This window comes from Prionailurus viverrinus, chromosome A3, assembly GCF_022837055.1.
Source record: "Prionailurus viverrinus isolate Anna chromosome A3, UM_Priviv_1.0, whole genome shotgun sequence".
NCBI lineage: Eukaryota > Metazoa > Chordata > Mammalia > Carnivora > Felidae > Prionailurus > Prionailurus viverrinus.
The window spans coordinates 55,603,291-55,747,469 of NC_062563.1; the positions used below are offsets into that span (position 1 = coordinate 55,603,291).

The 144,179-nt window shown below is 42.6% G+C and overlaps 2 protein-coding genes across 5 annotated transcripts; both read right to left on the reverse strand.

The window, feature by feature from the left end:
* Positions 1-12,888: 12,888 nt before the first annotated feature.
* Positions 12,889-23,192, reverse strand: LOC125162190 (uncharacterized). Of its 4 annotated transcripts, none has more exons than XM_047852913.1 (6): positions 23,062-23,192; positions 18,228-18,600; positions 17,667-18,033; positions 14,976-15,249; positions 14,605-14,726; positions 12,889-13,608 (listed from the first exon to the last, which is right to left on the reverse strand). In XM_047852913.1, exons 3-6 carry the CDS (start codon positions 17,709-17,711, stop codon positions 13,462-13,464), a joined length of 588 nt encoding a protein of 195 aa, XP_047708869.1. In that variant the 5' UTR covers positions 17,712-18,033; positions 18,228-18,600; positions 23,062-23,192; the 3' UTR covers positions 12,889-13,461. The 4 variants fall into 4 exon arrangements, with proteins under 4 accessions (XP_047708869.1, XP_047708868.1, XP_047708867.1 ...); XM_047852912.1 differs by having other exon boundaries at positions 14,976-15,831; XM_047852911.1 differs by lacking the exon at positions 17,667-18,033 and having other exon boundaries at positions 18,454-18,600.
* Positions 23,193-23,340: 148 nt separating this feature from the next.
* Positions 23,341-89,212, reverse strand: MRPS9 (mitochondrial ribosomal protein S9). The gene is made up of 11 exons (XM_047852910.1): positions 89,057-89,212; positions 76,891-77,070; positions 55,876-55,938; positions 55,760-55,790; positions 44,494-44,573; positions 35,237-35,322; positions 34,101-34,176; positions 31,471-31,639; positions 30,352-30,460; positions 25,864-26,033; positions 23,341-23,614 (listed from the first exon to the last, which is right to left on the reverse strand). Exons 1-11 carry the CDS (start codon positions 89,171-89,173, stop codon positions 23,523-23,525), a joined length of 1,173 nt encoding a protein of 390 aa, XP_047708866.1. The 5' UTR covers positions 89,174-89,212; the 3' UTR covers positions 23,341-23,522.
* Between the last annotated feature and the right edge of the window lie 54,967 nt (positions 89,213-144,179).

A 144,179-nucleotide genomic window follows, 5' to 3' on the forward strand; every position in this document is an offset into this window, starting at 1 on the left:
TTTGTAAAGATCTGCTCTGGAGTTTTGGGTGGCTTACTTTTGGTCTTCAAATTCTCCCTTCAAGCCCTCTGAGATCCAAAAGGGTCTCTACCCATCAGCCAGGCAGTTCTAGGGAAGGAGCGGCGTGTGGAGACAAGGGTAAAATGCTGGATGGTGAGCTGCCCCTTTGTCTGACATACCGCCATTCGTTCATTCAGATCCCAGGTTCAGAGGCCGGCTGGGTGGGAGGCAAGTGGAGGAGGGAATCTGGGAAGTTTGGGACCAGGGAGAGACCTCAGATGGCGATACCGTTTGGACAGTCAGAAACACCTATCACATACACGTGATGGTTTCTGGGGCTGGTATTTAGGAAGCCGATAGACAAAGGACAAAGTTAATCCACTGTGCTTTTTTAAGCAAGTATTTTAAAGGTAGGAGCAAGAAAATCAGAAATTAAGTAAATTGACCTTACGATTTTGAATTTGTCCCATCTCAGTAATGAACTCAACGGGAATTCTTAGCTTGGTGGTGGGTAGAAGCCCCAGTCCCTGGGTGAACCTTAGGCTACTGTGAACCTCTCAACATTTTTGTATGGTATTGCCGATTCATGACGTTTTTCCAGGGCCATAGTCCTTTGCTTTCATCTAATCCGATTACTCTAACACGGATTAGTAGAATTTTTGTGTGGTTTAAATTCACATCGTTTGGAAAGAAATTGAGCGCTGACAGCATGCATGATGGTCTCTAGCGGGGACAATATTTGTTTGCAAAGATGTCGGTAGAGAAAGCCTCCAACACCTGTGTGTCTGGCCACAGCTGACAGGCCTTTCATAGTTTGTGAGATAGGTCAAGGCAAAGAGAAACAAGAAGAGAGAACATCAACACGAACTTCAAGCCAAGTAAAGGCAAACCAACTCACATATGAAGAAATAATCATAGCATGGTCCACAGAGACCCAGTGACACATCAAGTCAGGATTGTTTTCCTATCGATTCTGTTCTCAGGAAGAGGCCCAGAAAGAATGAATAGCCATGTCACAGGCTTCTCTAAATGCTCGCTGCCGGTCAGGGCTCACTTTTCCCCCACAAAAGCAGTTTTGACTTTTTGGGTCAACACTGGTAACATCTGTAGGGAAAAACAAACAAACAGAAAAACCCACAACTGACTTTTCTTCCCTTCTAGGCTTTTTTGGCTGGCCCGATAATTACATTGACACAAAACAGATTAATGGGAGAAAAACAAGCTTTAATTTTGTCCATATAAAAGCTCGCAGAAATATGAGATTCCCTGAAGTGACCAAAGCCAATAGCTTTTGGTATCTTTTAAACAGAGAAACACTTATTTGTGAAGAATTGAGAAGGAGTTTGGGCTTGGGGTAGCAAATAAATGAAGAAGTTACGAGGTTTGTTTATAAAGCCTTGGTGGCCCTGAATGCCCTATTTTGGGGATAAGGATGCCTTCCACCCTCCAGGTGCAGGGAGGGTAGCCTTCACATGAGGAGTATTTCCTGCTTTCAGGGGACAAAGGAGGGTCAGAGTGTCCGTTTTGCACTGTTTCTTAAGTAACTGTATATATTTTTAAACTGTATTTACTTATTTTGAGAGACAGAGAGTGAATGCACAAGTGGGGAGGGGCAGAGAGAGAGGGAGAGAATCCCAGGCAGAGGCTCAAGCCCATGAATGGTGCGATCATGACCTGACCTGAAATCAAAGGGTCGGATGCTTAACCAACTGAGCCACGAGGCACCCCTGTTTCTTAAGTAACTTTGACGCAAAATGATCAACATACCAAAGTGGCATATTTTGGGGTGGCCAGCCCTGAACCCCGTCAGTTCCCTCCTCTGAAACTTCCCGGGAAGTGCACACATTAAAGCTGAGCTGGTGGTTGTAGAGAGCAGAATCAGGTTAGTAGCTGAGTGGTAAGAGGTCTGTGAAGGAAGAAAAGAGTGTAGATTAGAATCAGGATGGACAGATAAGAACAATGGAAGTAATTTTGCGCACAACTCATTAAACCACCTCCCAGTCCTGGGACTTGATCAGTGCAAAAAAATGGCTGTGCTTCATTTAGCTGATGCACAGAGTTCATCTTCTCTTTCAATAGATGCACATTAGACGCTACTTGTCCTGTTTGATTTACATCACAGCAGCATTTTTCACCGATGATTGCATATGCTACTCCTCGCTGGACAGTGAGGGCTGGATGAACGTGGAGGACAGCAGAGGCCAAAGCTGTTAACTTCTGACTGGGTAGCTCCCAAGTTCACGTGATGGCGTTGAATTCTTGTTCTATTACCATGGAAAGGTTTAAGATCACCTTTTCCAATTCATAATTCCCACAGCTTGGGAATGAGATCTTCAATGCTACAAAGACCTTGCAGTGGTGATACCCAAGCAGATTTTCTACTCTGGGATGTTTATGTGGCCTGACTTCATGAACAAGGGGGCCCAAGTCTGCAATTTGACCAAGACTTAAAAAAATTTTTTTTAATATTTGTTTTTGAGAGAGCAAGAGAGAGAAAGACACAGAGCGCGAGTGGGGGAGGGACAGAGAGAGGAAGGCACTGAATCTGAAGCAGGCTCCAGGCTCTGAGCTGTCAGTACAGACCCTGACGCGGGGCTCAAACTCACGAACCATGAGATCATGACCTGAGCCGAAGTCGGACGCTCAACCGACTGAGCCACCCAGGCGTCCCGAAATTTGGCCAACGTTTAAGGAAGAGTATGTAGTGGCAGAAAGAGCCAGACATTCGAGTCCATATCATGCTAACCATTTAGCTGGGAACACTTTACGTACCTTGTACCTTTACATATATAAGATAAAAAGACCAATGTGATTCAAAGGTAAGGTCAGAGTGGAATCTGTAATATCTCAGATCTGGGGCTTTCTGTGACCTATCCTGCTAGTAATGTCAGCATCCACACATCTGCATTTTCCCAGTTTGTAAGAGCAGAACATCTGACACGGGAAGCCTGTACTCTGGCTTTGGCAACTTTATTCTTGGTTTTGTCACCTGGCCAAGTTAGACTTTTGGTCCACTCCCATATAGCCTTCCATATAGTCAGCTTACCACATAGTCAGGTAATCCAATCCAGGAGGAGCTGAGATACCCCAAGTCATACAAGGGTGGCCTGAGAACTACCTAAAACATTTGGTGACTTGGCAAACATCTGTGCCATGGGAGGTAGTGCTAAGAGTCATTTTCAATCTCCTTGACCTGTTGGAAGATGCCATCTATGGACTCAAACCACGGGGTTTGACTGCAACATCGTCCTGGTATGTCACCCAGGAAAGGTCCAGTGGCATGTCTTTATCTGGGAGAGGGACAGTCCTTGAGCTCCTATAGAGGTTTTCCCAGACCTAAATCACCCACCCGAAGAAGAGGCGGCGGGATCTTTTTCTTGTCGTGGATACCATACCTCATCGTTCACCCATTTCCCATTACTTACTCCACCAGGTGTTCACTGGCAGGAATGAAACCAGTTCAGGTTCTTTCACACTATCTAGATGTTGACATAACGAGCAGTCATATTCATCAGTCCCTGCAGCCAGGGTTTAGTAAGCCGGTTAAATCTAAGGGGACCTGACAAATGACAATAGATTATAGGGAACTCTGCCCATCCACGCTGCGGTGCTTAATACAGCCTTATATTCAGAGAAAATCATGGCGTCTACTAAGACATTACGTACCGGACCTAACGCCTTTTTTGGCATTCTGTTAGGACTTGAATCCCAAGACTAATTTACCAACACGTGGAATGGCAAACAATGGGCATTCCAGTCATTGCCCCAACAGTAGCTCCATAGCCCCATAATTTGTCATGGGATGGTGGCCAGAGATTTGAAAAAATGGATATTGCCAGAGGAAATGGTGCTTTCTTATGAGGTAGATGTCATGTTAACCTGTGATGATGTATCCTCCCTGTCTCAAGCGGCCACGTCACTCCAGGAGTAAAGTCACAAGGATGGGAGGTAAATGCTGTCAAGATCCAAGGTCAGGGTCAGTCAATACAGTGCCTGGGTGTCCTTTGGTTGAGTAAGACACAGGTGATGCGGGAGGCAGTTATCCAGAAGATCTGAGCCTTCCCAATCCCTACCACGGTAAGGGTATCACAGGCTTTTGTTGGCTTATTGGATTATTGGAGACCTTTTATTTCCCATGGAGAGCAGCCGTTAAGACCTTTATACACCTTGGTTAGGAAGGGAAGTTGATGGGATTGATGTGCTAACCAACAAAAGGCTTTCTTAAAGGCAAAAATGATAAAGGCCCTGGGGTTATTGATGCCACATTGGAGTTGTGAATGAGCTGTGAGTTCATATCCAAAAGGGCTGTCTGGGGCTCGTGGCAGTGACAAAATGGGAAACGAACCTCCTTAGCTGTGGCCCATCTCAGTTACGGAAGAGAACACCAGTCAGGTATAGTCCCATCAAGAAACAACTATGAGCTGTGTATCTCGTACAGCAACAGCTAGCAGTCCTGCTGCCTGACCTGCCTGGGATGATGGCAGGAACCTCTCTGCAGGTGGGAGGGTGGATGAAAGACATGTTCAGCAAACCTAAGAGTGCCTGCGCCCAGGGAAGCCCCTCACAGAAACGGCACCCTTCCCCCCAACAGACATTATTCCCCAAGGAAAGGAAGGGGGAGGCTGGCCTCCAGCACCCACATGGCACACTGGTGGTGGCTGCCGGGGAAAGCCCACCCCAAATGAAGTCCCTCTGCCATCCCACTGCACTCTGATGTGCTTTGGTTCAGAGGAAGAGATTTGGGAAGGATGCGCTGAACCTGACACAGCTGTCCAAGTATGGCAAGTGTCCACTCAGTACCCACCCACACCACCAGGTGGTCATGAGGCAGATCCACAAGCTGCTGACAAGGACTGTCCCCGATGCCACCGCCGGTGACAGCCGGGGCACGTCGGTCGGACCACATTGCAAATAGATGGCACAGGCCCTCTGCCGGTATCGGAAGGGCACAGATACGCGCTGACCTGCGCAGGGCTTGTACCAACCTTTGCCTGTAAGAGAGCCAGCCAGGCTGCAACTATAAAGGGATTAATAAACCAGAGGGCATGTGTGGGACTTGACTCGGATACATAGGAATCAAGGGACTCACTGTACCGGCTGTGAGGGTCAAGAACGGGCAGAGGCCCAGGACATATTATGGGCTTTCCATCTGCCGGACACTCCATTGCTGCAGGACTAACTGAAAGGAAGAATGGACTGATCACAAACATTTTCAAGACTTTGTCACCAAATGGCCTCCTTAGAGGATGGTCTCTATGACTAACGGCAATTCCATGCCGTGACACCTCACCCACAGCAGGACAGGTATCGGCGTACAGTGGGTAACCAACAGCAGCCCCACGCCTGGGCGCTCAGGTGCAGGACTCTCAGGAGGTTGAGGCCTGTCTGGTTGGAGGAGGGACTCAGTTTGCAATTGCTACAAGCCCTCCCACCTGGTAAGGCTTCCGTTCATTGGAAGTTAGCTTGGAGTGCCTCTCTAGGGAGCCTGGTGTCCTAATGCCTTGGGGCCAACGGCTCACAGCTGGTATTATTCTTTTAAAAATTTTTTTTTATCAAAAAAATTTTTAATGTTTATTTTTGAGAGAGAGACAGAGCATGAGCAGGGGAGGTGCAGAGAGAGGGAGACACAGAATTCAAAACAGGCTCCAGGCTCCGAGCTGTCAGCACAGAGCCGACCTGGGGTTCAGACTCACGGACCACGAGATCATGACCTGAGCCGAAGTTGGACGCTTAACTGACTGAGCCACCCAGGCGCCCCACATCTGGTATTATTCTTAACCCCTGGACATTGGTTGGGACCCAACACCTGCAAATAACTTCTCAACCTCCAACTCTTCATGATGAGGCAGGGTTGTTAGTATAGGTACCAACCAAGATGACAATATAGACACACCCTCTCATTATATTAAGGAGCGGCATCTATGGTATCATCCCCCAGGGAAAATCCCTAAGCCAATGGCGGTGTTGACTCACGGGGACCAAACTGCTGTGTTGCTCTGAAATGAAGATTTGTCAAAGCTACTGTTGTAAAACATTTCTCTTATCGCCCCTACCCTCACATTTCTGATGTTCCTCTCCTATCACGTCAGGAAACCTCCTCCTGTCATGGGCCACCACTTACACTGAAGTTCACCATCCCCCTGTGGAAAGGACCTCTTTACTGGGTCGCTGGGGAACCATTCTTTTTTCCCTTTGGGCTTAAAGGTATATTAATGTTGCTGTCGTGGCACAGGGGAGCAAGTCACATCCTGATATCTGGCTCTAGGGTCATCACAGAAGGACAGGAGATTGCACGTGCTGTAAAGATGGCAGGGGTGGAGTGTAGGAGTGCTGACAACATGGACTCCATCTTGGGCCTTCCATCTTGTTCATGCCCCATGATGACTGCCCTCAGGGCCACGTGTTCCAGGCCCCATGGAGGTTAATGTACACCCTGCCTGGAACGTGGGAGGGCTTGTTCTGGTCTGCCCTAAAGTGGTGCGCAGAGGGCATGTATTCCTGGAGATGGCTGGTGTGCCGAAAGTCCCACTTCGGGTAACTTAGTGGAGATCCTCTGGTGCATAGACGGTGCCGCTTTAGAAAACTGCCCTGTGACCTCACCACCATGCCCCACACGCCAGAAAAGCTGGGGATTCAGGTTGGTCTGGGCAGAGACGAGGGATGGAGAATGGCCACGTACCTCTTGGATCCTCCTGCCTGCCCGATCTCCACGTCAGTAAGAACCTGGAACGAAACTCTGCGTAAACGGTACGCACAAGGTCTTGCTTCCGTTTTCAGTCTCAAAGTGCCTTCTCTGTGTGCAGGATACTTTACTGACCCTCTTCCACTTTCTATCACCGCCTGTTTCAGGAGCCTGGGGATTGGCTCTAGAAATGCTTCCTTGAAGGTCACCTGTAGGGGCTATCTTCCAATTATCTCAGAAGTGATGAGCTGGGTCTTTTCTGGCATAGCTTGCATGAATCCAGAAGGACTTTTTTTTTTTTTTTTTTTTTTTTTATTGCCGTGTAGGTGGTCAGCAGTACTATGGAAGGTCCTTCCCGGTGAGGTGACAATGCATGTTTCCTTCTAAAGACCTTGAGATCTCTTGGTCTTCTGGTCAAGAGTGATGGTGAGGCTTGTCTGTCAGTGGAGGCCATGCCTCTTTACCTGCTGGTGATGCACCTCAAGGATGCTAGTTAGTTCTTATATATAGCTCGTCATAGCACACATGGTTCCCTTAATTCCCACAGTGTCCACTGAATCCAGGAATGGAAGTGTTTTTGTTTTTGTTTTTGTTTTGAGAGATAGGGTACAAGTGAGTGAGGGGCAGAGAGAGAGAGAGAGAGAGAGAGAGAGAAACGGGGCTCACCCAAAGCAGGGCACAAGCGCACCTGACGTGAGGCTCGAGTTCACGAACCATGAGCTCGTGACCTGAGCTGATTGAAGTCAGATGCTTAACCGATTGAGCCACCCAGGTGCTCCAGGAATGGAAGTTTGTATTTATCTAGTTATGTATGTATAATTTAAAAAAAAATGTGTATTTTTCAGAGAGACAGCATGCGAGTGCGGGCAGGCAGAGAGAGGGAGACACAGAATCTGAAGCAGGCTCCAGGCTCTGAGCTGTCAGCATGGAGCCTGAGGCTCTGGGCTCACAGAGCCCACAAACCATAAGATCGTGACCTGAGCTGAAGTCAGATGCTTAACCGACTGAGCCACCCAGGTGCCCCAGGAACAGAGGTTTTTAAACGTCAGGAGGCATTGGATGTCCAAGCACTCTTTCAGAAGCGATCAATCCATCTCTCCTATTTGGAGTATTCTGGATCTTTACAAGGGCCAGGGGCAGCATCTGGCCATTTAAGTCCAGTTTCTTGACTGGTCTTTTCTAGAGTCCTTTTTATGTCTCAATTTTTATGTTCCACTTGCCCTGATGATCGAGGACGGTGTGGAGTCCGAAACTGTAACGAATATCTCCGAGTCTCTCCAAGCAGGTGGTTTATCTCTGCTGTAAAAGGAATTCCGTGGTCTGACTCGATCCATAAAGGAATGACAAAACACGGATTAATCTGTTATTAGTTTCCTTACACTACTGCGGCAACAGCATATCAAGTCAGCTAGCATTCAGTCTGTCCACCAAAGGTACAAAAACCAAACAGCGAGAATAGCCCATGCCTGGGGGCAAATCTATAAAATGCATTTGGAACACTCCCAAGGGTGGTGCGGCCCTGGGAGGACTTCCCAGGGAATGTCAATTTCTTCTAGAAATTTGGTGAGGCTGACAAGTGGGCACCGGGAAATAATCTGGGCAGCAATTTTGCGGTTGCTGGGGCGGAATCAATTGTCTTTTAGTTCCTTACCTACACCCCACCTGCACATGGGTCCCATTCGATGGGAGAGAAATACAAGCTAACAAGTTCAAAAGAAAGGGGCTACAAAAGTCCATTTGGCCCAGTGGGGAATCCATCTGGTAACTTGTTTGCTTTGGCAGCTTTTAGGATCCATTTGTCTTTTTCAGATTGGGGTAGGGAGGAGACATCAGTCGAGGAGAAAGGCAGGCTTAAAAGCTGGGCGGAGATAGGAAGGGACTTTTCTTGGGCTGCACACTTAGCAGCTCCGTCCGCCCTATTCCTTTCTAAAGATACAACATCCATTTCCTTAGTGTGGGTTGAATAGTGAACAATGGGGATTTTAGAAGGAGGGGAATAGCTTGTAACGAGGCAGCAATCATACGCACATTAGCAGCAAGAGGACTGCAGAGGTTAAGAATCCGAGGGATTTCCAAATTGCGCCAACGGCACGGCAGACCCCCAAAGCCTATCTGGAGTCCGTGTGAAAACTGGCAGCTTTCCCGTCCACCGACGTACGAGCTGTGATGAGAGCTAGCAGTTCAACTGCTTGGGCTGATTTTATAGCAGGTAAGGAAGGAGTATGGTGCCAGTGTTTCACGTGGGGACACTATGGCATAGCCGTTTTTTACATTTCCCTGGGAATTTCATTTCTGGAAGCCATGACAAACTAGAGGTAAATCTGGGCTGCCTCTGGGGGGGGGGGCGGGTCTAGGAGGTCCCCCCGTGGCTTTGAGACCATTTCTATAGTTGCAAGGCAACCATCATGGTAGGGGGTGCAGGGGGTGCAGTGAGCAGGTTGCTGGATTGAGAGCATCACAACAACTTAGATGGTAGAAAGTCAGTCACAAGGACTTGGTCGTAGGTGGTCTGTCGCTGTGTGGAGAGATGCTGGGTCTCACGAACTTGTCAGAGGGCAGACCCCTCACGGGGAATGTGGGCGAATGGGCGAGCCTAATGAAAGGCTTTGTCAATCAAGGAGGCAATGGTGGCTATAGTGGGCAACCGGGGGAGCCATGCCTGATGCCACAGGGCCTGGCAGACATGAGCAGTAGGCCCAGGATGAGTCTGAGAGGCAGAGGCTGTCCTGGGACCCTGTTATTTTCATGGCAGTACAGATAAAAAGGTTCGTCCGAATTAGGTAAGTGGAGAGCTGGGGGTGTGGACGATGTTTATTTTAAGGCTTCAGAGGAGGTTAATGGCTTCAAAGGCTGGTCAGCAAACTGGCTCTGGGGTGTCCTCTGGGAGGAGGACATACAGAGATTTAGCAAGGGCTGCAAAACTAAGAATCTATTGGTAGCAGTAGCTGGTTGCCCCTAGAAATTTATGTAACTGTTTTGGTTTTGGGGAGAGAGACATTGACTCAAGGCATTTTAGGGTGAGCTTTTGAACACCCCGAGGACACCTCATGTCCTAAGTAGGTAACAGTTGCTTGGACCCACTGAAGTTTAGATGGGGAGGCCTGATGGCCTCATTCAGCTGGTGCCTTTAGAACGATGAGGGGGTCTGTAAGAGCAGTTAGCCTTGGGTCTTTACAGCATAACAGATCATCAACAAACTGAACAAGAGGGGGGCCTTGTGTGAAGGCTACAGAATCCCAGTCGGCTTTAAGGACTTGGGAAAATATTGAGGGAGACCCATAATATCTTTGAGGTATGCGAGTTCACGTTAACTGCTTCCCTAAAGAAATCTTGAGTCAGGGCACGGTGGGATTAAAGAGAAAGCCAAGCAGAGGTCAGTCACTGTGAACCAGATGGCATTCCTGGGAATTGAGGTAAGAGCAGTGGCCGGATCAGGGACACAGGGTAAGGAGGGGGTGCAGGACTTTATGGCTTTGGTGTTCCAGAGGTTGATAGATTTGTTTCCTGTCCGAGTCAAATGTACCTTCTTTCTTTACTGGCAAAATTGGAGTGTTACAGGGTGAGACAGTAAAGACCAGTGCAATCTCCTCCCAACGAATCTCCTACAGGCTCAACTCCTCTCTCTGTGTATCTGGGGATAGGGTGCTCCTGGATGGAAAACGGCTTACTTTCCAAGAAACGCACCTGGCTCGGCACTCAGTGACAAGCCAGACTCACCTCCATGTGTGGCCCAGAGACAAACCGGGCGTCTTTTCAAGACCCCTCCTCTCCAGAGGAATCTAAATCAAGATGAGTTACCGTGTGGTCTGAGGGCAGGGAAATGAGCACCTGTCTCGTTATGCTTTACAGTGGCGTTGAACTTCCATTAACAACTCTGTACCAGAAAGGTTTGCCAATGCGCAGCTAGACCCCAGCAAGGCATGCTGGTTGAGGTGGTTGAGACAGGGGCCATGGAATGGGTGCCCGGAGTCTCTGGTAGCTTGAATAGAATCAGGTGACAGGCAGAGATGAATCCTCAGAGGGGCTGGTAGGGCAAATCACACCAAGGTCAATTTAAACATCCAGTCCCGTAAGACGCCTGGGTGCCCCCGTTAAGGATCTGACTCTTTTGATTTGGGCTCAGGTCACGATCCCATGTTCGTGAGATCGAGCCTTGCGTTGGGCTCTGTGCTGAGTGTGGAACTTGCTTGGGATTCTCTCTCCCTCTTCCTCCACCCGTCTCCCCAGCTTACATACACATTCTCTCTCTCTCCCTCTCTCTTGCGTGCAAGCTCTCCCTCTCTCTCTCAAATTAAAAAACAAAAATACAATTCTAGGTCCTCTATTTTCAATTTAACAGTGGGCTTGGGTGTGACTGAGGATCGGCTGACCCTATGAGTTGATGGTGAATTGTCCCACAGGAGAAAAACTGACCTTCTGGGGACACCGAGGTCCCAGAGGATTGTTTCTTTGACTTTTCTCTTAAGGGTGGGACAATTATTGTTCCAATAGTATTTGTTATACTATCTGTGAATGTCTAGGGGCAGATAGGGAGGGTCACAGTGGCCTTTGAGTAGCTTTGAAAGTTATGATTCTGTCGCTCTAAAGATTCAAACTGCAGAGAAAGAATAGTTGATTTTAACTTTTTTTTTTTTTCCTGCCAGCTATTTTCAAAGAATTTAGTAGCTGCTTCTATTGTGACATTTATAGGCTGGCTGGCCCATCCAACTACATTATTTTGAACTTGCCTCTTTATATCAGGGAGAAAGTTTCCTACTAAAGTGGAAATTAAAAGGTTTTTACATTCTGGAGTTTCTGGGTTCAGTGCAGTTACACGTTTGAAGAGTTCGTATAAAGCATTCAGCCAAGGCCTCTGGATGTTCTCCTTCCCTCTGAGCTCACAATTCAACCTTAGACCAATTCACTTGAGGGAGAAAAGCCTCTGATATTGTTCCTATCAAGCCTTGAATATCAGCCTCCAGCTGAGCCACATCCTGGTCATTTGCAGAAGGGCCTTGGAGAATTCCTGGCCATCTGTTTCCTCCGCGAGGGGGTTTTTCCAGGGGGCTGTCTGGCCTGCCTAATAACCCCGGTATAATCACGGGAGGAAAGAACACTCTTAAGCAGGCAATCAAGGTCTCCGGGAGTAGGGTTGTGAATGGCCACTAATCTTCCTAATTCCTCTCTAAATTTGGTAGGATCTTCTGAAAGTGGAGGTAAAAGGCTTTATAATTTCAAAGGTTTGCCGCTGTCCAGGGGATGTGAATTCTTTGTGGTGGGTGTACCAGGATGCATCCATAAAGGACATTGGTAAGAAGGCCTGAGGCTGGTAGGGTCTGCATACAGAGCCCTGGAAAGTAGGAGGAGCTGTAAGGGACAGTAAGCGAGCCTCATCACCTGCCCCAGCTGCTTCTGCTATATATATTCCCTTCTTGACGTTCAGCATTTCCACAGATAACCCGTATACCCTGGGCCGGGAAGTCAGGCCAGAGTGCCCTCAGTAAACCTTGTAGGGAAAGAGAAGTTAAAACAGGTAGCTGGGTGTTTAAGGGATTTTTCTAGGGAAGGTGGAAGAGTTTGGGAAGCTAAGGGAACTTCCTGGGGAGCTGGGGCTGGCTTCTGCGAAGGGGGATTTTGACCCAGTGCCTGGAGATCCAAAAGATCTTCTGGAGGGTAGGGGACAGGGAGATGGGGAGTAAATCGGTGCACCAGAAGCTGGGGACAGGGGATTTGTGTTAGATGTGGATTTTAATCTTTGTTCCCAGTCTAATTTCTGTTCTTTCGTCTTGTCAAGGGAGCGCCTAATGTTAGGCATTGTATTCCCTGGTGTCCTGTTCTCAATCCGATCTTCCCAGAGATACCAGAAAGATAGCTCCGTAGGAGGAGAGCTCATTACATTTGTTTTTGTTTTTTCATTTTTAAATTTTTAAATTTTTTTAATGCTTATTTTCCACAGAGAGAGACAGAGAGCATGAGTGGGGGAGGAACAGAGAGAGAAAGACACAGAATCCAAAGCAGGCTCCAGGCTCTGAGCTGTCAGCACAGAGCCTGACACGGGGCTGAAACCCATGAACTGTGAGATCATGACCTGAGTCATAGTCGGATGCTTAACTAAGCCACCCAGGTGTCCCACATTTGTTTTTAAATATAGAAAATTTTCCCATTCAAAACATCCCTCATCTGGCCATTGACGAGTGGGGTATCCATTAGTATATTTATTCCAAATGTGGCTCAATCCAATAAGTCTTTTTAATGGAAAGACCTGGAGGTAACTTCCGAGGCTTAGAATAAATCAGTAAGTCTTAGTCATGGATGCAAGTGGCATCTCCAAAGTGAGTACAGAAGACAGAGCCCCCACAATCCAAAGTCCCCTGGAGTTACCCTATGAAAGCACAGACCTTTGTTGTCACAGGCGAACAGTGTAGTGAAAACGGTGTCTCTGGTCTGTCACGGGAACATGAGACGCCTGCAGTCACAGACCCGCTAATCTGTGACATGGGGCAGGTGCCCCAGGAATGGGGCTTATGGGGCTTTTCTAACATTATTTCAAAATAATGAAAGTTGGGGTGACAAAGGCCTCCTATGGGCTGGGACCCCTAATAACAAACTCCCCTGAGAGCCGGCATGGAAGGACAAAGAGACCACTGCCTGTGACCTCGTGTCTCGGATCCCCAGTCTCTTGGTCTGGCCACCAGATGCACAGTGGTACATGTACCTTCTAGATGGTGGATGCCAGCAGGAATACTCTCACTGGTCACAAAGCCAGGCTCTCAGGACACAGAACAAGACAGAGGAAGACCTCATTCACTTTTTACATAGGGGACCCACAGCAAAGTCGGTCGAAAGAGATGCTGGTCTGGCGAGAACGGTGAACTTATCGGTGTCAGGCCGCTGGAACGGCCGGCCGATGGGGCCCATGTCTGTGTTCCACCGTGGGGGTTTCTTCCCTGTGACAAACAACACAAAAGACAGACAAAAGAAAGCAGTGACCATCTGTGGGAGGAACAGAATCAACAGAGGGCAAAGTACCCCTGACAAATCTTTACCAGAGTCGCTGTACCCAAGGAACTAGTGCACACAGATGTTTTCTCCTAAGGAAAGGGCTCTCACCATCTTGCTTTTAGGGGACCCTGCGGGCAGAGCTCTGGGAGGCTGGGGGTAGCAAATAATTGAAGAAGTAACGAGGTTTGTTTGCACAGCCTTGGTGGCCCTGAATGCCCTATTTTGGGGACAAGGGTGCCTTCTACCCTCCAGGTGCAGGGAGGGTAGCCTTCACATGGGGAGCATTTTCTGCTTTCAGGGGACAAAGGAGGGTCAGGGTGTCCTTTTTAAGTAACTTTAATTCCAAATAATCAATATGCCAAAGTGGCGGCCCGTCCTGAACCCCATCACACACATTCACCAAGAACGTGCCCACATCAGATACTCTGCTGGGTATTTTGCTCAGGTTTGTTGAGTGTCCACAGAACCCCGGAAAGCAGAGACGGTGACTCCATTTGTCCAACGAGAAAGCTGAGGCTTGGTGAAGGCAGAGTCATGGTTTCCCAAGCATCTAATACGGGCCAGGCCCTCCAGGCTCAGAGCCCGTGAGCCCAGAGTGTGGAGGCCCCATGGCTGTCACCTCTGGTGACTGTCCTGGTTGTGCCCTCTGCTCTGACTCACTCCCTCACAGTCAACTGTTTGCCGCAGTTGCGGCAATCGCCTGCCTTCTAATTGTTTTCTCTAGTTGAGACTCTGGGGACACAGCTCTGACTTGATCATTTTTCTCATAACCTTGGAAAGTAGGAGGAGCTGTAGGGGACAGTAAGTGAGCCTCATTGCCTGCCCCAGGTGCTTCTGGCCTTTGGGCCGGACCCAAAGGAGTTCTCAGTGAATGTGGGTGGGGCCACAGAAGAGTCCAGACTGCACAAGGCAGACAGGCAGATCCCTACCATTTTAAATACCTGACCGTTTTTATGAGGAATCAGTGATGAAGTCCTTGAACTCTTCCTGTCCCTTCTGTGAGCCAGGCCGTGGGGCACGAAGACGAGCTGAACATTCTTTCTGCCGTTGCTGAGTTTACAGTCTGGTGGGAAGAAAATACATGCACAGGCACTACCGGCTGAGTGCTGTGACTGCTGCATGGGACCAGTGCTGTGAGAGCAGAGGAGATCGAGGGGGGATGGTGAGGCCAGGCCTCAGCACCTCAGATGGCTGTTGGGAGGGTGTTGGAAGAAATAAGCCCAGAAAGGTGGGTAGAGGCCATATTCTTTAATGGTCAGGGGCTCCCAGCAACTGTGTGGCAGAGAGAGCATTCAGACTGCCTCCTACAGACCTTCAGTGGCCGCTTCTGTTTTAAGATGGCCCAGGGGTGACCCTGGGATGCACGGTTCTTTTGTCTGTGGGACCACTGCCTTCTGGGAATAGAACCTGCTGTCTTCTAGTTGTTGTCCCGTCTCCTGCTCCAACCATGGCCTTCCGTGGGAGCTGCCACAGTTCCAACACAAGCCCCGCTCCCTGCAGCCAACTGGAGGTGGGCTCATGAGTGGTTTCTTGGCATCGCTGGAAGCGCCTTGAGAAGCAGGAGATACAAGAGCCAGCAGGAGTAGCTGTTGTGCGAGAAGGGAAGGAAGCAGAGGGCGCAGTGAGAGTTCTGGAAGCATGGCGTCCTACAAACCTGAGGCGCTACTCCCTTCCTGCAAGATGGCGGCACACCTCTTCCTGCAAATAGGCCAGATATCCTGAGAGCTTCCTGGAAAATCCCCTTTGTGGTAGAAAGTCCAAGTTTGGGGCTTTTGCTGCCCACGACCAGGAGAGTCCTAATAGCACCCAATCCTAAGCAAACACCACTACCGACTGACCCGATACTCAGTTTCCTTAACTCTATCCATTGAACACCCCTGTGAAAACCTCCCTTCCCTCTGCCACTTCCTCCCCTCACTTCAGAGAAGCAATGCTTGAAAATTATAAAAGAGAAATTCACCTTAATGCTTGGGGGACACTGTGAGGGAACAGTTTCCTCCAGAAGCCGTGGTGGCCTCAGTGCGGAGGGCTTCCAGGAAGGTTACATACGATTGTGAAGAGCTGGGCAGGAATCTTTTCATTCCTGACCTTCAGGTAAAGGCCTTACACTGTGAGGCTGGCTCCCCTGAAGAGGTTTCAATCTTTTTTAGGATGAGTGCAACCAGGTGCTGAGAAAATGCAAAAGGAATTTGGACTTCTCATGAACAGTTTTCCGAGAAGATCCCGAAGTGCTTCTAACTTTTGTTAAAGCTGAAGCAAGGGTGAATTAATGAAAAGTAACAGGGGGGCACCTGGGTGGCTCAGTCGGTTAAGCTCCAGACTTCAGCTCAGGCCATGATCTTGAAGTCTGTGAGTTTGAGCCCTGCGTTGGGCTCTGTGCTGACAGCTAAGAGCCTAAAGCCTGCTTCAGATTCTGTGTCTCCCTCTCTCTCTCTCTCTCTCTCTCTCTCTCTGCCCCTCCTCTGCACACATTCTGTCTCTCTCTCTCAAAAATAAATAAACAAAAAAAAAAAAAAAAAAAGGAATTTACCACCCTAGGAAAGGGTGGTAAATTGAATAACAAAAAGCACTAACATAGAGAAGTTACCGCAATCGTAGAACAGAGAGGTCATAGTATAGCAGTGCCTTTCATGGTTGAAGCCTTGTTGACCATGTAGGTTTTATTATGATTCGGGTATGGTGAGGCCAACAGATCAGGAGGTGACTGCCATGGGAAAGTCTTTTGTCACAGTTCCCGAGAGGAATGGGCACGCAGTGCCACACTGGGCCATGCAGGGCAGCACCAGGGGCAGCTGGGACACATAGCCTTGAGGTGATTAGGGCAGGAGGAGGGTGTCCTCAAGAGTGACAGCCAAAACAGGCGGTGGCTGGGGGTGTGGAGGCTGGACCGGTTGGTTTGCATATGAAAGGTTCGCTGGCAGGCAGGTCTGGCCCCAGGATGTGAACGCATCAGAAACACATGGTTAATACAGGTCTCTGCTCCATAATCATTTATGACTTACACGAGGAAACTTGAAGTGTCTTCTAATCCTAGTGAAATACTTGATCTGTGGTTCCTTTCATATATATCATATATATGATACTAATATGATATATATATCTATATCTGTCTATCTATCTATGATACTAATTTCATTGATTTAGTTTTTGTTTTGTTTTGTTTTCTTTGAGAGACAGAGAGTAAGCATGGGAGTGGGGAGACACAGAATCCAACGCAGGCTCCAGTCTCTGAGCTATCAGCACAGAGCCTGACGCGGGGCTCAAACTCATGAACTGTGAGGTCATGACCTCAGCCGAAGTCCGATGCCTAACCGACTGAGCCATTTGGTGCCTATATTGATGCTTTAGTTTAAGAAGCTAACGGTTTATGATTGACGGACGAGTAATACTATGATAGCACTTGACTTCTTCTTTGAAAATCCTTTGCACACTTTGCACCTCAGTAATGATTTGTATTCTACTTCCTGTAAAATGACAGCAAAAATTCTTTGCTAAGACTTTGTGCACAGTAGTGATGTTCAGTAGCTTTTATAGGTCAGTGTTCAAAAATTATTTCCGGTTTTTAGTTATGCGTTGATTGTTTTAGCCAAAGGCTTGGAATAGGAGAAAGTTCCGTTGTTTTTCACCACACAGTTGTTCACCAAAGGGGCAATCATTTCTGTGAGGTGATGATTTTTATTTTTATAGTTCAGTGCCTGTTAATTCTGGGGACTGTGTTACAGCCTATTAAAGGCACTTGACTTCAGTGTTTGCAAAACACAACCTACTGATCCTTCCTCGTAAACGCCTCCAAGTACCTCGCCAGGTGCCCTCTACCGTGACCCTGGGGGCTTTCCCAGGCTAAACACTCCCGATGTCTGTGTGTCCCTGGATCCAGTCTGGCCTGGATCTTTTCACAGACACGGAAACACTTGTTCTGCAACATCAAATCGCTCCACCATTTGTGCCACTGTGTTTCAGTTTGTTTTGGGTAGTCCGTGAACACGAGGAGGAAAACACCTACTGAATGACGTGCTCCTTCATTTTCAAGGAAACCACCTGCTGACATCACCACTTCTTCCAAGCTCGTGGGTCACCATGCACTTTTGTTTAGCCGAATGACAGAGGCGAAAGAGGGATCTTTTGATGAGAGTCACAGCCAACGTTTATAGAGCACTTCCTGTGGTTTCAGGACTCCTCGTGATCCTTGGACGTGTGCCACTGTTCTCCCCACTTCGCGAATGAGCAATCGAGGGGTAAGGAGGTCAGCTTGCTCGAGGTCACAGTCACGAACTCCAGAGACTGTTCTGAAACCTCCACAGACCGCCTCAGGGTGGCCCTGCAGTTACTTTTATCATGTAACAGTGCAGAATGAGAATCCAATGTATCACCTGTGGAAGGCGTATTAAGTGGACACCCATGGACCCATCTCCCCAACCCTCTGCCCCCACCGGGTGCAGCGCCTCTCCCCAGTGTCCTACAACATCTGCTCTGCCTCACCCACCGCATTCGGGCCTGCCCCCAAAGGCCAGGCTTGTTTTCCTTAAGCAAAACAAAACAAAAACCTTCTGCCAGTGGTCCTTACCATTACAGGGAGGGAGCCCTTTGGGCATCTTGTGAGAGCGATGGACTGGACCTACGCCCAGGAAAAATGACAGAGCCACAAGACCTTGGAAAGGACTGGAAGGTTTCACCTATGCCCTGAAGTGTGGGGAGCAAAAGACAGAACTACTTAGCAGTTCTACTGAGATAACCAATTACAATGAGGGGTGGAGGCTGGGCCATCGTGGGCAAACTGGCGGGGGTCTCACCTTCCTCGGGCTCCGTCCCTGGACTGCTGTCGTCGTCCACGCCTCGCCTAGAACCTTCTCCCCAGGCATCTGGCCCACCACTGTTGTCCTAGTGATCCCATCTCAATGGCGTGGCTATGACACCCCTCTTTGGATGTGATGCAGGCTCTACGTAGGGTATGGTACAAATGCGAAGTAATCAATGCTTACCTGTCCATTAGGATCTGCCGGAAGCCCCGCCTCCTCTGTCGAATCTTCTGACTGCACCAAACAATGTGGGCCATGTGAGCACAGGTGGTCGGGCGGCTCACATGCTCATCCCATCCTGCCTCGGTGGGTTCAGAGCACACATGCTGGAGCCGATTTTCCAGATTTCAACCTGGCTTGGCTGCTTCCTCACTGTGTGACTTTGGGAAAGTTACTTAACCTCCCTGGGCGATGATTTTTCTGTGTCTATCTAACAGGGTTCCTGCAGGGATTAAATTTGCCAAGTATTTAGAACAGTATCTGGCACCGAGTAGGAACTACAGAAGCCATTAGCTCTTGCTGTTATCTCGAGGCCATAATCTTGTCAAATGCCTACTTTAAGAAACTGGCTCTTATCAGCCCTTCCCAACGCTGTCCACACACCCAGTGGGTGGGGTGTTCGGACACACTCCCCAAGTTTCCGACCAAGGTGGCTGAGAAGGTCACGAACCAGAGGCTGGAAAGCCAAGTGCCTGCTGCTCCTGCCCTAACCACTTGTTTGCGAAAGAGCCCACCTCCAGCTGAGCAAAGAAACAAGGGCTTGGAGCCGATTTAATCCTCTTGGTTGGCTGCCCCATCCCCACACTCGGATGGCCCGGTGCCTGGGCTGCAGTTGGAACAGGCTTTCCCACTTTATCTTACTTGATGCGGGCACTGCCAGGGCAGACCGTGACCCCACCCTGACGTGAGGAAATTGAGACTCAGAGGGCAGGGTGATCTGCCGAGCACACAAACCCGCGTCTCCGCCGGAGCCAGCACTTGCCTGGCCCGCACGGGGAAGACACCAACAGCTTCACCCCCCAGATGTCCTCCTTCCTCCACCGTCACTGGTGCTGCTTCTGGCTCTTCTCCCTACCTCAGGCTTTAAAGCCCAGAGCGGAGTCTCTGCCTTCTTTCTGCTGTGCATCCCTTCCAGCCGCCTGCAAATGCCCCACCATGTGACGGCCTCCCCAATAGGTCTCCAGCCTGACGCACGCAAGATCCACAAGATCCATAAGATCCGAGTTACAGCCTCTCGGTTCCCAAGTGTGTGCCGGGCAGCACCACTCAGCAGTCCCCAAACACCGGAAACTCCGCAAAACCCAAGCCGGCCCCTGTCGTGTCACTGTCCCCTCTGCCACCAACTGCCCTTCCTGGGTTTGTGGTTCTCTGAATTACCAGATGCCCGCTTACTCTCCTGCTTGGTATCTACAGCCCCTGCTTCCTACAGTAGTCTGTCACCTTTGTCCAGGCCATCTCTGGAACATTCCACACACCCATCTCCTTTCTGGTCACTCTGCTTGCTCCCTCAGTGTCACTGCAGTCTCCAGAGGGGTCCCCTACTTCGAGTCCCTCTTGCTCCTGCAACAACTGTGATCTGCATGAGGGACAGATTTCGGAGCGTGTTCCCTAGAGCTGCCTTACAGGAAGGTGGCACTTAACACTCATATTCTGTTATAGGATGACCCTTGTACAACGTGGGGACTTGGGGCACTGACCCCGATGCAGGAGAAAATTGTGTAACTTCTGACTCCCCCAAAACTTAACTACTAATAGCCTACTGTTGACCGGAAGCCTTCCTGATGACAAATACTTGTTCAAAACATCTTATGTATATTTATTATATATTCTTATAGTCAAGCTAGAGAAAATGTTATTACGAAAAATCGTAAGATATATTCACAGTACTGTGCTTATTGAAAAGAAATCCACGGGGCGCCTGGGTGGCGCAGTCGGTTAAGCGTCCGACTTCAGCCAGGTCACGATCTCGCGGTCCGTGAGTTCGAGCCCCACGTCGGGCTCTGGGCTGATGGCTCAGAGCCTGGAGCCTGTTTCTGATTCTGCGTCTCCGTCTCTCTCTGCCCCTCCCCTGTTCATGCTCTGTCTCTCTCTGTCCCAAAAATAAATAAACGTTGAAAAAAAAAAATTAAAAAAAAAAAAAAGAAAAGAAATCTACATGTAAGTTGGCCTGTGCAGCTCAAAGGACAACTGTACTATGTGCTATGATCCTACCTAATAGCTAAAATAAGGGAGTCGTGTGGCTAACAGTTTGAAATCCTTGTTCTAATCTCAGCCCTCGTTGCTATTCTCTCAAAGGCTATGAATCCCCCTGGGCGGTGAGCAGGGACATCTCTCCAACATTTCCCGCTGCCACAGACCTGGCTGGGTTTCCGTGGCAACCTAACCCACCGGCAGTACCCCAGCCCTCAGGTTTCCTTCAGTTCCTGGAACATCCAAACGTCCGTAAACTTGCCTCCTGCCTGTCTCCTGCTGCTGGAGTCTGCACTCCCACGTCTTACCCCACTCCCGTCTCTGCTGGGTTTCCTGTCCTTCAGGACCCTGGTCAGTGGCTCCATTCCTGGCTTCACTGTGACTGCACCGCTTTCCCACGAGACCTCCTCCACTTGGTCTCCTCCACTACACCGAGGGACCTGCCAGGAGAGCCTCCAGCCGGCGCATGTGTGCTCGGCCCTGCCCATCTGGCAGGAGGGCGGCAGGTGCTAGCCCTGCGCTCGTGGCCCCACAGCCACCTACAAGCCCTGAGCAGACCCGTACCGCACGGCGGGGCCACACGTCACTTCTCTCTTGTCAAGGTGAGAGAAAGCATGCTCGGACAGGCAGGGGCTGAGCAAAACCTGCCAGGGCTTCACAAGAGAAGGACTGCTGCATAGGAAAAAAACAGAACATGTTTCCCGCGATTCCGTGGGAGATGAATAGTGCATTGGGTCTGATGCGGTGACACGCCTCCCATGTTTCATGTTACCGTACCCTTCAAGGATCTGAAGTATGTACACGTTTCAGACCTTATCCTAGATTTTTTTAAGCCACATTTACAAAGAAACCAGTACTAGATAACTCTCTACAGAAAGAAAACTGAACACTGAGGGTCTAATTCTTTAAGTATTGTATTTATTAAAACAACCGTATTAAAATAGATTCAAGGTACCTCTGACACCAATTACCTTCTCCCCCGCCAGAAGCCTACTGCAAAATTGCAATAAAGTTAAGATCCAAGTTTCTCAAAGAACTTTAGGAATCCTATAACCAACTCAAGTTAACATTTAGCTATGACTAAGGAGTCTGTCCAGCTGTTGGCCAAAAACCTAAATGTGATCCTTCAGACCCAACACAGGCACCAAGGCTGTACCGGGGAAGCAGCCCTCCCCGCCGCTGACCTGCAGATGGCTACTGCGCGGCCGCCCCGGGGGGCGGGGAGGGGTCACCTGCAGTCAAGGACTCCACACCTGGGCCCCCACCCCTGCTCTTCCGCCTCTGAATTCCCGGCCTCCCCGCCTTCCTTCAGAGCCTCTAGATCTCCTGCCTCGGACACCTCTGCTGAGACCTCTGTGGGCTGGGGGAGCACCTCCCTCCCCTGGGTTAGTCTCTTGTTGACACTATAGCAGTGATTACAGACTCTAATTCCATTTGGCTCTCTCTGCAGCTTTACTGAGGTAGAACTGACGAAGTTGTAGTAATATATTTCAGATGTACAGTACGATGATGTGGTATCCAGTAGTCCCCCTTATCTGTGGTTTCAGATACCCGAGGTCAACCCCTGTCCGGAAGCACAAGACCCTCCTGCTACTTTATCAGAAGGTCAGCAGTGGCCTAACACTATGTCCCAAGGCCCAGGGCACACACCTCACCGCATCACCTCGCGTGGGCATCTTGTCATCTCATGGCAGCATGAGAAGGGGGGATACGGTGCAGAAACGTATTTTGAAGAGACCACATTCACGTAACTCTTATCACAGCACATTGTAATTGTTCTATTTTATTACTGTTAATCTCTTGCTATGCCTAATTCATCAACTAGACTTTATCATGATATTTATGTGCAGGATAAAGCCCCGGTATGTACAGGGTTTGGTACCATCTGTGCTTTCAGGCATCCACTGGGCGTCTTGGAACAAATGCCCGGGGTGGGGTGGGGGGTGGCTAGTGCACATATACATGACTTGTGAAAGGGTTCCTACCATCAAGTTAATGAACCCAACCATCACCTTGCAGAGTTACACCCCCCCCCCCGCCCCACCTTTTTTGGTGAGAGTGCTTCTGGTCTACTCTCTAAGCAAACTTCCATTGTAACAGTACAGTATCATCATCACCATGTTAGATCCTCAGAACTAATTCACCTTGTAGCTGAAAGCGTGTACCTGACGTGGAGAGCGTTACGCTCGGGGCAAGAAGCTGGATGAAGACCAACAGCACGCGGTGTCGCTTCTATGTAGCATCTTTACGAAGTTGAACCCATAGAAACAGGAGGATGGTGGCTGCCAGGGGCCGGCGGGAGACTGGCCTGTTGTCTGAAGCCACTCCTCTGACGCCTGGCAGCCCAGCCCTCTCCGGCTCCTGACAAAGACGCTCACAGCTTACTTCATTCTTCTGAACAAGCATCCTCACCTCTCAGTTTGAAAAATACGGGATAACAGCCGCCGTACGGGAAAACCACAGCAGCAGGAGAAGCGAGTTCTGGTCAACCTCTCTTGTTCAGTTAGCAGTGTAGCGCTGGTGGGTCCCTTCATTTTGGAGGCCGGGCCTTCTCGTCTGCAGAATGAGGTTACTTGACTAGATTTTGTTGAATGTTCCTTTCAGATCTAATATGCCAAAATTCTATGAATCATGCTTCTAAAACTACCTTCTGAAAAAGTTTAAAAAATAAAGCAGCAGAATGAAGCTAAACATGTTTTAAAAATTGTATTTACAGGGTAACCTTTACGAAGTAGCATTTAAAAATAAACCGTCTCACAACTCAAACGCCCGATAGTGTTGCCCTCACACTGGCCGGCAAATATTTATTATATGTCTGCCGCATGCCGGGCACATATACACAGCGTTTCCTCTCCTCTCCTGTGAAAGAACACTTAGCGCTTCTTCCAGGTAAACTTTCTGCGGGCTCCCTCCTGGCCTGGCTTCTTCCGTTCTCTGACCCGTGGATCGGCAGTCAGCAGTCCAGCTGCAGTGTAGAGAGAGAGGCCTTTATGAACCATGGAAATAGCACGCTGCCTAGCCGGAAAGCAACCAGACCTGTAATAATTTACCAGCCTGGAATAAATCTCATGAGAGCAGTTTGCTTTCACTCTTTTAGGACATTCTCCCCATTTCGAGACAAACACCAGCTACGTTGTTTGAGTCTGCTCTCCTTACTTATCCCATGAGGGCCATGGGTTCTTGTAGTTTTTAAGCCTGTTCAACTTAAGTCTGCTCTTATGTGGGCGGGCACTCTTCACTGTGACTGGACTTACGTCGCCGACTTATTATTACAGGTGTGGAAGTTCGAATGGAGAAGAGGCAGAAAAGCAGCACTGTATGGTGAAGTAAGAGGGAGTATATGGGCACTATAGGTTAAGAACATGAGTTCACAAACACATACAGTATGACTTATCAAACATATCTGAGAAAAGAAACTTCTGGAAGCTTCCACTCTCTTAATCATCAGGAGCAATTAAGATTTCTAGGCAATTAATGAGTTATTCTCAAACATATGCCCCAAATAATGTGCCCCAGTGGTGGCTGGAACCACAGATTTCAAGAATACCAGTGATAAGAAAGCTCTTACATTGCTTTTATAAATATGTAAACAGACCCCAGTCTTTCAGTGTCTTTCTCACTCTTCCAAAACTAGCACTTCTTGTCACTGCATACAGGTGCAGGTATCTTTTTAGGAGTATGTGAATGGCCGTAAAGCAAAGGGAAACCTCAATCACTTGTTATGTAAGTTTTTGCATTTACTTGTCTTTAAAAGGCATGGAATAGGGGCGCCTGGGTGGCGCAGTCGGTTAAGCGTCTGACTTCAGCCAGGTCACGATCTCGCGGTCTGTGAGTTCGAGCCCCGCGTCGGGCTCTGGGCTGATGGCTCAGAGCCTGGAGCCTGTTTCCGATTCTGTGTCTCCCTCTCTCTCTGCCCCTCCCCCGTTCATGCTCTGTCTCTTTCTGTCCCCAAAATAAAAATAAACGTTGAAAAAAAAAATTTTTAAAGGCATGGAATAAAACAGTATTTTGGACAAAATGCAGACATGACTTGTCTAAATTCTAGTTTGAATTATAAATAATAACACTTTATTACTTTTTAATATACACAGTAAGTCAAACTAGCAGAACTGTTAAGTAAGGTCCTACAAGTTACTTTAATGACTAGATATGAATCCCACAAAACAGTGGGTTTCTTAAAAATCAATTTGTTTACAGACTTTTAAGAGGCTTAAAAACTCAACTAACTTAAGCCCTAAGCGGTGCTAATCTGCAGCACGGAGTGAGGACCCAGCGGCTCCTGTGGGAGGGCAGGGGGTGCAGAGGCCAGCTTGCGTGCCCAGAGGGGAAGTAAAGGCACAGAGGCGCTAAGTGACTCGCCCAGGCCATGCAGCCAGAGCTTTCTTCCCTTTGTGAACAGTTCGAGGGTGACCTTCAGCTAGAACTGCCCTGATTTGTAGTTAAGTGTGAAAGTGGGGCCCTAATGGACATATTGACTGTGTATTCTTTCTCACACTGCACAGACTCTTGTATTCATGGTGAGGTGACAAGAGTGTTGCAGTGAAGGAGACAACATAAAATTCACAGCCACATCACAGTGGAAAAACAAAAATCTCCAATGAGTTGGAAACAGTATGGGCTTGGTTATTACACCAAACAGTTACAAATTTCTATGATAGAACAATCACCGGGGGGCGCCTGGGTGGTTCAGTCGGTTGAGCGACCGACTTCGGCTCAGGTCATGATCTCACGGTTTGTGAGTTCGAGTCCCGTATCAGACTCTGTGCTGGCAGCTCAGAGCCTGGAGCCTGCTTCGGATCCTGTGTCTCCCTCTCTCTCTGCCCCTCCCCCACTCATACTCTGTCTCAGAAATAAACAAACATTAAAAAAATAAAAACAAAAAACCAAAAAACCAAAGAAACCCATCACCGGTTCACCTGTGAAACACAATGGAGTAGCGCTTGCTACACTGGATAAGAGGTTAGGCCTTAAAGGCCAAAAGAAACTTTCCCGGACGCCGGGAGGACCTCCTTTTCTTTTTTTAATTCAAACTCACCTCACAGAAATCAAAACCGTAAAACACTGTTATGATCCTGGAGCACGAAAAGAGAAGCCAGCAATCTGCGATACCAAGTACTCTCTGATTTCTGGTAACTGGTGCGGGACTCCGTGACCACTTACAGATCGCACGGAGACAGCTGCCCCCCCACCCCCAACTCCCACCTCAGCGCGTACCTTGTCTCATCCACTCGACCTCTTCCTCGGTGACAAAACTGCACAAGGCTTTGGCCATCGCCAAGCGTATGGCCCCCGCCTGCGAAGACCGCCCACCACCCGACACGGTGCAGGTCACATCGTGTTTTCCAAGCCGGTCCAGGAAGTGGAAAGGGAACATCAGCTGTTCTCTAAAACGCGTCACAAGGAAAGGAAGTTTACTGTAAAGATACCCGCTTTAGGAACTGCTCACATTCTCAACATGTATACAAAGCGTATGAGGCTTGCCAGAGATCATACTTCATGGCCAAACCCATTAAGTGAAGGACGACTGGTATTTCTGATACTTGGAATGCGAGGTTGACTCCTTCTTCCTGGATACGGCGATATACGCTCTCTCACTGCTGACCCCTTTTTCTCTCACGAGAACCTTGCGAAGCTCGAGGATAACCTCGTAAGGAAGCCTCAAAGTGGGGGACCTCCCCTCGTCAGCTGAATCTCTCTGGATTCAGTCGGCAAGCAACGTCAAATGCCATCTGGACTCGCTGAACAAGGCGTACCATAAATACCTGTCTAGTGTGTGCTGTTCATCCTGGCGTGGTTGGTTTTTAAAAGTCTTGGCACCACATTCCACTCCTCTCAGCCCCACGCTCCCCCCGCCGAAACACCCATTCCTATTACCAGTTCTCGAAGTGGCGGGGTCCCACTACCCGCCGGGTGCCAGGTGACGCCGCACAACCCCAGCCAGGCCTGCTTCCCGCAGCAGTCAGGGAGTGCCCACTCGGGCACGGGCAGGCACCCCCGGATTAGAGACCGGAACACAGACACGACACGGCCCTGGAGCTTCTCTCGCTCAACCCAGCAAGTATTCGAACATCATTTATGTACCAGGTACAGTGTTCACCACTGCCTCTGTCAGGGACTTGGATTTTGCTATTTTTTCTTTGAAGTTTTTTAAACCTTTATTTATTTTGAGAGAGAGACAGAGTGTGAGCAAGGGAAGGGCCGAGAGAGAGGGAGACACCGAATCAGAAGCAGGCTCCAGGCTCTGAGCTGTCAGCACAGAGCCTGTTGGGGGGCTCGAACTCACGAACTGCAAGATCACGACCTGAGCCGAAGTCAGACGCTCAACCGACCGAGCCGCCCAGGCGCCCCTGCTATTTTGCCTTAATACCTCTACTGAATATTTAGCAAAGCCAATTTATATTGCATTTGCTTGCTTTACCTGACAGTGTGGCTTTCTGGACACCAAATAAAGCTTATTGTCCCACAGTGATGCTGAAAGACTGATGCGGACGGGACATTCACATTGTACTCCTTGGACTGCATGAGCAAAATAATCACATGCAGATACATGGGCAGAACCTTCTCTCTGAACAAGACCTTCCAAGAACATAGTTAACTGGAGTTTGCAATAGCACTGCTTCAGTAGGGATGCTGTTTCCATAGCACACGGAAGGTCTCTGCACTGCTCAACGCAGGTAAGCAGTCAGTGACAGGTACGTGACATTAGTAAGAGAAGCTCTGGTCACCCACTTGTTTGGGAGCGTAAGCATTTATCTGTCTTAATTCCTAAGATTCTAAGATTCCCTAACAAATGCTTACATAAAGAAACCTAGAGGGGCGCCTGGGTGGCGCAATCGGTTAAGCGCCTGACTTCAGCCAGGTCACGATCTCGCGGTCCGTGAGTTCGAGCCGCGCATCAGGCTCTGGGCTGACCGCTCAGAGCCTGGAGCCTGTTTCTGATTCTGTGTCTCCCTCTCTCTCTGCCCCTCCCCCGTTCATGCTCTGTCTCTCTCTGTCCCAAAAATAAATAAACATTGAAAAAAATTAAAAAATTAAAAAAAAAAAAAAAAAAAGAAACCTAGACTAAAATTCAGAAGACGTACATTCTACCATCTACTCCAGATATACTACAGTGACTGAGATGGACCGGTCAAGGTAAGACAGACCATCGTGAAGGGTCTGGACGGTTGGAAAGCTGGTGCACACGGAGGAACAAAACTAAATTTATACGCAGATGAAAAAACACCCAAAGGGAAATGATTACCTACAGCTATCAATTTTCGCTCCTCTGGACTGCAAACGAACATAGGCAAAACCAGCCTTCATCTTCTTGCAGGCATCTCAGAGGAAATCCTGGGCTAAAAGAATCAAATTTGGGGTGCCTGAGTGGCTCAGCTGGTTGAGCGTCCGACTTCGGCTCAGGTCATGATCTCACGGCCTGTGAGTTTGAGCCCCATGTCGGGCTCTGTGCTGACAGCTCAGAGCCTGGAGCCTGCTTCAGATTCTGTGTCTCCCTCACTCTCTGCCCCTCCCCTGCTCATGCTCTGTCTCTATCTCAAAAATAAATACACATTAAAAAAAATTAAAAAAAAAAAAAGAATCAAATTTGTTTTGTTCTTTGTTATATAACCAAAGCTATTTTGAAAAAAAATAAAAATAAAACCATTTCCTTTCTCTTCTCTGAACACTACCCCTTATGGCACCAATTCAAAAGCCTGTAACTTAGCATCTGTACAAATGCATACTTTTTTTTTTCTGTAACCACTCAGAATGCTAACCTTATCTCCCCTATTACATGGCTAGTGTTGTGTGAGGAACGTGTTTCTTTTGTACAGATGATCAACTCAGAGTTGCTTTAATGGTTGGCTGATGGAGCAAAGGCCTTTCCAAATCAGAAGGGCTATTAATCCTTGTATCCCACAGTGCTAGGCACATAGTAACAAATGTGTAAGTGACACATGAACGAATGAACAAGTTTTCTGATAACCCTGGGAAGGCAACACAGTCAGTGCTCCCAATGATCTGTCTGCTATGTTTGTGCAAACAGCCTGAAGAAAGGGCTCCGGAGAGACAGCTAGCAGTCCAGCGGACTTTCAGAAGAGCATCTGAGAGATGAAGTCCAACTCTCTCCTGCTGACTAGCCAAGTGACCTATAAGTATCTGGGCAAAGGTCACACAACTAGAAAACAGAACTAGAAGCAAGATCATCTGATTCTCCGTTCAGCTGTCTTCCTACTGGTCAGTGGCCGCCTCGCTGCGGAATCTGTAAGCTCTCGAGCTGCTTCCGCATGAGGAAAGGCCAGCCCACAGCTAGCACAACTGCCCCAAATCCCTGCAACCGCTTAAAGACGAGATGGTCTGGGGGCCCATTCCCGCCAAGACTAGCCTTAGGCTTCCCAGAGAAGAAGTTTCTTAATGACAGAAATCGTTATCTTCAACAGCTCTGATCTCTTCACAACGCCCAGAACAGGACTGCGTACACGGACAATCCTTAGCAGATGCCTGCTGAATTCAGAGTGAAAAACAAGTTCTAAGGATTGTAAGGCTACCACTTAATTATGAGACCAAGCCATAAACTGAGACTTGTTAAATCATCGGGAGCTCTATCTGAAAGCAAACTGACAGTTAGGGTCAAATGCCTTTGCTCCAAGCAGTTCCCAATGCTCAAGTTCTGGGTCTCTCTTTGGCTTTTCTGAAGGGAAAGAAGGGCTTCCTCCACCCATCTCCCTGCAAGAGGGACGGCAGAATTAGTTCACTCCGTGAACTACAAGCTGAACGGACTTGGTTACTCTTTGACCCAGACATATATGGCAATAAAATAAACATACATTTCCTGAAGTAAGTATGCAGTCCAGAAGCTTGCACTACACTAACAGGGTTCTCTTTTCCTTACATAAGCATGGGGATCCTAAGAGCTCCTGCCCCCTTTCACCTTAAACAGCACACCACACATTCAGGGAACAGGAGGATTAAAGAGGAGGGCCTGATCATGCAGAACTTGTGTTACCTGTGGATAAGGACAGTAACTACTAGAAAAATAATAACCGTCTCCAAAAGAGGCCTTTAGATAGTGACCCACAGAGATCAAAGAGGATCATGTTTCGAGGACTTGAATTCTGATACCTGTTTATGATTAATGTCTGTTTCTCCATGGGCTACAAAGTTCCAAACATAAAGCTGCCATATTTAGCCCTGGGAACTAAAGCAAAGCCTGATGAGCTCCTACTTTAACACATAAACGTCAGGTTTCATTGCCTGCTCAATATATAATCAATTTCCTTTGAGTAGGAAAAATCCAAAGTGACAAAGCAGACTTTTTCTAATATTTCCCATGTAAGGGCCAAGGTTGGTTTTTGTTTTTTTGTGTGGATCCACTGCCCACCCCCCCGCCCCCCAACTAGGGAAACACAAGGTGGTAGTCTACTCTTCTTTCCTTCTGGCATAGTCTGCATTCCAGAATGTGAGCTACATCCCAAATACTCCACTTCCAGTAGGAGCTGATGAAGAGAGGAGGAAGATTCAACTGATGAGGAATTCTAGAGACGCTTTTCCAAAACCTGAAAAGCTACATAAAGAATAGTGGTAGCTTCCCTCTAGCTAGTTTGATAAATTAATTACACTGGTAAAGAGAAACCATCATTCAGACATACATAATCGGAAAATCGGAAGCCCCCTTAATATAAAGAACAAAGACGAAAAGCAAACGCAAAAGCAGAAACTAACCTGTCTTGTGTCACTGGGAAGTAAAGCAGATAATCGATTCCATTTACTTTTATTCTTCCACTTCCATGCTCATAAACAACGGCTTCTGCTTTTGCACTCTTTCTTTTACCTTTAAAATATAAAATTTCTACCAGGGAAAGTCTTTTAAGATATTGGCCGTTAGGCCAATGCTTTGAGACCGATAAAACAACATTAGATTCCTCCCCCCCCCACACCCCAGAATGACAATTTATACAGGGGGCATAGGGAAGTTCTAGAACTACTGTAAGTCAAACAAAAACAAAACAGGTGACTACACCATAATCCATGTAGTAAAGCTTATTATGGGGTAGTTTTGTTCCTCAATTGCATTTTAGGAATACCACAATGATTTTCAATCAGTTTCAATAAGCAGTGAGATGATTCCTATGTATTTATGATACTTGAGAAAAACGACCAATTTACAGTGTTTGTCGTTTACAATCCATCAGAGTGTATTTAATCCGACAGCTTTTACAAATATATGAGGGGTATGAAAAAATATCATCGGGAGAAATGAAAGGATTCCTCAGGAAAGGTCCCATTTCTTTGAAAACACTCGTTTCTTCAATTTTGAAGAGCTGCAAGTCTATCATGTAACAGGGTCGGTCCTTAAAAGCAGCAGCAAAATGAATGTCCGCCTGGCCACAAGGAAGAAGGGAGGCGAGGACCACGTTTCACGGATTCGGTATCTGACAAGCAGATTTCCCGAGCATTTTCATTTTACACAGGAAACCTTTATTAGGAACATTTTTTCTTTCTGGCAGTTGAAAAGGTGAAAATAAAAAGATTTAACATAGATCTGCGAAAATAAAGTGTTAACGTGATTGTGTAGGCAAACATCCACATTTTTTCTTGGGGCCTTAAAAGGTTCAGATTTTCAAAACTTCAGTAGAGCCTTGAAAATCAGAAAATCCAATGTGGCATCAGTGAAAAACAAAACAAAACAAAACAAAACAAAACAAAACAAAACAAAACAAAAACACAAAGAAAAAACCCCCCAAATGAACCAAATGAATACCAGGGAGCAAGAGCAAATAAAAATAACTATAGTTTCTCCGTTTTCACGAAATTTATTTTCTCTCCCCAGAGTGTCATTACCTTCGCTTGTGCTGAAGGCCATTCCTTGCCCGTCATACTGCAAGGGTTCAATCAGCTGTTTTCTTGATTGAACAGTTACACTCCTACGAAACCTCTGCACAAACTCTTCTTCTTCGGCACTGCACTCCACTGTCAATAACCTTTCTAGCAGCCGAATGAACTGTGCATACTGCAGACAATAAAATAAAAATTCATTAGAAGATGCAAGTGTAATTGCATTTGCTAAGTTTTTTCTATTTTTGTATACTTGATCTTTCCGATGTTGCTTTTCTTGATGAATTTTGACAGGATGACACCCGTGCACCTTCACATGCTGCTTTTAAACAGCGTGCAGATGCAACGCTTTCCCTGCGTACCCGCCGTGCCCAGGCTTTTCTCTTAAGAAACAAAAGACACTTACCATGCAAAGAAAAGTCCATTTCTCTGTATTCTAATTACATGAAATGGAGACTTAAATTCGTTTAAAAACATATTTAGATGATCTTCAAGTGTAATTTCTCCTCTTTTATTAACTGGATCAAGAGGAGGTTCCAAAATAATTTCCAGTAAGTTATGTATCGTAAAATGGGAAGAGTTTGATTTTGAGAAAATGTACCTCTTAAATTATATTTCGTAATATATTTGGCAAATATATCTTTAGCTGTTCAAGCTGTGTTACTTTAATGTTTATGATTTCCTTTAAAACCGAACAATCAAGCTATTTAAAAATTCAAGAGATACTTGACTTAAAGGGCAACCTCTTGAAATAAATTATCCCTGCTACTCTGTGCGTTTTTTTTAATAGTTCTTGAACATGTGATTAGAAAGTAAACAACTTGGTATTAACCCCTTAAAATTAGAAGCCACAGTAATCACTCTAAAGTGTTTACGCAGAAGGAGACAACTAACACTGGAGATCCTTAGTTAATGTGCAGTGTGAGACTCAATTTTTGATAACCTTATGTATGTTTTTGTCAGCCCTAAAAATCACACTCCTCTGTCACCTCTGACTTCATTGTGAACATCCGCCATTAATAATTTGAAATGTGGAGCAATCTCACCAGTAAGATTAAACAGATGGCTCCAATGACTGCTTCCTGTGCTGTTACCGCACAAGAGAAGGGAGTTTTCTGAGTAAGGGTGACATACTTTGCCACCTGTGGTACCGGCCTGACAAAGCTCCGTTCTCGCCCTCCATTTACAGGCCTGCGTCCTTGGCTCTCAGCGCTTCTCTCAATCCCACCACACACTGACTGTGAACGTACAAAGGAGTACCTACAAGTACAGCATGGCCTTTCTCCGGGACCAGGGTGAAGGTTTAAGAAGTCCCTGCCTCCCTCATCTGGATACCAGCCATCCGTTTCAGGATTTCTGTTGCTATCCAGGACCCTAAAAGTATAGAAGACTATCGTATGCACTACATATACCATCTATGCATGTGATAGACACGTATTTTATATATATATATACACATGTATATAAAATGTATCTATTTGTTTTGTCTTTCCTGTTGCGTACCTGTAATGAAGTCCTTGGGATGTCTTCAAAATGGGAGAAAACAAACAAACAAAAAACTAACAACCCCAAACTTGTAGTATAAAGATCAAAGCAGCCAGAAAACAGAGGACACAATGAAATGACACGTTCAATGAAGAAGCAAAGAGAGATTTTTCAGTTAGATCCATGCAGCAATACCGACTTGGCAGTTAGGATATTAGAAATTAACTCCAGATCCACCGCTCACCAAATGCCTGACACCTTGTTAAGCAAATTGCAACGTTTCCAAATCATTAATTTCTTCAATATGTTAAATGAGAAAAAGAGCAATTTAAGTACATGACTTAAAATCAACACGGGTGGCAAGGTATTAACAATGTTAGCCAGTGCCATGGAAGAAAAAAACCCTTCTTGGAGCAATCTGTGAAATTTACATTCAAATCTTCTAGAATAATCTAAATTTGGAACACCCACATATGTAAAACATCAAATTTCCTCTGATAACATTGGCATGTATTATAACATTTAGCAAAAGACTCCAATTAAAACCTAATGCGGGAGCACAAACTTTATAGGGTAGAATACTCCCCAGGGAGCTATTAAAAATAGGAATTCCAGGAGGACACCCCTAGAAATTCTGAGGTAGGTCTGAATCTTGGGAAACCGCGTTTTCTAACCAGCATTTCAAATGACTGATGCAGGTGGTGTTACAGATTCCAAGATGAAAACTACTGTCCTTACAGATCCTGCACGCGGGTCAGCCGGGGAGCAGCACACTGCATGAAAGTAACCAACCGTGTGCTCCGTTCTTTTCTGACTTAACCTCTGAGGATTCCTTCTACTTACCATTAGCTTATACAATCAGCTATCTGCTCTACCGGAGAAAGTGAAAACTGACATCTGCCACAGTCCCCTAGAACAACTGGCCGAGCACACCAAGGCACTTACACACGAGGATCTAGACACCAGGCATGTCACTTTCCTGACCACGGTAAGGCCCTGTGGCAGACATCAGCTGTAAATATGTTCTAGAAAGGAAAACTGTCTTAGGAACACCTGCGTCTGAGAAACATTACTATGACGATCCTAAATACAGCAATTGTCTGCATTCTTATGGCACAGGTCCCCTTAAATTTAAAAGATTAATTACTCACATCTTGATCTGACAGTTTTTCCACTAACATTTCTTCTAGTTCCTCCTTAATCAGCCATCTGCTGCCAATCAGGTCTCTGTTAAAATATCACATATATTCTCTTTTAAATTAACCATGCAATTAGAGTTGTATCACAAAAGATCACACATGTAGTAGCGATTCTTGATTAGAAAACAAATTTTTGTATTCTAAAGCCTTAAAAGCCAAGTAAACTATTTTTGAGAAGTGTTAGCTCATGCCCTTATTCTACCTCAGAATAAAGATACACAGTCTAGCAAATGTTTTGTTTGAGGATTTAAACATGCCACTGTGGAACTCATGTGATACTAAAAGGTACCAGGGTTCTTAAAAATTTAAATGGTGCTTACTTTTCATAATTCACTTCAAAAGAGAAGTTATGGACACAAAGTTAGCCTGTCAATGGACTAAAGTAGTATTAAGTCCAAAGAGCTAGGGGAAGGATTTACGACTTAAACAAGGGATGCTCAAACACTTGTCTTCTGCCTAAGAAAAAGTTAAGTGAACAGGCCAAAATAACCAGGTTGACAGATCTAATCCATCACAGTCTTTCACTGTAGATCTAATCTGATTCCACTGCCACATGGAAGTCCAAATCTTTGTTTTTGGTATTTCAGTGAATAGGCAGCTATATAAACAAAAATTCTAAGGACATCATCTTCAAATATAGAAATTAAGTGTCATTTAATACATAAATCTGGAATGCAGATTTAACTTTAATATCAACTTCCCCCCAAACAAAAAACTCACCTATTATTCTGACTCCTAACTTGAATGATTAATGCTGAAATAGCAAACAAATTCCTAGCCTTTAAATATGCCTAAAAACACCAATGACAAGTGTCATGTTTTTCATTCAAATTTTTCATGTTATTTTTTTTAATGTTTATTTATTTTGAAGAGAGGGAGAGAGTATGAGCAGGGGAGGGGCAGAGAGAGAGGGAGACACAGAATCCGAAGCAGGCTCCAGGCTCTGAGCTGTCAGCACAGAGACCGATGTGGGGCTCGAACCCAGGAACTGTGAGATCATGACCTGAGCCGAAGTCGGACGCTTAACTGACTGAGCCACCCAGGAGCCCCAAATTTTTCATGTGTTTTAATGCAAGAGAAGAACTTACTTGGTTTTAGTTTTTTCTGAAAATAGACCTTTGGCTTGCAACTGATTCTGACGTTTTTCTACATCTAGTAGCTTTCCATATGCTTCCTGTGGCAAATAAAATATACACACTAAAATAAGAGATACAGTACATTATTTCTACTTCCTACCTTCCCTGTGAGCAGGCTTCATTTCAGAAGTGACCTCACATAATCTAGCTGCACAGCAAATAATACTGAAAGTGCTTTTTAATTATACTATTTCTCATTCAAACTAAAGGACAGTAATTTCAATGTGATTTCTGTATCACACGCAGTGCCATACTTTAACTGATTTTTAAATAACCCTGTAAGAAATTTACTCTGTAAAGAACTCTATATAAAAAAATTCCAGTGAAGTTGGTAAAAACAAAACAAAGCTATGAACTATCTTCCTTTAAGTTCCACGAGTAGGACCAAAAATTTTCCTTTAAAAAAAAAAATCATAATTTATATAGCAATATGCACTTTAAACTTAGGGAATGAACCAATAAAAGTTATGGCATTTGTAGCTGAACTACTTATCTAATATTCAATATTTACATAATATTTAAGTCCTCACCATGTTAGTCTGTATCTTAAAAAGTTTGCTACTACGTTTATTTTTCATTATTTGATTTCTTCCCATTAATTTACTTTCTAACAAAGACTGAGTATTATGTCACTTGTTAAATTATAATGCAAACGGGAAAAACTGCCATTTTGTTAGAACTTGTAAAAAGCAATAATCTGGCAATGAAGATTATCTAGAAAATACATTTTCCAAGAAATGAGTTGACAAAAGCAGAATCACTCAAATTGTCTCCCAGTTTTTTTGACTGAGCAAATTTAACTGAGGACTCACATCCACTATGTGTGTACTCATTTATAATTTTTAAAACTTTGTTTAAATGTTTTACTTATTTTTGAGAGACAGAGTATGAGTGGGGGAAGAGCAGAGAGAGAGGGAGACACAGAATCTGAGGCAGGTTCCAGGCTCCGAGCCACCAGCACAGAGCCTGACACGGGGCTCGAACTCCTGAACCACGTGATCATGACCTGAGCCAAAGTCGGACGCTTACCCAACTGAAGCACCCAGGCGCCCCCACGCATTGATAATTTACCATCATCTACCATACGGATACCCAATGAGTAGACATTTTCAAAGCATGAGATGGAGGTGACATGACTTTTATTTTCTTGCTGAGAATGACCCCTTCCAATATCATTAGCTAATGTCAGGTAATGAAGACACAGCTTATTACCAATGGATATGTCCATTCATATCTCAGTCTTGAGAATTCCAAATTTGTGAGATGTGACTTCTTTTTTTTTTTTAATTTTTTTTTTTAACGTTTATTTATTTTTGAGACAGAGAGAGACAGAGCATGAACAGGGGAGGGTCAGAGAGTGGGAGACACAGAATCCGAAACAGGCTCCAGGCTCTGAGCTGTCAGCACAGAGCCCGACGCGGGGCTTGAACTCACGGACCGTGAGATCATGACCTGAGCCGAAGTCGGCTGCCCAACCGACTGAGCCACCCAGGTGCCCCTGTGAGATGTGACTTCTTACACACACACACACACACACACACACACACACACACACACAGTCACAAGGTTGTTGACAGAGTCTGTTCTAGTAAAAGGGTACGTGTCCCTTTGCCCCGGTCTGTGTATGTACCTGTGTGTACATTAACAGTGTACGTGAGTATCTCAAACAGAGTGAAACCATCGCTGGGTCAGTAATTCAAAGGTAAATTCCCAGGGAAGACGCAGCAGCACACAAGCCTAGCACTGGTTAGAAATACAACTTCTCAGGTCCCAGCCCGTACTTTCAGATGAGGAACGTCTGAGGGGGCGCCCAGTGACCTGTTTTAATGATGAGCCCAAGTGATATACACTGCAGTTTGGATGTGAACGCTAGAAGTACCAAGAGTCTAGTTCAACACAATACAGCGAAGGGACAGAATCAGTTAATCGTACTCTAGCGTGCACATTAAGCGTAACAATGTCTACAACTACATCCGAAGTACAAATGTATCACCTGTAGCGGCACAACTACAGCAGTCTACCCCAAAGAAAGCAAAGGCAAATGTGAACCACCCACGTGTAGCATGTGTGCCTGCTACTCAACTTAAAACAAAAGTTTACCACTTCTCTCGCAAGAATTATGGCGAAGCCTCATTTGACTGTGCTGTGGGTGCTTTTAACTCACTTTAAAAGGCTAAGATACTGGGTTGTGACCCCAGCTGGATGCCACCATATCAGAATCATTTCTGTGCAACTGTTTCTAGAAAGTAATTCTCAAGTGCTCTGAACAGGTCAAATAAAGGAACAGGTAAACCAAAGGAAGAAACAACAACCTACAAAACGAATCCTGCCCCACTTGTACGCAGCAGAACAGACACGGTGCCGAGAGCACCTCACCGTGCACCTGGCACGAACCCGTGAGCAGGCAGGACATCAGCCACGCTGCCGCACCTCGGCGTCTGGGAAAGGGATGGCGCCAGTCTCTCTGGTCTGCTCCAGAGTCTGGAGATTCTGAGAATATGTAAGTCAGACACGTTGTATCTTTCAAACACAGCTAAAAAAATTGTCCAAGAGAACACCAACAATAGTAATAACGATGCCCTCCCCTGCTGGTAAGGCTCTTTTGTTATTTTCTGTAATAACTAAGGCAATAATAATAATAATAGGCCTGCCTCATAGTCAAATTTTTTTTTTTAAGTTTTTATTTATTTTTGAGACAGAGAGAGACAGAGCATGAACGGGGAAGGGGCAGAGAGAGAGGGAGACACAGAATCAGAAGCAGGCTCCAGGCTCTGAGCCATCAGCCCAGAGCCCGACACGGGGCTCGAACTCACGGACGGCGAGATCGTGACCTGAGCTGAAGTCGGACGCCCAACCCACTGAGCCACCCAGGCGCCCCCTCATAGTCAAATTTCAAGTCAGTGTGTAGGCTGCTAAAGTCACCACCATTTTCCAGTGACTCTGGGCCAATTTTTAGGCCCATACTCTTCTTCCCATTTTTTTTTCACTATACTATTATTACCTTCCAGGGTTATATTTAGCTCCATAATAATTTGTTAAATAGTCCAAGTGAAATAATCAGAAAAAAAGTGTGTAATATGAAAAAAACACCCATGAAAAGTACATGCCACATTTCAAACACAGTACATTCTATTCATTTAGGGCAGATGCTTATACTTTGATGGTTGTAACCCATCGATTTACACGATTCTCATTACACCACCCCATATACTTCTTCAAACAGGAAAACACACGTCAAGTACTTAGCACAGTGCTTGACCTGTAGTAACGGTCAAGAAGTGACAGCGGGGGGCCGGGGGGCGGGGGGAGGTGTGGCATTCAAGAGTCTAACAATTGAAACAGTTTTACCGGTGTACCATTTCTATTTATTCTTTCTCTTCTCTATATTATAAAACCGCTCTTGAGATTCTATCTTGGTTAGTTAGAGACAACAGCTCTCTGGAAAGTAGATTGTATAGCTTCAACTCCCTGAAGAGATGTGTACTAACGTGTATCTAAAAATCCCTGAGGGTATAAAACATGCCAGGAACTGTCAACATCACAGATTATCACTGGTAGCTTCTGGTATATTGTTAAGTTTCCACTTAATTTTTAAAGGACACTAGAGAATCAGAGTGACCCCACCTACACTAAGTTTATATACTGTATTTAATAGTATAATTTTCAAATATGACAGGAATAACCCAGATGTGAAATGCTGAATCATTAATCACAGCTATGATTAATATTTCATAAAATCAAAGCAAGCCTATCCACCCCTCGTGTCATCAGATTTCCATAATGTATGAGTCAAATTTAGAAGGTGCCTAATTTGAAAATACCAGATGCTCAGGTTGCAGAAAAAGGATACTTAAACCAAGCCCTCCCCGAGCATAAGCAATATGATTTTTAGTATCCTTCTAAAATCTGTTTTGGCTGTATTAATCATGTAGAAATTCCAATTTTAGGCAAGGTAAACAAATAAAAATTTCTTGTGGGGGTGGTATAGGAAGTCAACTGTATTTTGATACCCAAAACATACAATAATAAACTAATAGTAATTACCGTCTTAGATACTAGTTAAATAACAGAAAAGTAACCGACTTAAAATATGTTGTTTAAGAAAAAACCCACAGAGAATTCAATTCCCTAGCTAGCAATCTTCTCAATTTTTTGGCTACTGGCATATACAAAATGAAATGAAACAAACATAATATATAATTCATTTGTCACAGTTACCGCTATTTACCTAATATTCCAGGTGACATACTACCCTAGACCCTTGCTATCACTCTGTTAACACAATAGAGCTACAGAGTCTTAAAAGAGCATGCAGAGATAATGTCAGCACCAATCCGGAGCTTTTTAAAAATCAGCACTTGGCATAGTTTTAAAGGAGTTCTTTCATAATACCTCACTGTGAGGAGGATCACGATTTTAACTCCATTTTTAAAGATAAGGACACTATATCAAAAATTTTAAATATTCACCACAGGGTTACAAAGAAGATGTAAACGACGTGAGAATTTTGTCATACTAAGTCCCCAGGACTTTGGCTTATTGGGAGTCTGGAATCTTCACATAATGAAGCCGCATGCTTCTGAGGCTGCTGTTCTTGCGCTTTATGAACACAGAAGGTTACTGAAGTCATTTAAAATAAACCAGAGAATTTCTAAATAAGTCAGCCTTCCTTCAAAAGGCAAATGAATCCCATTTATGCATAAGTTATCAGGATTAGAATTACTTGGTTTTCTTTCAAATTTTAACCTTTTGTTTTTTTTTCACTTCAGCAGAATAGTTTAAATACATAATGATCTACTTATTCCTTAGTTTCATACTTTTTTGGGTACAAATTCCCTATGTGGCCATGTAATTCCTTCAATTTATAGAAATACTTTGAAAATCATCCATTGTTTACTGCAAACTAGTCCTGAACGTGAGGTTTCTATAAGATGCGTAATTCCCAGAGCCGTTTTTAGAGATGCACAATCGTATCTTAAAAATTGGGGTGAGGGGGCTCCTGTCAAAGTTCAGCAAATGCCTAATGTATCTGACACCTGTTTGCAACATCAGTGCCACCTTTCCCAAGTACTGGTCTCATGGGGCGTTAACAGGTGTTGTGGGTAGGAAGGGTTCCGTGACCCATTGTTTGAGCAGTAGTGGGTCACTGCAACAGGTTTCTTTCCCGAAGGACTTTATCGTGCTGCAGCGTAGCTCCTTGTTAGAGCTCCCCAGGGTGCAATACGCAGCACTGCCAAACTCACTCAGTTTCAGAACCTTTCTCATGACGAATAGTTGATAAACTTGTGTTTCTCAGCAACCACTTTGGGAAAGGCTGCAGTAGACACGTCTGGACTTAACGAATCATCTTTACAGAGGGTTCCCACTTCAGAGTCAAATAATCACCTCCCGTAATGAAATTTAAATAGTTTTCAACTCACTTTTAGTGAGCGAACTTAAAATTTTTCAAAAGCGTGTGTCTGCATTAACGAGTGACCCGGAATTCACATTTCCCTACAATTAAAGGCCCTGCCCAAACTCGACCATGACTGTCCAGGCTGCAGGTGCAGTTGTCTTGCACATGGGTCCAGCCTTCTTTGCCACCAGCACGGTCGGCCTGGCCAGGCTCCGGCTGCTGTGGACAAGGGGTACGTAGCCCCGGCAGGCTGGCCGACCCAAAGGCAGACCGCCCTTCTGGCCCGTCCCTTAACTATGTACACGTGGTCCTCCTCATCTAGCCCTCGGCTACTCCCAGCTCAGTCGGTCCACGGTACAGCATTTTCTTTTCTGCACAAACACGTGTATTCTCTTTAAAAACTCTTCCCTTTCCTTTACACTTGGGCTTGGCTGTTTCAGGAAAGTTCTCTCATTCTCCCTTTGCTTCCTCCTGCCGCGGCTGAAACCCTAAACTGAAACTCTAAATCATGTCTGAAAAGTATACAAGTGCTACTCGTCACATGGCTATTAAGGAAATGGAAAGCCATCCATTTTGGGTGAAAAAAGACAGATGAGCCAGTGCCAAGCAAGCGTGGAGCTCCCTTTTCAGTACTCAACCATCCTTGGAGAAACTCCCTGAGTGTCTTATTTCTTCTTCCTTAAACCACTTTTTACTGCTTAAGACACGACCTGTTTGTACTGTTCTATACTTTTTACATTACATAGGTACACCTTATTCACTACTGGGTAAAGGAAGTGTTTTTTTTTTTTATTGACTTCCCCAGGAACCTGAGGACATACATTGTCTCCGTAGGAAAAAGGGAGTTCCAACGAAGGGGGTAACATCCTTTAGAACGTAAAACACATCTACGAAGTCTGAGACTGCCACGGATCGGCACGTTTCCTCCACTTTACGCTTTCCTATCATGCTTCACTTCTGGGAACAATAAATTGCTTTCTTCTCGTCCTCATCTTCCCTCAAAATCCTCCCGCTTCTCCACAAAGCCCGGATGGACTAATGATAGGCCAGTGGGAGACAGTGTTCACTAAAGCATTATATGTTCTCCCTCACCGTAAGCCACACCAGGACTCTCTCGTATTAGCCGCTGTAAGGTAATAGATAAGCTCCATACACATAACAAACGGCGACCAAATACTCAAAAGAGGAACCGGCATTATTACAGACGATAAAAAGGTTAACTGATGTCAGAAAGGTCTCCTGGCAGAACTGCATACAGGATCTAGATCTGTGGGGGGTTTTTTTGAGTTCTGTTTCTGCTTTGTTTTGACTGCCATGCCTCACACAATTACAGTTGGCCAAGGATGAAAACCGAGACCGGCTCAGGGTCTTTTTACCTGGTCACGTGGTAAGAAGTTACACCAAAGGGACACGGTAACAACGACGATACATTTCCGAAGTGTTTAGTGCCTGCCTCGGTCTCTGGGGGCCAAGTCCTTGCTGCGTGGGACAGCAGCACGGGGCTCGCTCTCCCACAGAATGGAACACCATCCACCCCCCTCCAAGAGAAGGCAGAACAAAGGAGCCGGCAAACACACGAAGCGGCTTCAAGTTGGAACCTTTTACTTTATACCCAGTGCGGCCTTCCCCCACAGAACCACTTCTGTAAAGTGGCCAGTCAGTGAGTATTCATTCAGTCACGTACTGTTTCAAAGCAACAAAGGGTATCTGGCATGATCTGGAAAACGAGGCTGGTAGGACTGCAGTTGTGAATTCATAATAAAACTGGCCACACATGACGCTGAAGTGACTGGCGTATGTTTAGGAAAGCATTTATCCTTTCTTACCTACAGAAGTTCACCTTAAAATCCCATTCGAGAAAGTTTGGGAGATACAAGGTTTTACTAATTATCTGAACTAAACGCTCAAGTTAAGCCCGAAGATCTGTGATTCGCGGGTGTAAGCGAGGCCCCACGCTGCGAGGGGAGTCAAAACCCCCGACGAAATAAACCGGACCGAAACTACTGAATTTAACTGACACAGAAAAAGCCCAAAGAACTCTGCTCTCTGCGACACAAACTGTATTACTCAAAAAGAAAAACAACAACAACAAAAAAAAAACAAGCAAAAAAACACGTTTATTAATGTAATTCGACCTTTGAGTCAGACTATGGTAGTGTTTCATCTACGGAGAAACCGACCGGTTTCTGGAGCGGTACCTTTCCAAAACACACACGGCAGCCAAAATAAAAGTTGGGCCTCTTTTGCAATGTGTAATTTCTTCATTATGATGGAATGCAACAAAATATCTTGCCCTTGGGTCGCTCAGTTTCAGCCCAAACAAATGCAAATGGCTTGTCAGATGACAGCTGTTTGATAAGGCTCCTCTACAAGACCTGCATGCTTTACTTTTTTCCGTGAAACTTGGGATGAAAGGCAGAAGGCAGGAAGAGAATTAATGTAGCATACAGTCTAAAGGCAATGCTACAACCGTGATTAAGTAGAAAAGTTAAAAGGCACAGATTTTCCACAGCTTCGCTGCGTGCAACCCATCCGTGTAACAAGTTGACAGGCCGAGCGCGTCAGCTCCATCATCCCCTCCGACAGCTAAAATGCGGCACCGCATCCCTTTTCAGAGAAAATTTGCGTCTGCACCATGAAGCGTTGTACATTATTTCTTAGCACTGCAGGGGGCTCAAGTCCATATGGAACCTTCACAAATATTACCACAGATCAAACCAGCGGCGTTGGGAGGCAGATTTGACATACCTATTTAAATGAACAGCAGGGGTCCTCGGGCAGCCTCGGGCGGCACGGAGGAGCTCGGCGGAGCGCCAGCCGCGGCTCCATTACTCAGCAAAGACACCCTCTACATTTATCATTCATTTCATTTCTGCCAGGGCAAGAAGCTCATTTGCCCAAGGTCAACAAAGAGCGAAAAGAAGGTTTTCTTTTTTTTTTCTTTTTCCCCAAGAAATAAATGTACCTGACAAGGGGGGATTTTTGTCCTGTGGGTTTGTGGCGCACAAATAAACACCGGGGCGTCCTGAAACAGCAGAGTGAATGTGTGCCTGGGAGTCAAGCAACCTGAAATCTGACGGGAGACGGGGAAAGCCCGGTGAATGTTTTCGCAACTTTTAAAAATCACAAAATGAAGAAAATAAAACTTGACATCGTGTTCTTATGGTGAACGGGTTCTGCTGTTGAAAACTGGATATTAGCATCCAGGCCTTTCATTCGTGGTACCCTAGGGACTTCCCAAATCTGCCATCAGACACCTCTAGCTCTGAAACAAAATAAAAGCGGGTCCCAGTACACTTGAATGCGGTTGCAAGTCAAAGTGTAATAAAATCATTTCTTAGGTCTTGTGGAGTCACAAATTCTAGATTCCTACACTGCCTTCGCTTCTGAAAAGCAAAAATTATGTATGAATAAACAAAAAGCACAGACAACAATTGGACTCTCTCCCACGGTAAAGGCCTTACAGCCCCTGACAGCAGCATATACTTGTCCCCTTCCCTGCTTCGCCCTTTACCTTCGACGCACACGCGGGCCTTATTACTGAGCTGAGCACCTATCCCCTAAAATGATCTTAATTTGGAAGTAACAGCCTTTGAAGGTCAAACCGCCCTGATATAAATTCTGTGATGTTTACCATTAGCAAAAATGAATTAATAAAATATAAAGCTTTTCAACACACTGCCTTACCTCTAGACGTCTTAGTTTTAGTTCAATATGAAACATACAAGGTAAGTTCTGAAGCTGACTAATCTCTGATATAATTAGTCACTTACCTTACGGTTCATATTATTAATCATAAATGTCATATACTTACGTGCATTAGTGAATAATACGACTGTTTGCCAGTATAGAAGAGAAAATGAAATGGACGGCCATCTTCTCCCCACTGGATTGCTAATGAAAAGCCAGATGGAAAAAAAATAAACAAAAATAAAAATATACACAGAGAGAGCCCAAAGAGCTGTATTTAACTGAAGGTAAGACAGGTCTGTAATTCCGATTAACTTTTAAAATAACAAAACAGCATTAATATATAGTATTTTAATACGTAGTTCAGCATGTTTAACTTGTAAATATTCAGGATATTTAAAATTCCATATTCATTAACATAAAACAACGTTTATATCTGGTAACATATTCCTATATATTTCACCATGAGAATTTCTAGAACTTGTTTTAAATAAACACATATACAATAGCCCAAATCTTGTTAGAACAAAAACATTTAAGTTTGGCTGTAAATACAGTACGCCCCCATATTCCTTAAAAGGAAAACGGATAAAATCAATGACATCGTACATTCAGGACGTTAGGAAAAAGCACACTATAACAAAGGAAAACCCTAAATGGATTTTTCCATGCCACATTATTTGTTCCAACTCTGTGGTGACATACCTCTGAGAGTTTAAACGTCTAAAACAGAAGGGGCCCCTGAAGGTGTTATGTGTAATTCCTTTTGAAATACAGATGGTCATTCACATCTAATAAACACCAAATAAACTGAGGAATGGAGTCACTGCACTACATAAACCAAACCTAACTCCACATCCTTTGCCCTTATTTCTACTGAGTTGTTTCTTGGTTAACCATTTGTGGGAACACCAATATGTTAAAGGTACACTCCTTTGTCCACTACATAAGTTGAAAACTCTTTTCTCCCAATCTGTCACCCACCTTTTAATTTGGTTTACAGGTCTTTCATAACCAGTAAGTTTAAAATGTATATATATGTGTGTGTGTCTACAGCATGTGTATATATAGCATGTGTGAAACATAGCACGTGTGACACAGTCACTTCCTCCATGGCACCATTTCTTGACTGTTTTTCACTATCACCTCTACTAAGAAGCCTTGTTAGACATTTCCCGCTCTAAATGCCTCTGTCTCCATGAAATTTCAATACCACAAATACACCGCATATTTGCTGATGTACATGGTGGCCCTCTGGAGGGCCATAAACATTGTAACAGCTCAGACTTTTCTCACCTCCTATGCACCCTTTTATGCCACCTCAGGGACAACATCACTCCTATTGAGCGAGCATGCTTCAAGACTGGCTTCCTAAAAACTATTTTCCTATATTTTCTTCTGGAATTTTTATTTTTTTCATGTGCAGAAATTTCACCTCTATGAAATTTGTGTTCGTGAGGCAGAAATCCAAGTTATTACTTTGTCCAGCGAAGAGTCATTATCCCATTACTCTTCTGATACTATGCTTTGTTGAAATACCACCTGTACAAGAAGTAGGATATTTCTGTCTTCTGAGGATAGCTGACATTACACATAGGCCACTTTAAGTGAACATACATAAAATGAAGACCAAAATTTCTAATAAATTATGAAGGAAAGTCTTGATAGGGATTTCAGCTTGAAAAAGAAAACCAAATTCTTATTTGCCAATGGCTATGGATGAATTAAATACTTCTCCCACATCATTTTCATAGACTTCATGAAATCCTGCATATCTTCCAAGATTTAGAACTTTACTCTGCAATCCGTTTTCACTGTATCGTTAAAGCATTCAAGTCAGAATGTGCCCTAGAAAGATAAAACTCATGGCTGCAGATATGACTCTACTGTAAAACTTGGAGGGGTTTCTGAATTGGGTCTCATTTCATGAGTGTGAGTGCGTGAGTATGTATGTGCGTGCATGTATATATATTTGATTTCATGAGATTTCATTCAATCTAAAGATGTTCCAGATTTTAAGATGCCCTATCCTGTATGTTCTATAAAGAGAGAAGGAAAAAAAGCTGATCATCATAGTTTACGTTAATTGTAAAATGAGTCCCGTTGTCAAAGATCTTAAAATTGAAAAACTGTCTTAGAATTCACATCAACAAGCATGCTGACGCTGAGTCCTCTAATCTGGTCCACTGGTCTGTCTGTCGGAATACTGCACCACTACCCCACATGATTCAAAGAAGCCTTTGCTGCCTTTTGATAGCTGGTAGGGTAAGTTTCCTTCATCATTCTTATTTCTTTTTAAACACTTCTCGCTGCTTCTTGCACATTTACTCTTTCAAATAAAGTTTCTGAGTTTCCCCCAAAAGTCCTACCAGGACTCTGATGAAAATTAGGCTAATTAATACCTTGAAAAGAAGCAACCTTGCAATCTTTCCTTACAGGAACATGAAGTCTTTCTTCCCAGCTATTCAGATTTTCAATTATGATCTTGAAGCTGCATAATTTTCAACATAAATCTCTTGCATGTTTTTGTTAACTTGTGTCTGTGTTTAAGTTTTTGTTGTTCTGGACACTGCCCCCTCCCTCATTTAACTATGTTTTCTATAAAATTAACTTTACACAATATACTCTCCTTTCACTATTTTCTTAGACTTTTTGGTTTAGAATATTTCACAGCAACAGTGAGAGGAAGGTAGAGATTTCCCATATACTATCTTTGCCCCCACCTATGCATAGCCACCTTCATTATAAACACCCCCCCCCCCCCCCCTAGTGTGGTATTCTTGTTACAAGTGAACGTACTCTGTCTGGCCATAGTTTACATTAGGTTCATTCTTGGTGTTGTATACTCAGTGGGGTCTGGATCCACCAGTATAATATCATAGAGTAGTTTCAATGCCCTAAAAATCCTCTGTGCTCCACATACTCTCCTCAATCCCCGGCAACCACTGACCTTTTCATGGTCTCCATAGTTCAGCCTTTTCCAGAATGTCCTATACTTAGAATCATACGGTAGGTAGCCTTTTCAGTCTGGCTTCTTTCACTCAGTAATTTGCATTTAAGTCTCCTCAAGGCTTGACAGCACCTTTCTTTTCAAAAGTGCTGAATAATATTCCGTTGTCTGTACCTACCACAGTTTAATTATCCATACACACACCAAAGGACATCTCGGTTACTTCCGAGTTTGGGCAATTACAAATGAAGCTGCTTTAAACATCTGTGTGCAGGTTTTTGTGTGGTCTTAAGTTTTCAAGCCCTCTGGATAAATACCGAAGAATACAAGTGCTGGGATCACAGGGGAAGAGGATGCTTAATTTTGTAAGAACCTGCCAAACTATATCTTTCAGGGTGGCTGTCCCATTTTTGCATTTCCACCAGCGAAGAATGAGAGCTCCTGCTGCTCAACATCCTTGGCATAATTTGATAATGTCAGTGTTCGGGTTTTGGCCATTCTAAAAGGTGTGTAGTGGTATCTTAGGGTTGCTTTAATTTGCATTTCGCTGATGCGAAGCATCTTTTTATATGCTTATTTGCCACACATAGATCTTCTGTGGTATCTACTAAGAACTTAGGCTCATATTTAAATTGGGTCATCAACAGTAAGAAATTACTGTTGAGTTGAAGAGTTCTCTGTGTATTTTAGGTAACTGTCCTTTATCAGATAGGTCTTTTCCAAATATTTTCTACAACCTCTTTGTGGCTTTTCATTCTCTTGACAGTGTCTTTCTCACAGCAATTTTAATTTTAATGGAATCCAGCTTATCCTTTGGTGTTGTATATAAAAAGCCATGGCCAAACCCAAGGTCTTCTAGGATATTAATTACTGATTCAATTTTCTTAACTGACATAGGCCTATTCAAAGTGTCTACTTCCGGAGTAAGTTTTGGCAGATTGTATTTTTCAAGGAATCGGTCCGTTTCACATAGGTATGGAGCTGTTCATAGTATTCCTTGATTATCCTTTGAATGTCCTGGTATCTGTAGTGGTATCCTCTCTTTCAGTTGTGGTATTTGTAATCTGTATCCTCGCTCCTTTCTTTTAGTTAGCCTGATTAGAGGCTCATCGATTTTACCGATAACATAAAACGGATGTATACAATCTATGATCAAAGAACCAGCTTTTGTTGATTTTCTCCACTGATTTCCTGTGTTCAACTTCAATGACTCCTGCTGTAATTTTTATCATTCTTTTTCCTTTACTTACTTTGGATTTAATTTGCTCTTTGTCTAGTTTCCTAGGATGGAAACTTAGATAAGTGATTTTAGATCTTCTTTTCTAACATATGCATTCGATGCTATAAATTTCCCTCTGAACATTTCTTTTACTCACTCCTCTCATACAGATTAAATATTAGAATTCTCTTGCCAGAGGCAAGGTTAAAGTTTACAGCTCTGGACTCTCTCAGTATATGTATGTATGTGTGTGTGTATACACACACACACACACACACACACACACACACACATACACACACCTACTGAAATAGAACTGTCTGCATGGTTTTTTTTAAAAACATGAGTGCTATTAAGCTGTATTTACCCTACATATTTGCTATAGACTCTTTGTCTTCCCCTGCCCCCCCAAATTCATGTTGGAACCTAATCCTCAATGTGCTGGTATTTCAGTGTGGGGCTTTGGGGAGGTAATCAGGTCATAAGGGCAAAGCCCTCATAAATAGAATGAGGAGTGCCCTCACAGAAAGAACCCCAGAAATCCCTAGTCCTTTCACCATGTGAGGACATAGGGAAAGACAGTGGTCTATGAACCAGGAAGCAGGCCTTCACTAGACTGAGATTTTGGATTTCCCAGCTTCTAGAACTGGGAGAAATAAATTTCTGTGATTTGTAAGCCACCTGGTATGTGGTAGCCTGAATGGACTACGACAATACTACAGCATTTTCACTTGCTTTTCTCACCCAACAGTGTGTCTTATCTATACTAACACAACTAGAACTACCTCTCTCGATCATCAGCATATTACTCCACAGTAGGATTCTCTGACAGTTTAGTTAGCTATCCTAAATTGGTGAACATTTAGATTGTTTCTAGTTTTTTGCCGACACGTAATACTTACAGCTTCCAATCTGATAAGGGATAATGGTTTCTTCTCATTGTTTTATAGAGCATGGTTTCTGATCTGATAGTTTCCTATGTTTACTGGTTGCTTGTATTTTCATTAATGAATCGCCTATTTTTCTCTTAAGCTGTTTTTAACTTTAAGAGTACTTATTCTAGATAACAGACCTCTGTCTTGTTTCAAATTTTCTCTAGTTTGTTGCTTTTTTTTTTTTTTTAAGCTTATTTATTTTGAGGGGGTGGGGAGGAGCAAAAAGAGAGGAAGAGAGAGGATCCCAAGCAGGCTCCATGCTGTCAGGGCAGAACCTGATGTGGGGCTCGATCTAATAAACCACGAGGTCATGACCTGAGCCCAAATCAAGAGTCTGACACTTAACTGAGCCACCTAGGCACTCTAGTTGCTTTTTAAATTTATAGTGTCTTTTTTCCAATTCAGAAGTTATGAATTTTAAAATAGTTTATTGATCTCTCTCCTTTGCTTTTCTTGTGACTTACTGGTATAATCTTACCCATTATTTGAGAGTTGTATGTTTATCCTTCAACTAGCCACTTTAATTCTATTCTAGAATCTAAATCTCTTAATTCATAATGAACTTTTTAAGTCTTGACCCAATTCTGTCATCTTATGGATACAATTTTTTTTTTAATTCCGTTGAGTGGATTAAGAAATAGGACACTTCTGTCCACAGAAATGCAGACACCTATTTCCATCTATTTTTTAAAGACTGCTACAAAGTTAAAACAGAAAATGAGAATAATCCAAATGTTCAGCTCAAGAAATTTTGTGTCTATGATCCCTCTTTGAAGAATCTACTAGAAAATGAACTCCATTCAACCAAGAGATGACAAAGGAAACTGTAGCAAAAGGAGTTATGGGCAGCTTTTAATAATTTAATTATAGATGTAAGATTAGAACAAAGATGAGTAAGAGGTATACAGAATAAAATGTTACCCAAACCAAAGGCAAAACAGAAGGAAAGGGTGAAATGCAACACTCTAAACTGAATTAAGTATCCTCAAACAAGCATTTGGGTTTACTGGAACATACCCTGAATCAAATCTTCGAAACATGGGATCATAATGGACAAAAAACTAAAAGAAATGAAACAACTTAATCAGAGAAGAAACAGAAGAAAAAGCTAAAATCATCAGAAATGTAGGGGCACCTGGGTGGCTCAGTTGGTTGAGCGTCCGACTTCGGCTTGGGTCATGATCTCACAGCTTGTGAGTTCAAGCCCTGTGTCAGGCTCTGTGCTGACAGCTCGGAGCCTGGAGCCTGCTTCGGATTCTGTGTCTCCCTCTCTCTCTCTGCCCCTAACCCACTCACATCCTGTCTCTGTCTCTCTCAAAAAATAAATAAAAATTAAAAAAAAAATTTTAAATCATCAGAAATGTAGACTGACTTATACGTTACTCAAAGAAGAATTAGATTAAAATATAATAAAGGACATTGGGGGAAAAAGTAGAAAAACAATCAAGAAAATGAAAATGAGACAAAGGAAGAAGAGGAGTCAGACAGACAGACCACGACTGATGTGGGAAGCAACCAAAGAAGGAATAACATTTATATAATTGGAGACCCAAAGGACAAAAAGAAAAAATGGAACAGAACTAACATCTATAAAACTTTCTGGATGTAAAGGACCTGAATCTACATACTGAAAGAGCTCATCAGCAGCACAGTAAGCTAACCTTTACCAGTCAATTCAATGACATACTTTCATAAAGTTACTAAACAAAGATAAGGAATCTCTAGGACCACCAGGGGAAGAGGTTAAATGACTCCTAAGGAAAGATAACTAGACTTATATGAGACTTCTCAAGAACAACAGCCAAAGCAAAGCAACAACAGAGCAGCACTTTCAAGAAACTCAAGAAAAGAAAGCGTGAACCAAAGATTTTTCCCTCCAGCCTCGCTGTCCTTAAGTATCAAGGCTATAGGAAAACAATTTAAACACATAAGAGGTCTAAAATTTTTGTATCTATGAGCCCTCTTTGAAGAATCGACTAGAAAACGAACTCCTTTCAATCAAGAGATGACAAAGGAAACTTTAGCAAAAGGAGTTATGGGCAGCCTTTAATAATTTAATTATAGATGGAAGATTAGAATAAAGATGAGTAAGAAGTATACAGAAGAAAAATATTTAAAAAAGTAGAATACACACAGACACATGTTTTTGTATGTGTACACACAGACATGAATTTATTTGTAATGTTGCAATTCGGTGTTTTTAAAACAGCTCCTGTCCACCAAAATACATACAGGCAGAGAAAAAAAAAAATCGCAATTTATTTGTTACCAATGAGACCATCATGTTACTTATTAGATCATCCTTACGCTCCATTCCATACTGGTTTGTGTGGTTTTGACCACCTCGTCATCAACTGGCAGGATGCTCATATCATCTCTGCATGCTTAGCATTTCATCCTTCACCGATTTGGGGCATGTTTTTGTAACGGAGTATCATTTTCAAAAATTAGAATAATTGATAATTTGAATGTTTCCAATATTCAGATATTTAAATAAGGATATTCTACTGTAAATCTAATGTAGTCCCTCTCTCTCTCTCTCTCTCTCTCTCTCTCTCTCTCTCTCCCCCCCCCCTCCCCAGCTCATGCATGCACACATTCCTTCTCTGTCTCAAAATAAACATTAAAAAAAACCCAAAATGCTGAATTTTGTTAAATTACCTTTTTTTCATCTATGAAAATGTTTTTTCCCCTGACTCAAATAACACATTAATAAATTCCTAATATTAAGCCATCCTTATATTCCTGGGGATAAAAAGGTTCTGGCACATTTTTCATATAATGCTTTATTTGGTTTGCTATCATTTTATTTAGTGAGAACAGACTACAGGTATTTGTGCGATTCATGTCTAGATCTAATAATTGTGTGAGCCTTTAAAGTGACTCTGCAAGCTTTCGTTCTTTTTTTCTGCTCTGCAACATGTTAAAAAGCTCAAGCTTTAGCCAAGGTATGACAGACCTCACGGACAGAAGCTCTGGGCTTTGCTCCTCTCTGACTACCTGTGACTTCTCTAGCTTTGAGTCTAACCAGTATTCTCCTGATTAGGACAATTTGGGGAATCATATTTTTCTTCAAACTACCTGTGTGAGAGTCAGTGGGGTGCGGCAGTGTTTTGGAGCAACGATTGCTGGGGCCTGTGCACATCCTGCCTCAGTCGCTTCCTAGCTGTGTGTCCTTGGTGTTTCAATTCCTTCGTCTGCAAGATGAGGAACACGATGGTATCTACTTAACAAGACTGTTGTGAGGATCAGGAGGACATACCTACAAAGCACTAAGAGCTGGGCCTGACTTGCTCTATGTTTCCATAAATACTGGTCATTTTTATTACTTAGGATAGTCTTCAAATTAGAATAAAGCAACCCCAAAACAATCTTACACTTTAATAATACCCTCTGAATATTATTTAAAAAGTTTAATACTGTCCTTTTATGTTTTCCTTTCTCCTTGACCAGACTTGCCAGAAGTTGATCAAAGAACCAGTTGGTTTTATTTATCCTACCTCTTCTTTCAAATTTCTTCATTCAATAGAGTTCTTTTCCTACATTCTTGAACTGAATACTTAGTTCATTTACTTCTAGTCTTTCTTAATGTCTGCCAAATACATGTTTGCCTCTGTATAACACCTGCCCATATCCCACTGGGTTTGCTATGAACCATTCTCATTGTTCTACATTTCTAAATAATCTGCAGTCTCAATGTGGATTTCCTCCTTAATCCAACAGTTTTATGGTTCTGTTGATTTTAAGTCAGAAAATCTAATCTATATAAATTCTTGGAATTTGTTAGATTTTTCTCTATGACCTATATAATTCTATTAATATTCCATTAGCATCCATACAGAAAAATGTATTCTTTGTACTTGTATGTGTAGCTATAAAATCATGCTGTGTTACTCAAATTCTTTAGAGCCTTAGTTAACAGCTTTTGCTATGAACATTTCAATGCTAAATGCTTGGTACAAAAAGGTTCATGGTCGTCAAAACCACTTAATGGATATTAGATCCTATCAATATAAATTAACATTCTTGTCTCATCGAACCATTCCCCGACCTCCTTGAATTCCATTTCATCTAGTATTAGGTGCTATTCCTTGAGCCTGTCACCAATCTGGTATATGTCTTTGTTTTTTCTGATATTTTTATCACTTGCCTGTAACAGCAGAGCAGGATTTTTATGTTAACTCAATCTGGAAGCTTTCATCTTTTAATAAAGAGGTGGCACTTTCCAAACATCATAGTCTAGTCAAATCTAAATTTCCCTGGTATTTTTAAACATAAAAAAATCAGTTTGCCTATGTTTACAAAGTACAGCAAAACTGGTAGGTAGGTGGCAAAGGAAATTTGCTAATTCTCAAGGAGTCCTGTTTAAATACAGTTAACTGCAGTGTAATAAAATCCTACTGCTACTGACACAGTTCCAAAATAACAAGCATTCTGCAGGGATCTCTAGAAGTTTCAGTGTTGCATTCCAAGTGATGTAATAACAAACTTTTAATACTGAGAAGCTGGTGAGATTTGAAAGAAACAGCCTCAGAGGGGCGGATGCATAAGAGATGCAAAGAGTAGAGATACACAGAACAAAGAGAAGAAGACACGTAAGTGAGGAGCCTGTGAGGTTGAAAAATAGACAAGCCACTAAAGATAAGAAAAAAAAAAATCAGTTACACATTTACAGAAACACCACTAGGTCTGGGTGTGTATGCCTTGTATATGCAGTTTTATTTCTAAACTGAGCTGCATCTTTAAATTTGACCTGTACTTGTAACACAGCCTTCATGTACGATGTCTCCAAGAGCTATTAATTGAATTGGTGTTATAGTTTACAATCAACCATGTCAAAGAAATGAGAAAATATAAAAAGACAGAATGTATTTACAAAAAGACCCCTAATACTTGTAACGGGATTCAAAATACAAGTTCTCATTTCGAAGAGAGAAGGGAAGCAGCAGAATGAAAGAAGGCCAGGCTCTGCACACAGGTTAAGACTTAGCAGAAGTATCAAGGCAACACAAATACATTTTTTATAGAAATATCTGCTCTCCTACCAATCTCTATTTAATCAGCTCTAATTAGATACTGAGTAATGAATGCTGCCTGCACATCGAGTATCTGCGGCTACTGGGCTCTTCTCTACCGGGCACATTTTTGCTGCCGAGTTACATGCTTACTAAGAGTCAGTTGTGTTCGTTCCCAAACCCGTTTATTACAATTGTACCTCCTTCTGTAGTTACCTGAGTTAAGTATTACATAAACGAATGAAATATGAGTGGAAACAGAAAAGACAGTTTTCGCATCTATGAAAATGAAGTTGAATGCTTTAGAAAAACTGAAAGGCAGGTTACCAAAAAACCAAGTTTGTCCATCTTCAGTGTGGTTAGAGAAAAAGTCTGCAGAAGTGAAGAAATATTTTGCACTCAGATTTCTTGGAAAGTCTAAGTTCTGTGCTCCACCGTGAGGAAACCAAACCTAAAACACTTTGATGATACGTCAACGACAGCAGGGTTATGCCAGAGAAACAGGGAGAAACAGATACCTACTCAAAGAAAAATACCCTCTAGGGTTATAGGAAAAGATTGATGAATAAATGTAAATTTATAGCAAGTGTTTTTAAGAAGTGATTTCTGGCTTTAGTACTTTTTAAATTAACTGACAACTACCACCAGTCCACACTGGGGAATAGGCTTTTAATGTAAATTAGACAACAGTAAATACATGATTTCCTGGTTTGTATGTCTTCTTCAAGATTTAATTTTACACATTTAAAAAATAAAGAGAAAAGCTTAAAAGAAGCCAGAGAAAACAGAGGGCCAGGCAAGAATGATGGCTAACTGCTCATCAGAAACAATGCAAGACAAAAGGCAATGGAATTATATCAATAAAGTAAGGAAAGATCAAAAGGGGGGGGGGGGAGGATCTATATTCAGTGAAAATATGCTTCCAAAATGAACAAAAATTTTAACTTTTCAAGTAAAAAAAACAACAACTGCATTAGGCTTCAGCAGATCTGTTCCACACTCTTCCTCAAAAAAGCATATTAGAATGCAAACGGATTAGTATGACATTAGTATAGGCACGAACTCTAACCTGACCTGATTGTAATATAACTTACTTTAAGAAAACAGTTTGTAAATTGCAGTCATTTCTCATTAGGTATAAAATATCACTGGCTGACTTCACGATGGCCATGACACAGGAGCGCATCTCCACCATGTGCGAGCGGCTGCAGATACGCAACGTAACACTGCAGTACAGGAAGAGCGGTTCATTCATTCCTGAGCCAACTTACCTCTCTGTTTTGGAAAAATCTGTTCAGGATGCTGTAAAATAAATTAAAGTGCATTAGATAAATTACCGTAACATAGAAACCGAAGTGAAATTTTTAAAAAATATTAAGATAACTACCTTCATTATTGGCCTGGCTTGCTTCTCAAACAAACCACTTGGAAAAAGGTAAGCAATAGCTCTCTGAAAAGACACACAAAGGTTCATTAACAGTTAATATAAACACAAGTGACTGAGTGCTTACTACATGCCAGATTGCAAAGTAAGAGTTTCATACACATTATCTCATCTCATAATCTTTTCAATGGGATAGTAAAATCACCACATCCATATCCCCCCAAATAAAAATAATTTGTAACTATTAAACTGGTTATTAACAACTCTGAAACACAGAGGTGATACCGCAAACTTCTCTTTTTTGAAAGCAAACGAGAGGCACTCGTCTACAACCTCTGTGCTCAAGAGCACCCCTTCGAACTCTCCGCTGGCGGTGCAAATATCAAAGACTGAACACGGAAAAGAGCAGGCTGTAAGTCTCATCCACCGTGACAGCCCCGACGTTTTCTGACACTCTTTGAACTCTTCCTAGAAGTTGTGAGAGGCTTTTAAGCTACATTTTTTTCCAGCCAAGTTCTCCTAAATGTCTGTTTCTCAATGGGGATGCTACTGGCATTTTGAGTGGGACAGCTCTGGTGCAGGCAGCCCTCCCCTTCCCCTGGACTGCAGGTCACTCAGCACGCCGGCCCTTCCCAACAACCTATGCCAGTAACATCCCCGGTGCCTGTGACAAATCTCACCCCCACGTTTCCAAATGCCCCTCGCCTCCCCGTACGCCGCCACCTTGACAACTGCGTAAGCCATTCATTCCAGCGTCTTCTTCTCCAACACCGCTCCTCACAATGAAAAGCAAACCACGTGCACTGTCATTTCTGTTGAAGGGTGTCGGATGAGAAGTCTGTGGCCTTGGATCTTATTAGCTCTGTATCTGAACCCTAAATGAACTGGCAGCTCATGGAAACACAGTGCTGCTCTTTTAGAGAGGCTGTTCTCACGATGGGCCTCTCTGCCCACCCTCACAGGAAATGTGCTAGACCAGATTCTGCCCCCGAAAGTAGGGGCCTGTAATTTGGGGCTTGTAAATTCCATTACATTAGGGAGCCCGTCTGTGACTCTGGATCGAGCTTCATTCTCCCATTCGGCCTCTTGGCAATAAAACCGACACTGAAGACACTCTTAGATCAAACATCAGAGGGCTCATTTTGTGAACTTTTTTTCTTTCTAAAACCAGAGACTCCTCTGCCTTCCTTCTCTGAAGGAGAAAAGGTGGACTTTTTAATAAGTGATGTTGAGAGAACTGACTGCCATTTGGAAAATGATAAAAGTGGATGCAAACCCGACAGCATACACAAGAATAAACTTCAAATGAGTCAGACGGCTAAACACAGAGAATCAAATCAAACAAGTACTAGAAGAAAAAACATGGTGAATTCCTTTACAAGCTACACCCCCACAGGCAAAACCAACATACAGCTTATTCATGGATTTATAACAATAAAATATGAGAAACACTCAGCACCGCCCCCCCAGCCCCCGCCAAGGTTGGTTGCATAAATGATGGCACACCCTTGCCATCAAGCACTCGAGCCATAAAAAAAAAAGACAGGTAAAAGCAAGATGCAAAAGAAATGTACTTAGAGTGTGACCTGGTGTAAGAAAAAGAAATAAGATAATACACATAGGAATGGGGGGGGGATATACATCGGCTTCTTTCCACACGTAAAGGTAAAGTGGAAACTAAAAAAAACCATCATCTATTAAGGGGTGGGCAGCAGCAGGTGAGGGGCATGGGGACGAGTCCTCTGAAGCGTGAATATGTCATATACATTAAAGACTAAAATTTTCAAAACAAACTCTAAAACTTAATGCAGACATAAACAAATAAACCTAACTTCTAATGACAAAAACAACTGCAAAGAAATCCCCAACTTTATTTGGAAGGCTTAGCGTCAGGAATATTAATACTAAAATTCTGAAATATTATGTGTATATTACATAGCATAAAGTAAATACATATATTAATTTTACAGTGACCAAAATTTTACTGTAGAGGAGATACAAATATAAAAGAAATGTCAGTTTGAATGAGACAAATCAATACACACTCATGATCTTTAAAAAATATGATTTCCTACATTATTCCTCTAATATTTAAAAGATACTAGTTTTTAGTTGTGTCCCCTGAAAGCGCATAGAAGCAATGAAACTCTAGGAACAATGGGTGGCCCCTAGCATCCAGATCTTAGTTTCTAAATACAATTTCTTAGTACAAGGAACAGCGTATGGCAGAGAAATGGTTAGGCCTTAGGCAGGAAAAGTATAAAATAAGCCTGAGACACTTTCCTGTGCCAGAAAACAAGGAAGTGCTCAAAAAGACAGAGAAGCCAGCTTCAAGGAGCTCCCACTGGCCATACCTGGGACAACGCGAACATCAAAAAGAACAATGACTATGCCTTGTAACATGCTCAATATGCACATGTTGAAGAGTGTGCTTGTGAACACACACACACACACACACACACACACACACACACACAGGCTCACTGGCTTTCTCTTTTTTCCAGAGTTCTGAAGTAGGGGGCGAGGAGAAAAGGAAAGCCTCTGTATGAAAGAATACCAGTTAAATAAAAATAGAAGGAATGGCAGAGGTAGAAAATCATTGTTTTATAACTTTCAAGGTAATCACCGGTTTCAGCCAAGGATCACCAGTGGATGCTAAAATCATTGGCTGAAAGGTTACTGGGGAATGGAATATTCAAATGAATCCAAAGTATCACCCCAGAGATTACCTGCCAGTTACAAGGCGGGGAAGAAGTTCCTTTTACAATAAAGAGGTCTAGCGGTTACTACTTTTAACCAAGGGATAAGATGTACAATCAATAAGTGGGACAAACTCACAATGTGCCTCCCGGTGTGAGGGAACAAGAAGTACACAATATCATGGGAGAACTATCTGTATATACTCTAAATCTAATCACAAGGAAGTAGAAAGCCAGAATGTGGGATAACTGTAGAAGACAAATGGTCTTGAGTTCTACAAAACTAGCTGGCTATAAAGGCATTTGGGAGAAAATTGAGAAAATTTAAGTATAGACTATATAATGCATGACGTTATAGAATTATTATAATTGCATTTAGGTACAATAGTGGTATTGTGGAAAAAATGGTATAAAGGTTGTATGTATTTAGCGGTACATGCTGAACCATTTAGGGGTTAAGTGTTATATCTGCATTTTCAACGGCTTATTCAAAAAAAGCTTTAATGTACAGAGAGAAAGGGAATGTGGCAAAACGTTAACTGGCAAATCTATGTGAAAAGTATACGTATATATGTATGTGCATGTTTGTATTCGTTGAATATTCAAATTTCCTGGAAATTTGAAAAATGTCAAAATAAAAAACTGAGGAAAATGTTAAAAATTAAAAAATAAGCCAGATCTTTCCAAATCTAACCGGTCTCAGCAGGGCCACCAAGAGCCTACAGCACCTGTGGGCCACCTAGACTTCAGGCCTGGTTCCCACAGTCGGACACAAGGCTGGTCAGACATCTTGGCCAAGGGGCTACTGACTCCAGGCCTGGGGGAGAGTATTAGCGGGGGGGACTAAAGGACAGCTCTTCAGCTGGGGGTGAGCGCTCCATAATTACAGGGGGGAAATCCAACCAACTTTCAAATTCAGTTCAAGCTGTTACTGGCATCATTTTCAAATATAAAACTTACCATTAACTTAGGAGTCCAAGAAGAGAATGAAAATGTAAAGAATTCCATCCCACAGCTGGATTTCTCATGAAAACTAAGACTCAGATAAGTCACGAGGAAGTTAATTGGCAGAACTTGAAAATAAAGTGTTGACTGCAAGGGGCGTCTACGTCTTACAGGCAATCTCAGTTTTGAAAAAATAAAAGCAAGCCAATAAAGAAGCTGCTAGAAATACTCTGCAGTTTCCTGAAAGGATGAGGAAAAGTAGCACTGTCTTAAAAAAAAATCTCAGCTAAAAGCAAATTAACACATATTTACTAATTCATAATTCCTCACCATATTATTAGGTGATAATATAGTCTGAGATGATAAAATACCTACACGATGGGATGAAGTGAGGTGAGTGATGTAGACACTGTAACGTAGTATTAGGCTACTAATGACCTTCTGATATGGCAGAGAGAGGATCATGTGCTTCTGGACTGGGACTCACCACAGATCACTGGAACCACAGAAAGCAAAACCACAGACAGAAGGGTAATACTGTACTCAAGGGATAAATCAAGAACCAAATTGACTGCAGAGTCCTCAAGTGAATCAACTAGAAAATAGAACATTTTATAGACAATTGGGGAAACTGAAATACAGATTAATATATAAATGTTCTCACACCCTGCTACAGACTATATTCAAATTAATTTTGTTAAACGTGATAACGGTATTGTGGCTGTACAGGAAAACATCCCAATTTTTTGGAGATATGCACTCATGCATGAAGGGCTAAAGTACCCTAATGTTCATAATTGACTTTAAGAGAAAGTAGTTCAGCCACAAAATATGAAGGTGAAGTAAATATGGCAAAATGTCAAGTTATTTAAAGTAGGTGATGGTCATCGGGTATGCATTGTACAATGATGTCTCCTTTTCTGTATGACTGAAATTTTCACAGGAAAAAGTATACAAATTCATGTTTACTGCTATTGCTATTAGCCTAGAATATTTCGCTTTTTCAGTTCTGGTTTCTACCCCCATGTTTAATATACCTACATAAATACATAGATGTGTGTGTGTGTGTGTGTGTGTGTGTGTGTGTGTGTGTGTGTATACACAGATACATACACACATACAAGTGATGAATCTTATTCTTTTACAATTGAACTGAAATTGTTTTCAGTTCAGATAGAAGCAACTATTGTCAGATATAAGCAACTGCTGTTTCAGTCAGATATAAGCAACTATTGTCTACACTTCTAAATTTCTATTGATTCAGTGTATTTTTGAACTGTTTTCAAAACCAGTATTTCAGGTATTTTGAATTGTTTTAATGAAAGACAAAATAAAATGAAATCACAGAATGATATTACTTCTACTTCCAAAGTGTTCTCTTTCTTTCAAACAAGACAAGGCAAAAGATACAAATTCTCACTTGGGGGGAAATGACGGAGCAATCTTCTGGTCAACACAGTCCAAAGGAAGTCTCTCCGATAATGGAAATATTCTATAATCTGTGCTGGCTGATACGACAGCCAGTAGCCCACGCGGCCATGATGCACTTGACACGTGGCAAGTGTGACTGAGGAACTAAACTTTAACGTTAGCTCATTTTAATGAACTTGATAGCCATTCCTAGTTTTCTCTTCTGTGAGGTGAGGGCATTTTAATACTCTGGATCTGTGATTTGATTCCTTGGGGGCTTGGATGGGGAACTCAGCATCAGGGAAAGCTGTAGAAAGTCGAATTTCCTGACATTTCTCTTGATACCACTGAGGCCCTCTGCTACTAACCAGAATGACTTTAACTTAACTGTGTCTCAGAACTTGGATTCTATACCCCATTTCTGCCTGAATTTGAATGCTGGGGACAGGAGGCAGAAACATTTATATACAGTAAGTGTCAGGAAAACCTAGGCATATACATACACACACGAACACTCACATGGGGTGAAAATGAAAGTAATATCACAAGACTCCACAGATCCCCAATTAGTCCTCTTGTAATGTTTATTAATTCAGGGGCCCTTATTACAGTTGGCGGCTCCTGCCACCCCCGTTTGTTCCTTTCCAGTTAATCTTAACTTGCTACTGGAAAGAAAAAGATGTAAATACCGAGTTGTGACCAACACTGAAAACTCCTGCTTGTTTTGCACCTCTTTCCTCCTAGGAACAAAGCAAAAGGAAGAAAAAAACAACCAAAATGACAAGCATCCCCTTCTTTCTTGTGGCCTCGGAACGCCCACCTGACGGAACAAGGTCGTCCTCCAGAGCCCATGAGGACAGAGCCTCGTCTGCAACATGCCCTCCAGGGAACCCTCTCCCAGTGTCTGCAACGCATTCAGTCCAGGTCCCCACCTCCACCTTAAAGGCAGAAATGGTGAGGGGAGGCAGGCACCCATCAGCTTTCTCTACCGCTGCTGGTAGTGACACAGCTCCTGGACACTGTGCACGTTTGCAAAGTATGAGACCGTGCGTGTGCACTGCAGTCTGCTGTGCCAGCACCAACCTCCGAGCACGGTGTCACCCAAGTCACTGCCATCTCGTTACAGAAGCTCTGCCATCAGCTGTAAGGGTACTGGCCCCTGCGACGAGACCCACCAGGGAACACGACAGCTTTCCTGCTTCCTGCCTTTCAGACTGTCTCCTTACCCAGGGATAAGATTTCACCTTCCTTGACCAGGATGACTTGTGTGTAATCAAGGCCAGGCAGGCACATCCCAAACCCCTACGGGGGTCTGTTAGGGCACGGGGACCTGACACTTTAGCAGAAAGGGATTTGTGCAAGCCCTTCCAAATACGGCATCTACCTCTCCACCTCTCTCCATACCGCCACTAATTTGCCCCTTTGGCTTCCTCAATCAGTTTCTCTCCAAAGCCACAGGCTCGAGAGACTTCCCCAAGCTCTCCCTGCAGATGGCATACAGCATCACCCTCACTCCTTACAACGACAGCCTCTGCCCCGCACCTGAAAAACATCTCATAGAAGATAAAGTCTTCCACGGGCTCACGCCTTGAGTCCTCGGGGCTTCCCAAAATACACAATACCTAACAATACTATTCCTAATTCAACATAAGGCTAAGGACCGTATTTCAAATAAGTATAACAAAGAAGCAGCAGCAAGAATGGTTAGGGGAAGAAGGGCTTTTTCACACAAAATTTTGAATTAAGGTGGGGCGCCAGCATGGCTCAGTCAGTTGAGCACCCGACTTTGGCTCAGGTCATGATCTCGCGGTTCGGGAGTTTGAGCCCTGCATCCGGCTCTGTGCTGACAGCTCAGAGCCTGGAGCCTGCTTCAGATTCTAGGTCTCCCTCTCTCTCCTCCCCATCCCTGCTTGTCCTCTGTCTCTCTATCTTTAAAAAATGAATAAACATTAAAAAAATTTCTTTTAATTTTAAATTAAGGTAAAGATTTGGTTGGGAAAGTTTTAGAAGTACGAGAAACGAAAATGAGAAACAAAGGCAAAGAAAGTGTTGATACTTTTTAAAAAAAGTTTCCCTGATGTTATTCAGAAGTATCTAGATTAGCATGATAAAAAAACGGAGAATTGAAATATTAAGATAGGTGAGGTTGGGGCGCCTGGGTGGCGCAGTCGGTTAAGCGTCCGACTTCAGCCAGGTCACGATCTCACGGTCCGGGAGTTCGAGCCCCGCGTCAGGCTCTGGGCTGATGGCTCAGAGCCTGGAGCCTGTTTCCGATTCTGTGTCTCCCTCTCTCTCTTCCCCTCCCCCGTTCATGCTCTGTCTCTCTCTGTCCCAAAAATAAATAAAAATGTTGAAAAAAAAGATAGGTGAGGTTAAGTCAACCAGAAAATCAGTGAAGGAAGGCGGTGAGAGAAATATTTGACTCTCTGCTAATGTAAACTCGTCCCCTGTAATGTTCCAGGGTTCCTGGCACATGTGTGGCACTTACTGGGCACTAGAGAAAAAGCACCAGCAGGACATGGCCTAGGACCTCAAGTATCTTAAAATTAGAGGAGAACTGGCAATTCACTTCTGAACTGTGGTTTAGCCCACTTGGACCACATGTATCAACTACAGTAGAATTAACGGAAGTTTCCTAATAATCTGAAATAAGTATTGTTTCACTTCTAAGCAATCTACATAAAAAACTATTACATAAACTAAGAAACAGCCAATTCTTCCACAGAAACAAAAAACAAAAATATATGTGTTTGACCAGTGAACGACACAGGTTTCAATTCCTGTGAGTCCCTGGTATGCGCTGAGTTTTGTTCTGATAAACACAGTGCAGTACTTGTAAATGTATTTTCCTTGTGATTTTCTTAACACTCTCTTTTTTCTAGTTTGCTTTATTGTAACTGCATAGTGTATAATACGCACAACATACAAGGTATGTGCTAATCAACTGTATCGATACAAGGTTATCGATAGAGCTTCTGGTCAACAGGAGGCCATTAATAAGTAGCTAAGTGACATTTAGGGGAGTCAGAAGTTCTCTGAGGATTTTCGACTCTACAGGGGGTTGGCACCCCTGAACCCTGTGCTGTGGAGAGGCCAACTGTGTATCAGTAGGGGATCGATTTTCTTCAAGAAGCTTGAAAACAATATTACTAGCTCAACATCGGTACTTGTCTTAGGCTAGCATTTGGGTTTCAAGAGAACCTTTTCTTAGTAGGAACCAGATTCTGGGTGTAGCTTGTAGTTGACACGTGTGCAAACATCATCAATGTCTACGATTATACACCTGAAGTAGATGCCAAATCATTGCCTTACTCTGATTTAAGGTTGCTGATGACTTAATCTTTCAGACTTAAGTTCACTCAGAAGAAACTCTGAGCCATAGGGATAGGGGGAAAAAAAAGTATTTTCTTATAATAAGTTCTAGATTAACATTTCCTATATTAAGTTCTGGAATTCAACTTGGCAAAGTTCTTAGGTATTTTAAATCTTAGGTGTTACGTCAAATTTGAAAACAATGTTATATACATGATGCAGGTTCAATAGTTGGTTGTCACAAAAACAAAAAAACAAACCACAAAAATCCTGCTTCTTTTGGAAATAAAAAAAGTGGAGCATACATTTAATGATAAGTACAGAAACCTTTAAAAATTTAGAGGCACCTAAGTGGCTCCATCGATTAAGTCAACTCTTGATTTCGGCTCAGCTCATGACCTCACGGTTTGTGAGATTGGGCTCTGTGCTGACAGTGCAGAGCCTGCTTAGGATTCTCTCTCACTCTCTCTCTCTCTCTCCCCCCGCCTTTCCGCCCTCCCCCTCGAAATAAAATAAAGATTTAAAAATATTTATTGGACGACAGCATGGTTTACCTGAATCTAAAACAAAAAAATACTGACAAAAATAAAGAATGGAAATTAAAAAAAAATTCACCCACATAAGTCACGGAGTAAGGTAATTCTCATCTCGTAAATATGTGTCTTACATTTCTAGGTGTCTAACTAGAACACTGGGTAATTCAAGCGTTCTCTAAAACGAAGGCGAAGTATTTGACTACATTCTTAGGCTTAAATCAAAGTATAAAAGGACTGCAGGCTCAACCCAGGAGGAGCACCGGGTCAGGAATGCAATCTCTATTAATTAGGTATCCCAGCTGGGCAGTGGGTTTGCAGCTGTTAACTTGATCAATGACTTACCTAAATGTCATCTCTACTGATTCGCTTATAAATTACCAGCAAGTGAGACTAATGTACAGGTGCTAATTTATTTAAACTGTTCTCTACAGTTCTACATAGCTTTATAAACTGCATCTGGCACCTAATGTTAGCTGTCAGTTGTACTTAGACATGCCTGTCCTAACGACTCTGTTCATTAGAAGTGAGCACAAATTATGAAATATTGTGAAAAATGATACATCAAATGGAATGGGCACAGCAAATCAATTAGAGAAACTTCATACAGCATATTCACACTTAGGAGAATAAAACATTCTGGTTTCAGAATGAGGTCTGTAATACCAATTAAAAAGTAATTGGTAGACTTCAGCAGTGTTATATATCAATTTGCTGGCTTTTTTCCTGAAATGCTATAGTAATGTAGAACTTAACTTTTAATTCCCAAATAAAGACATTAGTAAAAGTGCAATTCTGTATCCATAACGTTTAACACAACCGAAATGTCTCCAACTTAAAACTGGTAAGTGATACTACTTAATTCAAAAAGGGAAATGCAAATAGCAGTGGTCCTCAACTTCTTTGGGTGCTGACAGCACAATTTTGAAATAACCGTAACCCACTGTCTACTCTAGCATAACAATGTGTTACAATGTCACTGGACCAGCCTTTTGCCTTGGGTCACTAAGGAAAACGGATGCAGCCCTGCCTCCGTTACACGCTGGGGGCTTATTTCTTTACAGTCTCCGTACACATAGTCTTCTCTTGGCCAAGTTGGAACTGTTTCACATTGAATACAGAACCCACTCGGCTCACTACTCAATCTGACAGTTCAATCCTCCTCATGGTAACCGTACGGTTTATAGAGCAAAATATTTTTTACATGGTGATCAACATTTGGCAGTAATCTGTGAAAGGTTTAAGGAAGAGGAGTTGAGAACCACAGGGTTAAGACAGATTTTCAAAACATTCAGCATAGCATTTAAGTATTTCCAGCAAGTGACCATATACACTACTGACTGTGAGAGGGGACCGACCCTCTCAGATCTGCTGGAGGTAAAGTAGCATCATAGTGGTTCAGTGGGGAAGTGCAACGAGTGGTTTCTTTCTTTTCAAAAGAACTTAAAACAGTAGGCAAAAATTAAACTATCTCGAAATGCAGAAAATCTACTCTGCCCATGACTAATTTCTTTCTAGTTAATTTGTTATTTCACAAACTAAAAATTTTTTTTCACATCAATACAATACCAAGATTGAGCATTAAATACAGCAAAGTAATTTTGCACACATACAAAAAAATGCTAGCCAATATACAGTGCTGTAGCTTTAATAATAAACTTCTAAATAATGTAACTTTTAAGTAAATATTAAAAGTGACAAGAATTATTTTTATTCAGAAAATTTTATAACATATATCTTTTTATTTTGCAAATCCACAACTGTAATCTTTTTTTTTTTTTAAGTATTTTTTAAGTTTATTTTGAGAGAGAGAGAGAGAACATGCAAGTAGGGGAGGGGCAGAGAGAGAGAATTCCAAGCAGGCTCTGCACTCTCAGTGCAGAGCCCAATGTAGGACTCGAACTCACAAACCGTGAGATCGTGACCTGAGCTAAATCAGGTGGACACTCAAGTGAGTAGACACTCAAGCGAATGAGGCACCCGGGGGCCCCTGTACTCTTTTTAAAAGCCTTTATACATGCTATACATACATAGCATGTAAGATTAGCAAGGTATAATTTCACATATTCTATATGCTGCACTCAGTAGGGCCAGATTTCTATTCAAGTTCAGCCTTCTGCAATAAAGTTCTAAACCTAGAAATCCACAGAAAAATGCCTACAAAGAGCTGAATTAGCCGACAATAAATTCACGATTTTACTTAGTAGGAAGGACACGCAGGTCCTCACGCCAAGTTCAGTGGCTGTTAGTTTTAATTCTCAGGCCTAACAAGTTTAGTTATGCCAGAAGGCTGGAGGGGAGAGCAGCCAGAGGCAGACTCACAGACATCTTGACAGGAAAGGAGATGGCAGGGATCAGCAATAAAGCATAGTCAGGCCATTCAGTACAGGGACAAACAGGAACGACGAGCCACAGTCAGGGTTATCACAGCTCAACAACCATGCTAAAAGGAAAATCCTGAGGCGTAGTAAGGTTAAATTACACTCCCTATACTCTGCTAAATAAGGCTGGGGAGACCATCATTTATTTTAGAAAATGTTACCCAAAAAATTAATCTTCGAAAGTGTGGAAAAACAGGCTTTGCATACAGAAAGACCTGGCCAGCCCCGGATTCCTCAACAGTAAATACTGACCCCATAAGGTTTTTATAAAGATTGAATGTGGTAATGTATATCAGGCTCCCAGACAGCATCTTGCACATACATAGGAGGTTTTTGATAAGTGGTGGTATTTTTCATTACAGATAATAATTAAAAATAGTTTCCCTTATCTGGAAACTTCACTTTTGCAGATTGTCTAATTTCCTCATCATATAAAATAAGAGAAAAATTACTGTACCTGGTTTTAAATTCTTAAACACATTACAAAAAAGCATTACAGGGGCGCCTGGGTGGCGCAGTCGGTTAAGCGTCTGACTTCAGCCAGGTCACGATCTCGCAGTCCGTGAGTTCGAGCCCCGCGTCGGGCTCTGGGCTGATGGCTCAGAGCCTGGAGCCTGTTTCCGATTCTGTGTCTCCCTCTCTCTCTGCCCCTCCCCCGTTCATGCTCTGTCTCTCTCTGTCCCAAAAATAAATAAACATTAAAAAAAAAATTTAAAAAAAAAAAAACAAAAAAGCATTACAACTTCTAAATATGTAAAAGCAATCACAGTGTTCTTCCAAAAGATTATCTGGAAGCTTAAAGCATTTTCCTGATTTTGGGTATCTGAAATTTATTTGGTTTTGTCTTTAGAAATAATTAAGCATTGTGTCAGTATGGAAACGCTACATAAGACTCATCAGGTTATATATACAGCCAAATCTCAAACACAAATAATAGGTTTGAAAACACACACACAAACAGGAACTGCAATAGGTATATATAATTTTAATTCTTTGGTTAAAGAATTGAGCTGGTTGTCTCTGTCCTTTTTTGCTTTTACATCTACTTAGATGCCAAAGACAGTCCACTAAATTTAATAAAATGCCCAGAGCTAATTGATTTAAATGTGAGACTTAGTGAGGCAGATCAATCACTTGCAGGGAAGTCCAACACGGCAGAATTATGTCACTGGGGTCACCATTCACTTCCACACGGGCATTTAGGCAGTGTGCTAGGTGAAACCAAATCCAACCTGTGGCTACAACACAATCTCTGGTTCCACTCAGTGATAAATCAATATACTCAACGGCACTTCCTATTATTCTCTTCGACATCCCAGTCTTAGGTGGGATGGGAGATGTGTGTGACAAAGGTAATTAGAGAACTAGTGAATGATTCAAATTATAGTAGATTTTACTTATGACATTTAACAGTAATGAGAACAATAACACGCTGCATTAATCTCATACTCTACTTATATTCTGAGGTAGGCAAACAGGTATTATTTTAGAGATGAGAAAATCAAGTGACAGAGTGCTGTGACTTGCCAAACATTATAGTGGTTAGTGACACTGCAAGGAATCTCCTGATTCCAGGTTCTGCATCTTGCAAAAGCATCACTTCAACTACAATGAATCTCTTTAAAAAAAAAAACAAAAAACAAAAAACAAAAAAACAACTTAAATTTAACAACAAAGTCCTATATGTTCCGTAGATATATGTATTCCTTACAACACAAGAAATTCCGCTTCATTTTAGAAAATTTTAAAGAAGCAGTTGGATGGCTTTCATGTTAATTCATGATTTTATCACTCTATTGGCTAAATCTAAGGGAGATTTTTACTATATTCTATTAGCAAAAGGACACAAAATAACAACAAGTTACTTTCACCATCTGCATACACACATGCAGTTTTAAAAGTACAGAGAAGCTGTCACCTCTCACATTCACATACTGATTTTAAATACCTCTTCTCCGGAAAGCAATTCTATATTGTAAGAACCAGAACAAAACACATTGTTTCAACCTGACTGAATGATAGGATCCTTTTAGATTCCTCTAATAATACAAAAAGAATATGCTAAATGGAGACACCCATGTGTGTCTGTGGCAAACACCTTAACAAATTTTAAAGATATCTTCATATATGAAAGTTGTTTTCAATCTTAAATATTTTTGCTTAAGTACATTTTACAGATAGTTTCAGCTATCATTATTTTAGCAATTGGATAAGTAGTACGGAAAAACCAATTTCTAAAATATATAAAATAACAAATCGTTTAATCTGAATATAATGGCACCTAATTTACCAATGTGAAAATTACACAGTGAGCCTAGACTTTCAAGCAGGTAAATGAATTAAATTATAGACTGTGTCTGCTACCTAGAAGTTAAATCCTCTTGCAAGTATTTTTAACACCCCAAACTAATATTCTGATTAAGTATCTAAGCAATGAAATAACCACTCCAAACAACACAGTTAATTTTTAATACTAACAGTGTGAAAATGGTTATCTTCTCAGACAGAATTACAAAGCCACTAAAGGAATTTATTTCTTTCTATAAGCTAAACATGCCCCATATGCCCAGAAAGGTAGTAAAGATCCTCAAAAATGCCATAGTGGTAAACTCAGTTGGGTAGTGGGATCCTCTTGCTGACAACAGTTACTCAGGGGCACACAGGTCCCAAGAAGAGAGAGGAGAACCAGTTTTATTGTTTGGTTTTTTTTTTAATTTTTTTTGGAATCTTTATTTTTGAGAGAGAGAGAGAGAGAGAGAGCGAGCATGAGCAGAGGAGGGGCAGAGAGAGAGAGAGAGAGAGAGAGAGAGAGAGACAGAGTCCAAAGCAGGCTCCAGGCTCTGAGCTGTCAGCGCAGAGCCCGATGTGGGGCTTGAACTCACGAGTGGAGAGATCATGACCTGAGCTGAAGACGGAAGCTCAATCAACTGAGCCACCCAGGTGCCCCGAGGAGAACCAGTTTTAAATGCAAACAGCAGTAAAAAGAAAACCAACCACAAAGAAATCCGAGGCCCAAATGAATTCAACCAAACATTTAAAGAATACCAACTCTTCACAAACTCTTGTGAAAACAGAAGAAAACACCCACCAACTCTTTCAATGAAGCCAAATATTACCCTGAATTCAAAATGAGACGAAGACATTACAAGAAAACCACAGATCAGTATCAATCAGATACAAAAATCCTCCACAAAATGCTAGCAAACTAACTCCAGAAACACATTTTATGATGACCCACACAAAGTGAGATTTATTCCAGGAACACAAGGTTAGTTTAACATCCACATCAATTTATGTAAATAAAATAATAATAATAATAATTAGAAAATCAGCATTTGCTTCCATCAAGTCCAGAACAAATCTGTCGGTAAAATGAGACCCTCCTTTATGACTGACTTTGTGATTTGCTATGTCATAATTTTTTTTTTTTTTTTTGCTTATGCTTATCTCTTCAGTTTTACAACATGAAAGTAGCTGTTACTACTCTAACTTAATAATGATAAAAACATAAAAAAGTCAACTACAGTGACATACCATACCAATAAAAGGCATGATCGTCTCAATAAAAGCAAAACATAAAAATAAAAATAAAAAGCATTTGACAATATCCAGTACCTCTTTACAATAAAAATACTCAATAAATTGGGTATGGAATTGCCTATGCCTGATAAGAGTATCTGCAAAAAGCCCATTGCTAATGTATTTATTGGTGAAAGACCGAATGCTTTTCCCCTAAGATCAGAAACAAGATGAGGATGTCTACCCTTGCCATTTCTGTTCAACATTACTGGAACGTCTAGACGTGGCAATTAGAGAAGAAAAAGAAATAAAATGGATCCAGACTAGAAGGAAAGAAGTTAAGCTGTTTCTATTTGCAAGTGAGAGCATACTGTGTGCAGAAAACTACATGAACAACCACAAAACAAGTAACAAAATGGCAATAAATACATATCTATCAATAATTACTTTGAATGTAAATGGACTAAGTGCTCCAATCAAAAGACATACAGTGACAGAGCGGATAAAACAAGACCCATCTATACGATGCCTACAAGAGACTCATTTCAGACCTAAGGACACCTGCAGACTGAAAGTGAGGGGGAAGAAACTTCATGTAAATGGATGTCAAAAAAAAAGCTGGATTAGCAATACTTACATTGGACAAAAACAGACCATTTTTTTAAGGTTATTTACTTATTTATGAGAGAGTGTAAGCAAGCGGGAGAGGGGTGGGGGGGGTGGGGAGAGAGACAGAGAGACAGAGAGACAGAGAGAGAGAGAGAGAGAGAGAGAGAGAGAGAATCCAAAGCAGGCTCTGTCTGCACGGTCAGCACAGAGCCTAATAGCAGAGGTTGAACTCATGAACCGTGAGATCATGACCTGAGCCAAAATCAAGAATCAGACACTTAAATGACTGAGCCACCCAGGCACTCCACAAAAATAGACTTTAAAACAAAGTTTATGAAAAGAGACAAAGAAAGACATCATATAATAATAAAGGGGACAATCCAACAAGACAATATAACAACTATAAATATATATATGTACCCAACATGAGAGCATCCAAATACACAAAATGATTAATAACAAACATAAAAGAGCTAATTGATAATAACACAGTAATAGTAGCAGATTTTAACACCCCCACTCATAGCGATGGATAGATCATCCAAACAGAAAATCAACAAGGAAAACAGCGGCTTTGAATGATACACTGGAATGGATGGATTTAACAGATGTATTCAGAACATTCCATCCTCAAACAGAATAAACATTCTTTTCAAGTGAATGTGGAACATTCTTCAGAACAGATCACATATTAGGCCACATAACAAGCTTCAACAAATTCAAAAGGATCAAAGTCATACCACACATCTTTTCTGACCAAAATACTATAAATTTAGAGACCAACCACAAGAAAAAACTGATAAGAGCACAAATAAATGGAGGTTAAATAACATGCTACTAAACACTGAATGAGTCAACCAAGAAATCAAAGAAATCAAACAGTACATGGAAATAAATGAAAATGAAACATAACAGCCTGAAACCTTTGGGATGCAGCAAAAGCTGTTCTGAGAGGAAAGTTTATAGCAACACAGGCCTACTTCAAAAGCAAGAAAAATCACAAATAATCTACTCTTACACCTAAAGGAACTAGAAAATGAAGAACAAATACAACCTCAAACGAGCAGAAGTAAGGAAATGACAAAGATTAGAGCAGAAATAAATGATATACAAACTAAAAAACAACAGATCAATGAAACCAGGAGTTGATTTGTTGAAAAAAATCAACAAAATTGATAAAACTCTACCCAGACTCATCAAAAACAACATACAAACAAAAAACAAAAAACTCAGATAAACAAAATTACCCATGAAAGACGAGAAATAACAACCAACGCCACAGAAATACAAACAATTGTAAGAGAGTATTATGAAAAACTATATGCCAACAAATTGGACAATCTAGAAGAAATGGAAAAATTCCTAGAAACATATAACTTCCCAAAACTGAAGAAACAGGAAATAGAAAATCTGAGCAGACTGATTACCAGCAAGAAGATTGAATCTGTAATCAAAAAACTCCTAACAAACAAAAAGTCCAGGGCCAGAGGGCTCCAGAGACAAATTCTACTAAATATTTAAAGAAGAGTTAAGACCTGTTCTACTCAAACTATTCCAGAAAACAGAAGGAAAATTTCCAAATTCATTTTATAAAGAGAGTATCACTCTGATACCAAAACCAGATAAAGACCCCACAAAAAAGGAGAACTATAGGCAAATATCTCTGATAAACACCGATGCAAAAATCTTCAACAAAATACTGGCAAACAGAATCCAACAGTACCTTAAAAAAAAAAAAAAAATCATTCACCACAGTCAAGTGGGATTTATTCCCAGGATGCAAAGGTGGTTCAATATTTGCAAATCAATCAATGTGATACATCACATCAATAACAGAAAGGATCATCTCAGCAGATGCATAAGAAGTATTTGACAAATTATAACATCCATTCAAGATAAAAGCCCTTAACAAAGTAGGTTTAAATGAAATATACCTCAATATAATAAAGGCCATAAAAGAAAAACCCACAGCTAACATCATACTCAATGGGGAAAAACTGAGAGCTTTCCCCCTAAGGTTAGGAACAAGACAAGGATGTCCACTCTCACCACTTTTATTCAACACAGTACCAGAAGTCGTTGCCACAGCAATTAGACAACAGGAAGGAAAAAAAAAAAGGCATCCAAAGTAAAACTTTCACTATTTGTAGATGACATGATACTACATATAGAAAACCCTAAAGACTCCACCAAAAAACTAGAATAAATGAATTCAGTAAGGTCACAGGATACAAAATCAATGTGCAGGAATCTGCTGCATTTCTACCCACTAATAATGAAGGAGCAGAAAGAGAAATTAATACAGTCCCATTTACAATTGCACCAAAAACAATAAGATACCTAGGAATAAACCTAACCAAAGAGGTGAAAGACTTATATTCTGAAAATTATAAAACACTGATGAAAGAAATTGAAGATGACACAAAGAAATGGAAAGACATTCCATGCTCATGGATTGGGAGAACGAGTATTGTTAAAATATCTATACTACCCAAAACAACCTACACATTTAATACAATCCCTATCAAAATACCAACAGAATTTTTCACAGAACCAAAAAGTCCTAAAATGTATAAGGAACCACAAAAGACCCTGAATAGTCAAAGCCAAGTTTAAAAAAGCAAAGCAAAGTTGGAGGTTTCACAATTCCAGACTTCAGATTATATTACAAAGTGGTAGTGATCAAGATCATATGGTACTGGCACAAAAACAGACACACAGATCAATGGAATAGAAAACCCAGAAACAAACTCACAATTATGTGGTCAATTAAACTTCAACAAAGCAGGAAAGAATATCCAATAGGAAAAAGTCCCTTCAACAAATGGCGTTGGGAAAACTGGACAGGTACATACAAAAGGATCACTTTCTTTCACCATATACAAAAATAAATTCGAATGCATTAAAAGGGCGCCTGGGTGGCTCAGTCGGTTAAGCATCTTGACTTTGGCTCAGGTCATGATCTCACGATTTGTGAGTTCGAGCCCCACTTTGGGTGAGCATGAGTCCTGCTCTGGTGAACACAAGCCTGCTTTGGGTGAGCCCTTCTCCCTCTCTCCTAATCTCTCTCTGTCTCTCCCTCATGAGATTCTCTCTCCCTCTCTCTGTCTCTCCCACTTTCTGCCCCTCGCTCACTTGGGCCCCCTCTCTCTTAAAATAAAACATAACAAAACAAATAAAACAAAACACCCAAAATGGACTAAAGACCTAAATGTGAGAATTGAAACCGTAAAAATCCAAGAAGAGATCCAAGCACAGGCAGTAATTTCTCAGACATTGGCCACAGAAACATTTTTCTAGATATGTCTCCTGGGGCAAGGGAAATGAAAGCAAAAATAAACCACTGAGGCTATATCAAAATAAAAGATTCTGCACAGTGAAGGAAATAACAAAGTGAAAGTACACCTATGGAATGGGAGGAGATATTGCAATTCATTAGTATCCAAAATAATAAAGAACTTCTATAATTCAACATTCAAAAAGCAAATAATCCGATTAAAAATGGGCAGAAGACATGAACTGACATTCCTCCAAAGAAGACATCCAGAAGGCCAACAGACATGAAAACAGGGAAATGCAAATCAAAACTACAATGAGATATCTATCACCTCGTGCCTGTCAGAATTGCTAAAACCAACAACACAAGAAACAGCAGGTGTTGGGAGAGGATGTGGAGAAAAAGAAGACTACTTGTACTGTTGGTGGGAATGCAAACTGGTGCAGCCACTCTGGAAAACAGTATGGAGGTTTCTCAAAAAGTTAAAAACAGAACCACCCTACGACCCAGCAACAGCACTACTAGGAATTTATCCAAAGGATACAGGAGTGCTCATTCATAGGGGCACATGTACTCCAGTGTTTACAGCAGTGCTTTCAACAACAGCCAAATTATGGAAAGAGCCCAAATGTCCATCGACTGACGAATGGATAAAGAAGATGTGGTTTATATACACAATGGAATATTACTCGGCAATGAGAAGGAATGAAATCCTGCCATTTGCAACAACGTGGATGGAACTGGAGGGTATTACGCTACGTGAAAGAAGTCAGAGAAAGGGAGATATATGTTTTCACTCATATGTGGAACTTGAGAAACTTAACAAAAGACCATGGGGGAAGGGAAGGGAAAAAATAGTTTCAAACAGAGAGGGAGGCAAACCATAGGAGACTCTTAAATACAGTGAACAAACTGAGGGTTAATGGCGGGGGAGGGGGAAATGGGTGATGGTCATTGAGGAGGGCACTTGTTGGGATGAGCGCTGGGTGTCGTATGTAAGTGATGAATCAAGGGAATCTGCCCCTAAAACCAAAAGCATACTGTATACACTGTATGTTAGCTAACTTCACGATAAATTATTTATATCTATATATCTATATCTATCTATCTATCTATCTATCTATCTATCTATCTATCTATCTATCTATAATAGAACTACCCTATGATCCAGCAATGACACAACTGAGTATTTACCCAGAAAATACTAAAACGCTAATTCAAAGGGATACACATATCCCTATGTTTATAGCAGCATTATCTATAACAGCCAAATCATGGAAGCAGCACAAGTGTCCATGGATAGATGAATGGATAAAGAAGATACGAGACACACATACACACAGAAGAATATTATTCAGCCATTACAAAGTATGAAATCTTGCCATTTGCAATGGCATGGGTGGAGCTAGAGAGTATAATGCTACGTGAAATAAGTCAGTCAGAGAAAGACAAATACTATATGATTTCATTTATATGGAATTTAAGAAACAAAACAAAATGAGCAAAGGAAACAAAGAGAAAGGCAAACCAAAAACCAAACTCTTAACTATAAGGAACAAACTGATGGTTACCAGACAGGAAGTTGGTAGGAGGATGGAGTTAAATAAGTGATGAAGGAGTGCACTTGTGATGAGCACCGGGTGTTGTATGGTGTTGAATCACTATATTGTACCCCTGAAACTAATATAACACTGTATGTCAACTATAATGGAATGCAAAATAGAATAAAAAAACTTAGAACAAGTTACAAAGTTGTTAAATTTTAAGTATCTTTGTTAACTATGTTGGGACATGTCTAGCAAAAATGTATCATTACTACTTTTATGAGAGTTAGAACAACTCAAGAGTGGAACAATAATAGAGTTCTAACTCTCAACTCTCAAATCATTTAGAACATGCCCTGACTTTGAAAATTTATGTACAGTTAAGATAATAAAAAACACTTGACTCAGGTTTACTTATGGAATTTCCTGTATACTTGACTATATTTCCATCATCATTTTGCAAGAAAGTGGAGTTTAAGACTACACAACTGGATAAATGTTTCCAAATTGTGTATAAGCATTCATAGTGGCTCCTAGGACCTTGAAACAATAAAGTTATCCATTTCTCGTTAAAATCTAAAACTCACTCTGCTTTGTAATGCTTGAAATACAGAGTAGCATCTCTCTCTTCGAAAGCCTGGTTCCAACATGCAACGCATAGTGGTATTTGTCCTTATTCTGACAGTTTGATTAAAATTTACACAGAGCTAAAGAACTCAAGCTGGAGAAAAGTAATTTCAACAGTTAAAACTACAGTAATTAGTTTCCCAACAGAGTAACTGTACTTACATCAATATCCTCTTGCGTAAAAGTTTCTGGATCTTCTCCCATCATGTTGGCTAAATGTCTCTTTCCTATGTTGAACTCTTCAATCTGCTTTTTAATAAAATCCACTGTGTAAGTTTCACGTTTTAAGGCTGCAACATTTTTCTTTGCTGTTACACCTGTGGTGTGTCTTAGCCTTAGTATCTAGCAGAAAATATAAACAAAAAGAAAAAAGATTTTAAAACAAATAGTGATCTTGTAGGCCACTGTCTCTACATAAAACAGGATGTTCAAACAGTTGTCTTTATTACAGTACTCAGTTGGCAAGAGTCTGGAAACAGGTAAAAGGCTTGTTAAGAAAGCTACTAGAAATTGTCCCCCACTCAAAAGCTTGCTTTTTAAAAGCTTCTGCTTACATAGCAGTTTAAACTACTAGCATTTCAACACATTAAAACCCAAAATACCTATAAGTGATATGCCACCTCCTTATCTGTGACAAACATCCACATTTGATACTGATTGGTCAAAGACAACTAGTTGTGATATCTGACACACAGGGAATGAAGAGTAAAATGCCACTCCCTTAAAAAGAGGCAAATGTAGGGGCGCCTGGGTGGCGCAGTCGGTTAAGCGTCCGACTTCAGCCAGGTCACGATCTCACGGTCCGTGAGTTCGAGCCCCGCGTCGGGCTCTGGGCTGATGGCTCAGAGCCTGGAGCCTGTTTCCGATTCTGTGTCTCCCTCTCTCTCTGCCCCTCCCCCGTTCATGCTCTGTCTCTCTCTGTCCCAAAAATAAATAAACGTTGAAAAAAAAAAAAAAATTTTTAAAAAAAAAAAAGAGGCAAATGTAGAGGCACCTGAGTGGCTCAGTCAGTTAAGTGTCCGACTCCTGACCTCAGCTCAGGTCACGATCTCAGGGTCCTGAGTGCAATCCCTGCATTGGGCTCTGTGCTGGGTGTGAAGCCTACTTTAAAAAAAAAAAAAAAAAAAAAAAGGCAAATGCACATGCAGGCAGAAACTAGCAAACAGAAGACATGGGAGGGAAGGGACATGCACTTGGGAATTAGCACACTTAGACTAGTCACCTGGTTCAAGGGTACAAATATAGCCCATCTTTCAATGCCTTAAAACAGTTTAGCTTAGCTGGAGACTCTTCTGCGGTCCTTATTTTAGGCTGATTCAGTGAAGAGACTGCTTCACTAAACACCAAGATTTATCATTAATTTGGTTCCACATGCTAACTGTAGAAATAAGGGCTTTCCCCTCCTTTTAAAGTATCGGTAATGGTATCACACTTGCTGCTGTGAATCATTTCATGCTGTGGCACTAGGAATCCCCCCCCCCGCCTCCCCCAAGGCATTAATAGTTCACTTCCAATATGGGTGCTAAAGAACCAGAAAACTGTTTTCAAATGACCGCTCAGGTACATTCAGCAGCTGGATGTAACTAGCACAGATACTTCTGCTCCTGGCTTTTCTCAAAACCTTAACCTGTGGTTTTCAACCTTCATCCCAGCCTCAACAGTTTTCAAACACTCTTAAGCAATTCAGATCTTAAGAACTACAATTCTTAGTAACTCATTCACTTCCCTTTTCATCAACATAAAAATCTCTCTTGCACAATACCACCACACCACCACCATCCCTCTCTCATCCATTCCCCAGCCCTCTGAGAAGCAGAGATTCAAATAACTATAATCACTTGTCACTATAGTTATAATAAAAAGTAGAAGAAAAACTACAGGACAAATATCACCGTACCCTATTAAGAGTAAAAATTATGTTTTTAAACTAACAAATCAAAATAGTGATAAAATGGTTTCTTGTCACTCTTTAATGAGTAAGATAGGGCAATTTAAAATTCCATGAAATTTTAGAGTTTATTTTTCCTTAGGGGAGCACAAAGGACTTTCTCTCTTTATTAGTCAGGAATCCTGAGATGCTTTATAAAGAAAGTATCACTACCAACAAATAAAGACATGACCCAAACTTCTTAAGTACAGTTAGCCTGCCCCTTTGTACACCCTGCCACCTCTCCCCACAGCCAAGTGCCACCAGGACCAAATCCCTGTCTCAGGAGTTTACCATCTTGTTATTTTTACTTTTTCCAGGGTTTTGCTTCTGTTTTGCTTCTGTTTTTTTTTTTTTTTTTCTGATTCCATGTCTTCTTTGAACACTGGAAGATGTTGCTTCCTATATTCAAAGTGAAGAGAAAATGCCTGTCTATCCCAAGAATCATGGCAAAGGCATGGATTTGGAGGAGAAGGTAGCAGTCACTCAGGAGAGGAGATTCTCCCAAATACTCCACTGCCAAAAGGATGATTATGCTGCGGGTTTTGGAAGTCATATGACAAAATGTTTCTGTCCGTAGCTAAAACAACCCATGTGTAATACAGGTGAACCCACTACACTTCCCACCAATCACCAACCACAGCCTGTATGAGAAATGGAAGTCTCCCGGATTCACTAGGAGACTCATTCACTGAAGTAATGAGTTCTACAGGAAGAGTAAGATTAGGGAGGAAAATGATGAGTTCAATTTGGGGCATGACAGGTTTGAGATGCTTGATGGGCATCTCCAGAGAGATAGGTGTCCGCGAGGCAGATGGCTCTGTGGGTGTGTGCACAGGAAAGATCTGAGCTAGAGATGCCGTCTGTTAATAATCAGCATGGGACATGATGTGACACCATCAATGTAGGGGAAATGCAGGCATTAGTGTTAGAATAAGAAACATCTATTCTACTATGCAAAGAAACAACACAGTATGTGAGAGAAGGCAGGCAGAAAGGTAAGATTACTTATGCCTTACGGCCATTATTTTTATAAAACGGGACGCGAGATGGGTCTGCAGAGTAAGGAGTGACAGGCTTGACGGACTGAATACCTCATATTCAAAGAGCAACAATACAGCAGTTATAAAGGAGGAAGGACAATTAAAGGAAGAAAATTAGAAAAAGAAATTTAAGTACCCCTTTATACTGGAGGTGTGCCAGGAATATACTACCAAAGAAACAGTTATGAATCTACATCTATACAACAGCTACAATATTTTCTTTGTCAATTACCTTTTTGTTTCCTATAGATTTCCTTTGTATGTTTCAGTGGAATATTCAATGCACTACTTAGCTCAGGAGAGTTCCATCTTAGGGCAGACTGTACCCTTCAGCATTATAAAGTGTTCCATTCCCAGGCAATACTTTTATTTTTAATTTAATTCTACTAGATCATAATATTGCAACCTTTTCAAAGTTCAATTTGTATTTCCCTGGAATGTCACTGCCAGTACTTTTCATTTAAATTTTGAATAATTTTAGTTTTTTTGACCCAATCTGAGTTTTTAATACATTTAAATGGATTTCATAAATATTCTGTCTCATTTTTCATCTGATTTTATCTTTATTGTTTGTTATGCTTTATTCCTGTTTTCTTTCTTTTACTAGATGGTCTGTAGATTTTTATATCTGTTTTTTGATCTGGCAATTTGGATATTATAGAGCCTGCCTTTATTTCAGTAGTGATTACCTATGTCTCTGAATAAAATGTTTAAATATATTTCTTCTATCAACTTCAGAAAGTGATACTCATTCAATTCTCACCTATTTATCTTTTCTTTTTCGACCATAAAAATTCTGTTTTTCCGTCCTCCAACCGTGTCAGCTTCACTTCTTTCTTACTTTTTGCTCCGCATTCTGTATGATTTTTAAACCTTTATTCCTTGGAGACGTGTGTGTGTGTGTGTGTGTGTGTGTGTGTGTGTGTTGTGTTACAGTGTCAACTGTGCAGCCACTCTGAATTTTTAGCTTCTTAAATCACTGATCTATCTTCAAAAATCTTTCCTTAACTATTTAATTGTATATTCTTGTCTTATCCCCTGTTTCATACAGCTCTCCCTCACCCAACATTTTCAAAATGTCCTTGACAGTGTGAAGGAGTTATAGCAAAAAAATTCTTCCATGTTGCTGAGTAAATATTCTTTGTTTTCTTCATCTCTCTCTCCGATTCGGTTCCTTTTCTTATTTTGTTCTGACAACATTTTAGTATCACCTCAAGCAAAAGAGTTGATTATTGGCTGGAAGACTCATTTTTTCACTTGATCTTCACTTGATCTTGTGTCTGTCTATATTCTTCAAGTTTGTGACAGCTGGCAGCTTTCTTAGTTTTAACATGAGTCTTAAAAGACTGTCAAAAAAAATTTATTGTTGTTCATTTAGAAAGAACTTTTTAAAAAAGTCCCTACTTTGTTATTTTTCATAAAAATCTCTTTAGGATCTTTTCAAAGACAAGTGTACTGCCTAAGAATATGACATTCTGGAAATTCATATTTATTAAAGTTACAAAGCCATTACAGCATCAGTATCAGAGTACTGAATATATTTATAAATGTTCTAAGCTATTCTAGCAATGACTCACACAAAAGTATTTACATTCAAAAGAGACCATTATTCATTAGTACAATCCACTAAGTCAGATGAGGCTGAATCTGAATCGACTAGATCTTTAGCTATGAGCAGTCAGAATTCCTGGAGAGAATGTGCTTTTTGCTACTGGTAAGTACAAAGCCCCAACCAAATATTCTATAGGTTCTATTTCTGACTGAAAAGCTGTGGCAGAGAATTTTCCTCACACTCTGTTTTTACGGAATGGTATAGATACAAGTTGACAGATTTGTTTCTTTTTTAAGATAATCAGTGGGTCAGACAACTATAATTTCAATCAAGCAGGTTTGCCAAAGAAGCAGACACATCCTGACAGAGCAGTGATGTCCCAAATTTGGCCAAATGCCAGTGCCACACACTACTCTAATGATACTACAAGAGTATTGAGGAGTTTCCTTTTCGTTCAATTGGATAAAAATGGAACAAAGAAGAATGCACCGCTAATCTGAACAGAAAAGGCAAAAAAAGAAATACTTCGAGGAATAAAAGGTAAAGACTGAAGTCAGATTAGAGAAAAGGTGGAAAGAAACAATATAAGGACACCAAGAGAGAAATGATAGTAACCTTTCTGAATGAGTTTTTATTTTCATCAAGTAGAGGTCTCTGGATGCAAGCAAAAGAAAATATAGTCCTGCTATAGACTAGCAGGACTATAGTTGAAGCAGGCAGCTAAAAAGCAGGAACGCCAATGATCCACAGCACACTCAATGAAGTCTTGGCCATTAAGATAAAATGCTATTCCAACGGTCCTTCTCTCTCTGCTCAAGATCTCAAGGGAGGGACTATCTAATGGGGCTACCTTGGGTCAGATGCCCCAGATGATAGTTCTTCCAGGCTGTATCTAGTGGGGAAGAACTCATTACTCCTGAGAAAATAGGAGTGCCCTGATGAAGGGGAAATGGACACCAGGTTAGACAAACAAGGAAATGTCCTACACTACTCGAGCAAAATTCACCATTTATATTCACTCCACAAACTTATAGATTTAGAGCCTTAACATATTCACCAAATAAAATATATGCAATTTGTTGGAATCATGATTTAAACAAACCAACTATAAAAGATTATTGTTGGGGCGCCTGGGTGGCGCAGTTGGTTGAGCGTCCGACTTCAGCCAGGTCACCATCTCGCGGTCCATGAGTTCGAGCCCCACGTCGGGCTCTGGGCTGATGGCTCAGAGCCTGGAGCCTGTTTCCGATTCTGTTGTCTCCCTCTCTCTCTGACACTCCCCCGTTCATGCTCTGTCTCTCTCTGTCCCAAAAATAAAAAAATAAAAATAAATAAAAAATAAAAATAAAAAAATAAAAAAAAAAGGCAACCTTCTTCCTGGGACGCCCGTGCAGTTGCCAGGGAGGGCAGTTCAATTAGCCAGCTTGCACTAATGGACACAGAGGGATGGGCTTAGACACATACAATTAGGAGGGCAATACGCCTTAAAAAAAAAAAAAAGATTATTGTTGGACCAACCAAGGAAATTTGAACACGGAATAGGTAATAGATGATATTAAAAAATTATTGTTCTTTCTGTTAGATATGTGCATAGTGGCATGGAAGCTATGTTCTTTTATTTATTTAAGAAACTTTTTTAATGTTTATTTTTGAGAGAGATAGAGAGAGAACGCAAGCAGGGGAGAGGCAGAAAGAGAGGGAGACAGAATCCAAAGCAGGCTCCAGGCTCTGAGCTGTCAACACAGAGCCCGATGCAGGGCTCGAACCCATGAACCACGAGATCATGACCTGAATCGAAGTCGGGCACTTAACCGACTGAGCCACCCAGGTGCCCCAAGGAAGCTATGCTCTTTAAAAAAAAAATCTACCTGTTAAAAAAAAATCAAGTATATATATAAGTAATATAACAAAAAGCCTGAGATTTACACAAAAACCTACAGGAAAAAAAAAAGGTAGGAAGATAAACAGGATTGGTAAAACATTAATAATTGTTGAAGCTGATTAACAGACATATACATGGGTTCCTTACAGTATTTTATTTTGCAAATGCTTGAATGTGCTTTAATTTTTATAGTAAAATTCTAAAAAGTAAACTATTTTACAAGTTCATTGAAGAAATTTAAGGAACTACTATGGGCCAGGCTATACACTGAATTTTAACAGAAATAACTGTCAAGCAGAATTGAGTGGTATTAAAATGAGAACGTTGCCATACTGAGAAAAGCAAACATGAAACAAGGTAAAAATGCAGCTTTCTTATTTAAGCTACTATCTATCTGGCAAAAAAGAATGTGGCAGGTGTTCACACATATACAAATGTGCATACACACATGTACACATGCACATATCCCTACATGTAAGAACTCCTCACATGTTTAAATTTTGAAAAAATGTTTATTTACTTTTGAGAGAGAGAGAGAGACAGAATATGAGTGGGGGAGGGGCAGAGAGCGAGGGAGACACAGAATCCGAAGCAGGCTCCAGGCTCCAAGCTGTCAGCACAGAGCCCCACTCTGGGCTCGAACCCACAAACCGTGAGATCATGACCTGAGCTGAAGTCAGATGCTTAACCAACTGAGTCACCCAGGTGCCCCTAGAGCTTCTCACGTTTAATTCAAGAAATGATCCATGAGCATCTAGGAGGTGTCTGTGGGCACTGCAGGAAGCATCAGAGTAGGAATACAAAGGTTATGCTATTTTTCTCAAGAGGTTTAAAAAAACCAACTGTAAGGGAAAGACCTAAACACACGAGACATTGAGATAATAAAAAAGAAGTAAATGTGGGTCTTTCACAGTTGTAGGCAGCTTCCAAGATGGCTTCCAGTGAGTCTACTGGTTGATATTCATCCTGGTCAATCCCCTCGAATGCTCGCTTGAGTAACTTGCTTCTGACGGGTAGAACACTACTAAAGTAATAGAACGTCACCTCTAAGATTAGGTTACAAAAAGATGGTCTTCCCTCTTTCCCCCCCTCTGTTGATTAACTGATGGAAGCCAGATGTGGTGAGCTGCCCTACAGAGGCCCACGTGGCAAGAACTGAGGGTGGCCTCCAACCAACAGCCAGCCCAACAGCCTGCCAAGATATAAATCCTGCTAACACCTACAAAGAGTGAGCTGGAAGGTAGATTTCCACCCTCCAGCCTGGAGAGGACTAAAGCCACAGCCAACACCTAGACTGCTGCGTTATGGGAGACTGTGAGCACAAAACCCAGTTAAGCTGTGTGTGGAATCCTGACCCCCAGAAACGACGACGTAACAAATGTCTGTTGTTTTAAGCTGCTAAGTTTGGGGGTAACTTGTTACATGGCAATAAATAATTGATTCATCATCCTAATTACAACAATGAAGCACAGTACAAGGAAACTTACTTATTTGCTTTATAAGGACAAAATAGGTGGGAATGATGGTAGCATCTATTATCAGCCTCTCTTTAAGTAAGAAACTACTACATGAGGAAAATGCTACTTTTAATGTCAATATTTTACTTTTAATGTCAATATTTTTCATAATGGAGTAATGAGGAACACACTAAATCTATCCTTTAAAGGACAGGGTGAGATCTCAAAAGAAACAACTAATCCCACCAAGGGGTTTTTATCTCCATTGCTAACAAAATGGGATTTTCAAAAAATTCAAAGTTACCTGGGGAAAAACATAACTAATTTACAGAACTGCATACAGCATTTGATACAAATGCAAGTCGATTTTTAAATATGTTTGTCGAAGAGTTTTTAAGCAATTTATCAATAAAGTTTATTAAGACCCTACCGTAAACCAACTGGATGCTGTGATAAATACAGGATAAGAACAGATACTTAAGACAAGGACAACAACGTTTTTCCAATAAAACCAAAATCTACAAGGGCCAAGCTCCCAAACTGCCACTGATTGTGTCTGTCATTCTTCGGCAGATAGTCCAATCCCACAAGGGAAGTATATTGGCTCAATAAAAACAGAAAGTGTAAGCACTAAGCGTTTAGTAGAAAATAAAGAGGGCATCTCCTTGACATTTGGCAATACCAGCTTTCAAAATAGAAACTGGGTGGCTCAATTGGTTAAGCATCCGACTCTTGATTTTGGCTCAGATCGTGATCTCACAGTAGCGAGATTGAGCCCTGCGCTGGGGCTCCGCGCCGGCCACGGAGCCTGCTTGGGCTCTCTCTCTCCCTCTGCCCCTCGCCAGCTCGTGCTTGCTCTTGCTCTCTCTCAAAAATAAATCATAAGTAAAATAAAAAATAGAAATTGGCCTACTGGTTTACTTATTATGAAAGTCACAAATAAATAATACTTCGGGAAACTAAATCAGTATTCTTGTCTTATACTGATAGAGGGTTTAAGAATTCACGGGTAACCTTTGCAGGACACCATGACTGTCACCTGCTTATAATAATGCCGGTGCTACTCTCATTAGCGAAAGATAAAAAAAAAAAAAAAGAAAAAAAGAAAAATTCAAGTACCTTAGTACAGCAAAACCGACCATAACCTGGGCCCTGCCAAACTTTCCCGTCTCTCACCATTCTTGTAACTACACCAATTGTAACTGCTAGAACCAATTATTTGTTGTTGGCAAGAGTCCACCCACTCTGTACACATCTGGCCCCTTCTGTAACCTATTTCATCTTCCTAGAACAGAATACCTCTCTTTTATCATGTAATTCCTCACTGCTCCTGAAGACTCTATCATCTCCTTTGAGAAACTGCCCACCGCACCACTCTACGTGTTACAACTCATTTGCATTAGGCACTGCACATCTGGGCTCTTCTGTATTTACCTCTGCAAATCTCAGTACACTGTATGTAAGTCCCTGATATTCGGGGGTTCATAATCTGAAGTTTTGCCATTCACACGTAAGACTCCTTCTTCCACCCCAAATTTACAGTTGTAGAGAAATTAATATGAAATGCGTATACCACAAGAGTGGTATGCAAGAGGAAGTCTGCTGGTGAGGGTCCCAATTGAGCCCACAGGAATCCTAGTTTAACAAAACTTGTTTCTTTTTCCTTGTGGCATCAGTGCTCCTCAAACTTTTCTGACTGTGACCCACAGTAATAGCTATTTATATCACCACCTCGTCACACTTTTAGATATAAAAAAACTGCAAAAATACCCTGTACGAGATGTATTTATTATTTTTCTATCGTTTTATGAAACATGGCCCCTAAGAGAAATACAACTATTAATGTTGGAGACAGAAGTGAAGAAACATTAATATTTAATTAAGACAGACAAGTTCTGGGGCGCCTGGGTGGCGCAGTCGGTTGGGCGTCTGACTTCGGCCAGGTCACGATCTCGCGGTCTATGAGTTCGAGCCCCGCGTCAGGCTCTGGGCTGATGGCTCAGAGCCTGGAGCCTGTTTCCAAGTCTGTGTCTCCCTCTCTCTCTGCCCCTCCCCCGTTCATGCTCTGTCTCTCTGCCCCCAAAATAAATAAACGTTGAAAAAAAAAAAATTAAAAAAAAAAAAAAAAAAGACAGACAAGTTCTGTGCCAGAAAAAAGCTTCATAAATGTCTTTAACCATATATATGGTAACAGTAAGGGTCTGACTGGGGTCAGTTAAGTCTTTCAGTTATGTCTGAGTCCTACTTCACGTGGTAAAACATGAGCTGTGATACTATTCACGAATTTGGGGATTTGGCAGTCTCAGGATCATCCCTGGAGAGTGCTATGGGTCAATACTGTCTGGGTAATTATTTGATAATGATTTGTTTACTTCACAGTGCCTGGCTCAAGTAAAGTGCTCAGTAAACATTTGCCATATGGGGGGAAAAACCCTTGAAGAGTGGTCAGGGAGATGAAAATTAAATTTTTCACTCATCTTAATGGAAAACATACCTGATGCCAGTAGAAAAGGGGGCACTCTCATACATGAAAGATAGAGCGTGGATTGCTACAGCCTTCCTGGAAAGCTATATGGAAATACCTATTAAAATTTAAGATGTATAACACATACTTTGTAACAAGCATCTCACAACTGGAACTCTCTACTACACAATTAAAAGCAACAGTACCAAGAATTATGCCACGATGTTTACTGAACTCTTTATTCGTGGGAAGAAAATGGGAACAAAATAAATGGCCATCAAATATTAACTGACACATTCATAATAAAATATTATATAGAAGTTAGATACATAACAGGTGACCTGAAGGAATTTCTACTATATATGTAAGTTGGAGAAGCAAAATGTAGAATGGAATCTACTTCTTTGGAAAGCATGCACGTGCATGGATGTTTGCATGCAATAAAAAGAACATAGAGAAAGACACAGGAGGATACGCATGTTCCAGAGTTTGAGGGAGAGAAAGTTAGCATTCTCCCCCAGACACATATTAAGTGTCAGCAAAAAAACATTATATATGCAACAGTCCCTTTTATAGATGACTATGCATACACAGGAAAAATATATTCAAATAAGATGCAGGAAAAAAATAAAAACTTCCAACATATTTTTCACCGAGAAAGTATTAAAAAACAAATGATGGACAAATGAATAGGTGGACTGGTTGATTTACGTTAAAATAGACTATTCTTTTTTTCAAGTTTTTTTTTTTTCCACGTTTGTTTATTTTTGAGAGAGAGAGAGAGAGAGAGAGAGAGAGCGAGCGAGCAGGGCAGGGGCAGAGAGAGGAGGACAGAGGATCCAAGGCAGGCTCCGCGCTGACAGAAGCAAGCCCAACGTGGGGCTCGAACTCAGGAACTGGAAGATCATGACTTGAGCTGAAGTGCGAGGCTCAACCAACCGAGCCACCCAGGCACCCCTTTCAATAGTTTCTAAATCATAATACTTGACTTCTTCACAATACTTGGTACTTCTTTATCACTTTCCCTACTTCATTCACCTGTTTTCCATGACACCACACTGTCTGGTTTCCCCCCTACTTCTCTGGCAGCTCATTCTCAATCTCTGGAAGGCTCTTCTTCCTTGACTGTTGTCCTTCAGGGTCCTGTACCTCTACTTATTCCAATTCAGTACACCTTTACTAGGTGTTTGAATTCACTCTTAAGGCCTCAATTACCATCTACCAGGTAACAGAGGATTGTAAATCAGTACTCTTCTTGACCTACAAGCTTGCCAATCTTTGAGCCTAGTGGAAATCTCCACTTGGACATCCCAATTATAATTGTATAATAAATATAGTTCTATCCAAAACTGAACTCGTTTTCTACCCTCTCAAATCTTGTCCCTCCTGTTGGGATCCCATGTCAGTAAATGGCATCATCACTCAACCAGCTGTGAAGCTAGAATCTTGGCTTTTCACCGCCCCCAGGATGAGCGGAAACGTTCAAGTTCTGGGCTCCACCTCTCCAGAGACAAGGTGTCGGGAAAATTAAGAAAACAGAAACTGCACAGATGCAAGGCACTTTTAAAGTCGCTATCAATCCTATCCACTGTGAAGTCTTCCAGACCACTCACTGCAGGAGTCCAGTTCTCATTCACCGCCTCTGGCGCGGCCCTCCTTCCCACTGGACCGCGGGGAAGGCGGGAGGGACCGGACCCTACTCCGCACCTAGACACAGACTCCCCTTTGCCTGGCAGCCAACTCAAGAAAGGGGGTCGCTCTAGTTCCGTCTGCAGGTAACTTCCTCACTGCACACCCCGCGAAAACCAGACACAACCCCAAGTGGCCGCTGCGAGCCAATACCCATTCCTCTCTCAACCGCACAACTCTACTAAATACCCAAGACCCTAGGATCCCCGTCGGCAGGCACGCGAGACGCCAGGGGAAGGTAGCGGCGCCGGCTCCACATCCTCGCGCTACAACGGACCAGTATTTCCACTTCTCCACTTCTCTCCGGTACCTACCTGCAACTCAGCAGCTGCGGCTTTCCAGACGCCCTGTCTGAGGGCAAGGCTAACCCTACCTCCGAGAAAGAGCCGGTAGGAAACCGCTGCGCCGTTGAACACACAGGGAGCCGCCATCTTGGCTGCTGGAGACCGGGGCTGGAGGGTGAAGGGGCGGGGCCTGACGGCTGCGCAGGCGCCTGTGGGAGACCGGGGATTCCGAGGGTGTAGGAAAGGAGCAGGGGGCGTGCCCCGTGGGGCGGGGCGGCTCGTCGCTGATTGGGTGTGTGAACGCCCCCGAGGGGCGTGTCCGGCTCCACCCCCTGGAGTAGCCAGTTCGTAGTATCCGCTAGTTCGTAGTAGCCCCAAGCTGAAAGAGTATCGGCCTCTTTCCGAAAGAGGCCTCTTGGCCTCTTTCACCTGCTGCAGCTGTTGAATTCTGTCGTTGTCTACGTCTGGGTACGACTTCCATGTGGTTCTTTAACCCACCCTTCCTTCCCTGGCCCAGTGCTGCACCTCTAGCAGGCTCTTCCGGAACGGGAGAACCTGCGCAACCCGCCCGCATCTCCCTCTGCAGTCTGTCTTCACCACGCTCCAACCCGGATCCTGCTCTCCTTGCTCACACAAGAATGGATTTCAGACCTTGGCTCCTATCTATCTTACTAGTAGGGTTTTCCCCTCCTGTATACCTTTCCACGTTTTTCAGGGTCCAGGGTCTCCACCCTCCTGAGCAGCTGCCAAACCACTCTACGTTCCAGGGCACACACTTCTAATTGTATAACGTGCAGACTAAACCATTAACAGGTAAGGATGAAGCAGTCTTACCCATCTTTGCACACCACTCCCCATAGTGTTAGTCCTAAGCCTTACTTGCAACCAATCAATTAAATCCACAGTCACGGAATAGAAATGAGTATACCTTGCTTTATGAGACTTGTGTGTTCTTGAGAGTAACTCGCAGGGTGCTTCCTACAAAATGCATTTTAAATAATGCACTAAACTGCTCTGAAAGGACTTCCAAACATTTAGACTTCAAGGATTAGTAAAGTTAAAACACAAACATACACACACAAAATCTGAGTTCAGACAGAGTAGTCAAACAAATAAATACACCATAATTTCTTAAAACACATTCTGTCATTAAAAAGGTAGAAATGACATAATCTCAGGGGGGAAATGGGGGGGTGTTCCTTTAAATGAAATGCATTTCATTGTATTGAAAAGCTCACTCTGTTGTTTTTCTGTTAGTACCTTTTAGGCTAATAACTTCCATCAGAAATTGGCAGAGGTCCGCAAACTAGCGTTTGGGAACCAAAACTTTATAGCTCATTAAAATAGATGCCTTTAAATAGCAATTCCTACACATTGTCACAAAAAATGGTTTTAACTGTGGAAATTTAATTAAGTGTAAAACAATCAAATAAGTATGTGAATGCAGAATTTTTACTATTTTTTTTTTTTTTTTTTTTTTTACAAAATGACATGTTGGAACATATAAGAATGAAGTAGGTTATGTAATTAAGGTTAGGAATTATGGAGGTTTTCTCTTCTTTTTTTTTTTTTTTTTGGTCTAAATTCATGTTACAGTCTTTTACTAGATTACAGTAAGGTGAATGTAGTACATTTCCTACCTCTAGGGGCAACACTTGGACTGCTGCCTTAAATTTCCTGCATAACCTTTGAGTTTGGAAAAAATATACCACTAACGGTTGACATTAGGTACATAGTTTGGAGTCAGAAAGAATGATTGGAATCAGGAATGTGCTGATAAACACTTAAAATGAAAGAAAAAGTGTGGTTTTACCAAACAGCTAAAGCATAAGATTCATTTGATTTTTCTCTCATTTACTGAGCACCTATTATGTCAGAGGCATCAGGCATTCTAGGCATGAGGATCATAAAGTTCCCAAAAAGTCCCAAATGGTGGTGTCACATCTAATGTGAGGGTTTGGTTCTAAAGTCAGCTTGTAGGGTAGACATCAGGCAAGTCAAAATATTGAACTAATAATAAGTGCTGCTGAGCTGTGAGTTAGCAATAAGTTAGGTGCTCCTGGTGGGAGTGTTCTAGTACAACCCTCCTGAAATCTACCAACCAATCAGTGATGCTAAGGGGAGTGCACCCTGCACTCCATCAGTTACATTCCTAGGCATATACCCTGCAGAAATTCTTACACAGTGTATCAAGAGACATGTAAAAGTGTCATCAGCGAGACCCCTGCACTCAGGAAACTCCTAGAAGCTTCTGCCTAACTACAGATTTTATCTTTTAGCAACTAACAAATTGCTGGAACAAGACAAGAAACCTTTGAATATGACCCCCCCACCCCCAGGACAGATGCCTGGGGAGATGAATCAGGAATCATAAAGTGACTGACAGTTACCTGAGCTTCATGATAATGTTAAAATCCCCACCCAGGGAGGCACATAAGCCTCATTAGATGACATGTAATATATGTATAGGCATGTTTTCTGAGTGGGAATGTGTAACTTGATGCCTGCCCATTACATTCAGTGATGAGACCTGCCCCTCTGAAGATTCATCCAAACCCCAATAAAAAGAACCTGCTTACCCTTGTTGCAGGAGTCACAGCTTTGGAAATTATTCCCCCGATCTCCTTATTTGCTGCAAATAAAGATGGCCTTGTGAGGCAACTCCCCCTGGTATCGTCTCTGTGTCTAACTCACCAAGGAGTGCACACATATTGATAACACTAACATAAGAATGTTCATAACATTTTTTTGTGTGTGACAGCAAAAGTAACCTATCTATGGATCAGAGGATGGGTGGACATCAATGACAGTGAATGAACCACAGCCACGCAATATGGATGGGTTTCACCAGGTGGAGGAAAAAAACAGAAAGTCACATATGCTCACCTAGACTGATTCCATTTATGTAAAGTTCAAAAACAGGTAAAACTAGGCAAGATATTGTTTAAGTGTCTATCTGTATGTAGTAAAACCATAATGAAAACCAAGAAAATGATAAACACAAATGTGGGACTAGTAAATAACCCAGGAAGGAGGGAGAGGGTGCTGTGAGCTGTGCACACAGAGACATCGGTGCCCCTGCCACTGTTCTTTGTCTTTAGATGACTGGCAGATACACAGGTGTTCATTTTCTTCTTGAATTTCTAAAAATATAGATACATATAACAGTAAGAGTTGATTTTATCTCACCTCCTACCCTGCCTTACACTGGATGATGTAGCAGGCTATGGTAGGAGTCTAAATTGGTACAATATTTCTTTTTCCTGTATTTCTCATATCTCATCTCCTTACTCCTTTCTCCTTCATTATCTCCTCTTCATCTCCTACCCTCTCTCTTCTTCCCAGTGTAGATAGCTGAAATGATGAATGATGAGGTTTCCAGAAAATGCACACACACACACACACACACACACACACACACACCCCTTTAAAGGATTCCTGGAACTTCAGAGCTTTGTGAGTCAATATGAAGAACCTAGAACCTATAAAAAACACAAAGGTTTCATGGGTCCACAGATAACAGAGATCCGAAAAACCTACATTTCTCATTGGAGTAACCAAGGAGTGGATTAGACCAGTGATTCTCGAAAGTATTGTCCCCAGAGCAGGACCCTCAGTATTACCTGATTGTATTGTGTGTTAAATTGTATCCAATTCAAAAGATGTTGAGGTCCTAACACCCAGGACTTCATAACGTGAACTTTTTTGGAAGTAGGGTTATATATAGGTCATTACAGTGGGTCTCCATCCGATATGACAGTAGTACTTGTAAAAAAAGGAAATTTTGATTTAGAGATAGACATGTATAGAGGGAAAACAATGTAAAGACACAGGGAGAAGATGGTCATCTGTAAGCCATGGAAAGCGTGAGGTTACCAGAAGCAAGGACAGAACTCTGAAACAAAATTTCCCCCGTAAGCCTCAGAAGAAACCAGCCCTACTGACATCTTGATCTTGGACTCGCAGCCTCCAGAATTGTGAGACAACAAATTTCTGGTGTTTAAGTCACCCAGTTTACAGTACTTTCTTATAGCAGCCCCAGGAATACATCCAGGGTATTGGCTTTTAAAATTGGTTTTTCAGTACTCCTCCTTTTGAAAGGTCGAGCCCCTCCTTTTGAATATGAGCTGCATTTAATGACCTATCTCTGAAAAATAGAATTTGGATACTAGTCACAAAAGCTGGCTTCCTGCTTACTCTCACTCTCTTGAAGCATCCACTCTGGGAAACTCAGATGCCCTGTGGTGAGACAGACATATGGAGAGACCAACCTAGTAGGGAATTACACCTTTTGCTAACAGGGAGTGAATCATCCTGAAACTGGGTCCTGCCCGCCAAGTCTTCACATGACTTCAGCCTCCATCAACAGTTTGACTGGCACCTCATGACAGATCCTGATCCAGAACCACTAGACTCCTGGACCACAGAAATTTTGAGATAAAAAAATATGTTCTCGTAAGCCACTAAAATTTGGGATAATTTGTTATGCAGCATTAGAAAACAAATACCCCAGGGAATTTGTTAGAAATGCAGATTGTTGGGTACCAGTCCAGACCTATTACATCTGAGAGGGGGGCCCAGCACAAAACCGTCCAAATAATTCATGATTCTTATTTAGGTCAGACTCCATTACCTTTCATCTGTGTCAATACTCCTTCAACTTGACCATCTGGACTGACCATACAGATTCCTACATGTCTTTTGTGTGCGTGCATGGTTAAAAAATACATACCTTAAAATTTACCATTCTAACACTTTTTGAAGTATTCAATTCAGTGGCATTAAGGATATTCACAGTGTTGTCTAACCACAACTGCCATTCATCTCCAAACCGTCAATCTTCCCACACAGAAACTCGAGCCCCATGAAACACCTCCCAGCCACCCTCTTCCCGACCCCTGGTAACTGCCATTCTATTTTCTGTCTTTATGAACTTGACTATTTTAAGTACCTCTTGTAAGTTGAATCACACAATGTTTGTCCCTTTGGGCCTGGCTTAATTAGCTTAGCATTATGTTTTCACGTGTCACCCATGCGGTACCATGTTTCAGGGTTTCATCCCATTTTAAGGACAAATAATATTCCATTGTATGTATATACCACATTTTGTTTGTCCGTCATTCATTAAGGGACACATGAGCTGCTTCCACGTTCTGGCTATTGTGAATAATGGTGCTATGAATGTGAGGGCACGAGTATCTGTTTGAATCCCTGCTTCTGATTCTTTTGGGTGCATACCCAGAAGTGGCATTGCAGGATTCTTTTTAATGGGGCCACATTTTTAACTTACCCTCCACAGGCAGGTGCCCACACAACTTCAGCGATGTTTAGATCTACAACTTAAAAAGTTTTAATGACCTAGACCACTCCCAGCTAAATAAGCAGTGTACGTGGGGTAAGGAAATGCAAATTTCACTGAAGTGTAAAAACATTTATGAGAGGTAATTTTAGTACATAATTGCTATATAAGAAGCTTCTATAGCAGCTTAAAAACTGAATCTGTCTCAGCCTACAAGTGAATCTATTCTCCCAGGATGCATATATTTTACCATGTTAATTGAATTTTAATTAATAAAAAAATAGAACAAATTTCTTCTTTGGTGTTTTCCCCCACTGTGTTCAATGTGGGCTCAATCCGTCTACATATGCTCTTTACCTATGAGCTGTCAATTATGGTTGCTATAAAAGACACAGCACTTAGGGAGCTGTCAGTCAATGCTGTTATGATGCTTCGAGAATCATTTCTCCAGGCTTCATTATCAAAAACAAAACAAATTTACAGGGAACATAAAGGTGGATCAGTCAGACCTTTTGCTGTGCCTTGAAAATGATTTCCAACATACACAGGTGCAGGGGCAGTGTGCTTAGGGCCAGGGTCTTCTTGACCATATTCGTAATTATTTTGCATAGATTAAGTCATTTTTTTAAGTGCATGTAGACAGTGGAAGTAGTTATTCCAATTGGGTGGTAGAATTATAAGTGTTTTTCCCTATTAGAAATAATAGCGTGTGGAAAATGTTCTTTGACATTATGTGTGTTTCTTTCAACCATGAGCTAAGGGTGCATTCGGGCTCCAAACAGGACTTTCTTGTGATGAAGGCCAAGTGGAGGTAAAGAAGGTCTAGAAAAAATGAGTTGTTTGACTGAATATAGTTGAGATACTAGGATGTCAGAGCATAAATAATAATAATAATAATAATAATAATAATAATGAACGTTAAGAATATAATCAAATAAGAATATAATCAAATAACAACGTTTTGAGTATAATCAAGATCAATAAAATCAGTGCAGGCCCGGTTAAAACAAATGCAGACTTAATAATCAAATTCCAGAAAACTAGAGCAAAATAAACTTGAGGCAGAAAGAGACCATTTTAGGACAAACAGGAAGGGCCACTTTACCCAGCAGGGAGGCGCCTTAAAAAGTGCATTGCTACTAAGATGTTGATCCAGCCTAACGATGTAAATAAGTTATAGAAGAAGATTGTCATCTGGACCTGAAAAAAGAAAAAAGAAGAAGAAGAAGAAGAAGTAGAAGTGTTCTGAGGTGTAATTTTCATTCTGACGCTGTTGAGAAGCAAAGGGAAGAGCAACATATTTCTCACCTATCAGAGAAAGCGGATGGATTGAGATGGACCATGAGATGCGAGTCTAAGAAACGTAAAAGAGAGTTATAGAAGTTATACATCATATGCAAATGAACACGCACAAAATGTTAATTTAGGGAGCATTATACAACATTATATGGCATTAGCTGGGGGCTGTTCTGGCTTTCTGCCTCATTGCATCATAGCATCCTTATGAGGGAGGCACTATTATTTTCCTCATATTAGACATAAGGAAGCTGGGGCGGGGGTGTGTTCAGTAACTTGCATAGTGTTCCACAACTAGGAAGGCATGGAACCAGGCACCATGGCGCCCAAGGACACACACGCAACCACTCTTCCATATTATGCCCGGTCCTGGAAGAACCGTGAGTTCGTCAACAAGGGTGTCTTTAGAACCCTCACTCTCCCCTTTATTTTATTTTTTTAAAATTTTTTTTAACGTTTATTTATTTTTGAGACAGAGAGAGACAGAGCATGAACGGGGGAGGGTCGGAGAGAGAGGGAGACACAGAATCTGAAACAGGCTCCAGGCTCTGAGCAGTCAGCACAGAGCCCGACGTGGGGCTCGAACTCACGGACCGCGAGATCGTGACCTGAGCCGAAGTCGGACGGTCAACCGACTGAGCCACCCAGGCGCCCCTAGAACCCTCACTCTCCCCTTTATACATTGTATCTGCTTGCTGTTAACCATTCTCTTTAGGGACCCTGTTCACTTGTCCTCTTGCCTTAGCATCCTACCCCACTTAATTCTGTCTGCTGCTTTCATACTTCCCACGCATCCCATCTCCTGTGGAATACACCGGTTTAGATTGCTCTTCAGAGGTCAAAAACTGGTCGCCCTTCACGTACGTTTTCCTTGGTCTGCACAGGCGTGTGTGTGTGTGTGTGAAGTTTAAATATGGATGCTTTAAGTTGACCACATACCCTCCATTCACCATGTCCCCTCCACTCTTGGGACCCCACTCAGGCTGTCCCCATGCATGTTCATACTCTACCCTGCTTCCTACAGTGCCCACCCTGAGTGCTACCCATATGCACTCGTTAAGTGTTTCCTGACGTGAACATGAAGCCCAGAACTATTCAGATTTTGCCTACTCAAAGATAGCAAGGGCTCTAGGGCCCACAGGATTCTTCCAGATAGGCCAACCAGGAAACTGGATATTTCATATTTTGGAGACATAGATAAATCTGCCCAGAATGTCTTCTGACTCGACTGCCCAGCTGAAAAGTGGAAATTTGGTACTTTAGGAATTGCAGTCAGAATTTAATCTGCACAAAAAACTATTTTAGCTTTATCACCTGATATTTATTGATACATACTTTGAAATTCTCTTTGATAGGAACCATCTGGGTATTAATACGATACCTGCCTTTCAAGGGCTTATCAACACATATAGAGAAAAAGATATTTACACAAATATGATCATTCTAGAAAGATTGTGATACAGTCATGAAAGAATTGCAAAGTAATTTGGGACTTTGAGAAGGAAAACATTACTTCCTGCCAAATGGATCAAGATGGTTTTATTTCCTAAATGTTTTATAGAGCTGCAAATCAAAATAAGAAAACCATCTAACTCATTTCTTTACCATTATGCAGAACCACTTCCAAACCCTCTCTGAAAGCAATTAACCTACCCCATTTTATAATACCTACAAAGTAGAATTTTCCATCTCAATTTATCAAATCAGGCGATTAAAAATTATTCTTCAATATCCTTAAATGACTCTTAAGCATTTGCATGCCACCTTTCCGATTTCCACTGAAGACACATTGCTGGCCCATTTTCCAAAATCAAGTATCATATCTGAAACCTGAAATTGTGTCCAATTTCAAGAAGCATATCACAGCCTGGTGTCTGATTAAACTATCTCATCTCTTTATGAATAGTTTGCTGTGATTAGATTGTAAACACCTGCATGGTGTTATTCTGGCTTTAGACTCAAAGGAACATTTTATCCTGGGAAATACAGATTCCTGAAATAAGCATATCAGTTTTTGAACCAAACTGTTAGAGTTACATTCTTAATGACCCAATTTGAAACTTACAAATACTTAGGCTTGTGTGGTAAACCCATGGTTTCCTGTCATCTTATTTAGATGTCCGGCACTTTTTAGTTGTAGATCTCTGAACTCAAGGCACAAACTTGCCAAATATTCATATTCCTTATAACTTCTTATCCAGTCAGTGCAATGTGTTTCTTTACGTCGTTAGAATCAAGAGTTCAACTGAAGAATTCAACAACTCATGCAGTTATGTCAAAGGTAAGATTGATGGCATGAGGTAGCATTACTTCCAGATTTTTTTTTTAATACACATTTGGCCTATTGTTGAAAAGAGAGAATGTGAGAAAAGAAACGAGATTTCGGTTTTCGTCTTCTGTCTTTTGTGTGTCCATAATCAGCAGTGTAGATTCATAGCTTCCCAGCAGCAGGGAGGAATTCTTGCCAGACAATGGGTCCAAGCATCGTGTTAATAACACTGTGTCAGTTTGTGTTCACTTTCAGGCAATTGGATCCACTCTAACTGGTTTCAGTAGAAAGGGATTTATTACCAGGTATTTAAAAATCATTGAAAGGGAAAGTGGATCAAGCTGTAGCCGTACTTCGAGGAACATCTCTCCAAGGACGACTGCTATTACGTGCATCAGCCAACTGGATATGCCTCTTGGCTCTGCTCGTCTTTTCCACTCAAACCAGTTACTGACTTAAGTTTCACATGGATCCCTCTCTGGTCAGTAGAAACTAATCCATACCTGGAACTCAAGCTGCAAGGGAGCCTTTAGCTTTCCTGCTTTCATAGTGGATGCTTACATGAGATGAATCTGAGGTCCTTTTATAAATAAATCCCTTGAGGGCAAGGTCCATGTCTGTTTTGTTCATATTGTATCCCAAAGCTGGACTGTGCCTGGCACAATGCTAGGCAATCAGTAAATGCTTGTTGGCTAAATGAATGATCACATGAAACATAAATTGTCTTTTTCTCCTATCTCCACCATCCTTCAATGCTCAAGGTTCATATACTGGTTATTCTCCAATTTTTGTTTGATGTCATATAGATATTTTTGATAACTTTGTCACTTGATTTCCTTTTCCTAAATTAACGATGTAGTACAAACTGAGAATTTGGGAGCATGTTTGGGTGCACCTTCTCTTTATTCTGGCAACTAAATTTATTTTGATGCTTACTTGTCTCCGTGTAAGATTGGCTGTTACAGTAACAGTGCGGTGGCCCGATGGGTCCATTTTTACTTTTATTATACAGAAAAGTATCATTGATGATTTTTACGCTTCAGAAAATGCCTTCCTTCTGTGTTTGGAAAGTGGCATCTTAGACCTTGAAGCAAGGCAAATGCAACATGATTAGTCAGAAAACAATGACCATCAGGTCAGTTTTCCAAACAGCGTGTCCTTGATGTGGCTTTGTTTCTGTGATTTGAGGTGAAGGATGTAACAAGAAGAACTGCCAGTTTCTTGGCAAATGCCTCTCTCCTTTGTTTCATATACGTAATAGGTTTTTTTTTAACTTATTTTTAATTCCTGAGTTTAGAAACCCTGATTGTTTCATTTCCCAAAAAATTTCACTGGTGTTTCTTTTTCTGTTCAGACATCTCCATTTCGTGTTGTGTGCAGACCCAGCATGCACATATCTCTATAAGTGAATTATTGTAATGATTATTTAATTGAGGTACCCAAAGCTCAGCACCTTTAGGAATTAATTAAAATGAATGTATTGCACATGATACACAACTCCATGTTTTATGTTACAAATTTCCACTTTGTGAGATTTGTTTTTCTTCATAATTAGATTTATTACCGTGTCTAAAACAAAATGTAGACCTCAACTTTATTCAATAATCTACATTTTCCAAAGCATTTTTATATATTTTACCTCGTTTGATTCACACAACAGTCTAATTAGATTTTAAGCATACCAGAAATGGTCAAGTTCGGATACACTGGCTTGCATATTTTAAATGTTAAAAGCACATATTAACAATGGGAAAGTGTCATTTTATCTTTAGATAGAAAAAAAAAACACCTATTAACACTATGAAAATAAAATACCTCAAAGGAAAAATAAAACATTAACTAGGTAGATTGGTTGTGAAAAATGAAATTACCGTTTAAATTTCTTAGATGTTCTTAATTTATTCAGAGAGAGAGAGAGGGAATCAAAATACCCTGACTAATGTGAAAAAATCCTTTAATGATTTTTGACATAATTTCATCACTGAAAACACTAATTTGCGCTAAATACTGGTATCCAGGTTTCATGAAATACCCTGTTAGCCGGGGATTCAAGCTGATTCTCCAAAATCAGAGGAAGAATGAATAAATAAGGATTTAGAAATACAACTGGGTGAGATATCCCTTCTGTCTTTTCCTTGCCATTTTCCTTCTTTAACTTACAATCCTTTCCACATAAGCCCTCTCTCTCTTAGCTTGATATTAATGTGTCTTTTTTCTTGTTGTGGTAAAACACACATAACATAATATTTACCATCTTAACCATTGGTGGGGTACCGTCTAATGGCATTAAGTACCGCTGTTGTGCAACCATCACCGCTGTCCGTCCCCAGAACTCTTTTCATCTTGCAAGCCTGAAACCATGAATTCTCAATTCACCCCCTCTCCCAACCCCTAACAACCACCATTCTGTTTTCTGTCCTTATGCATTCGACTACTTAAGGAACCTTATATAAGTGGAATCTGACAGTGTATGCCTTCTGGTGACTGGCTTATCTCACATAGCATAATTTTCTCCAGATTAATCCATGTTGTCGCATGTGTCAGAATTTCCTTTTTTTTTTTTTTTTGTGAATGTTTATTTATTTTGGGGAGGAGGGAGATGAGGGGCAGAGAGAGGGAGAAGAGGATGTGAAGCGGGCTTTGTGCTGACAGCAGAGAACCCGATGTGGGGCTCGAACTCATGACCTTCAAGATCATGACCTGAGTTGAAGTCGGACGCTTAACTGACTGAGCCAGGCACCCTGAAATTTCCTTTATTTTTAAGGTGGGATAAATTCCATTTTAGGAATATACCACATTTTGCTTGTCACTTCACCTGCCAGTGGACACGGGTTGCTTCTACATTTTTGCTATTGTGAATAATGTGCTATGTGGTTACTATTTGCATGGAGTATCTCCTTCCATTCTTTCACTTTCAACCTGTTCGTGTCTTTGAGCTAAAGTGAGTCTCTCGTAGACAGCATATATTGGGATCATGTTTTTAAAGCTATTCTGCCAATCTGTCTTTTGACTGGAGAGTTTAATCCATTTACGTTTAAAGTAATTACTGATGTGGTGCCTGGGTGGCTCAGTCAGTTGAGTGTCTGACTCTTGATTTTGGCTCAGGTCATGATCTCACAGTTTGTGGGATCAAGCCCCACATCTCCCTCTCTCTCTGCCCCTTCCCCACTTGTGCGCTCGCACCTTCTCTCTCAAAATAAATAAATTAATTTAAAAAACTACTGTGGAGAGACTTTTGTCATTTTACTATTTGTTTTCTGCCTGCTTTATTACTTTTTGTCTCTCATTTCCCACATTACCGTATTATTTTGTGTTTAGCTGATGTTTTCACAGTGAAATGTACTAATTTCCTTTTGTGTGCGTTCCATAGGTATTTTCTTTGTGATCACCATGATTACATTTAACATCCTAAAGTCAAAACACTCTAATTTGAATTTATACCATCTTAACTTCAGTAACACCGAAAACTTCTCCTATACAGGTCTATCCCCACTATTTTCAGTTATTGATGTCAAATTATGTTTTTACATATGTGTGTCCAAAATGTAAACTAGTAATTGCATTTTTTTATGCATTAGTTTCTTCACTTACGCACAAAACAAAATGTAGGGTCACAAACCAAAGTTAAAGTAACACTAGCTTTTAGACCAATGATTTTTTTTTAATGTATTTGTCTTTTAAATCATGTAGAAAACAAAAACTGGAGTTACCAATCAAAATTACATTAATACTAGCTTTTATAACCGCCCTTATATTTATCTTTACTGAGGTCCTAATTTCTTCATATGGCTTTGAGTTGTCTCATGTCCAGTTATTTCAACCTTCAGGATTCCTTCTAGCATTTCTTACAGGGCAGGTCTAGTGGTAACAGACTCCCTTGCCTTTCGTTTATCTGGAAATGTCTTACTATCCTCCCTCACTTCTCAAGGACAGTTATGCTGAATCTTGGACTCTTGATTGATGTTTTTCTCTTTCAGCACATGAATATATCAGCCACTGCCTCTGGTTCCAAAGTTTCTGATGACAAGTCTGCTGATTATTCTATTGAGGATTTTTATTTGTTGAGAACCACTACTCTCTTGCTGCTGTCAAGATTCTCTCTTCATCTTTGGCTTTCAACAGCTTGATTGCAATGGGTCTTGGTGTGGGTGCCTTGGAGTTTATTCTGTTTGGAGTTCATTGAACTTCTCGTTTATATTCACGTCCTTCATCAAATTTGGGGAGTTTGGGGCCATTATTTGGGGAGTTGGGGGCCATTATTTCCTTAAATAATCTTTCTTCCCCTTTCTCTCTCTTCTCTCTTTTTTAAATTATTTTTTAACGTTTATTTATTTTTGAGACAGAGAGAGACAGAGCATGAACAGGGGAGGGGCAGAGAGAGAGGGAGACACAGAATCCGAAACAGGCTCCAGGCTCCGAGCTGTCAGCACAGAACCCGACGCGGGGCTCGAACTCACGGACCATGAGATCATGACCTGAGCCGAAGTTGGACGCTTAACTGACTGAGCCACCCAGGCGCCCCTCTCTTCTCTCTTTTGAGATTTCCACAATGTGTATGCTGATTGGCTTACGGTGTCCCACCTGTCCCTTAGACTCTGTTCACTTTTCTTCAATCTTTTTTCTTCCCTCAGATTTGATATTTTCAATTTTTCCATATGCGGGTTTGCTGATTCTTTCTCCTGCCTGCTCAAATCTGCCTCAGAATCCCTCTGATCCCTCTAGTGAATTTTTCATTGTAGTCACTGTATTTTTCAGGTCCAGAATTTCTGATTCTTTCTTTTTTTTTTTTTTTTTAGGTTTTTAAATCTCTTTCTTGTTATTTTCATTTTGTTTATACAGCATTTTCTTGATTTTTCTCCCTGTCTGCTTTAGTTCTTTGAGCGTCTTTAAAACAGATGTTTTAGAGTCTTTGCCTAGTAGGTCCATCGTGTGTTCTTCTCAGAGACAGTCGCTGTTGTTTTTTTCCCCTGCTTTAAATGAGCCACCCTTTTCTGTTTCATTGAATGTCTTGTGTTTTTTTATTGACAACTGGGCATTTTTATCTAATAATGCGGTAACCCTGGAATCAGATTCTCCCTTTTCCACAGGGTTTGCCAACTTTTGGTTTTGTTTGTATTTTTTGATTGCTGTAGACTGTATCTGTGCTGGGGATCAGCCTGAGGTATAAACTAAAGGTCTTCTCAATTCCTCGCTGAGGCTGCAACTTTCCCTGGGCATGCCTGATGATTTTCTAAATTTCCCCATATGTGTGGTTACTTTTGAATAGCCTAGACCTTAACTATCTGACTGCCAAAAGAGGGAAATGAGAGGGAACAGAAAACAAAAGAAAATTTTGAAAGACACTGGCCCTTTAAATCCTCTGACAGTCATTTCAGCCTAAAGAGGAAAGGCTTCTAACAGCTGAGTGAGGAAGGCAACAATGCTTCTGTGTCTGCGCTCGGCTCCAGCAATCAGTGATCAGAGCAAAGATCCCTGGTATTTGGAGGCAGAGTCCTTATTATCCACCCTGGCTCCCTCAAGCTGTATGCAAGCTGCTCCTGAGACGTGTGCACAGCTGTCTTTGTGGGGCCAGAGGATGGGAGATGGGTAGTTGCTACAATGAAATTGACTGAAATTAAGTGCAATTTACCATCCAGAAAATTTACTTCCCCTGGAAGTAGCAAGCCTTCAATAGACTCCAGAGTTCCAAAATTGTTATATGAGACAGATCCTGCCAGTGCAATTACTGTCTAGGTGGGGAGACCGATTCCTACTCTGCCGTCTTCCCAGAGTCCTCCCTTTATTTTTATAAGGTAAAAGGTAGCTGTCTCATGATTTGTTAAAATAGTTCTCTTTGTTTTGCATTTTTAAAATATTACAATGTTTCCCCGTAGATTTCTGCAAAACTCTTAATAGCTTGTCCCTGAACCAATTAAACAATTTTAAAATAAGTACCAAACCCTATATTAATAGGGAAATCGACTGATATTTTTGCCAAAGGCAAGACATTTTCCCACTAACATGTTATCTATCACATTAAGGCGCCCGATTGTTGTTTGTTCGCTCTGTTTTGTTGTTTTACAGGTTATGAGCAAAACCCGTTTTAGGAAAGGTGACCACGGCATCCTTTGGCAAGGGTCATCAATATCGAGACCATATTCTATGCCGAAGGTTCTTAACGCTGAAAAAAACGCTGATGTCTGGCACCAGGCCCAGAGATGGTGATTGAATGGTCTGGGGTATGTCCTGGGCTTTGGGAGTTCTGAAAGCTCCCAGGTGATTCTAACGAGCATGGGAATCTCTGCTCTGTGCTTTCTTTGTCTCATGGCCATGAGCATGCTACTCAAAATGACTGCACATTTTTGTACTCTACCAGGACGGAGCTCATGATTTCTGAATGAGCTCTTATCCTCACTTCACAATTCCAGGCATATTGTCTAATGTTCCTATGTGTATTGAACACTGCTGGGGCTCAGCCAGATTCAGCTGGATCTCTTTTATTCTCATACACCCCTCCTTTGGCTTTGGTATGCTTTTGCTTGTAACTGTCCACACCTGTGTCTTTCTTTGGAGGTCTGCCCAAGGTCTGCCGAAGTCACTTTGGGCACGAGTACAGAAAGCAGGAAATGCCTGGGAATTCTTGCCTCCTCGGGGGGAAGCCCCTGGCCAATGGCTGACTGGTGCGGCCAACGAAAGCCCAGCTCTCTTGCCTCCGGTTCGGATACACTGAGGCAAAATTTGTAATCCAGTTCCCCTGCCGGATCAGGCTCGTTCTTCTCTCCAGGGACTTTTGCCTGAGATCATACCCTGGCTTGCACTTTGCCTTTCCGTGTCTTGCTTCCCCAGTCCCTTATTAGTTTCTCCTGGGAGGCACTTCCTGAATAAATCATTTGCACACATATCTTTGTCTCCGTATCTGCTTCTGGTGGCTCCATGGTAACTAACCCTAGAAGTAGGTTGGTTAAGAGAGGAAAGAGAAGGCAATAAAGACGGAAACACTGATTGGAAACAAACAAACTTATTCCACAATGCTTGAAGAAATTTCAGGGTCAACAAAGAGGACTTTCTATGTTTAATCATTTGAAAGTTAAAAGATGATTTTGTGTTTTTGAAAAACTGCCCAGGGATATCACGCCATGACTGCTGATGTTTTCATCTATTAGGGAACAGCCCCAATAGCAAAATGTTTTCATATATGCAGTCATCAGTATCGAGTTTGCCGAGATGAGTATATGTGTTCTGCCAGCATGACTTAACCAGGCAGACTTTTGCAAACTTAACGTACCCTCATCATGTTCTTTGGTTACCGACATGAAAAATTGACATGCTCACACAGGGACATGGTTCCATGAAAAAGTCAGAGCAGACAGGCTTTGTCTCCCATTCGTGCAAAGAAAACATTGGCTTATTTTTAAGTAGGTCATGATAGGACAGGAATCATATGGACCAGTTGCGGATGGAAAGACATAGCGGTCTTCAGCCTTGTTTCGGACACGTGACGCTCTGGAAAGCACCACAATTACGGATGCTCATTTTTCCCTCCAAAGGTGGCAACCTTAGCAAAGAAGCAAATGCTCCATGAAGGTTAAAAGTGACCTGAGCCTTCTAGTTTCGGTACGCAACTGAGGCCCATAGCAGCATAAAGGGAGCTGTTTTCCAAATACACAGATTCTGAGCCTGAATAAAAGGCTTCGTTTTCCAGAGCTGTCAGTCTGATGCAATTCCCAACAATTAGATTTACTAAAGAATTTTATAGAGCAAAAAAAAGAAAGAAATCAAGCAAAATGTCCAGATGTCATCTGTTAAAAATGTTTTATTGAGACAATAAACAAATAACATCAACAAGTACTAAAATTTTAATTAAAATATGATTTACAATGTTGCTATATACCATCAGAAGCATTCTTATTGACGGGAAATAAGATTGCATTGCTTGTATCCTTAGGACACTCAAACATCCCATTTGACTTTGTGGGTCTCCCCCCCTCCAAGTAGTGTGCTCTTAAGATGTACTTTCCATGCCCATGAGCATGAAGATTTTCTTCAACACTTTAAAACACAATGGGAGTATCAATCGTTGCCTTTCATTGCTGGCTACATCACTAAATAGATGTATATTATGTTCTCGAGCCTTCTGCTCAGAAAAATCTAAGTATTGCATTTCTGTCAATTCATTGATTGAAGAGCTTCCCCCTCAAAATGTTGACAGCTGTTTCAGACGTTTATAAAATAACTTGGATAACAGCTGCAAACGGATTGGCTAAAGAAGATTTGGAACCATGCAATTAGCATTCATCAAATGCACACATTTCCATTGAAAAACCTCTTCAACCCAAAAGTTGACTATCAGGAAGCTGATGACTCTTGTTAAATCTGGGAACAGGCCTTGCTAACACTTAACTTTCCATTAGCTGATTTAAAAAGGAGCATATTAATATAGTTACTATTGAATACCATTGAATAAGTTATTGGTGAATGCTGTCTGTAACTAACACTGCTTTGATTTTTGTCCTTTATCTTTCAGACAAGCATCCGTGTGAGAACGGCAGGCCATGTCTTAATAACGTAATTCACTGGTAAATTCCTCGTACTTGAGCAGATATAATTTCCAGAGACAAAGTAGAAATAAACCCAGCTAATTAATTACCTTTATGGACAAAAAGACATTCTTCGCAAGAGACAATAACGTATACATCTTGTAGTCATCACTGTGTTAGAAAGTGTAGTAAAAGCCTCAAAAAGTTAACAGTGGATGGGTAGTGTGGCATGACTGTGGCAGATTTTCCCTTCCGTGTATTGTAGGTGTTTTATTTGAACATGTAATTCTGATATGATTGAAAAATAAAATGTATATTAAAATACTTTGAGTCCTTCAAGGATGATACAACTGTACTTTCAGAGCCAAAAGGAGCACTAGCCTTACTCAACTATCTTGAAAGGACCTTCAGTTTAAAAAGAACTTCCCCAGGGGGCGCCTGACTAGCTCAGTGGTTAAGCGTCCAATGTCGGCTCAGGTCATGATCTCACGGTTCATGGGTTCGAGCCCAGTGTCAGGCTCTGTGATGATATCTCAGAGCCCAGAGCCTGCTTCAGACTCTACGTCTCCCTCTCTCTCTGTCCCTCCTGTGCTTGTGCTCTGTCTCTCAAAAATAAGCAATGAATGTTGAAAAAAAAGTAAAAAGTAATAAAAAATTAAAAAATAATTAAACCTAGAGTGGCAGAGTGGTCAGAAAAAGGCTTTTACCCTCTTGTGCCGTTGGTGGGAATGCAAACTGATACAGCCACTCTGGAAAACAGTATGGAGGTTCCTCAAAAAGTTAAAAATAGAACTACCTTACAATCCAGCGATAGCATTACTAGGTATTTACCCAAAGAATACAAAAACACTAATTCAAAGGGATATATGTACCCCAATGTTTATAGCAGCATTATCTACAATAGTGAAATTATGGAAACAGCTCAAGTGTCTATTGACTGATGAATGCATAAAGAAGATGGGGTATATATATGTTATATTATACATATATATATATACGTATATATATACATATATATGTATATATATATAATGGAATATTATTCAACCATAAGAAAGAATGAAATATTATCATTTGTAATGATGTGGATGGAGCTAGAGAGTATTATGCTAAGCAAAATAAGTCAGAGAAAGACAAATATCATATGATTTCCCTCATATGTAGAATTTAAGAAACAAAACAAACGAGCAAAGGGGAAAAGAGAGAGAGAGAGGCAAACCAAGAAACAGACTCTTAACTCTACAGAGCAAACAGATGGTTACCAGAGAGGAGGTGGGTGGGGGCATGGTGATGGGGATTAAGGAATCCACTTGTCATGATGACCCAGTAATGTATGGAATTGCTGAACCACTATATTGTACACCTGGAACTAATATTACATGGTATGTTAATTAACTGAAATTTAAATAAAAACTTTTTTAAAATGCTTTTTTTTAAGTTTATTTATTTTGAGAGAGCGCAGGGGAGGAGCAGAGAGAGAGAATCCCAAACAGGCTCTGCACTTTCAGCATGGAACCCAACGCGGGGCTCAATCTCATGAACCATGGGATCATGACCTGAACTGAAACCAAGAGTCAGACACTTAACCAACTGAGCCACCCAGACGCTCCTAAAAAAGGCTTTTAACAATAGGAATGGTTCATAAGCAATTTAACAATTTTGCTATGTAATATATATGGAGAACCCCTTGCTATAACCATAAGACCTTATAAAATTTATATTCTCATGAGTATGGGCTAACTTATGTTATCTCTAAATTCATATTGAAGGGGGAGTTGAAGTTCTAACCCTCCATTACCTCAGAATAGGACTGTATTTAAGACCGGATCTTTTAGAAAGTAAATTAAAATGGGGTCATTAGGGTGGTTCAGGTCCAAAATGACTGGTGTCTTTGTAAGAAGGGGATTAGGACACAGACACAGACGGAGGGAAGGCCACGTGAAGACACAGGGAGCAGATGACGACCAGTTGCAAGCCAAAGAGAGAGGCCTCAGAAGAATCGAACCCCGCCGGCCCCTTGATCTTGGACTTCCAGCCTCCAGAATTTTGAGAAGATAAATGTCTGTTGTTTAAGCTACCGGTCTGTGGTACTTTGTTACAGCAGCCCTAGTAAAATGATAACAGTCATCAAAATATCATGTGGAAGGTTCAGGAAGTCAGTGAATGGCTTATATACATAAATCAGGGCAGATCAGGTACACGACAGAGGCAACTCACACAAAAGCCAAAGTCTAGAGCTAAAATTCACCTTGAGAAATCTTGAAATCTGCAAAAACCGTGGGGGAGGGATTGGACACCGACAGGGAGATTGGGCCAATATTCCCCAGGCCTTTGCTATACTTAACATCCTGGAGGAGGGGGGGGTGTTCATCTTGGCAAGTGCTTGCTTACATCAAAAGAAGGCGTGTGGGCCAACTCCTTTCCACTGCCTGTTTTTGTCAATAAAATGTTACTGGAACACAGCCACAACTATTTGTTTACATATCATCTATGGCTGCTTTCGTGCAAAATGGCAGAACTACATGGTTGCTACGGAGGCCATATGGCCTGCGAAATCGAAAATAGTTACGAAACTTTACAGAAGAAGTTGGAAAAGTTTGAAATGAAGTGAATATTACAACAAAGTCCCCCTTCTTTCCAAACACATGGTGAATCTGCAGCCATTCGGGCCCCTCGAGTTCAAGGTGATTCACGTGTACCTGAGATGGAACTCTGCCAGCCACGGCTTCCGGGCTCACCTCCTGGATCAGTGAGCTCGGGAAAGCAGAAGGGAGGTGCTTGGGAACCCTTGGAAAATGCCGTTTCCACAAAAGGAAGGAAGGAAAAGCAAGCTAATGAGGAAGACAGGCAGAGTACGAGGGAGCAAACTGAGGAAGTTGTACGAGCCCATAGATAGTGAGGACATTTATCAGGGAATTCATACAGAAAGATCCCAAGGCTGGGGCTTCTGGGTGGCTCAGTAGGTTAAGCTTCTGCCTCTTGATGTCATCTCAGGTCATGATCTCACAGGTTTCTGAGTTCGAGCCCTGCAGTGGGCTCCGCACTGATAGCACTGAGCCTGCTTGGGATTCTCTCTCTTGCTTGCTCTCTCTCTCTCTCTGCCTCTCCGCCACTAGTGTGCACATGCTCACACACACACTCTCTCTCTCTCAAATAAACATTAAAAAAAAAAAAAAGAACCCAGGTGCAGGAACCACCGTGGAGAGCACAGTTTTGTTCTGGAAGTAGAAGTGCTCTGTCGCCCAGATGTCAGCTGGAATGAAGTCCCCCAGACCCTGGCTGTCCAGGTGGGCTTGACTCAAACCTTTGCGCATGTCCTACCCTCCTTGCCTTTGAAGATTTCTAAAAATTCCTAGGAGCTCACACCCTTTTGATCACCTTTGTCTCCAAGCTCCTCATTTCAGAGAAGCTGTCTTATTTATTACACATCAATCCAGATGGTACATTCAACCCCTTCTGTGAATGTTTCATGTGCGTGCACACACACACACACACACACACACACACTCATAGAAAGCATTCATCAGAAGAAAATATTCTACTATAAATCTCTGAGCCATGGCTCATATAGTTCTTCAAAATTGTTGTCCTTAAAAATACTCTTTGGCTATTTCACCAACTGGGACATTTCTTGTGATTGCATGTGGTGGCATCCTGTCCAGCCTCAGACCAGCTCACTCTCCCCCACTAACTTGTCTCTACACATCTTTCCTCTCTCCTCTTCCTGCCTCTCAGAGGCAAGGATGCAATCCCATGTAGCCAATCTCTTTGGGGGTCTTCAATGTCTTACCACACCGCCTTCTTGATGCCAGTGGTATTGTTGAAAGCCTGATTTATTTTGGTCCTTTGTATGTGATTTGCTTTTTCTCTGTAAAGTTCTGAGAATTTCCACTAATTATAATTTATATATATGTGTGTGTGTGTGTGTGTGTGTGTGTATGTGTGTGTATTTGGAGTGCAAGCAGGAGAGGGGGCAGAAAGAGGGAGAGGGAAAGAATCCCAAGCAGGCTCTGCAATGTTTGTGCAGAGCCCAACTCAGGACTTGAACTCATGAACTTGTGAGATCATGACCTGAGCTGAAATCAAGAGTCGTACACTTAATCTACTGAGCCACCCAGGCACCCCTATCATTTCTTTGTCAAATGCTTCCTCCCCTCTGTTTTCCCCTGTCCTTTTGGTGCTCCTGTTACCAGCACATTGATCCTTTACTACTTGCTGATGAGAGGATTTCTTGACCTGGTCTTCAACTCATAAAATCTGCTTCCGGTGGAATCCATGCTGACATTCACCCCTTCCATTCAGTTGTTTCAGCAATTACAGTTCTGAATTATTATTTCCACTTGGTTTCTTGTTAAAAATAATTGCCTGTTATTAAATAGAATTTAATATTCCATGTTCTAGAAGGAAAGAAATAATGAAAGACCTCAGGTTGGAAAAGTTCACGGGCTGGGTAATAAAATGAATCCTTCCTCTGAGTACAGTACCATAAAATTGAAGAATCTCAAAGACAAGGAGAAAGTTTATGTATCAATTCTACCATACTTATTTTAAATTCTCATAGCCCATAAATTAATTTGGTAGAGTTATTCAGTGAATCTTCTTGGTTTTACTTTCAATGGGAGTAATTTGTAGATAGCAACCATTTTTGACCTCTTCTTTACTTAATGATAATCTCTTGGGTGATTTGTGAAAGTATGGTGTTGGCTATTGTTTTAACCTAGATATTCTTTATTGTAAAAAGTTTTATTTTATTCTTTTTTAGTAATCTCAGTACCCAACATGGGGCTTGAACTCACGACCCTGAGATCAAGAGTCACACGCTCTTCCAACAGAGCCAGCCAGGTATGCCTTATGTTGGATACTCTTCATCATGTGCAGGAGAGAGCATTTTGTTTAGTTTTCCAAGAGTTTTTGTTTTCCCACTATATTTAGATGTTAGTGTCAACCATATACTGTCTAAAGCATATAAAACCCACATATAATGCAGTTTGCAAGTACCGTTGGTCCTGATTGCTTGCCATGAGCAACTTTTAGTTCACACTCAATTTACTAGGAAATAAATGTCCTGAATTCTCTTGTAGGAAAGTGCAAAGACCCTTAACTTAGTCTGCCTTTTCTCTTGAAGCCTGATTGAAACTTGAAAGTTGTCATATTCATATCTTAAAAGCAATGCAAATATAAGATTACTCCCACCCTAGGGACCACGGCCGAATCCAATATTGTTAACAGCCTATTCAGACCCTTTGCTCCTCTGGTGTGGAGAGAAGCTTCTGGTCTCTCTGGCCCTGTGTTCCTTTCTAGGAATGCTGCTGTAGGCTCACCATACCCACCTTTTTACCTTCACCCTTTGCTGTGACTTCTATCCTTTGTTGGGTGACCATGGCCTGAAGGCCACATTTCTCCTTTATGATTTTGGACTTCTCTGTGGGGTGCAGCGCTCAATGCGTATACATTAATTGGGTTGTATTAATTATAGGTGTCATTCAAGCATTTAAAAATGTTTCCTTTACGGGGCGCCTGGGTGGTGCAGTCGGTTAAGCGTCCGACTTCAGCCAGGTCAGGATCTCGCGGTCCGTGAGTTCGAGCCCCGCGTCAGGCTCTGGGCTGATGGCTCAGAGCCTGGAGCCTGTTTCCGATTCTGTGTCTCCCTCTCTCTCTGCCCCTCCCCCGTTCGTGCTCTGTCTCTCTCTGTCCCCAAAAAAATAAATAAACGTTAAAAAAAATTTTAAATGTTTCCTTTACATCATGAAATATGCAATACATGCATATTCACTCAGTGCATCACGAAGTCTTTAAATCTGCCTTTCATCCTCGTCTCCTTTATGTCTCCGTGCTTCGTTCCATACTATTCTTGGGCTCTGTCTTTCAGGTAACTCATTCTTTCCTTGGCTATGTCCATCGGGTCTACTGCTAAATGGATCAATTGAATTTTAAATTCCAGTTACCGTATTTTTCATTTCTGAAAGCCCTGCTCGGCTTTATTCAAAATTGTTTGCTCTTTTGTCATGTTTCCAAGCCTCTCTTGAGAAACACATCAAATATATTTGCACCATACATTGGGTTTTTAAATTTAATATTTAAGCAAAGGTTCCCAAACTTGAGTGTGCATCAGAATTACCTGAGAACTTGTTAAAACACACATGGCTGGGTGTCATGCCTAGGGCCTGTGATTAGCAGGTCAGGGCAGAGCCTAGGAATGTGTAGTTCCAACAACTTCCCTGGTGATGCTGATGTTGCTTAGTTTAGGGACTATGTTTTGAGAATAACTCATCTAAAGTATTTGTAGATCAGATTTTTCCGCTATTGTTGGTGCTATGCTCACTTATGGTGCTTGTGTTTTTGTGGTTTGTTTTGTTTTGATTGAAAACATTCATTTTCTTTGGACTTTCCTTCCCTTCCCTTCCTTTCCTTTCCTTTCCTTTCCTTTCCCTTCCCTTCTTTCCTTTCCTTTCCTTTCCTCTTTCTTTCTCTCTTTCTTTCTCTCTTTCTTTCTTTCTTTTGGAGAGGGAGGGAAATACTTGGGACCTTGGATAAAGGTGCATTTCTGAAGAAAGGATTTATGTTTGCTCTTGCCAAATGTTTGGGAACACTCCCAGAGCATTCTAGGTTAAATTCTTGCCTTGAGGTTTTTTGAAACCCCTAGTTAAATTGAATTCAGGGTATTTCATTGCCTTAAGGATGGGTTATAGTTTTGCTACTCAACAACAGGTTTGAGATTGGTCATGTCTTAAAGCAGGAAAGAACATCCAATGGAAAAAAGACAGCCTCTTTAACAAATGGTGCTGGGAGAACTGGACAGCAACATGCAGAAGGTTGAAACTAGACCACTTTCTCACACCATTCACAAAAATAAACTCAAAATGGATAAAGGACCTAAATGTGAGACAGGAAACCATCAAAACCTTAGAGGAGAAAGCAGGAAAAGACCTCTCTGACCTCAGCCGTAGCAATCTCTTACTCGACACATCCCCAAAGGCAAGGGAATTAAAAGCAAAAGTGAATTACTGGGACTTTATGAAGATAAAAAGCTTCTGCACAGCAAAGGAAACAACCAACAAAACTAAAAGGCAACCAACGGAATGGGAAAAGATATTCGCAAATGACATATCGGACAAAGGGCTAGTATCCAAAATCTATAAAGAGCTCACCAAACTCCACACCCGAAAAACAAATAACCCAGTGAAGAAATGGGCAGAAAACATGAATAGACACTTCTCTAAAGAAGACATCCGGATGGCCAACAGGCACATGAAAAGATGTTCAGCGTCGCTCCTTATCAGGGAAATACAAATCAAAACCACACTGAGGTATCACCTCACGCCAGTCAGAGTGGCCAAAATGAGCAAATCAGGAGACTATAGATGCTGGAGAGGATGTGGAGAAACGGGAACCCTCTTGCACTGTTGGTGGGAATGCAAATTGGTGCAGCCGCTCTGGAAAGCAGTGTGGAGGTTCCTCAGAAAATTGAAAATAGACCTACCCTATGACCCAGCAATAGCACTGCTAGGAATTTATCCAAGGGATACAGGAGTACTGATGCATAGGGCCACTTGTACCCCAATGTTCATAGCAGCACTCTCAACAATAGCCAAATTATGGAAAGAGCCTAAATGTCCATCAACTGATGAATGGATAAAGAAATTGTGGTTTATATACACAATGGAATATTACGTGGCAATGAGAAAGAATGAAATATGGCCTTTTGTAGCAACGTGGATGGAACTGGAGAGTGTGATGCTAAGTGAAATAAACCATACAGAGAAAGACAGATACCATATGGTTTCACTCTTATGTGGATCCTGAGAAACTTAACAGGAACCCATGGGGGAGGGGAAGGAAAAAAAAAAAAAGAGGTTAGAATGGGAGAGAGCCAAAGCATAAGAGACTGTTAAAAACTGAGAACAAACTGAGGGTTGATGGGGGGTGGGAGGGAGGGGAGGTTGGGTGATGGGTATTGAGGAGGGCACCTTCTGGGATGAGCACTGGGTGTTGTATGGAAACCAATTTGTCAATAAATTTCATAAAAAAATAAAAGAAAAAAAACATTAAAAAAAAAAGAAAAAAAAAAGAAAAAAAAGAGATTGGTCATGTCTTTCTAGACCAATGGAGTAGGGGAAGTGTCTTTTCTAGTTTAACTTTACTGTGAGAGTGTAGCCCTTTGATGTTCCAGGTTTGTGGGGTGGCGAACAGGGTCCTACTTACTCGCATTTTGGGCCTTTTCTTCTACCCCTGTTCTCCCGAGCTGTTGAAAATTGATGATGAGGCTCACCAGGTCACCAAAACTCTCAAGTTGAAAGCAGACTGAAGCTCCCTGCTGGCCCCTCTGTGTTTTCTGAGTTGCAAACATTCTCTCTTAATCCATTTCATCTTTTTACTTTGTCGATGGTATTTTTTTCAACATAGAGCAAATTTAAATTTTAGTAGGAAAATCTAGGAATTATGCCCAATTTTGTCTGGTTTCTGGACTTTATGTAGAAGGTCATTCTCCAATAAAGATTTTTTAAAACTTTCTTAAAATTTTTCTCTACTGGTTTTGTAAACCATCACTGATAAATAATTGTATATATGCATATACATACATATACATGTACATATACATATATATATCTCATAATGCAGGAAGCTAAGTTTGATTTACTCAAAATGGATATTCAGTTGTTCCAGTATCCAAATACTGAATAATTCATTCTTTACCTACTGATTTAAAATGTCACATTTTTCATGTATTAAATAGATACATATTTCTGGATTATATTCTGCTATAACAAGCTATTTGTCTATTCCTGGTATAATAATATGGCACGTTAATTATAATAGTTTTCAAGGACATTTTCATATCTGATAAGACATGCCTCTACTCATTATTCTGTTTTTCAAATATTTCTTGGCAATTCTGATGGAATTATTGTTCCAGATGAAATTTAGAATCAATTTATTACGTTCCTTCAAAATCCCTTTGATATTCTGACTGAAAAAGCACAATGTTTATATATGACTTTGGGAGGACTGACATTTTTATGTTATTTGAATCTTCCTGTCTAGGAGAATGGTATGTTTTCCCATTCAGTTGGGGCTTTATTTCACGTTTGTCATTAATGCCGCATAGTTTTTTTTTACATGTATATATACATATATATATATATATATGTATATATACATATGTATATATATATGTATATATACTTTTTTCTTGTTGAATTTTGAGTTGTCATTTTTGCAAATGGAATTTTATTTTCAATTCATTTCTAACTAGTTATGGCTAGTTAGAAACAAAGATATTAATTTGTAAATCTTTATTTTTTTATTGAGATACAATTGATGTGTAACATTATATTTGTTTCAGGCGGTTTTTCTCTGTGTATACAACCATATCGTATGTAAATATTGCCACTTCACTTTTTCCTCTCATTTTGTTTTCTAGATTTATTCCATTAAATAGACTGTCCAAAGTACCGTAGCAGTGAATAATACAGATAGTAAACATACTTCTCTTGTTCCTGACAGTCAGAATACCTGTAAATTTTCAGAATTGTTTACTATTGATTTCTGATAAATACTGTTCAAAATATTTGAGAAAAATTCTTTACTTTTATTAAACATTTTGGTAATAGGTATAGAATTTTGTTCATATTTTGTACCTATAAAAAATCACCACCAGTTATTTGGCATTTATTTATTTATTCATTCATTCATTCATTTATTTATTTTTATTTTATTTACAGAGAGAGAGGGCATGAGCAGGGGAGAGGGGCAGAGGGAGATAGAATCTTAAGCAGGCTCCACACTCAATGCGGAGCCAGATTCAGGGCTCAATCCCACGACTCTGGGATCCTGACCTGAGCCCAAATAGAGTCAGACGCTTAACCAACTGAGCCACCCAGACACCCCTGGCTTTTATTTTTGATTTATTAACATAATATTTGAATATTTTAATGTTGAAGCATCTTATCAATCCAAAAATAAATCCTATTTATTTATTTTATATCATTATAAAATGACTGTATATGCTTAATATCTTTCTTAGAATTTTGGTTATTTATTCTTATGCTATTGCTTTCTTACATAGAACATGGTATGTGTCTGCATATAATTTATGGCAAATTCATTTTGGATTGTTACTCATCTTCGAATGAGATGAGTTCTTCCTGGACGAGTTGTCTGTGGGAGGTGCAGGTCAGACATCAGGCAGGATCACGCCCCAGGCTGGCAAGGATTCCTGTGACAGAACCCTGTATGACTGTTCTCTCGGCTGTGACTTCTCCCTAGACAAGAAATATGAGCCCTGCAGTCAGTTCGTGAGGCTCAGCACACTGTCCTCCCCTCCCGCTTTACCAAGACACCTCTTTCTGCAATGGTGCTCTATGTGATGGTTTATGCAGCATCACCCTCTCTGCTTCTGGAAGCTCCCCCATCAAACCAAGGCCAGGGACATTAGATCAACCAGCTCTCAAGAATGATTAATTTTTCTCCTCTCAGTGGGTCACTTACTTCTGAGGACAGTGATTTTATATCTGTCAGGGTCCAGTCAGGAAAACAGAACGCCACAAGTTATTTTAGCAGTGAGTTTCATATAAGAGCTGGATTAAACAGATCCTGGGCAGATGGAAAATGGGGAAAGGGACGCTAACTTAACAGAGCGATAGGAACTGCAGGAGGCCCCCACCACTCTTAGCTCTGGAGGAAATCGGAGGAGAGCCTAAGGTCATTATAACCTAGAGGCTTGGTGGGCGGGAGACACAGACCTCCGTGGAGAAGCAGTTGTCAGCTATTTCAGAGGGGATAGGATGATGCTCTGGGACTGTAGAAGAAACCAACAACTGGAAACTGGAATTAACCGTGGCACCAGCGGTCACCATTCCTTCTTCCTTCTGGTCCTTCTCTAGCACCCTCTACTGGCAGACTCCAGCAGGAGAAATGTGGTTTGCAGAGTACCAGCTAAGGGAAGTGTGGCTGAGAAGCAGGCTGAGAGCAGATTCACGATGGGCTTGGGTCACCAGAGTCTACCTGCGGACACCTCTACTGGGCAGCTTCACACTTCTGTTTGACCTTCCCCACTCTTGCCAACCCTTCCTCACAGGTGCACGGTTACAGATGTCTCCTCATTTCAGTGGAAACGGATTTTGCTTCTGTTTCTTCTTTTAATACTCTTATAGGTACTTATTCTCTTAGTACTCCAGCGTGATTTTTGAGAAGGGGAAAGGGCAATCCTCTTTACCCCACCATTTAAAAACTTGAGGTCATCGGGGCGCCTGGGTGGCTCAGTCAGTTAAACGTCGAACTCAATTTCAGCTCAGGTCATGATCTCACAGTTTCATGAATTTCAGCCCCACGTGGGACTCTATGCTGACCCTATAGAAGCTGCTTGAAATTCTCTGTCTCTCTGTCTCTCTGTCCTTCCCCTGCTCATTCTGTCTCTGTCTCTATCAAAATAAACTTTAAAAATTATTTAAAAAACTTGAAGTCATAAATGAGCTAGTGGCTACGTAAGTTCCTTAAACAATTATTTACCTCTCTGAGACTTCTTAATAGCATTTTATTAGGACTTTCTTTTTCTTATGTCATTGAGAACATGATTGTCTTTTCTCAGTCTAATCAGATGCATAAGCGTTAAACTTTCTTCTGATTTCTATAGACATTTCCAGAAATAGGTTTTTCTTCTATACTTTGAGAATGATGCTCTATATCCCCTGATGAGCCATAAAGAAGTATATATAGACACACACACACACACACACACACACACTAAACTAGAATGAGGCAGAATCCATCTAAGACTTGATTTCCACCAGTTAGCAGGGTGTGTAGATTTCCCCAGGCTCCAGGCATTGGTCATTTTTATTTTGCTAGAATCTCATTCTCATTTGTACTTCAGAGTTCAGATTGAATTCACGGCACAGCCCTGCTCCGAGTGTGTGGCGGCTATCTGTAAATGTCACTGTGTGGTATTGCCACGGCTGAAGGCTGGGGAGCAGCTGGTCGGGTGGCCTTTCCTCTAGCTTCCCCTAGGGACGCCAGAGGTGTGGATTGCACACCCTTTCCAACACTCACATAGGAATCCGTTAGGAGGAGGCTTAGATGAGATGCAAGGCAAATAGATTTCAGCCTAGGTCTACGTGCCTGGGCTAGCACCCCGGCGGCGCTGTTGAGTAATGAGTGACCGGTATTGATGAAATGGAGAATGAGAGGCACGCGCCTAACCAGCTGAAGGTGGCCGCGAGCCACACCCACTCAGCCCCATCTCAGATGACCCATCCTGAATGAATGACCGGTGTCTGGGAACCTGTACCAGGTCATGAGACTCATCTTTGTTGTTAACGCGTGTGCCGTATTGTCCGTCCAGCATCCTTCTTTGTTAGTTTCGTTTACCATTTTTATTTTGAAACCCTTATATAGAGTAGCCCCCAAATAAGATATAATTACAGATTAAACATTACAAGATTCAGAATAGTTATAAAGAGTTGCAGCCTGAAGTCGCAGTTGCAAAATTAAAAACGTTCTTGCAGGTTTCACGTACCCCTCAGCCAGTTCCCCTCAATGGTAACATCTTGCATAATTAGGGAGCAATGTGACACGGGGAAATTGACAATCCACAGAGCTTATATCAGCTTTTACCAGTTCTCTGGTAAAGTTCTGCTGTAAAGTTCTACGGCGCTTTGTTGGGGGGGGATCGTGGGGAGGAAGAGAGACAGAGACAGAGACTGACAGAGAGAGAGAAAGAGAGAGAGAGAGTGTGTGTCCAGATTTATCTCCCATGTAGATTCATGTACTCACCACCATGGTCAAGATACCCAAGAGTTCCATAATTATAAAGGCTCTCTCTCTCTCTCTCTTTTAAGCTTATTTACTTTAAGAGAAAGCACAAGTAAGTCAGGGAGGAGCAGGAAGAGAGAGAATCCCAAGCAAGCTCCATGCTGTCAGCGCAGAGCCAAGATGCAGAACTGGAATGCAAGAATCGCGAGATCATGACCTGAGCCAAAGTCAAGAGGTGGACGCTTAACCGACTGAGCCACCCAGGCACCCTTCATGCTATCTTTTTATAGCCTCTTCTCACAGCTACCGAGCCCCTAACCTCTGCCAACTTCCAATCTGGTCTGTCTCTGTGATTACATTATTTTAAGAATGTTAATATAAATGTAATGACACAAACATCTTGAGTTTTGTTTTTCTTTTTACTCGGCATGATTCCCTGGAGGTTTATGCAGGAGGATGTATGAGTCAAAAGTTTGTTCCTTGTCACTGCTGAGTAGCACCCCATGGCGTGGATGTACCACAGGTCGTTTACCATTTGTTTGTTGAAGGTCCTCTGGTTTGTTTCCAGTTTTCAGCTATTATGAATAAAACAACTAATAGGGATGCCGCGGTGGCTCAGTCAGATAAGTGTTCGACTTCAGCTCAGGTCATGATCTCATGGCTTGTGGGTTCGAGCCTCGCATCAGAGCCTGGAGTCTGCTTCCGATTCTGTCTGTCTCTCTCTCTGCCCCTCCCCCACTTGTGCTCTGTCTCTGTCTCTCAAAAATAAATAAACGTTAAAAAAATTAAAAAAAAAAAAGAGTATTTTTGTATGGGTTTTTGCACAGACATACATTTTTCTCTCTCTGGGATCGATGCTGGTTGTATGATAGTTACCGATTTCGCTTTATTAAAAACTGCCAAACTGTTTTCCAGAGCAGTCGTACCATTTTTCATGACCACCAGCAATGTATGAGTGACCCAGTTTCTCTACATCCTCACCAGTGTTTCGTGTTAGCTCTGTTTTTTTTTTTTAATTATTTTAGCCATTCTAATAGGTGTGCAATGGTATTTCGTGGTGATTTCAATGACTAATGAAATTGAACAGTTTTCCACCTGTTTCTTTGCCATCTATGTATCCTCTTCAGGAAAATGTTCATGTTTTTGTCTATTTGCTAACAAGAATTTTTTTTAAAGATTTATTTATTTTTGAGAGAGAGAGAGTGCACAAGCGGGGAAGGGGCAGAGAGAGAGGGGGACAGAAGATCCAAAGCAGGCTCTGCACTGACAACAGTGAGCCCGATGCAGGGCTTGAACTCACAAGCCAAGAGATCATGACCTGAGCCAAAGTCGGACGCTCAACTGACTGAACCACTCGGGCGCCCCAAGAATTTTTTTTAACAATGAGTTTTGAGACTCCCCTACGTATTCCAGATAGAAGTTCTTTGTTGGGTATGTGGTTTTCTCCTGCTTGGTGTTCATCTTTTTATACTCTTAATGGGGTTTTTCACAAAACAAATGTTTACAAAATTTTTTTGGCGTTTATTTATTATTGAGAAACAGAGAAAGACAGAGCATGAGCAGGGGAGGGGCAGAGAGAGAGGGAGACACAGAATATAAAGCAGGCTCCAGGCTCTGAGCCGTCAGCACAGAGCCCGATGCAGGGCTTGAACTCACAAACTGCAAGATCATGACCTGAGCCGAAGTCGGAGGCTTAATGGACTGAGCCACTCAGGCGCCCCATAGAACAAATGTTTTTAATTTTGTCGAGCTCTAATCTACAAAATTTTCCTTTTGTAGATCATACTTTTGTTGTCCAGTATAAAAACTAGTGTTGTTTTTTTTCCCTCGAAGTGTTATATTTAATTTCAGGTCTGTGATCCATTTGTATCTTTTGTGAAGAACTGAATCTGGTGCTTAGTGACGCCTGTTCTGTCTTGTCAGTTATGTCACGAACACCAGCTCATGACTATTCCTGCTAGTAGAACATCCTGGGCATCCACAATGTCCTCTTCCTCTTACTGCCTGGTTCTCTGACATGTATGTGATATGATGTGATATATGTGATATGATGTGATATATGTGATATGATGTGATATGATGTGATATATAGCCCCTAGGAACATTTTACAGACTACTAGGCTCAGAAATAATTTGCCATCTATGAGCCAGGTGATTTTCTGATTCTTCTTCTTCTTTTTTTTTAATGTTTGTTTATTTTTGAGAGAGAGAGAGAGAGAGAGCATGAGCAGGAGAGGGGCAAAGAGAGAGAGGGAGACACAGAATCTGAAGCAGGCTCCAAGCTCTGAGCTGTCAGCACAGAGCCCGATGCCAGGCTCCAACTCACGAACCACGAGATGGTGACCTGAGCCGAAGTTGGACGCTTAACCGACTGAGGGCCCCAGGCGCCCCATGATTCATTTTAAATTACATTTTTTTAGGACGCCAAAAGCAAAAGTTAGGTCAAAGCGGTTAGCACGCCAGTTTTCTCTCTCTGAATGCAAGACCACAGTCGTACCTGGTTACCACCTACTCGAATTATGGCCTCCTACAGGGAAGCTTGTAGCTTCAAGCTGAGGATTAGATCCCTCTGATGTACCACCCTTTCTACAATAATCAAGGCTTTAAACTTGACTTGGGTGCAAACTGCTTCCCCGCCCAGCTGGTGTCTTCTGTAGGAAGGCCAAGGAAACGGAGCATGGCCCTTTCTCTCTTCCCTGGGCTTGGCTCCCCATTTGTCCATCAGCGCAGAGAGCGCCAGAGAGCAGGAGAGTGGTAAGTGAGGAGAAATGTCTTACTGGCACTTTCCTAAGATGGTATTGTGCCCCCTGAGCCTGGTAGAGTTGTCAAAGTTAATCTTTATGTTGGTGGCATTTCTGTCGAGTCTTTGGATATTCGTGTCATTGGGGACCTTCGATTTATAGTTCTTTCAACCTAGGGCAATGCTTTCCTTTTGGCTTGATTTGTACGATAGACTAGAGTTAATTTCTTTGTTGGCCAGCCCACCTACCTTATCCAGAGAAACCTTTTTGATTTTCACAATGAAGCTTGTCTTCTGAAGTCACATAAGGCAGTTGTTGATATAATCACCTTTGGCAGATAAAGATCTGTTAGAAACAATCTAACCTCCCTTCAGGGGAAAGGACTGAGCAAAGGGAATCACTGTTAAGAGACCTGTTATGGCCTATAGGGCTTGTAACAGTCACCTATAGCTGTGTAATAAGGAACCCCAAACTCAGACGACTTGGGCTGAGCTCACTCGGCTGCCTCTGTGGTCTGTTCCCAGCCTGACTTTTCTTGGCAAGCCTTCCTCACCTGTCTCGGGCCTCGACTGGGAACAGCTGTGATGCCAGCTCCGTGTGGTGTTTCTTTGTCCAGCAGGCCAGGCCGGGCTTGTCCACATTGTGCCGAAAGGATTCCCAGAAGCAGCAGCAGCAAGGCTTCTGGACGCCTGGGCTCGGAGCACAGCCAACCTCACTTCCACGGCTTTCTGCTCTTCAGAGAAGGTCACCAAGGTCTCCAGACACAAAAAGTCTCTGGAGAAAGAGACGGTAGGTCTGGATGAGTGGAGTTACAAATTACGGCTGCATTTAGCGATCTACCATAATGCTTTAACCTATATGCCTCCTTCTCAACGCGCCCAAGAGAATCAGCGAAGGACCAGAAAATAGGGGGCCAGCAGTAGCCAAGCCAATGTCCAGGATAGGTCATTAACATCACTTCTTTGACCACTTACAACCATCCTGAGCAAGAGTGCCCAGACCATGAAGACAGTGCAGCTTGGGACTGTTATGCCCAGAATTCGTGATCCCCAAAGACCACCAGGGAGCCGAGTCCAATGCAAAAGCAAAAGAGCCTTTATTCGAGCTGGCTCGAGCTCAATCCCCTACCTGCACCGAGGCAGCGGTAAGATACCGGGGAGAGAGAGCGAGTTTCAAAAGCACAAAGGTTTTATAGGGGTCTAGGGGCAGCCGATTGGCTGGGGAAGGGTCGTGGCCTCGGCCGATTGGCTGGGGAAGGGTCAGAGTCCTGTTACGCAGGTCGCTGGGCGTGTTTTGATCAGGAAGTTTGAACGGGTGAGCGGGAGGTTACTCAAGGGGAGGAGGCTCGATCTGAGGTTTCTGCGATTTTCCCGGAAAAGGGGTCATGTCAGGGACATAGTCACTCAAGGTGGAGAACACAGAACAAGATGGAGTCGGCCGGCGTAGGCCTGCCCTTTCAGGACCAGGGGAGTTAGGACAGAAAGATAGTAGGTTCATGCCACGTATCTCTTCTCTTTTCGGTCCACACTGTCAGACAAATAGGCCCTTTGTTTCCTTTTGTAAGTATCACATTCGAAGACTGGTTACTTTGGGCTCCGGAGGACTGAACTAGGCTTTCTGTAAATAGCGCCCACTGGGACCAAAGCCATTCTGCAATGAAATTCAGGGTCAACTAGTGATATGGTACGCCGATGTATACCCTACTTCCCGTTTGTCTGACGCTCCGCGTGGGTAGAGAAGGTGTACAGAGCACGGTCCCCACCTCCCACCCGTGTTTTTTTGGAAATTCTGCGGTTGCCACAAATGTATTGGGCTTGAGTTTAAGAAGATACTTGCTTTTTTCCTGACCTGGCATCCACAGCAAGTAACTTTTTGAAAAGACACGTGCCAAATATACTGAAATGACCTTAATCTCATTTTCCTGTGTACAAGCGAAGGTTCAATGCAAAACAGTAAGTATGAGAAACCTTTCGGCCTATTAGCCTAACTATTTAGGGCTGTTTATTTTGAACTGTTTTCAAGGTTTCAATAACATAAACATATCAGCTGGGAATGATACATTTCTACCCATTTCCATCCGCCCACTGAGGTGGAAAAGCCAGTATATTTTTATAACTTAAAAAAATCAGTTATTTTCCCAGGCAAATGCACATGTGGAATTTTCAAGGCATTTTCCAATGTTACACCTGCATTCTGGAGAACAGAATAAGCTTCTTTGTGTGTCAGGAAGGGGGAAAATACCAACCACGGAATACCTCTTGGCTTTGCACAATGACACTATTTAGTATGATATGTATTTAAATCGTAGCTGTGAACCAGGATTTAGGCACTTAGCCAATATCTAATTACTGACATTATTGCTGAAATGGCAATATAATGTGGTGCAATATGATGATGGAAACTTGACCCAATCTGTCTAGATTTTTGGCACGCTGCTGAATATTATCGATGCTTGTTTCTCTGGGTGGATGACAGAATCATGCAAAGTGTTAAAAAAAATATGGCAAAGGCACACTTCACTCCTTTGGCTACAGTCACACGTTGTGGTAATTGTAGGATGAAACTGTTTGGATACCTATAATCTTATCAGCTGAGTTCATAAAGTATTTGAACTTCTCTGGTCAACCACTATCTCTGGGACCTCCTTTAAGCCGTTTTATATTCTCCAGCAAGAACAGAATGCATTCAACACTACAGACTGCTGAATTACCCTTGTCCATTTTCCTTTAGGGTGGCAGTTTATTGTTTTCCTTTTAATGTTTATTTATTTTTGAGAGAGAGAGAGACAGAGCGTGAGCAGGGGAGGGGCAGAGAGAGAGAGAGGGAGACACACAATCCGAAGCAGGCTCCAGGCTCCGAGCTGGCAGCACAGAGCCCAGTGCGGGGCTCGAACTCGTGAACCACGAGATCATGACCTGAGCCCAAGTCGGACACTCACCCGACTGAGCCACCCAGGCGCCCCAGCATTTTAGTCTTAAATGTGCAATTCCTATTTTTCCCAGGAAGATTTTTGTGAGTCGTGGAGAGAACGTTACTGACTCCTGTGTTTTTTGTTTGTTTCTTTGTTTGTTTTTCCGGCAAGGTGTCCCGGTGCCAGTGAAAACAACGTGGGCTTTGCTGTCAGATACCAACGATTCAGTTCAGAATCCAGAATCCACCACGGCCACTTTCTAGCTTTTCAGTTACAACCCCCCTGGTACTTCAGCCGCTACCTTGGGACAATAGCCCCAACAATGGAGGTGGGGGGTGGGAGCAACAAGGAATGCTGAAACCTTAGCAGAGAGAAGGCGTGTTCCACGTAGTAGATATTGTTACAATTGTACTTTGTGCAGAGCGTGTCTGTGTTTGTGTGTTCTTCTTTTCGTTGTGTCCTTTGAAAGGTTCATCTACTACATAAAGCATTTTGTTTGCCCGTTGAACTGGTTCCCACATTCTGTTAGGCTTGTTAGTATTCCTGATAGCTACTTAGCCAGCAGCACTTTACAGCAGTTTGACATCTAAGTGCATTCTGTGGGGACAGAGCACGGTTAACAGTGTTGCGTACTCACGGGATGGTGTGGGGGCGGGGGGAGGGGAAGCACTGCCCTTGGAGGCAGGACCTGTGTACTTTTGTTTTTGAAATTATAAACTCTCGTGGATAATATGTATCCCGATTAGCCCACAGAACAGTGGAAGATAAAATACGACCACTTTTTAAAATGTTGTTATTTTGAGTGCCACCTTAACTTATTTAAAAATGTTTTTAATTACTGGAAAACAAGGCTTTGAATATTATTACTTCAGGAACCTCTTGTCGGTGGAATTATACAGTATTTGTCTTTTTGGAACTGGCTTATTTCACTCAGCATCGTGTCCTTAGGGTTCATCTACACGGTGGCGTAGGGCAAGATTTCCTTTTTTTTTTTTTTTTAAGGCTAATAAGTATTCCATTGTATGTATATACCAGCTTTTCTTTATCCATTCATTCAATCGGTGGACATTTAGGCTTTTTCCACATCTTGGCCTTTGTGCTGCAATGGATCACCACTTAGGGATCTTGATTTCAATTTGGGGGAATATTTATACCCGGAAGTGGGATTGCTGGATCATATGAAAGTTCTGTTTTTAAAAATATTTTTTGGGGGGGAGAGCACAAGCAGGGGAGGGGCAGAGAGAGGGGGACAGAGGATCAGAAGTGGGCTCTGCGCTGACAAACTGACAGCAGTGAGCCCGATGTGGGGCTCGAACTCACGGACCGTGAGATCATGACCTGAGCCGAAGTCGGATGCTCAACTGACTGAGCCTGGAAGTTCTATTTTTATTTCTACAGTTTATTTATTTAGTTTGAGAGAGAGAAAGAGAGAGCACGAGCAGATGAGGGGCATAGAGAGAGAGAGGGAGAGACAGAATCCCAAGCAGCCCCCACAGGGCCAGCGCAAAACCCGACGTGGGGCTTGATCCCAGGAACGGTGAGATCATGATCTGAGCTGAGATCAAGAGTCGGATGCTACACCACCTGAGCCACCCAGGTGTCCCTTCAATTTTTTTAGAAAACCTGTGTACCGTTTTCCACGGAGGCTGCACCCTTGTACATTCCCGGCCAACTGTATACGAAGGTTCCAGTCTCTCCAAATCCTTGCCAATATTTGTCATCTTTTATATTTTGGTAATAGTCAAACTCCTAGAAACAGAGTGGAATGGTGGTTGTCATGGCTGGGGGAAGAGGGAATGGGGAGTTGTCGCATAATGGTGAAAAGTTTGAGTTATGCAAGATGAATAAGTTCTAGCTCTCTGCCCTACAATATTGCACATACTGTACTGTGCACTTAAAAATTTATGGGGCGCCTGGGTGGGTTGGTCAGTTAAGCATCCGACTTCGGCTCAGGTCCATGAGTTCGAGCCCCGCGTCGGGCTCTGTGCTGACAGCTCAGAGCCTGGAGCCTGTTTCAGATTCTGTGTCTCCCTCTCTCTCTGCCCCTCCCCTGTTCATGCTCTGTCTCTCTCTGTCTCAAAAATAAATAAAACGTTTGGGGCGCCTGGGTGGCGCAGTCGGTTAAGCGTCCGACTTCGGCCAGGTCACGCTCTCGCGGTCCGTGAGTTCGAGCCCCGCGTCGGGCTCTGGGCCGATGGCTCGGAGCCTGGAGCCTGTTTCCGATTCTGTGTCTCCCTCTCTGTGCCCCTCCCCCGTTCATGCTCTGTCTCTCTCTGTCCCAAAAAAAAATAAATAAACGTTGAAAAAAAAAATTAAAAAAATAAAAAAAAAATAAAAAAAAATAAATAAAACGTTAAAAAAAAAATTAAAAAAAAAAATTTAAGAGGGTGGGGGAGCCAGGGCGGCTCCGTGGGTTAAGGGTCCAACTGTTGATTTCAGCTCAGATCATGATCTTACTCATTAGATGGAGCCCGGTGTGGGGCTGCTTGCACACAGCCTGCTTGGGATTCTCTCTCTCCCTCTCTCTCTCTCTCTCTCTCTGCCCCTCCCCTGCTCATGCTCTCTCTCTCTCTCTCCCTCAAAATAAATAGACATTAAATTTTTAAAAAAATATTTAAGAAGCTACATCTCACGTTAAGTGTTCTTACCATGGTAAAAAAGTCATTGTCACACAAATTTATTCTAAATTATGTAAAATATTAGTACACTGGTGAAAAACCCGTCGGATGTACAACACCAAGAGCGAACCCTGATGTCAACTAGGGATTCGGGGTGATAATGCATCGGGGTAGGTACCTTGATTGTAACAAATGGGCCATAGGGTGTGGGGTGTTAATAGTGGAGAGGCCGTGCATTATGTGGGGGCGGAAGTATGTGGAAACTCTGTCCTTTCTGCCTAATTTTGTTGTGAACCTAAAACTGCACTAAAGAATAAAGTCTATATTTATTTATTATGTTTTTAAGCATATTGATTTATTTTGAGACTGACAGAGAGCACCCATGCATGTGTTGAGACTGACAGAGAGCACCCATGCATGTGTTGAGACTGACAGAGAGCACCCATGCATGCGGGGGTGGGGGCGGGGCAGAGAGACAGAATCCCAAGTGGGCTCTGTACCGTCAGGGCAGAGCCCAGTTCGAGGCTCAAACCCATGAGCCATGGCGTCATGACCCGAGCTGAAACCAAGAGTCACAGGCTTAACCATCTGAGCCACCCAGGGGCCCCTAAAGCCCATATTTAAAAATGTTAGGGGCCCCTGGGTGGCTCCGCCGGTTAAGTGTCCGACTTTAGCTCAGGTCATGATCTCCCGCTCCGTGAATGCAAGCCCTGCGTTGGGCTCTGTGCTGATGCCTCGGAGCCTGGAGCCTGCTTTGGATTCTGTGTCTCCCTCTCTCTCTGCCTCTCCCCTGCTCATGCTCTGTCTCTCTCTGTCTCAAAAATAAATAAAAACATCAAAAACATGAAAAGAAATTAAAAATGTTATTAGGACATCAATTCCTTGGCTCTGCCCATGTCAGAGTATCCTACTGAAGTCAGTGTCACATATTATTTTGTACAATCCCCTGCCTTGGTTCCACTTCCCTTTGAGCCATGGTGTCATTCTCTTGCTCTCTTTCACTGGGTAATTTGCCAAATGCTCTCCTCCTATCCTGTCTTAAACCCAGTCTGCTGACAAGGCCAATGAGGATTTCTGTTTGGCTAAATGCAGCACTGATTCTCAGTGGTTACACGTAGCCGTCTGTCACGGCTGATTGGTCCATTCCTGAAACACGTCCTTCGTTGGGCTCCTGGCTTGCCACAAGTTCCCGATCTTCCTCCTACTTTTGCCCATTCTTCTTCATCTCTCTGCTTCTTTAGGTTGGCGTGCTCGGAGCGTAGTCCTGGGACCTCCATGCCTTTCAGCCTGCACTCACCTCCCTTGAAAATCTCATGCAGTTTTAGGGCTTCACGTTTCAAATTGGAATCTTCAGTTCTGAACGCCCTTGAATGATAGCCTGGTAAATCCCACTGCCTGCCTGACCCCTCCATTCGGGTGTCCAGTATTCATCTCTTACTTACCATTCCCCAGAGTGAACCGATGACCTCAGCCCTTCCCCCAGCCCCGCTGCACTGCCACCCTTTCCTGCCTTTCCGGCATTCAGCAGAAACCTGCAGGCGCTCTTGACTTCTTGTCATAGCCCATATCCAACCCAAGTGGAAATCCTGTGGAGTCTACCTTAAAAATATACTTAGAATAGGGGCCCCCTGGGTGGCGCAGTCGGTGAAGTGACCCACTCTTAACCTTGGCTCAGGTCATGATCTCATGGTTCATGGGATCTAGCCGTGGCAGAGCAGAGCCTACTTGGGATTCTCTCTCTCTCTCTCTTCCCAGCACCCCACTCCCTCCCCCACCCCCCAAATTGATAAATAAACTTTGAAAATATGTATAGAATACCTAGAATAGACTCATGACTCATCACCTCCATGCTCCCAGCCTGGCTCAAGCGACTATCTTATCTCATCTGGATCGTTTCAATGACTTCCTGAGTCACCTCCCTGCTTCCACTTCTGCTGTCTAGAAATGTCAGTCGGGTCCTGTCATTCCTGTACTCAAAATCTTCCAGTGGCTCCCATCTCACTCGGGGTAAAAGGAAGGTCTTTGCAACGTCTACAAAAGCCCCACAGGATCTGCCCGCTTACCAACCCTCCCTTTCCTCTCTCACCTCAGCTCCTACTGGGTCCCCTTGCTCAGCTTCTCCAGTCTCACTGGCTCTTTTTTGCTTTTTCTCAAATATGCCAAGTATGCTCCCATGTAGGACCTTGCCCCTTGCTCCTCCCACGTCCTGGGTCCCGCACACCCCCGACATTCACCCCTCACCACAGTTACTCATATGACACTCCCCAAGAATATTTGCAAACGTCCCCTTTTCAGTGACACACCCTTGACCGCGTTGTTTAAATTGCAGCCCTTATTCTCCATCTCTTCGTGTTTCTCCAAAACACTCATCATCATCTCCTTATCATATCCTTGTTTGCTTTGTTTCTTGCCTGTCTCCTCATCTAGGATGTAGGGCACTAGACCGTGAATGTGCATGATATTTTCCCCACTGCTATGGCCTTAGTGCCTGAAACCCGTAGTAGACACTCAACTAATACGTGAATGAACGGATTAGCGAATGAAAGCCTATGTTTCCTTTGAAGTGTTAGCCCCTCCTGGTGCGAATGACAGGGAAGTACATAGTTGTTCTTGAAAATGTTTCCAATGCTAAAATTTTTAGAACGATCGTTGCTGTTGCTGTAAATATCACGGGCATATCATGCTACTGCTCAAAATGTAAACATTATTTCATCAGGAAGAAAGGTAGTGATTTGCCCTAAACCCTTGCTCACCTAGGTGTTGAAGGGTAATTAAAGAGCCACGTGCAATATGTCTGTAGAAACTGAAAGTCAAACTAAGTCTTATTTTTGAGTTTATGGCTTGATTATATCAATTTGTCTTCCTTCTACTTTTATTACTTAGTGAATGAAAAATGAGTGGAAACTTTTTTTTTTTTTTTTTAACACAATTCCTTAAAGGAAGTTTTTAAGGTTAGGAAGATGTGTCTTAATTTTTCAAAGCTCTCCCTGAGCACAGAATTCTTAATTTTATGTTAAGTTGAGTTCAGAATGGAATTTCAATGATGCTATTAGTGTCGAAGGCAAGGTGTTCTGGTGGAAAGGAATTTTTGTTTGTTTGCGTTGGTCTTATCCCCTTCGGCCTTTGTCAATAACGGGCTCTGAAATTTCAAGGAACTCCCATCACTCTTAAGTTTTCGGGCTGCAAAACAGGAAGAAGAAAAATTACTGCTCTTTTATAAGAAGGTTGCCATTTTTATAAATGGATGTTAAGGCAGGTAAAAATACTTTAAAATCTAAGAAAGAAGTTTACAGTTTTGTGTAAAGTGTACTCAACCTGTATTATGTGTTCAGCACGCGAATGGAAGAGTAGTCTTTGGGACTAACAGCGTAAAATGCACTTCTGCAGGGAACATCTCCACAATGTGCCACCCTGTCCACACTGCCGTCCAGATCTAACCTCTACCGGTTCACTGAGGCAGTCTGGCTCCACGCTAAAGGCCCACCTTTAAATGTATGAGTACATATCGTAAGACCCAGCTTCCGGGTCTCCAGATTTTTACGTATTTTAGAAATGGGTAGAGAATTAAATCATCAGGAAAGGAAGCACACAGACAAAAGAATTTTTAAAAGATTTTTTTAAAAACTGAGTAAACTCACTAAACTAACCGGAAGTTTCTGAGTGATGAAGACATGCTTTATATTTGACACAAGTAGGCTGATTTTTTTTTTTTTTTAACGTTTATTTATTATTGAGAGAAAGAGAGAGAGCATGAGCGTGGGAGGGGCAGAGGGAAGAGGAGACACGGAATCCGAAGCAGGCCCCAGGCTGTGCCTGTCAACACAGAGCCGGAGGCAGGGCTCCAAGTCATTGACCGCAAGATCATGACCCGAGCCCAAGTTGGACGCTTAACCGACTGAACCACCCAGGAGCCCCTGATTTTTTTTTTTTTTTTACATCCCCATTCATTCTTTTTCTCTCTCATTTCCTTTTACTTACTCTCCTCTTCTCTGTCTCATATACTGAGTGATAAGGAATAAACTGATGTCGATAAAATTTGCCTCTTATCTCATCCGCTTGATCAGTGCATATTCTCCCCTGCTCAGTGTGCCTTGTGGGGTTTTAGCTGTCAAAAGCCTTCCCCATCAGTCTGTTCTGAAGTGCTTCATTCTCCAGTGCATGGGCCAAGATATGGATATTATTTAAGTTTATATAGGCTGAGAAGTAGCTATTATCTCAATCTGGCAGTAAAACAGTTGATTACTTCCTGAAGTACCTCTTTAGATCAAGAATCCTCCTGATATAAAAAAAAAATCTTTAAAACATGCTTTTAAGTTGCAGAAAGTGAAATTAACCAGCCTCCGCGTCCCGCTCCGGCCTCTTCCGGGCTCCGTTCCCAAAGGCTCCCTTTTTTCTCCCAGAATGCCACAGAATTGGGGAACGCAGGTTCAGTGTATAAGCGCCGATGTGTTTGCTTAAAGATGAAAAGCTGCGGGTTCAGGCTGTCCCCAATGACCCGGGAAAGACCACTGTTTTTTTCTCTGCTCACCTTTCCCACATAGAGCTCAGCATAGCGTTAAGAGAGCAAAGAAGCCTTGGGAAAAAAAGGCGCTTTTATGGACGTTCCGACTATGATTATCCATTTGGATCATAGGTCTCTGTTTTAAGTATTTGAACTTAAAAAAAAAAAAGTCAAACTGCTTACAATTGGTAGGAGTGAAAACTCCCTGCTTTTTTTTTTTTTTTCTTATGTTGCTTCACCAAACGTTCCTATTTTATAGAGGTTTAATGATGGCACATCCTTTCTCTGTTTTTAGGTGGCACATCCTTTCTCTGTTTTTAGGTATGACCAATTCCGTCGCTGTCTTTGCTGTTCTTACCATCCGGGACCACAGCAGTCACGCTGGCAGATGTCTCACGGAGGGACGTGGTCATATCACTGCTAGCACAAGACTGCATTCCGTTTGAGACGGTGCAACGTGATGGTGGTCAGCGGGGGAAAACACATCTGATTCTCGCCGAAGCGATTATTACTAGTTTAGTGTTAGTTAATACTGAGATTATAATTCTGCCTCGGCTACTAACTTATAAAACCTTAAGCTCAATGACCTCCAGCTCTTCCTTCTGGAAGTATATTCGTACTGCTGCCCACCTATAGAATCAGGGATGTTGCTATCGTTGTTAAGGTAATAAAGGGCCTCTTGGGTGTTTTCGGTATTTTTCCTTTACGTGTATGTCTGAAAATGTAAATCTCCCTATCTAGTGTAAAATATTCTTCACCGCCTCTGTATGAGCCAGAATATTTGAAAATAAGAAGTAAAATATTCATGACATACATAAGGCATAGGGCCCTTAATTTTTAAATATTTTGGCATGTTTTAGGGAATATTAACAATGAGGTCAATTCCTTGCTGAAAACGAGTATTTCTATTTTCGTCAGGTCCCCGGGGAAGGGAAGGTTTCTCTTCTGGTTCCATCACCCACTAGAACACATGGTGCATGTGACAGCGGCCAGGTCTGTTTGCTTTATCAGCATTGTGCCTGGCATCTGAGTGAGCCCAGACTCCGCCTTCAAATGGCTAGGTTTTTCTCAGTTCAGAGACAAAATTCCTGTCCTCTGACCATAACCTAGCGGTCTGGGTTTAGACACCACCCACAGACCACGCGTGTAATGGGAAGTAACATTTTTTCATGATTTTAGGAGGTTGCTCTGGAGATTGAAAAAGGAAAAGACCTTTTTTTAAAAAAAACAAAAAACAGTGGTGCCTGGTGGCTCATTCGATTGAGCGTCCGACTTTGGCTCAGGTCATGATCTCGCGGTCTGTGAGTTGGAGCCCCACGTCAGGCTCTGTGCTGACAGCTCGGACCCTAGAGCTTTCTTTGCATTCTCTCTCTCTCTCTGCCCCTCACTCGCTTGTGCTTTCTCTCTCTCTCTCAAAAATAAACACTAAAAACAACTACCACCACCACCGATTTCCCATTTACTTACAGAAACAGTGTTAGAGGGGCCTTGGCGAAAAGGACAAACTGTCAGTGGGGAGGTTCCCAGCGCTGGTAAGGGGTTGAGGCCAGAAGAGGAAGTTGTTAACTTGGCAAATCACCTCCATCAACTTGGGAATGTGGAAAGGCCGATCTGGAGCTTTGGGTCAGCTTCGGTTCCTCGCAAACCTTATCTGAGGCAGAGAATAAATTAGTATGACTTTGGATGTTAGCAGACGGCAGCCAGTGAGGAGAGGCAAGACGTCAGGAATGCCTGAGTGGGAAAGTGGTTTGAGAAGATACCAACATGATGGGCCCAAAGGGATAAATTTGGCCTTTTCTATGTCAGTGGATGACAAAACTTTCGAGGACAGCTAAGTCAGGCTGTATGGTAGTGTACCAATAATTCACTTAGTGAATTAGGTATTTATTGAACACCCTTGCCTGTGAGGCCCTGGGTTAGGTACCTGGAATACAATAATCAATTAAAAAAAAAAAAAGACAAAGTCTTTACCTTCCTGGGACTTACCTTCTGGTGGGAAGCAGGATACTAACTAGATAAATTCATTTGGATGGTGAGTTATAATTAAGATGAGGGGGATCTTCTCTAAATTGGGTAAAAGGTGAAAGAAACAAGGGAGGCTTTTCTGAGTAAGTGACATCTGAGCTCAAGGATGAAGAATGCATAAAAGTCATATGCACAAGACATGGAACAAAGAACATTCTGGAAAGCTGGGAAGGGGGCGGGGCGACAGGCACAAAGCTAGAACAGACTAAGCAAGGAGAATAGCACTGAATGAGGTCATCAGGTTGAACAGGGATAAGATCATGCAGGGCTTTGGAAGTTCTGCTAAACATTTTTTTTATTTCAGCCAAAGTGAAATGGAAACTTCTGAAAGCTTTTTTTTTTTTTTAAGTTTATTTTGAGAGAGAGAGAGAGAGAGAGAGAGAGCAGGGGAGGGGCAGAGAGAGAGGGAGACAAAGGATCTCAAGCAGGCTCCACACTGGTGTTCACTCACCAACCGTGAGATCATGACCTGAGCTGAAATCAAGAGTTGGTCGCTTAACTGACTGAGTCACCAAGGTGCCCTGAAACTTCTGAAAGCTTTTATTTTTATGTGTTTAAAATTTTTTAAATATTTATTTATTTTTGAGAGAGAGAGACAGAGCATGAGTTGGGGAGAGACAGAGAGAGAGGGAAACACTGAATCAGAAGCAGGCTCCAGGCTCTGAGCTGTCGGCACAGAGCCCGACGAGGGGCTCGAGCTTACGAACCGTGAGGTCGTGACCTGAGTGGAGATCATGACCTGAGTGGAAATCAAGAGTCGGTCGCTTAACGGACTGAGCCACCCAGGCGCCCGCCCCTTCTGAAAGCTTTTAAATAAGAGAAGGGGGAGATCCAAAGCTCGCTCTGACTGCTTTAATGGAGAATAATTGGAAGGGGACAAGAACAGGCCGATGATGTAGTAATAGGCAAAAGTAATTACACCTGGACTGGGTTGTGACAGTGGATGCAGACAGATGGCTTAGGGGTGCACGTGTTCCTGCATAACCGACTAGAAGCAAATGAGAAGAGCCGCCCACGCCTTGATAACGCCCTGCAGATCTCGTATGATCTGAGGAAGCACGTCCCATCACCGACGTGCTGATCAGAGGAGAGACCGCAGACAGGAGTCCAGTCATCCGAGTGGTGAGTGAGTCAATACAGCTGTCCTCCTTTTTGATGAGCCCGTGTTCATGGAGATCATTGTCCCCATGTTCTTTTAGAACAGAAGCACCCGGAGAATGACTGTGATGGGTAGATCCATTTCAACTTGGCACTTTTGAGCCACTCTGCTGGCCTACACCGTCTTCCTCAACACCTTTCCAGGAACCACCCACATTCTAGCCCCACCTTCCAGGCTGGCATAGGCGTGTGTGTGGTTCCCAAGGCTCGGCCCCCTTCCGCTCCCACCGCGCCTCGAGTTTCCCTTTCGGTATTGACCCAGGGAAGTCAAAAAGATTCCACTCTAAGAATTTAGAATTGAAGGCAGGGAGAAGTCAGAGTGAGGCTGTGAAAATACCCTGCTAATAGTAGGAGAAATGTAAATGAAAAACACTTACCAAAAGATGGCTTTTATAGTATCTACATTATTATACTAACAGAAGTAAATTGTATTTTGATTGTGGCCGGTTGAAAACCACATCCTACATGTATGAGGTATATAATCAGCTTAATCAGTTGCTGATCCCAGGACAATTTCATCCCAGTGTATTGGGAGAGTGCAAATAACATAGAGTTTATTCCATTCTTCTTAGTAATTTAAATGTCACTTTGTTAAATGAACTTGAAGACAGATTTGCATTACTTCAATGCAGGGTTTCCAATAATAATGTAACACTTTTTTTCCCCCCTCTTCCCGTACCAAGGCAATGGCTTAATATAAAAAGCAAGTGATTAAATTCAAAACATTTTCCCAAATGAGTGTCTGTTAGTGTTGTGATTTTTGGGGGTGGGGTGGGGGGGTAAGGGATGGCATTCTGGGGTCAACTGTACTTCCGATGTCTCACTAAATGTGCCAGTTATTAAGCTATTGTTTCTTGATCCATTCTCTAGAACCCACTTGCATAATATTTACGATACCGGGGCTGGGAATCAGCAAATCACACTCTGCCAGTTGGGGGTGCTAGTCGGGGGAGGTGCGCTTTGGAGGTGGAGGGAGTTACTGGTCCTTTTGTGGTTGCCTCCCGCTCCTGTAGCCTTGCCGGGCTCACCTCTCCGCTCACACAAGCAGTGTTCATTCAAATGGTGGCTTTGAACCAAGTCAGTGGCTGTGCCGAGGCTCCCAGGACTAGCTTTGTCCCCCGCAGTGGGCGGTGCCCGCACCTTCTCAGACCATCAGGGCCCAGCTCTGCCCAGCCTCTTCTTCCAGCTTCTAGCTGGGGGAGGGGGCTGCTTCCTGCACCTGCTACCCCTGTCGTATCTTACTGTTTCCCTTTTGCCCTTGCAACTCTCGCTATCTAGCCAACGGTTCTTTATGTTCGATTATCTCTGTGAATGTGAAATGACCTCTGATGTGGTTTCCCTCTCCCGGCTGGACACCGAGGGATGCATACGTATGGTGTCGTAAAGTCACAAAGATGACTACCTCGAGTGGGGCTTTGAGATTTCAGCCTCCTTCTGATGCCCGAGACGACATGGACCAGGACTTGGTGTCGCTGAGATGTGACCTGTGCGGATCTGTGAAGATAGAGACACTGCAGCCTGGTGTGGTTGCTGCTGGCTGAGAAACTCTGTTCCCCCCAAACCTTGCTTTATATCGAACAGGTTGAAAAAGTCCGTGCAATACGAGCCTTGTAGGAATAATAGAGATGGGAGCCACAGAGGTGGCATTTGCTGATTTTTTTTTTTTTTTCCAGCTGGGCACTGCTGAGGATTCTTAAATTCTCTGATGATAGAAAAGAATTTTTAGCTCTGGGTTTGAGTGACTGCAGCTCAAAGCCCCAGATTTTACGGCTTTTAGAAGCCGTTACTATACTTCTTGTGGCCAGAGTTGCATCTGGAATTCAGGGAACTGTGGTCAGCTGTAAGGTCCTTTCCTTCTTCATTTATAAACACTCTGGCAACAGGACGCTAAAGAGGAGCTTATAAAAAACCCATATAGGGACACCTGGGTGGCTCAGTCGGTTAAGTGGCTGACTCTTGATTTCAGCTCAGGTCATGATCTCATCGTTTGTGAGTTCGAGCCCCACGTCGGGCTCTGTGCTGACAGAGCCTGGAGCCTGCTTCCGATTCTGTGTCTGCCTCTCCCCCACTTGTGGTTTACATTTTGCGTAGTTGGTTTCACATTCCACTTTGTTTCCAACTATTCTCCATTTGTTGGCTTCCTCTGGGACATTAGGAAGTTACACTGCAATGTGGTAGAGAGAATTTAATCATACTGAAGCCTCTCCATCCCAGCAGCGCTGACTGCCCCATTTATATGGGCCGAGACTTTCTGCTTTGGGGGCCACGGGGTTTCCAGCCCTGCGCCTTCTCTAGGCATTTCAGAGATCTCCATGCCTCCCCATATAACCACGGTGTCACCCAGAAGAGAAACAGGCTTCTGATCTCGTCCACTGATCCCTCCTGATCTCGTTCCCTCATCCCAGAATCAGTGTTTTAAACAAAGCTCAAATGAAATCCCGCTCCTGTTTAAAAGCCTCCCATGATGCCACATTACCTGTAAGGTAATATCTAGGCTACCATCTGATCTTCCGTCGTCGGCCATGTCTCCTGGTAGCCATGCCCTTTTATGGGCCCTTTGGTGCTGAATCTGGGTTGCCAGCAAGCCTTTTTAAAAATTTTTTTTTTCAACGTTTATTTATTTTTGGGACAGAGAGAGACAGAGCATGAACGGGGGAGGGGCAGACAGAGAGGGAGACACAGAATCGGAAACAGGCTCCAGGCTCCGAGCCATCAGCCCAGAGACTGACGCGGGGCTTGAACCCACGGACCGCGAGATCGTGACCTGGCTGAAGTCGGACACTTAAATGACTGCGTCACCCAGGCGCCCCAACCAGCAAGCCTTTTAAGGCGAGGTCATAAGAAGCTTTGAAGCTTCTATCTTCTCCTTTTGGGACACCCACTCTGGGGGAAGATAGCTGCCGTGGAAAAAGTCCAACTCCCCTGATGCCACCGTCCTATGAGGAAGGCAAGGGTAGCTGCGTGGGAAGGCCCTGATATTTGCAAGGAGAGGGAGAGAGGCCAGCCACCCCCTGTGTTTCTGTCAAGCCTTCGGATGACTGCAGTGCCAGCTACCTACCGACTGCAAGTATAGAGAAATTCCAGCAAGACAAGCAGAAGAAGGAGTGGTTGCAGATGGAAGCGTGAGGGACAGAGAGGTGGGGGCGCTGGCCAGCATATCTCGCTCTTCCTCTCCTCTCAAGTCTGAAGGCCTCCCAATTCACGTGCTTTCTCTAGGAGGGCTACTTTGGGCTTCCTCCAGGCACGGTATCAGCTTCGAACAGCAAGCAACATCAGAGGCAAGCAATGGAAGCGACCAGTTCCTTAAGGCTTGGGAACCGGCCGTGTCACTTTCACCAGATTCTCTATCAATCAAGTAGTCCCGGAGCCCATTTTCTTTTTTTTTTTTTCTTTTTTCTTTTTTTGTTAACGTTTATTTATTTTTGAGACAGAGAGAGACAGAGCATGAACAGGGGAGGGGCAGAGAGAGAGGGAGACACAGAATCTGAAACAGGCTCCAGGCTCCGAGCTGTCAGCACAGAGCCCGACGCGGGGCTCGAACTCACGGACTGTGAGATCATGACCTGAGCCGAAGTCGGACGCTTAACCGACCAAGCCACCCAGGCGCCCCTGGGAGCCCATTTTCAAGGGCAGGGGACACAGACATCTGCTCTCACTGAAAGAAGTCTCAGGATTCAGGGCCACATTTACAGACTGCCACAGTCTGACCCGTGGCCGCAAGTTATTTCTGTTTCTCTTGTGCCCAAAATACTTTCCCCCTTCTCTCTTTTGCACACACCCTACCCTCGTGGCAAGCTTTTAATTAGTGGTTTACGTGTTCGCCTGCCCTCCGAACTTTCTTCAAGGCAGATAAGGTGTCTAATTCATCTCTGGATCCCTTGTGGCCGCTATGCTTATTACCCAGTATATAATCTATATCCAGTAAAGGTTGAACCACCATAAATTACTTGTCCACACATACAGTAAGTGGATTGTAATCAACATAAATTGAGAAAGGAGAATATCAGCTAATGGTTAGATTAAGTCCTGCATTAAATTACATATTTCCCAAACAGGTATCTCCTTCTTTTCAACTCGTTATGATCATCTTGAAAACGAAAAGTAAATTTGAAAAACTTGGGGAGTGTAAACGAAGCTACAGAAGGCTGTTCGTAAGTCTCGCTAGGGGAATGAATAATTATCTTAATATTCACCATCGTGTTCTTACTGCTCATGCTTTATCTTTATTTTTGCCTTCCTCTCCTACTGAGCAAGGTCAAGGAAAGGGCAAGAGTCAGAACGGTCCAACCACCTGGTGTGACTTTACTCAGTAGGCAGGTAATTCACCAGCTCCTTCAACCTCTCCCATCAAAAGCACTTCGATCTAACATATCAGAAGTACACTGAAGTCAGCAGGTCAGTCCTGGCTCTGAGCCATTGCGGACAAGGGGCAGGAAAGGAATGAGGGAGTAGAAGTGGGGTTGGGGGAGAAGCTTTGATTTAGATTAAAAAAAGTCAAACCAAACCTAACCCAGGAGGATGTCCCCATTGGCAATGGGTCTTCTCTAAATGGGTAGCAAAGGGGACTCAGGGAGAAGTTTTGCTCTCCAAATGTTGTGATGTCCGCCCCACATCTGCATTCTGGAATTTCTTAACCAGTCAATGCAGAACCTGGTGCAGGATTGAGTTTCCAGGAGGACCCTGGAAGGGGATAAAGGTTCAGTGATGAGGGCAAGGAGATAGCCAGGAGGGAGCCATTATTCATTCATTCATTTTTTCACAAACAAGTATCATTGTGCAGCCCTACTCTGTGCCAGGCACCAAGCCAGGCTCTAGGAATAAGATAGAGGCCAAGACAGTCAGGGTTTCCAGCATTGAAGAGCTTGAGCTCCAGTGAGGGAGACACACGATAAGGGTTAAGTTAAAAATCCACGCACTGCTTGTGTTGTGGTGAGTTCCGTAAAGGAAATCAACAAGGGGATATTCTGGACAGTAAGCGGAGGGGGTGGTATTTTAGGCAAGAGAGTCGAGAGAGATCCTTCTGAAGAGGAAACATTTCAGTTAACATATGAGGGGCAAGAAGGAATCCGCCATACACAGCTCTGGGAGAAGGAGACCCTGAAGCTAGAAAGAGTCCTGTGGGTTCTAGGAACTGACAGAGGTGGGCAGGGCCAGATCCTGCTGCCCTCGTAAGCCAGGCTAGAGAGTGTGGGGTTTATTTTTATTTTTATTTTTTATTTTTTTTAAATGTTTTTACTTATTTTTGAGACAGAGAGAGACAGAGTATGAGCAGGGGAGGGGCAGAGAGAGAGGGAGACACAGGATCCGAAGCAGGCTCCAGGCTCTGAGCCGTCAGCCCAGAGCCTGACACGGGGCTCGAACTCACAGACCGTGAGATCATGACCTGAGCTGAAGTCGGACGCTTAACCGACTGAGCCACCCAGGCGCCCTTGGGGTTTATTTTTAAATGCAATAAGTAATCATCATAGGATTTTAAGCTGGGGAGTAAAATAATTATGTTTTAATAACATCAGCCTGGATGCCATATGAATAGACTTGGAGAGGCCAGTTGTCAGACGATTCCAATGGTCCAGACAGGATACGAAGGTGGCTTAGTCACAAGTGTGACAATAGGGATGGAGAGAAATGAATGGATTTAAGGACTTCAGAACTGTGTGGCCCTTTCTTGAGAGCCAGTTTGGGTGGGATCATCTTAAAATCCATATGGAAATGTCCAGGCAGGGGGACCTGGGTGGTTTGGTCAGTTGAGCGTCTGATTTAAGCTCAGGTCATGATCTCATGGTTCATGGGTTCAAGTCCCAGGTCAGGCTCTGTGCTGGCAGCTCATAGCCAGGAGCTTGCTTCAGATTCTGAGTCTCCCCTCTCTCTCTCTGTCCCTCCCCAGCTTGTGATTGTCTCTCTCTCAAAAAGAAATAAAACAAAAAAAAAAATTTTTTTTTTAAAAAGAAATGTCCAGGCAATGGTTAGATAATAAGCCTGGAGCACAAAAGAGAGTTCTGGAGATACCAACACAGAGGTTTAAATGCACAAAATCAGGGGCGCCTGGGTGGGTCAGTCGGTTAAGCGTCCGACTTCAGCTCAGGTCACGATCTCGCGGTCCGTGAGTTCTAGCCCCGCGTCAGGCTCTGGGCTGATGGCTCGGAGCCTGGAGCCTGCTTCCGATTCTGTGTCTCCCTCTCTCTCTGCCCCTCCCCCGTTCATGCGCTATCTCTCTCTGTCTCAAAAATAAATAAATGTTAAAAAAAATTATAAAAAAAAATAAATAAATGCACAAAATCAGATGAGCTTATTGATGAGAATATGTGATAGAGGAGAGAAGAAAACTCAAGACCCAGGCCCAAGGTCCAAGAGCCTCCAATGTTTGGAGGTTATAAAAGAAAAGGACCAGGGGTACGTTGGCTGAGGCAAATCTTTGTCTTTGTTCATACTGTTCCCTTGGTCCGGAACGCCCTTGTCTCCTTTCTTTGCCTAGTAAAATCCCGAGTACCTTTCAAGACCCATTTAAAATGTCACCACCTCTGAGAGCCTTTTCTGACTCCCTATCCCCAGCCCCACCATGGCAGAATTGGTTGCTCTCTTTCCTGTCCCCCCACTGCTCTTTGTTCCTGGGCTCTCTGGGTGCTAAGAACACTGTGCTCCAGGCAATTGTCGACTTTTCCGTTTCTTGAAGAGAGTTGGAGCTCTTTGGGGCACATACCGTGGCTTTATCAATTCTTATACATAAGTACCGTTCCAGTACCTAGCTAGCCACAAATATTTGTCAAGTGAGTAAACGAGTGGAAGAATGGTCTACATAGTGTACTTTAAAACAATATCTGCAATCACCTGGTGGCTCTGGGCTACTTGAAGAGATTGCCTAATGTAGGTTAGAAAGAACGTACTGAGAGAAAGCTCATTCATCTGTTGATGAATGCTCACCGCTGAGTCATTGACCTCACGTAAGAGCTCTAAGGTGTCTTGTAGAAGTCTGCGCAGAGGCACTGGAGAGTCCTGTTGAACGTGAGGCAGTCAATGATGTGCCAACCTCCAGCAGAGATCCAGATTCTAGAATGTAAAGATGCAGAAGGATGCCGGAAGAGGTTGTCCTTCCCTGGCCTGCAGATCCTTTCCACTGAGCTGACTTCCCGCATGCAGGTGATTGATTGCTGGTGGCCGGGAACCCACCCTCCCAGGAAGAGGGAGAAAGAGTTTTGCCAAAGAGGGCTCGAACAGGTCATGCAAAAGCAGCAACAGATCGTGGTTCTGCTCACTCTTAAGTTGTGGCTGTTCTCTGCACTTCCTGCAAAACTGGCCCCCCCGCCTCCCCATGACCTTGCTGTTGCTGTCCCACCGAAACAGCTTTGAGGCAGGAATGGACGGGCCTGGCCACGGCAGTGTGTCTGCACACCTCCTGGTGACACGTGTCCAGGCTGATTTTTCTTGTTAGCACCGTGGCACGGTGCAGAGGCAGGAGGTCGTGGCCCTCTGCTCAGCCTACAATCACTGACACCCACGGACTCCCACAAGGGGGTCATCTTGCCCTTTCTTTTTCATCACAAGCCGGGAGATTGCCTTACCAACTCCTCGAAGACTTCATCCTGCAAGCAAAGAAACAAAAAAACCAAGTTTATTGACAGTGGTTGGCACGGAGCAGTAAGAATCCCGTGTAATGGCACATCCAGAATCGAGAAACGGAGCGGAGCTTAATAAAAGGATTCTTTACCACCGCGCGGGCAAAGTTTAGGAAAAGCAATAAGGGCCGTTGCAGATTCTGTGGCTACGAACAGCAGGAGCTTCACCACACCTGAACTTGACCAGGGGCACGGGGAAGGAATGATCGTCAGCTATGTGTGTATGCATGGGTGCATATGTGTGTGTGTGTGTGTGTGTGTGTGTGTGTGTGTGTGTGATGGGGGCGCATAGGAAGTATGGGTGTGAGTTGGCTGAATGGAGTGTGCTGGGAGAAGTTGTGGCCTTTCTCAGAAGACAGGGACTTAGGGAAGCTATTGAGGGAATAAATGCCTTTCCTCCACGCTCTGCCTTCCCTCTGACCTCCTACCAGCATCCTCTCATGGCTGAACCAACCAGAAGCCAGAAGCCAATGGGGCCTGTGTGTACAGTCCATACAGGTGAACCTCCCTGGCCGTGGGGCAGGTTGAAGAAGGAGGAGCAACGAATTTGGAGGGGCACGTGGAAGATTTCCCAGCCCAGACCTAGCCAAACGCTTTGTCACATTTGCCAGGAATGTCACAGACCAATCCCATATGTGTTCTCGCCGTAAGGATTTCAGGGTGAAAAGCTATCTGCTCTAGTCAACGTCCAGGACTTTAAGGCCGAGAGAGAGGCACTTGTAAGTGTCGGTGCCTTCATGGGTGGTCCTCTAGCACATAGGCCTCCGTTGCATTTACCTGTTCTGACGGAGGTAATACTGATCCTTGCCCTTTTTCTTGCTAGGGCCTAATGACCTTGATCTTACCTTTCCCCTGGACCTTGTCTTAAGATTATTCTTGTAAGGATTTGGCTCCCTCTAGTTGGTCATTTGAGTCGTTAGCCCCTTCCTGCATCCCTTCTGTCACTGAACTTTGGCTGCTGTCTTGCTCTCCTGGTGTCTGACATGGGCACTCTCATGTCTACCCCCCTAAATGGCTTGACTCTACTAAACAGGGAGACAGGAACTTTCTATCCATAGACTTCATGCTCGGGGAGCCTTGACTCATCCCAGGCCTCACCCGTTCCTACACTGACTGCCTTTTGTAGGTCACGCTGGGCCGGGACCCCGGAAAGCAAGGCTGTTTTCTTGGGTGTCCAAGATAATCACGCTGGGGTCAGGTAAAATCGATTTCAATCTTAGAGCCACTTCCTCATCTTTTCTGGGCCTCCGTCTGTTAACCCCATTCACCGTATCTCCTGGGACCAAACATGAACCCTTTCCTCTTTGTCAAGACATCTTGGATGATGGGTCCTACGTTCGGTCTTTGATTTGATTTGTTCCGGGGATGCTGGGGTCGGCTTTTGTGCTTCATCTACGGAGCCAAGGCCTGGTTCCTACCCCCACATTTTTTCCTCCATTTTTTTTTACATTCACGTCCA

Excerpts from the sequence above, each read along its gene's own strand:
- MRPS9 (XM_047852910.1), bottom strand. The coding sequence starts at position 89,173 with ATGGCGGCTCCCTGTGTGTTCAACGGCGCAGCGGTTTCCTACCGGCTC. Across the intron at positions 34,177-35,236 it reads TCAGAAAAAACTAAAACCAA|AGACCTGATTGGCAGCAGAT; the intron begins GTAAGTTCTTCT and ends ATATTTTAACAG. Across the intron at positions 30,461-31,470 it reads GGCCTTCAGCACAAGCGAAG|GTAAAAGAAAGAGTGCAAAA; the intron begins GTAATGACACTC and ends TATATTTTAAAG.
- LOC125162190 (XM_047852911.1), bottom strand. The coding sequence starts at position 18,522 with ATGCCTGGGGAGAAGGTTCTAGGCGAGGCGTGGACGACGACAGCAGTC. Across the intron at positions 15,250-18,453 it reads AGGGACGGAGCCCGAGGAAG|CTACTCCTGCTGGCTCTTGT; the intron begins GTGAGACCCCCG and ends CTCGCACAACAG. Across the intron at positions 14,727-14,975 it reads AACAGAAGCGGCCACTGAAG|ACTGTAAACTCAGCAACGGC; the intron begins GTCTGTAGGAGG and ends TCTTCCCACCAG.